At 51.7% G+C, this 127,757-nt stretch overlaps 1 protein-coding gene across 2 annotated transcripts; it reads right to left on the bottom strand.

Moving 5' to 3' along the window:
• Positions 1–29,923: 29,923 nt before the first annotated feature.
• Positions 29,924–121,376, bottom strand: LOC138246684 (nectin-2-like). 2 transcript variants are annotated; one of them, XM_069201452.1, is made up of 5 exons: positions 121,220–121,376; positions 102,739–103,092; positions 87,300–87,605; positions 61,741–61,877; positions 29,924–42,883 (listed from the first exon to the last, which is right to left on the bottom strand). In XM_069201452.1, exons 1-5 carry the CDS (start codon positions 121,308–121,310, stop codon positions 42,821–42,823), a joined length of 951 nt encoding a protein of 316 aa, XP_069057553.1. In that variant the 5' UTR covers positions 121,311–121,376; the 3' UTR covers positions 29,924–42,820. The 2 variants fall into 2 exon arrangements, with proteins under 2 accessions (XP_069057553.1, XP_069057554.1); XM_069201453.1 differs by lacking the exon at positions 61,741–61,877.
• Between the last annotated feature and the right edge of the window lie 6,381 nt (positions 121,377–127,757).

The following is a 127,757-nucleotide window of genomic DNA, read 5'->3' on the forward strand; positions in this document are numbered from 1 at the left end:
GGTACTGTGCAAGTGACACTTGTGGTACTGTAGTAGGTTCACACGTCTCCTAGTTCAGCCTAAGCTGCTCTGCTAAGCTACCATTATCTATCAGCCTAAGCTGCTAGACACCCTATACACTAATAAGGGATAACTGGGCCTCTTGCAAGTACCCCTTGGTACTCACTACAAGCCAGTCCAGCCTCCTACAGTCAGCACTTTGGGAAAACCTCACATAGGATTGCAGATGTTGTACAAATGGATTCAAAAATCTTGTCAGTACCTGGCTGAACATTGGCTGTGAAAATCCAGCACCCATGCCCACTGTCACTTGAAATTAGCCCGTGGCCAGGAAATGGAGTGCGGAGAGCACCTGCACTTCAGTAGGTATGGCATTCTGATTACGATTTCCCGGAGTTAGTGCAGGACCAGTAAACCACAAAGTTCCAGAATTGTTGCACATGTGAGTCTGTAATTGATTATGATCTGACGCTCCAGCATGGTCCTCATATCCACAAGTGGTCTGTACACCAATGGCGCCCTTTTTCGCCGCAAGGGTCGGTACCTACGATGGGTATCAAAAAGGTGTGATGGACACACATACATAGGTACACATTGTCATCAATTGTGCACTGCATCTTTCATTGTAGTGACTCAACATTAACTGCTTCTTGACAGATCTATATCTACACCTCAATGAAGGAACATTGTTTTTCACGTGTGGTATATCACGGAATGGTCACATGCATAGGTGCTTCATGTGGCTAGTAGGGCCTGCATTGTGCACATTTTTATTTACAGATGCGTAGTTACTGCCAAAATGTCTGCCCACTGTAATCCAGGCCTTTCGTTGTAGAAGTGACCTCACAGCGTAAGGTGGTGTTTACCGCCGTTCGCACTATCATTGGTTAACATGGATGCCAATGGGGAATCCTGGCGTATCATGTTCTCTGCTGGCGGTGACGGTGCACACTGCCGCAGTACATATACGATTTAATCATCTATTATTCACTCGACTCCCTGATCTCTTGCGGACAGGTACTCCACTGTGTGAACTGCTGTGGCCTGCCTCTGGCAATGGATGTGGCTCATGTTGCAGGGGAAAGGGCCCCGGCCTTCACCCAGGAGGAACTGGAGAGGCTAGTGGACGGGGTCCTGCCCCTGTACACAAAACTGTACGGACGGCCAGAGGTACAGGTGAGTCTGGGTTTGGGAGGCACTGTTTGGGTGTAATGGATGGTGTTGAATGGACATAAGTGTGCACGTCTGAGCCTGCATGGGCCGTGGTGCATGGCATGCTGCGTGCTTATGGCCTATAAGTCTGAGAGTACTGTCTGTCCCATAGTGGACAATTAGCCAGCTGTACCTATCTTGCAAGTGCCTGAGCTCAGGTGTTCCATACCTGTGTCACCCTTTTAGGTCAGCGCCCACCAGAAGAGGGCACTTTGGCATGCCATCGCCAAGGAGGTGCCGCTTTCTGGGCATTGTATAGGAGGCTGGCCTGGCTTACAGTGGGTACCTGATGGTACTTACACCTTGTGCCAGGTCCAGTCATAGTAGTGTTCTAGCAGCTTAGGCGGATAGAGGTAGCTATAGCAGAGCAGCTTAGGATAAACTAGGGGACATGCAAAGCTCCTACTATACCACTTATATCACATAGCACTATATCATAAGAAACACAATACTCAGAGTTACTAAAAATAAAGGCACTTTATTTTAGTGACAATGTGCCAAAAAAATCTCAAAGGATATTCTCTCTTAGGAGGTAAGTAAAATACACAAAATATACACACAAACCAAAATCAGGTAAGTAAACAGAAAAGTAGTGCAAACACTGTAGAATACAATAGGATGCAATAGGAGACAATAGGCCTAGGGGCAACACAAACCATATACTCCAAAAGCGGAATGAGAACCACGAATGGACCCCAGACCTAGTGTAGTGGGCAGAGGGTCGCTGGGAGTGTAAGAAAACAGTGTGTCCAAGATACCCCACCCCAAGACCCTGAAAAGTAGGAGTAAAGTTACCCTACAACCCCAGAAAGGTAGTAAAGTCGAGATAGGGGATTCTGCAAAGGCAACAACTGACTGCAAAGCACTGAAGATGGATTCCTGGACCTGAAGACCTGTAAATAAAGAGGACCAAGTCCAAGAGTCACGCAAGTGTCCAGGGGGGGGCAGGAGCCCACTAAACCCCGGATGAAGTTGCAAAAGGGCTGCCTCTGGGTGGAAGAAGCTGAAGATTCTGCAACAACGGAAGATGCCAGGAACTTCTTCTTTGGTCACAAGATGTCCCACAGCGTGCTGGAGGATTCTTAGGTGTTTCCACGCAGAAAGACCACAAACAAGCCTTGCTAGCTGCAAGGGTCGCAGTTGAAGATAATGGGTGCTGCCTGGGTCCAGGAAGGTCCAGGAGGTCGCCCCTTGGAGGAGGAGACAGAGGGGGGGGCTTGTAGGAAGGTAGCCTCCTTCTAGCCTTGTTACCCCCACCTTTGGCCTGTTTGTGAGTATATGTCAGGGTGTTTTTACTGTCTCACTGGGATCCTGGTAGTCAGGGCCTAGTGCTCATAGTGAAAACCCTATGCTGTCCGTATGTTTGATATGTGTCACTGGGATCCTGCTAGCCAGGACCCCAGTGCTCATAAGTTTGTGGCCTATATGTGTTCCCTGTGTGGTGCCTAACTGTATCACTGAGGCTCTGCTAACCAGAACCTCTGTGTTTATGCTCTCTCTGCTTTCAAAATTGTCACCGCAGGCAAGTGACTAATTTTACCAATTCTCATTGGCACACTGGAACACCCTTATAATTTCCTTGTATATGGTACCTAGGTACCCAGGGTATTGGGCTTCCAGGAGATCCCTATGGGCTGTAGCATTTCTTTTGCCACCCATAGGGAGCTCAGATAATTCTTACACAGGACTGCCACTGCAGCCTGAGTGAAATAACGTCCACGTTATTTCACAGCCATTTTCACTGCACATAAGTAACATAAGTCACCTATATGTCTAACCCTCACTTGGTGAAGGTTAGGTGCCAAGTTACCTAGTGTGTGGGCACCCTGGCACTAGCCAAAGTGCCCCCACATTGTTCAGGGTAAATTCCCCAGACTTTGTGACTGCGGGGACACCATTACACGCATGCACTACATATAGGTCACTACCTATATGTAGCTTCACAATGGTAACTCCGAACATGGCCATGTAACATGTCTAGGATCATGGATTTGTCATCCCAATACCCTTCTGGTATTCGGGGACAATTCCATGCATCCCCGTCTCTCTAGCACAGAACCCGGGTACTGCCAAACTGCTTTTCTGGGGTTTCCACTGCAGCCGCTGCCTACTCCTCAGACAGGTTTCTGCCCCCGGGGCCTGTGCAGCCCCGTCCAAGGAACGCAGAACAAAGGATTTCCTCTGAGAGAGTGTGTTACACCCTCTCCCTTTGGAAATAGGTGTGAAGGGCTGGGGAGGAGTAGCCTCCTCCAGCCTCTGGAAATGCTTTGATGGGCACAGATGGTGCACATCTTTGCACAAGCCATTCTACACCGGTTCAGGACTATTCTGTCTCTCTGGGGTAGTAGGGTAAATTTATTCCTACTTGTTAGGGTCGTGGGGTGGGGTATCTTGGACACCCTTACTGTTTTCTTACAGTCCCAGCGACCCTCTACAACCTCCCATAGGTCTGGGGTCCATTCGTGGTTCGCATTTCACTTTTGGAGTATATGGTTTATGTTGCCCCTAGACCTATGTCTACCTATTGCATCCTATTGTGATTCTACATTGTTTGCACTACTTTTCTTACTGTTACTTACCTGTTTTGGGTTTGTGTACATATAATTTGTGTATATTACTTACCTCCTAAGTGAGGGTATTGTCTGAGATACTATTGGCATATTGTCACCAAAATAAAGTACCTTTATTTTTAGTAACTCTGAGTATTGTGTTTTCTTATGATATTGTGCTATATGATATAAGTGGTATAGTAGGAGCTTTGCATGTCTCCTAGTTCAGCCTAAGCTGCTTTGCCATAGCTACCTCTATCAGCCTAAGCTGCTAGAAACACCTCTATTCTACTAATAAGGGATAACTGGACCTGGCACAGGGGGTAAGTACCATAATATACCCACTATAAGCCAGGCCAGCCTCCTACAGGGCTCAGCAACAGGGATAGCCCACGCAGAAGCAGGCAGCATCTGCAGAAGCACTTGAACAGGCATTCAAGAAATCTGATCATGGTGGTTGTCTCAACACAACAAAAGAGATTCCCACAAAGCCGATGGTCAACTCAGCGAGTTGAGCAATGCGGGACGGAGTCCTGGGGACCTGGGCTGTGCTGTGCGCGAAGGAATCCTTGCAAAAGTGCACAGAAGCTCTAGCAGCTGCAGATCACGCAGTACACAGAGTTACTGTCTGGCGTGGAGACTCAAGGACTTACCTCCACCAAATTTGGACAGAAGGACCACTGGACTGTGGGGTCACTTGGATCCAGCTCCTGTGTTCCAGGGACCACGCTCATCAAGATGAGAGGGGACCCAGAGGACCGGTGATGCAGAAGTTTGGTGCCTGCATTAGCAGGGGGAAGATTCCGTCGACCCACGGGAGATTTCTTCTTGGCTTCCAGTGCAGGGTGAAGGCAGACAGCCCTCAGAGCATGCACCACCAGTTGCTAGTAGTCTTCTTGCTACTTTGTTGCGGTTTTGCAGGTGTCATGGAGCAGTCATTCCCATTCTGCTGTTTGACAGCTTGCTGCCTTAAACCCTCTAATGTGGGACAGGTCTGCTATGCCTCATTCAGCTCCCTAGCAGGCCCCCCTGCACCCAAAAGCCCAGCTCATCTGGTGTAGGTTCTGCACAGGGAGAGGATTCCTCTTCCTCAAAAAGGGAATCTTCTGGAAAGGGAGGGATAGTAGGCAAGGATTTACCCTTCCTACCCCTAGCTTTTGGGAGCACTTGGTCCATTGTTCCAGGATCCAAGTCAACCTGTCCTTTTTGCTTTTTGACCTGAGCCCTTGTCAAAGCAAAAATATGCCCAGGAATACCCAGCATTGCTGCATGAGCCTCCAACTCCACTTCAGCCCAAGCTGATGTCTCTAAATCATTGCCTAGTAAGCAATCTACAGGTAATTCAGTGGCTACCACAACTTTCTTTGGACCGGTAAACCCCCCCCAGTTGAGATTTACAACAGCCATGGGGTGGCTAAGAGTGTTGTTATGTGCATCAGTCACTTGGTACTGGTGACCAAGTAGGTGTTGTTCAGGGTGTACCAGTTTCTCTATTACCATGGTAACACTGGCACCTGTGTCCCTGTAGGCCTGAACCTGAACACCATTTATTAGGGGAAGTTGCTTGTACTTATCCATATTAAGGGGACAAGCAACCAAGGTGGCCAAATCAATGGCACCTTCAGAGACTAGCACAGCCTCTGTGGTCTCCCTAACAAGACCAACCCCAACTAAATTACCAAAAGGGAGCCCAGCTACTCCCTTGGATTGGCTATTAGTAGGTTTGCTCCCATCACCACTGCTATTACTAGGGGCACTAGGTGTAGCAGTAGGGGTTGTGGTAGTGGGAGGCTTGGTGCTTTTTTTGGACAACTGGCATCAGTTGTCCAATGGCCTTTTACTTTACATAAATAGCACCATGGTTTCTTTACTTGATTAGAAGAGGATTTGGACCCACCACGCCCACCAGAGTGTTTTTGGGCCTGATGAAGACTCATTTTTAGATTTGTCCCCACCCTTGTCTGAAGACTTACCATCCTTCTTCTTGCCATCCTTTTCACACCCCTGTATGAACTTTTCTGTTCACTCTTGTTCTGACCCATTTGTCTGCCTTCTTTCCCAATTCTTGGGGAGATGTCAGATCTGAGTCCACTAGATATTGGTGTAACAAATCAGACACACAGTTATTCAGAATATGCTCTCTCAGGATCAGACTATACAGGCTTTCATAGTCAGAAACGTTACTGACATGTAACCACCCCTCCAAGGCCTCCACTGAATAGTCAACAAAGTCTACCCAGTCTTGTGAGGACTCTTTTCTGGTTTCTCTGAACTTAATCCTGTATTGTTCAGTGGTTAAGCCAAATCCATCCAAGAGTGCATTCTTCAAAACTGTAAAATTATTGGCATCACTTTCCTTCACAGTAAGGAGCCTATCCCTACCCTTTCCACTGAAAGATAGCCATAGGATAGCAGCCCACTGCCTTTGAGGGACATCCTGTACAACACAGGCCCTCTCAAGTGCAGCAAACCACTTGTTAATGTCATCCCCCTCCTTGTAACTATCTTGTGCAGATTCCTAGAATCATGCTCTTTCACAGGATTACTATCTGTAATACAGCTGCTGCCACCATTGGGTCCTAACCCCAACCTCTGTCTTTCTTTTTCTAAGTCTAAAGATTCCCTGTCTAGAGCCAGCTGTTGCTGTTTAAGCTTCAGCCTGGACTCTTCCACTTTCAATCTATTGAGCTCCCTTTCTAACACTCTGTCATCAGGGTGGGTGGGTTGGGCATGCCTTGACACAGAAGAATGGTGTGAATGAACAGAGGGAGACCTGCCCCTAACAGTTGGCACTCTAACAACCTGGCCTGCAGGAATGACATCCCTACTGTGATGAGAGCTCACATTAGTACCAGTTATGCTAGGTGGCCTGCTAAGGGGCAGGTTGGGAAGAACACTATCTAACATTCTTACTGGGGCTACCCCAGAATCAGAGTGTGAACCATCTGCTAATTTCTCACCTGATGTGCCACCTAAGGCCTTATCATTTTCAATGAGCATATTAACCAACAATTCTCTAGAGGGATTCTTCCCTACCCCTAAACCTCTATCAATGCAGAGTCTCCTTGCACCTTTCCAGCTAAGGTGGTCATAAGCAGTGCTGGCCAGATCAAGAATTTGGCCTGTACCAGACATGATAGAAAAAGGTTTAAGGGACAGAAAAAGAAAGAAAAAGTTTCAGAACTTTTTAAGGAAACAGAAAAAACTTTTTCAACTTTTTAGAAACGTTTTGAAAGTTTAGAGGTACTTTTCAGCACTTAGCAAAGAGAGCAAGAGAAGAAAAGCAAAACTTTTTGGTTAGGTGTACATACACTGAACTTGTTTTGTATATTTTTCTCTTATGAAAAGTACAAAATGACAAAGTGGTAAGTAGTTGCAAGTACTTATCCCACCGCTGCACAACCAATGTAGGAGGCTGGCCTGGTTTGTAGTGGGTACCAAGGGGTACTTACACCTTGCACCAGGCCCAGGTATCCCTTATTAGTGTATAGGGTGTCTAGCAGCTTAGGCTGATAGATAATGGTAGCTTAGCAGAGCAGCTTAGGCTGAACTAGGAGACATGCAAAGTTCCTACTATACCACTGGTGTCATATGCACAATATCATAAGAAAACACAATACACAGATATACTAAAAATAAAGGTACTTTATTTTTATGACAATATGCCAAAAGTATCTCAGTGAGTACCCTCAGTATGAGGATAGCAAATATACACAAGATATATGTACACAATACCAAAAATATGCAGTAATAGCAAAAGGAAGTAATGCAAGCAGTGTAAAGTTACAATAGATTGCAAAAGGAGCACATAGGTATAGGGGCAACACAAACCATATACTCAAAAAGTGGAATGCGAACCACGAATGGACCCCAAACCTATGTGAGCTTGTAGAGGGTCGCTGGGACTGTAAGAAAACAGTGAGGGTTAGAAAAATAGCCCTCCCCAAGACCCTGAAAAGTAGGTGTAAAGTGCACCAAAGTTATCCAGAGAGCACAGAAGTCGTGATAGCGGAATTCTGCAAGAAAGAACAACACCAGCAATGCAACCAAAGTGGATTTCCGGACGAGAGTACCTGTGGAACAAGGGGACCAAGTCCAAGAGTCGCGACAAAGTTGAGATTGGGCAGATATTTAGGAAATGCCAGCTGAGGGTGCAAAGAAGCTGCCACCGGATGGTAGAAGCTGTGGATTCTGCAAGAACGAAGAGGACTAGGAACTTCCCCTTTGGATGATGGATGTCCCACGTCGTGAAGAAGCTTGCAGACGTGTTCCCATGCAGAAAGACCTCAAACAAGCCTTACTAGCTGCAAGGGTCACGGGAAGGGTTTTTGGATGCTGCTGTGGCCCAGGAGGGACCAGGATGTCACCAAATGCGTGAGGAGACAGAGGGGATGCCCAGCAAGACAAGGAGCCCTCACAGAAGCAGGCCGCACCCGCAGAAGTGCCGGAACAGGCACTACGAAGAAGAGTGAACCAAAGCTCACCCGAAGTCACAAAAGGAGATCCCACGATGCCGGAGGACAACTCAGGAGGTTGTGCACTGCAGGTTAGAGTGTTGGGGACCCAGGCTTGGCTGTGCACTAAGGAATTCCTGGAAGAGTGCACAGGAGCCGGAGCAGCTGCAAATCACGCGGTACCCAGCAATGCAGTCTAGCGTGGGGAGGCAAGGACTTACCTCCACCAAACTTGGACTGAAGAGTCACTGGACTGTGAAAGTCACTTGGACAGAGTTGCTGAGTTCCAGGGACCACGCTTGTCATGCTGAGAGGGGACCCAGAGGACCGGTGATGCAGTCTTTTGTTGCCTGCGGTTGCAGGGGGAAGATTCCGTCGACCCACAGGAGATTTCTTCGGAGCTTCTGGTGCAGAGAGGAGGCAGACTACCCCCACAGCATGCACCACCAGGAAAACAGTCGAGAAGGCGGCAGGATCAGCGATACAAGTTTGCAGTAGTCGTCTTTGGTACTTTGTTGCAGTTTTGCAGGCGTCCTGAGCAGTCAGCGGTCGATTCCTTGGCAGAAGGTGAAGACAGAGATGCAGAGGAACTCTGATGAGCTCTTGCATTCGTTATCTAAAGAATTCCCCAAAGCAGAGACCCTAAATAACCAGAAAAGGAGGTTTGGCTAGCAACACAGGTAAGAGCCTATCCGAAGGAGTCTCTGACATCACCTGCTGGCACTGGCCACTCATAGCAGTCCAGTGTGCCCGCAGCACCTCTGTTTCCAAGATGGCAGAGGTCTGGAGCACACTGGAGGAGCTCTGGGCACCTCCCCTGGGAGGTGCAGGTCAGGGGAGTTGTCACTCCCCTTTCCTTTGTCCAGTTTCGTGCCAGAGCAGGGCTGGGGGATCCCTGAACCGGTCTAGACTGTCTTATGCAGAGATGGGCACCATCTGTGCCCATCAAAGCATTTCCAGAGGCTGGGGGAGGCTACTCCTCCCCAGCCCTGACACCTTTTTCCAAAGGGAGAGGGTGTAACACCCTCTCTCTGAGGAAGTCCTTTGTTCTGCCTTCCTGGGCCAAGCCTGGCTGGACCCCAGGAGGGCAGAAACCTGTCTGAGGGGTTGGCAGCAGCAGCAGCTGCAGTCAAACCCCGGGAAAGGTAGTTTGGCAGTACCCGGGTCTGTGCTAGAGACTCGGGGGATCATGGAATTGTCTCCCCAACCACAATTCCATGATCTTAGACATGTTACATGGCCATGTTCGGAGTTACCATTGTGACGCTATACATAGGTAGTGACCTATGTATAGTGCACGCGTGTAATGGTGTCCCCGCACTCACAAAGTCCGGGGAATTTGCCCTGAATGATGTGGGGGCACCTTGGCTAGTGCCAGGGTGCCCACACACTAAGGGGGTTATTCCAACTTTGGAGGAGGTGGTAATCCGTCCCAAATGTGACGGATTTACCACCAGCCGTATTACGAGTTCCATAGGATATAATGGACTTGTAATACGGCTGGTGGTATATCCGTCACTTTACCGTCACTTTTGGGACGGATTACCACTTCCTCCAAAGTTGGAATAACCCCCTAAGTAACTTAGCACCCAACCTTTACCAGGTAAAGGTTAGACATATAGGTGACGTATAAGTTACTTAAGTGCAGTGGTAAATGGCTGTGAAATAACGTGGATGTTATTTCACTCAGGCTGTAATGGCAGGCCTGTGTAAGAATTGTCAGAGCTCCCTATGGGTGGCAAAAGAAATGCTGCAGCCCATAGGGATCTCCTGGAACCCCAATACCCTGGGTACCTCAGTACCATATACTAGGGAATTATAAGGGTGTTCCAGTATGCCAATATTGAATTGGTGAAATTGGTCACTAGCCTGTTAGTGACAATTTGGAAAGCAAAGAGAGAGCATAACCACTGAGGTTCTGGTTAGCAGAGCCTCAGTGAGACAGTTAGTCATCACACAGGGAACACATACAGGGTACATACTTATGAGCACTGGGGCCCTAGCTGGCAGGGTCCCAGTGACACATACACTAAAACAACATATATACAGTGATATATGGGGGTAACATGCCAGGCAAGATGGTACTTTCCTACAAAGAGGCAGAGGCAAGAACTAGGAACAAACTCAGGCTGAAGCAAAGGCGGGACTAGGACTTGAAAACAGGGCGCAAACTTCTGTCTGGGATAAACAGAGATAGGACTGGGTAACTGAGAGCAGGCTCTGGCTGGAACAAGCAAGGACAGGGCTGGAATACAGGGAGTAGGAAATGAGCAGTAAACAGGACTGGGAAACAGAGAGAAGGTTCAGACTGAAACAAGGCAGGAGCAGGGCAGAGAAACAGGGAGCAGGCTCTGGAGGAAACAAACAGGTACAAGACTAAGAGATAGGGAGCAGACTCTGGCTGGAACAATCAGAAGCAGGTCAGAGAAACAGGAAACAGGATCAGGCTGGAACAGAACAGGAACAAAACTGGAACACCATCCAACAAAGGGTCTGTAACACAAAGGAATCAAACTCCAATGCACGACGGGGATTTTGAGGAAATGGCTGCTTATAAGCAGTTCTAAGCTGGGCTGCACAGGAGAGGTCTCAGGTGTGTGTAGTTTCAGACACTTGCAAGTCCTGGAGGACAGGATCCATTGAAAAGGAGCAACTGGACTTCTCCCATAGAAAACAATGGGAAACAGAATCCGGGCTTTCCTGACTACTAGGCTGTGCATTATTGGATTTGCAGTCCCAGGCAGCAAACGTAGTACTACACAAGTGTACCATGGAGAAAAGAGAAACAAACAGGAGTCAGCAAGGGACTCTAGATAAGTGTTTAAGGTGGTACCCAGGGTTCCGACAGTCCCCTTACAGCACCCCCTAGAAATGGGACAACAGAGTCGTAACATTATGGGTGTGGGGCATTTGTATGTACTATGGTCAAGTTGGATTTGACTTGTGTCGGGTAGATACCCCTTGCTGTGGGGGGTATGGGTTATGCTGCTGTGAAGGATTGGGGGGCGTTGCAGGGTGGGTGGGGTGGGTGGGTATGTAACTGTGCCCTTTCCTCCCTTGTTTCATAGTTTGCAGTACTTACCGTCATCTTCTTCGTCAGCGGTCTCGGTCGTGGAGGTATATGGCAAGGAGCAGGGCTGGCATGATCTGCAGCTCTCTATCCATCTCTGCTTTGGCTCGTTGTGAGGGCCTCCAGTGAGTGTTTCATTGGATTTGGTTAATTTCCGACTGGTTTTGTGTGGCGGTGGTTCCCGCCCTGGAACTGGCGGCGGACTGGTGGTTCATTATTTGATGGGTGGGTTGGGCCTTTCCGTCGGCTTGTGGGCAGACTCTGCTGTCTTCGTCGGCACTCCTCTACTGGCGGTGGGTGGTTTTCTGGATGGCTGTCTTTCATTTGGTTAATTATTTAGCAGTCTGGCCCGCTCCTCTGTTGGCGGTTTTTACCACCACCGGTGGCAGCATGGTACAGACCGCCGTATTCATAATGAGTGCCATAGTATGGTGCACCCTGCCTTAGGACTGGAAGCCCTGCTAGAGGGGTGACTTACCCAGAACATATGCAGCGTAGGGTGGACAGGGCATACCGGCAGTGTGCCATGTCGAGTTTGCCTTTTTAGGTTTGCTTCAGTACACTCAGCCTGCACTGGCAGGGCTGTATGCATATGGATGCATGGCCCTAGAGGGTGGCACAATCAGTGTTGCTGCCCTGAGGGGCCTACCTTAGTAACTCATGCCCTGGGTACCTAAATACCTTTTACTAGGGACTTATATTGGCAGCTAAAGGTGTTGCCAATTACTGTTGCAATCTTTTAGGGAAAGAACACTGCCACTGGGAACCTGTTCAGCAGGATCCCAGTGCACTCCAGTCCAAGTTGCATTCAGAAACCAGGCAAAAAGTAGGGGTACTGCAACAAAGTGCTAGTTTCCCACACAACCATCCCGCCCTAGCCTACAGGCCATGAAGAGCGAGAGAGCTAGAGAAAGGGAGCCAATATCTGGGAGAGGCTTCCTAGTCTGTCAGACGAGGAAGAGAAGGGAAACAGGCAGGTTAGTTGCAGGGCCTACTATGCCTCACATCAACTGCCCAGGTCATTCCCTCTGGGGAATTGAGCCACCACAACAACTGTAAGACTAAATCTGAAATGTCTTAAACCTGTATTACCAATGTGTGCACTTTTCCCTTTTGTCTTGAGGTCAGAGATGTCCACCTCTGCTATCCCTAGCTTAGCCAGGGCAACCCCTAGCTTACCTAAAAAGGCTACCCATAACTGGACTAACACCACCATGACTAACAGGGTCAGGGGGCCTTTCTTACTACTTGGTATGGGCCCAGACCACCGTGCCAAGGACAGTGCAGCCATAAAGGCTGACACTCAGTAGAAGTCACTGAGAGCTGTCAGTGCCCAGAACCACACCTTTAGCTCCATACCCACAGGGGAGAGGGCTAACGTACAGGCTTCTTTGGGTTCAGGGTGCCTGTCCGCTGTAAGGGAGCGGGGGATCTCTACATCCTGCAGAGAACACCCTCCTTCCACTCTCTTTTCTCTCTTTTTTTTCCTCTCTTTTCTGGCAGCTAAGTAGCAACCAACTCAGGTTGAGCAGGTGCCCGACTAGTTAGGTTTTCTTGGGGGTCAAGCTGGGTTTCACCAGTTCCAACAGTGGAGTTCTTCCCTAATGGAGTAGAAACCCATGGGCTCCCTTGTGCCTTAGTTAAAGGTTGTCCATCTTTCCTTTTCTTTTGTTTTCCCTTTTTCGTCTGGGGCCTACTTACACTCACTGCAGGGGCAGCACCTCCAAAATCCTTGGGAGAGGACTGGCACTGGGTCAGTTCCTCTTTGGGGCTCTAAGCAACCTCTGGGTGGTCATTTCAAAGGAAACAGTCAAGGGGGAGGTGTGTACTGACTACCACCCTTCTCCAGCTAAGGGACCCACCTATCTCTATAGGCATTACAGCTACTGGCCTATCAGTGACTTTCCCTGGGATAACCCTTACCCTGGCAGTCTCTCCTGGGACACACTGATTTGAGAGCACCAGCCTGTCATGCACAATTGTGTGACTGGCACAGGTGTCTCTCAGGGCAGTGGTTGTGATTCTATACACTAATAGGCGGTGGGAGTGTCTACTCCCTTCTGGAACCTCCAACTCACCTGTAGTGCCCACCATCCTGTTAAAGGCTATGAAGATCTCCTCGTCTGCAGAGTCATCCCCAATGGTTACACTGGTCACCCCTGGGGGCTTCGTAGTGGGTTTGGTTTTGGGACAAGAAGTGTCCTTGGTGTGGTGCCCTGTCTTTTGACAGTTGTGGCACCAAGCCTCAGTAGCATCCCAGTTTTTACCCTGGTACCCACCTTGTTTTGTGAGGTGTCTTTGTGCCCACCTTCCTGGACAGACTATAACCAGGTCTGTGTCTGTGGGTGCACTGGTGCTGGAGTGAGAGGAGCTACCTTCATCTCCTCTATCCACAGCTTCCTCATCCACCACAGATGCATCATCGTCATCTACTTCATCTGGGGGATTATCGTTTTCAGGCTAGGGCACCAGAAACATCAGTTTCTCTGCTTTGGGGCTCTTTCCAGTCCGCATCCTGTACAGTCTGCAGTCTACTCAATTGGTCGTAGCTGTCCGCCTCATGAGGTTCCAGGTTGAGCTCCTGCTTCTGGGTCTCTGCATCTGTCATTTTTATTTTACTAAAGCTGGGACATTTTTAAGAATTTAGAATCTCCTTTTTGGATAGGCCAACTAAAGTAAGATCTTTAAAAATGTTTAACTAAATTTGTAGGGACCTAACCAGGGCCCTCGCAATTTTTTTTACAAATTTTCAAAAAAATGTTTAGGCAATTACAAATCAAAACTTAATTAACTAAAGGCAATTTGGTGAGTTACCTGGGTGCTTACAAAATTGACATTGACAAAGTCTTTATCCGACCACTGATACACCAAATGTCAGAAGCTGGCCCTTTATGTAGTGTGCAAATCTAGGCACACTGTGCAGTGGGTCCAGGCAACCACACGTTGCTTTACAGGGGTAAAAACTAGATCACCTAATGCTTTAATTTTGATGGTAGCTTGGTCGAGCAGTTAGGCCAATCTTGGAGAAGTGCAAATCATTTGTTGTTCTCACAGCATCAATCTTGCAACTTACACACTCAAAGGAATATCTCTAGACCAATTTATAAAAATACATCAGTTTGTTATATAAATTGTAAGACCAAGATCATCGGATTTAGGTAATTACTTTTTGGGTTATACATTTTTGAAGTTTAATAAAAATAGTCCCTCATTTTAACCATGGGGGTTAATGTAGCGGTATCACCGCCAACAGGCTGGCTGTGTATACCACCACATTATGAGGGTGGTGGGTTGGCCGCAGCCAACCTACCACATCACCACTCATATCGCCATGGCTGTATGAACCGCTGGGCTGGAGATGTGAATCTCCGACCCGGCGGTCCACACATGACCACCAGTGGTATAATGAGCTGGCCTACCGCCACAGTTTCTCCGGTGGTACCTCCGCCATGAAAACCATGGCAGTGGGGCTACCGGTGACAAGAAATTCCTTCCCTATCCCCTCTAGAAGGCTCCCCCCCCCCCCCAGCAATCACATAGCCCCCTGGAATCACAGCGACCCCCAAACCCAGTCCCCCATCCCTGCAATCATGCACACACACATCCACGACGCATGCACCTATACACCACCACTTCCATACACGCATTCACTCACACTCATCCATACACGCATCCACTCACACATGCTCACACGTATACACCCTGACATGCAGACACTCACTCACCGTAACATTCATAAACGCATTCACTCACATTCATACACACACGAAGACACCACACATTCACACACAACACCCCCTCCACCTCCCTCCCCTGACCGACGCCCGACATACCTTGTCCAGCAAGGAGGTCGTCCGGCAGGGAACAGGAAGGGGGGCTTTTACCGCCATCAGCATCTGCCAGCAGGACACGGCCACGCAATATGAATGGCCATAATATGCCTGCTGGCGCCCTTCTGGCGGTGTGAGGCAGTGCAGGTGGTAGCACCACCCAAGTGCCTTGCCCGCCACCCTAATTGTGGCAGAAATTTGTCAGTGTCCATATTATGGTGGGCGGAAGACTGCCAGCACGGGCGGTCTTCTGGCGCCCATAGCATCAGTGGTCTTGGGAAAAGACCACCGATGTCATAATGAGGGCCATAGTCTTTTTATGCTTAATTATGCACCACAGGAATCAATGGAGGATCACCTTTAAAAATACATATAAAATGATATAGTTGCTTTACCAAGATCTCCTTTTGTTGGCTGGTTGAGGTTGTCGGTGGGCACACAGCAGTTAGAGAAGTTCGGGTGGCTCCCAGTTCTGGCAGGAGCAGCAGGAAAATGTCTTTGGGGCTAGTGCATAATTGCACAATGGGCAAACATCCCGAACCACGACTCCGGAAGAATGAAGTCGTGAACAACAAAAGCGGAACAAAGATTTCGTTACCCACGACTTCATTCTTCTGTGCGTTAACCACGCATGTGCTGAACAATGCACATGCACGATTAAGGCACAGAAGAAGGGAGACAGCTTCTGAGGAGGACGTAGTCAGGTAAGTGGCATTGGGGCTGTTTTAGGGGCGGAGTGGGGGAAGGGGGTCAGGGTATTTTTAGTTTTGCGGGGCTGGGTGGGAGGTCGGCCAGTTTACGTTTTAGGGGGATGAGGGGTCGCAGTAGTTTTAGAGGCTGGGGGGTCACGGTATTTTAAGTTTTTGGGGGGGTTGGGGCAGTTTATGTTTTGGGGTGGGGGTTGCAGTAGTTTTAGGGGTGGGAGGTCAGGGTACTTTTATTTTTTGGGGGTTCGGGGTAGTTTAGATTTTAGGGGTGGGGGTTTGCAGTAGTTTTAGGGGCAGAGGTTGGGGGTTGGGTATTTTTAGTTTTTAGGGATAGTTTTAGGGGCGGGGAGGGGGTCGGGTAGTTTAGGTTTTAGGGGGGTGGGGGGTTCACGGTAGTTTTAGTGGCGGTGGTGAGGGGTTGGGGTATTTTTAGTTTTTAGGGCCGGGGTAGTTTAGGTTTTAGGGGGTGGGGGGATAGCTGTAGTTTTAGGGACTCGGTGGGGGGGTCGTGGTATTTTAGTTTTTATGGGGTGGAGGTTTGCAGTAGTTTTAGGGGCAGGGTAGTTTAAGTTTTAGGTGTGTGGGTCGGGGTAGGGGTAGATTTGTTTTGTGGGGTGGGGGTTGGGGTACGATTGTTTTAGGGGTGGGAGGGTGGGGTGGTAGGGTCGCATGCAGGAACCACACATGCCGTTCCATGTATGCCTTTACCAGGAATGCCTTTACAACGACAAATCATTGTTAAAGCATTTGTGGTAACGGCATTCACGGTAACAATGCGGTCATTGTTCTGACAACGTTGGTTAGGCATGCATGGTTCAAGCGTTCGTGGTTACGACTTATAATTTGAGTAATGGCATCAGAACGCTGTAGAACCATCAGATTTCCCAACAATCTTCTCCGTATCAATAAGTGTAGTTACACTGTACACTATAGTTTTGGACATAAAGTAATTTTTGTATCTTTCTCCCAATTGTTTTTTTGGCAAAAGCTTGTTACCCCCACAATGAAAGTAAATCAGCTTTTCCTTCCTTTGTGTCTCTTTGCAGAGGATGATGCATATATGCTCCTTCGACCACCAGGAAACAGGATACCATGACCATGAAACTGCGACAAAACCAACACCAGGAGGCCCAAGAGTGAGAAGTGATGATGAAGTTGTGAGGAACCCACGGAGAACGCAGGCTAGACTCCAAAGAACGAGGAAGCTGGAAGGCAAAGGAAAACACATGCACAAAGGGACAGCGACCAGGAAACACTAGACCTGCAAAGAACTTGTCGAGGAGTGTAGCGTGCAACTTATCGACTGCACGCCCACCCCTCAGCATAGCTAGGCAGGTTTTAGTGCAAGCACTCCTGACAGTACACCCCTCCTAGACCACCTCCGCCGGTTTTGGTTTGTCAGGTTATCTGCAGTGAAATTGCAGAAGCAATCGAGGAACATGTACGTGGCCTGCGGGTTCCCATGTGCGGTCTTCAGGAACGTAGCCTTTCCTTTGAATCAGATAATGCAACGTGCACCATATTAGTTTTGAATCCAGATGTACCTCCACCTCAACTTCAGGTTCATCATTTATTATGTTTGCATTTTTTTTTGGAGAGGCCGATTGCTGGGATGATCTGTTTTTTTTTTTTTTTTTTTTTTAAGTTTCAAAAGTTTTATTAAGAATATATAAGGCGGTACATACAGCATATAAACAAACTGTTTAGCTTTCAAAACATTGTTTTTGTTCGTTTACCACAATTATTTCCATTGTAAGCATATATACATGTACTGTCAGGTAAGTAAAAATTCCCAGTTGCATAGTTGAGTTGTGTACCCTTATTTTGAAGAAGAGTGGAAAACAGGTGGGGGGGTGGTAAGGGGAGGGGGAGCGAGGATAGGGTTGTGTAGGAGGGGTTGGTCTTGGTATAGGGGAGAGGCAAAATAGTCATATGAAATGGGGAGGGGGAGAGAAGGGAAAGAAAGAGGGAGAAAGAGGAAGGGTAATCGCGGGGGAATGTAGAATGAAGAGACTCGAGGTAGGCAGGGGGTCTTTGTATCCTGAGACTAGCTTGTTCAGGCCTAAGAGTAGATCGTTCTGTACTTCTCCGTCTGTAGCGAGTTATTATCTAGGGGTAGATAATATGTATGATAGATATGGTAAGGTCGGTTAGAGAGTGTCTACGTCTTATATGAGTTGATTTCTCAGTCCTTGTTTGTGTTAGGAAGCGACTTGTATTACTATGTTGGGTACTTCAGGGTCTCGGGCATGTGACAAAATTAGAGGCCTATGGATTGATAGAGAGAGAGAAAAAAGAGAGAGAGAAGTGAGGATAGCTTAGCTAGGGAGAGAGAGAGGGGGCAGTAGGAGATTAAATGTGTTTCCGGAGTCTAGGATTCTCAGAGGGTGATTGGTAATTAATATTCCCTAATCATTGATCATTGAACATTGATCATCCGTTGGTCATCCACCAGCCGCTTCATGGTCTCTTCAAGAATGGGCGCCAGACCTCCTCAAATTGTTCTGCTTGGTCCTGTAGGTTATAAATCACTCGTTCATGGGTAGCCGTTTGATACATGGCCGTCATCCATTCCGTGGGAGTGGGGGCAATGCTAGATCTCCAGTGCCGGAGTATGCATATTTTGGCCGTGGCTAGCGCTGTGTGGATTAATCGTTTATGTGCCCGCGATAGGGAGGGATACGGGCGAATGTCATGTAGAATGATAAATGCTGGTGGGGTCGGTTTTGGTATCTGTATGAAGTCCGATAAGGCGAGGCTTACCGCGTCTCATAGTGACTGTACCGTTGGACAGTGGCATAAAATATGAAGTTGGTCGCAATATGGCTCTGTGCATCTCCAACAGTTCGCGTGAGGTATCAGCCCTGCCCTGAAGAGTTTAACGGGGGTCCAGTACCACCCCTGAAGGATTTTAAATAGGCAAAATTTCAGGCGTGCTTCACGTACGCCCCTGTCGAGGGCTTCTAGTATGTCTGGCCATTCTTCATCCGTGTAGGTTATCTCTAGTATATCCTGCCACTTTAAGCGTAGTCGTTCAAGTAAAGGTTGAGAGTAAAGGTGGTTAGTTAATTCGGCATAGAGGCCAGCCAAGACTCCTTTTTGTCGGACCCATTTCTGAAGATAGGTGACGATGGGTGAGGTTTTGAGCATCCACGGGGGGGTTCCTAATGTTCTCCGCATACAGTGTTTGAGCTGTAGATATCGCCACTCCTGGTAACTTTGGATGCCGAATTCTTCCTAGAGGGAGGCGAATGTGCGGAAGCTATCTCCATCTATTATGTGAGATATATTGTGGATACCTGCCTCGGACCATTGGGGCCATCTGAAAATATTCCCTCCTATTTTAATGCTTTTGTTCCCTGCTATGTGAGCCTGAGTATGCAGGGAGGGGTGTACTCCTAGTAGTCGATGGGCTCTGTACCACGCTGTGTTTGTAGCCTTGAGGATGGGGTTAGCTAAGGGAACATGGTCGGCGTATGTTCCTCCCATCTCCGTATACTGTCCATATAGGAGTTTCTCTGTGATCACCCATTGCGGTGGATCGGCTATATCCGGAAGCGTATATATTAGCTGTGAGAGTTGTAGGGCTAGAGAGTATTGTTCTACCGAGGGCAGTCCTAATCCTCCGTAGAGCCTTCGTGCCAGTATTATTGCAGGTTTCAGTCTTGGGCGTGAGGAGCCCCAGACGAAGGCCTTTATGGATGCGTCTATTAATCGGAGTGAGGAAAGAGGTATCTGTAGGGGGAGCATGCCTAGCACGTATGTGAAGCGTGGTAAGGTGACCATTCTGACCGCCTGTGTCCTGCCCCACATGGACAGGCCTAGTAGGGACCATTTGGCAAAGTCTTGTTTCATTTTAGATATAAGGGGGTCTATGTTGTCCCTGACCATATGTTCTAGACCTCTGTTAATAAACGTTCCTAAATATTTAAGGCGGGTCGGGGTCCATTTGAATTGAAGGCCATGTATCGCTGCCCTCGTCGTTATGCGGGATAATGGTAGTGCCTCACTTTTATCCCAGTTTACTCGATATCCGGATAGGGATGCAAAGTCTTCTATAGTGGAAAGTAGTGCTGGGAGCGAGGTTTCTAGATCGGACATTGTTAACAGAATGTCGTCTGCATAGAGATATATTTTGGATATGCCCCCGGTGATATGGATCCCTTTTATTTGGTGAGAATTTCGTATGGTGGCAGCTAGGGGTTCCATGGCCAATAAAAATAGAAGTGGCGACAAGGGGCATCCCTGGCGTGTGCCCCTTCCGATAGGGAATGGGTCTGACATGATGCCCCCACAGTTAACCTGTGCTGTGGGGTGGTCATATAATAAACGTACTTTAGAGATAAATTGTTCCCCCAGGCCAAAATGCTTCATGGTTGTGAATAGGTAGGGCCACTCAATGCGGTCGAATGCTTTCTCCGCGTCTAGGGACAGGGCTAGGGCTTCGTCAGGTAATTGTATGGATTCTAACAGTGTATGGCAAAGAGTTCGCATATGATTTCTGGAGGTACGGCCTGGTACAAATCCTACTTGGGTATTGTGAATCAATGATGGTATCACCTTGCGGAGCCGCGCTGCTAGAACACTGGCTAGGAGTTTGACATCCCCATTCAAAAGGGAGATAGGACGGTAACTGCCGCAGAGAAGGGGGTCTCTCCCTGGCTTAGGCAAGATGACAATCATGGCTTTATTGGATAGAGCGCCCAGGGAGCCTTCTTGACATGCTTCCGTCAGTGCTTCATGTACTGCAGTTATTGCCTCCTCCCCAGCCCATTTATAGAATTCCGCAGGGAATCCGTCCTCTCCTGGTGATTTATGGTAGGGGAGGCTTGTTATAACTTGGGTTATCTCTTCTTTGCTTATGTTACCGTCCAAGAGGGCCCTGCCTGCCTCAGACAGACGGGGTAGATTGGCCGCGGCAAGGAATGTCTCTATTTGTGTTTGATCTGTCGTTGTTTCAGGAGTGTACAAATGTCGGTAGTACTTGGCGAACTCGTTTACAATGTCTTGTGGGCGAGTTAGCACTGCTCCTGAAGAAGATGTTATGGCCGCAATGGCAGAGGCTGCCTCTCTTTGTCGGAGCTGCGCCGCTAGGAGGCGACCTGCTTTTTCCCCTTGTTCGTAATGGCGGCCTCGCAATTTTTGCAGTGCGTATTCCGCCTGAGATGTATAGAGCTCATTGTGTGCCATGCGGGCCTGTTCTAAGGCGTGTCACAGCCTAGGGGATGGTTGGGCGGTATATTGTTTAGTGAGGTCCTGTATCGTGGTCTCTAAGGTGGTTTGGCGGGCTATTCTGTCTTTGTTGGCCAGTGCTGCATCTCGCATCATATTCCCTCTTAGGGTTGCTTTTGCTGCCGCCCATAGGATCCTTTTTGAGGATACAGTGCCTGAATTCTCGGCCATGTATGTGGTTACATGAGCTTTTAATTGTTCCTTCCCTTGTGGAGAGCGATATCTGTGTACAGCCAGTCGCCATGGTTTACGACCAGAGAAGGAGAGTCCCACCTGGATCCGGATTAGTATTGGGGAGTGATCTGAGAGCCCGCTGTCTAGGATACAGGTGTCTTGTATATGAGGGATTACAGTGTGTGATACTAAGAAATAATCCAGACGCGATTGGGTGCCATGGACGGTGGATAAGAAAGTATATTCCTTATCTTTCGGGTGTTGTATTCTCCAGCAGTCCACCAGACCGACGTCAGTGGTCAGGTCTGTCAGAAGCGCTCTGTCGTGATTGTTACATACATCGACAGGGCCTGTCCTATCCATTATGGCGTCTTGGACGAGATTCCAGTCTCCCCCGATTATGTATCGAGTAGTTCCGATTTCTGTCAGGAGGCGATTTAGCTGTAGGAGGAATGGGCGTTTTGGGCCGGTTGGTGCGTAAACGGATCCCACGCATAAAACAGTGTCCCCTAGTTTTAATTTAGCAAATATATACCTTCCTTCCGTATCATTTCAGGTTTTAATGATAGTGACCGGGAGGGATTTACGCACTAGTATCGCCACTCCACATTTGCGGGGTCCGTTACTTCCAGATTCCTGACTCGTTGGACGGCAGCTGAAGGCAACCCTCCCTACCCAATCCCGTTTAAGTTTACTGGATTCCAGAGTGTCAAGGTGAGTCTCTTGAATCAGAGCTATATCTGTTTTTTTGGATTGAAGATAGGACAGTATCTTTTTCCGCTTAACATAGCTCGTCATGCCGTGTACATTCCAAGAGAGTATGCGTAATGGTCGCGTCGCTTGAGGGTGGGGCTTCGACATATTGGATAATTGTGAGTAAGTAAGCACCCTCGATCCGGGGTTGGTGTTGGTGGGGGGGGGGAGGGTGGGAGATATTGACTTAGTAGTTAGAGTGGGAGTTGTGTTTCGATATGATACGGTGTTTTATTTTATTTTATTTTATTTTATACGGGGGTTAGTAGCTGGTGGAGGCCAAGGGAATCCTCTGGAGAAGAAAGAGAAGAGAGAGGAGAGGGTGAAGGAAGAGAGGTAATATAAGTAGGACGAGAGCCAGATGGAGGGGAAATATGAGGGAAAAAGAAGGCAAGGAGAAATGAGAGGGAGAAGAAAAGAGGGAGAAGGGGGGGAAGGGATGGATGCGTGTGCTGAAGTTGAGATTGAGAGTATAGCAAGAGAGCGTGCAATTTGGGGGAAGAAGTGGAGAAGGGTAGGGATGAGGGAGGTTAGGAGTCCAACCTCCTTCGTTTGTTAGGTCTGTAAACGGCGGGACCGATTTCTCTCGGAGCTCTCGTGCCGTCGGGCGGTCTCGATCGGGGGGGGCAAAGGGGGGAAACAGCAGACAGCCAGTTATCGATATGTCGGTGATAACGAGGGGTGGGGGGGGGGCACACAGCCGTGCTTGTGTTTATGTATCGGGAAGTGGGTCTGTTCATCGGTGGTTAGTGGCTAGTGTATTAGTTATATAACTAAAGTGTATATTGGCAGAAGTAATGATCGGTTAATAACTATAGTACCTGAGCGGCGCTGGAGAGGAGGGAGAGGGTGTCGGGTGTTGATGGGGTATGGTGTTTAGGATGTTGTGCCTAGTACTTGATGTTGTATGGTATCGTAGGGTGTTTAGGAGTTCATAAGATAGGGCCGTAAATTAAAGTAGGGACTGGGCAGACAGAAAGACCGAGACCGGCTGGCGAGGGGAGGGGGGGGGCAGGGCAGAGGAGGGGGGGGAGAGAGCTCAAACAGAGTATTATAGTTCTCGCGTATGCATGGGTACATAAAGATACCAATATACAGTATAATATAATACTTCCTGAGCATTTCTTTTCAACTATAACACTGCCTCGTCTCGTCTCGCCTTACAACTGTTCAATGACATATTAGGTTGATCAACATAACATATCCTGGCATCTTATCACATTATCATGTTAGGAGCCATTATGCCAAACGTCTCTCTATTAATCGTAGGATAGGTAATGAGTGTAGCTGAGCCCCGGGTTACGCGAGGATAGTGCGTATCTCATCCTATTACTAACTCCTTGCCGTGTATTATTACATCATAATACTGACCTACTAAGGTCTTACTTGGTATGTGCCACCATCATAGTAGTTCTGTTGTTGATGATAGTTTAAGATAGTAATAATGATTAGGATGGGGGTAGGTACGAACATCTGGGGAAAAGAATATCTAATAGTTTATAATTTACATTGTGATGTTATAATGTGGTGTGGAGTGGCAGTGTAGAATGTCATAATATTTCGCTTTGTTATGCGGTATTATGTTGTATTATGTCCTCGTGTTCTATTTTTTTTTTTTCCCAGTTTCTTATTGTAGAATAAGGTAAAGTCAAGTAGTGGGAGCTTTGATATGTTTCAGGTTATATCGTATTGTGTGTCCCTGTATTGGAATTAATTTATCTTTACGTGGTCTAGTCCCATCCCTTGGGGTGATAATGGGGGCTAAACGGTTCTAATGTCGGCGCTGGTCGAGTGTGGTGTGTATTAGGAAAGTTTCACATACTTTGTTGTTTACTACCATGAGATACTTTGTAGTGTGTGGAATGTAAGGTAAGTTCCATGATAGTTAATTAGTGTTTATTTTTTGTTATCTGTTTAATGCCCCTGTTACCTTGTTACCTTGTTATAGGGTTATAGCGTCGGGACCGGGCCCTTATTCAACATACAGTGAGTTGGTGGGGTCTGATCCCTGTTCTAGTAATCATCATCTGTTGTGTACTGAGGGCAAATAACGATTTACTGGTAGTTTCCATTATAGGGTCTCGGCTCTAGTCATAAAGAGCATAGATTTTTCATGTATCTGGTTTTAACATTGATACTAGCAGTCTTAGACAATTACAATAGTAATACACATATGATCTGGAAAGGTACTCATCCTTCCGCGGAGTCTATAGTTGTTATTTTCGACTCTCTGGCGATAGTCCCATAAGTCGTCTTGTCGCGTTACCTTCTCAAGAAGACCCAGTTGTAGGCTTTAAAGGGGAGCGGGATTTGTCTCTTTCCGATAATTGGGTGTGGGTTACTACTGCGTGTAAAATCTGACCCCTGTCATCATATGATCTAGTTAGTCTCTCCATGTCTCTACCTCTATGACTGGCTCCGGTGTCGTGTAGAGCCGTCTTCACCTTTTCTATTCCCGAGTGGGGGGTTTCGGCCCTATCACTGCCTCCTACAATGTCATGCTCACTGTCTGTGTTGTAAGAGTCCATAGGCTGGGATTGGAAAGAGTCAAGGAAGAGTCTCAATTCGTCGGGGTTATAAAAGTCCTTGGAAACTCCATTTTTTGTAACCCATATTCTTGCAGGGTCAAAGAGACCGTATTTCATCTCTAGTTTGCGAAGCCGGGGTCGTAGGGCTAGGAAAGCCTTTCTACGTTCGTTGGTTTCCTTGGAGTAATCGGCGGTTATTCGGATCTCGTGCTGGTCTATTCGGAAAGGGCCGTGGTTGCGTACTACTTGGAGTATTTGTCGGGTTTGATTATGCCGCAGCAAGCATGCGATGATTGGGCGGGGCCTTGAGGAGTTGTCAGAGCGTTTTGGGCCTATCCTGTGTGCCCGTTGGAATTCTAGCGGCGGGTCAAAGTCCAATGAAATCATTTTTGGAAGAGTGGAGGTCAGAAAAGTATGCGGATATTGTCTCTCCGGCTCCTGTCCTCCATGTCCGTTAGTTTGCTCCTGAGGTAGATGAAGTCTTGTTCTCGCACCTGAGACGTGTTGATCTGCGTCTCTAGTGATCCCATGCGTTGTTCTAGCCCTGTCACTCTAGATTGAAAGCCGGCAATGTCAGATCGCATGGATTTGGTTTCTAGTGTCAATGAAGTTATAGAGGCGTCCATCCCCTCTATGCGGCGGCTGACGGTGGTGATCTCTTGTAGTATCCTGTCCATAGTCGTGGATTGATCTTTATCAGGCATCGTGGTGGACTCGTTTAAAGGTGGCGATGTTTGAGGGTTTATCTTCGTGGGGGTTAGGCGTTTGTGTTGTAGCGCTTCTGAGAATAATAGTTGTCGTGCAGGCTTGCTGACAGGTTTATGGTTCGGTTTGTTGCCGGGCATCGCCTCAATTGTCTACAGAGTCTGACCACGTGGGGCCCGAGATTCCCTCCGTAGATTCCGATAAGGATATAGATGTTCGGTGGCTTACACTGGTGTCAGTCCACTCCCTTCTCCTGTATCTCTGTTCTCTTGGCTCCCTCTGGCTCTCCTCATCTCCGGTGCCCCCCCAGTCGCTCACCCCTCTCATCCCCTCGCCTCCACGTGCCTCCCGTCGTGCCCCTCTGCCCTCCTCAGTATTAGTTGTCTGGAGGGGGGGGAGACAGTTTATTATCTCAGCGGGAGGGTTTTTGTTGTCCCTCTGTGATGGAAAAGAGGGGAGAAGTCGTGCCTCTGCCTCCGGCGATGCCGTTCTTATTTTCAAGAGATTCGATCCTACCTCTCTTTGGGTTTCTCTCCCGGCTGTCGAAGGGGCCGCACCCCTTTGCTGCGTCTTCCCGTCTCCCTGTGGGGGGGGGAAGGTCCACGGGTGTTTGTTGGCGTTGTAGGGAGATGGATGCGGGTCGTCACGGCTCCCGCAGTCCCTGCGGCCTGTTCAGCTTGCTCCTTGCCGCTACGGGCACGCCGTCCGCGGTCTTCCGAAGACGCGACTCCGCCCCTTTTTCCAGGCCTTATCGGCCTGGGGCGAGTCGCGAGTTTCCTGCCTTGCGTCCCGCTCCTACGGGGTCCCCGGACATGGTTCCGTGTCGCCGCTGTTGTAGGGGTGGAGGGGCACCGAACCCGGTGTGTTGTCCGGCTGTCTTCTCGCCCCCGTCGCCCCTCCGGGACCGCCTCGGCGCGGAGCTCTCACTCTAAGCGGCCATCTTGTTTCGTGGCCCGGCCACGCCCCCCGGGATGATCTGTTTTAACAATGAAACATGAAATGCCGGATGTATCTGCAAGGTAGAAGGGAAATTCAGTTTCATAGCAACATCATTCATCCGCCTCATGATTTTGTACAGTCCTATGAACCATGGCTGGAACTTGCATGGTCCTTTCAAGGCGACATGACGTGTGGAGAGTCATTCCTCATCCCCAGTAGGAAAACCTGGACTAGGTCCACAGTGTTTATCTCCATTCTCTATGTACATTTCCCTTGCTTGTTCCAGATTTGATTGAGCTGCCAAATGTGTTTCATAAATATGATCCACATATTCTTGCACTGCTGAAAGTCCCAATGAAGACTGGGTCGGGAGCAGTATATAACATGGGTTAATGCCAACAGTACAATATAATGCAGGGAAAGATGTGGGACTATGTGTGGAATTATTATAAGCAAATTCTGCTTCCCAAAAAGCCACATCCCATTCAGTGGTATCACATAAGAGTTGGCATCTTAAATATTGTTCTGTGCACTGATTTACTCATTTTGTCTGTCCATCCGTTTGAAGATTATAGCAATTTGCAGGCTTTTACATAAAGCTTTCCAAAATTTAGACACAAACTGGGGACCCCGGTCTTAAATGACAACAGAATTTAGACCATGAAGACATACTATGTGTTAGACTTGGCATCTTTGGCATGGTCTCCCCTAACTTTGTGCCTCCACTTCCCAGGTTGCTTCTGTGTGCTGGACTCTGTTTTTGCTGTTTTGTTTGCTCTGGACACTTTACCACTGCTCACCAGAGCTAAAGTGTAAGTGTTCCCTGTGTAAATTGTATGTGTAATTGGCTTTTCCATGATTGGCATATTTGATTTACTAGTAAGTCCCTAGTAAAGTGCACAAGTGGTGCCCAGGGCCTGTAAATCAAATGCTATTAGTGGGCCTGCAGCACTGGTTGTGCCACCCACATGAGTAGCCCTGTAAACATGGCTCAGACCTGCCACTGCAGTGTCTATGTGTGCAGTTTTAAACTGCCAATTCGATTTGGCAAGTGTACCCACTTGCCAGGCCTCAACCTTCACTTTTTATACATGTAAGGCACCCCTAAGGTAGGCCCTAGGTAGCCGCTCGGCCAGGGTGCAGTGTGTGTGAAAGGTGGGACATGTACTTATGTGTTTTATATGTCCTAACAGTGAAATAGTGCCAAATTCAGTTTTCACTGTTGCAAGGTCTATCTCCCTCATAGGTTAACATGGGGGCTGCCTTTAAATATGATTAAAGTGTAGATTCCCTTTGGTAGCAGATAGACATGTGGAGTTTAGGGTCTCTGAACTCACAATTTAAAAATACACCTTTAGTGAAGTTGGTTTTTAGATTGTGTGTTGGGAAATGCCACTTTTAGAAAGTGGGCATTTTCTTGCCTAAACCATTCTGTGACTCTGCTTGTTTGTGGATTCCCTGTCTGGGTCAGTTTGACAGTTGGGCTGTTTGCACCTCTCTCTAAACAGTGACACAAAGGAGCTGGGGTGTCACCTGCATATCCTGATGAGCCATCTATGCTGGGAGGGAGGGGAGGAGTGGTCACTCACATCTGAAAGGGCTGTGCCTGCTCTCACACAATGCAGTCTCCAACCCCCTGGTGTGTGTGTGTGGGGTCTGGCCTGGGCAAGGCAGGATCCTGTAAACAACAGAGACTTATCTTTGAAGTGGGCCTTCTTCAAAGATAGAATGCGGTATAAGAAGACCACCTAAAACCCCTGAAATCAGATTACTTCTGGAACCAAGAGGAACCTCTGCCAAGGAGAAAAGCTGGAGAAGCTGGAAGAGGAGTGCTGCCCCTTTGCCTGTGACTGTGCTTTGCTGGGTTGGCCTGCAGTATCTGCTTCTACCTGAGAGAGGACAAAGACTGACTTTTGTGTGACTTCCCACTGGTGAAGAATCTCCAAGAGCTTGAGCTGAGCGTGCCTCCTGTTGCTGAAGTCTCAGGGACATCAAAGACTTCTCTCTGCCAGCACGTGGGCTTTCTGCTGAGAGTCCTGCCTGCCAAGTTGTGCCCTAACCTGTCTTCAGGCCCTTAGAAGGTGCTGCTGGAGGAAAAGGACAGAAATCCACGCATAGACCGCCATGCGGGGAAACTTTCGAAGCACCACCCGCTTCACGACTGAAAAACAACATGCCGCCAGCCTCGCGGCTAAATCGATGCTCCACCTGCATCACAGCTGGGAGATCGACGCAACGCTGTTGTAAAAACGATGCGCAACACACGCAGCGGCTGCTGTTAACAACGCAAAACCCCACGCAATGCGGTTTCTTGACATTGCGCAACCGGATTTCAACGCAACATCGCTGGGCGTGGAAAATCAACACAAAGCCCGCCCAGACCCGAGGTGCCCGTCTGTAATCCTCACTCCAGCGTGGGACATCTTCTGCATCCCTCAGGAACTCTTCTCTGGCTCCAGGGCTGCAGTTCTGACCTGTTCTTTAGCAACAATCAACTCCTGCAAGTACAGCTGGGTTGGTAATAGCTCCTACTCCTCCACTGTGACTTTTGGACTTGGTCCCATCTTCAGGAATCCACTGCTGGTTTCTTGCAGTCTTGTCTGGGTGTCTTCTTTTCTTCTTTTTCTTCCTTTTGGGTGGTTTGGGGAAATTCCAGTGATTTACTTCTGCTTTCCTGGTCACTGGGGGGTACTGTGTTACTTAACTCTGTGGTTTTCTAGTACTTTCAGCTCCCCTCTACACATTCCACTTACCTAGGTTGGGGTCCTGTGTTCACATTCCATTTTTTTAGTATGTGGTTTATGGTCCCCCAGGAGTCACTATTGGTTATTGCTATTTGCACTATTTTCTAACCTTTTCAATGCCTATTTCTGATTACTAGTGTTTATATTTAGGGGCTTATTTATATTCTGTGCCATTTTAGCAGCATTTTTTTTTCCGATAAAATGGAGCAAACTTAACTCCATATTTATATTTTGACGCTAGACACGTCCAGTGTCAAAATATTGGAGTTAGACCCATTTTTTGGATGCATGAATCCACCTTGCGTCAATGAGATGAAAAGTAGGCGTTCCTGTCAAAAAAATGACTCTAAGCCCATGGCCCCTCAAGGTTCGTTACGCCACTGCTTTGACTGCCCCATCTCACCCACCTCGCCTCCTTGAGTAGGCCTTGGACTCAGTGGCGCAACAAAGGCCCCTGCAGCCCCCGCTGTTCTGGGGGCCCCCGAGCTCCAGGGGGCCCCTTCAGCACAGTGCCCTGGCCTGGGAGCTCCTGGGTGAATCTGGAGAGGGGCCCTCCATGTACTTTGGCTCCCGCCTCACTGCCCTGAGAGAGCCCAGTGGTGGAGAGGGGTGCGGTTTGGACTCCAGTAGTGCTGTGACCAGGATACAGGTGGTGAATGACTCCAATGTAATGTAACGTAAGATAGTAATCCTTTACTGCCCAGCTCACCACAGGCCTGCTACACAGATATGGGGTCTCCAGTTCTAAGGTCAGTGGGGCTTTGGAGATAGGGCTGTGTGCGGTGCTGCAGCGCCCCCATATATCGCGTAGTCCCCAAGAGGAAGGGCAGCAAAGAGGCCCCCAATTGTCAGTGCATTCCAGCTGCTCCACAGCTGCTCGTTCTTCTAAGGTGACGTGTGTCTGCAGTGACCCTGACCCCGGGAGTGAGAAGGGAGGTCACAGCATGGGGCAGGTCTCCAGCACATGCAAAACACACTTCCACGTGGGATGTACAGATGAAGCACATAAACTCTTAATTCTTGATGTGAATTAAATATATACTTTAGTGTTGAGAGAAGCCAAGAAAACATAATTTACAGTCATTTTTTTATCATTTGTGGGATGCATTCAAAGTTAAAACTACTCTGATGAGTTTTAAATAGAATCTGTTTATCCAAATTGAAACATTATATCCAGACATGATTGAATTCTGTGACGTGGGAGCCAGGTCGGTGTGCTGCGGGGACATGTCTTGTGTCTTCTGTCCTCCACACTGGCAGTGGTTAGAGCCCCTCAGTGCAGCAAACATGATCCAGAACCTACATTCCACACTTTAGAGGGATATCAGTGCATGACTGTAACTTCCGAGCTCGCTGTGGCACCGCCATTTGTGTCCTATGATGGTCATCACTTCCCTGTGTAAACGTTTGTGTAGAACACACAGGAAGTGCATTAACCCACTACACCACTCTACCATTAGTTGACCCTCAACTGCTAGTTCTTCAATCTCGTGCTCAATGACATCATATATCAACAAACATTGTGTCAGAAACACTGCAGCTAGCAACTGCTAGCCTGGAAGCTATACACCATGGCATGCTGGTGAGTTCCCAGGGGAAGGACATGTGTTAAAGTAGCCTACTACAATATAACACATCTCCTCCCACTGGAACAAATCTTAAGTTCTTGAAACACAATTCAACTAAATACAATTTCACAAACCACCAATAGACCCTAACATGAAGTGAGGCAGCCCCGGCTAGGGAACATGAGATAAGACAGGCCTAGCCAGGAACATGCGATGAAATAACCCTAGGTAGGGAACATGAGATGAGACAGGCCTAGCTAGGGAACATGAGATAAGGCAACCCTAGCGAGGGAACATGAGATGAGACAGGCCTAGCTAGGCTTCATGAGATGAGGCAGCACTTGCTAAGGAACATGAGATGAGACAGGCCTAGCTAGAAAACATGAGATGAGACAGTCCTAGCTCGGGATCATGAGATGAGGAAGCACTGGCTAGGGAACATGAGATGACACAACCCTAGCTAGGGATCATGAGATGAGACAGGCCTAGTTAGGGAACATGAGATGAGGCAGCCCTGGCTAGGGATCATGAGATGAGGCAGTGCTGGAAAGGGCACATGAGATGAGACAACCCTGGCTAGGGATCATGAGATGAGACAACCCTGGCTAGGGATCATGAGATGAGACACCCTAGCAAGGGAACATGAGCTGCGACAACCCTAGCTAGGGATCATGAGACGAGTCAGTGCTGGATAGGAAACATGAGATGAGACCACCCTAGCAAGAGATCATGAGATGAGGCAGTGCTGGATAGGGAGCATGAGATGAGACAGAAGTGGCTAGGAGACATGAGCTAAAGCAGCCCCAGCTAGGGAACATAAGATGAGACAGGCCTAGCTAGGGAATATGAGATAAGACAACCCTAGATAGGGATCATGAGATGAGACAACCCTAACTGGTGAACATGAAATGAGACAACCCTAGCTAGGGATCATGAGATGAGTCAGCGCTGGCTAGGAAACATGAGATGAGACAGGCCTAGCTAGGAACATGCGATGAAACAACCCTAGGTAGGGAACATGAGATGAGACTGGCCCAGCTAGAGACATGAGATAAGGCTGAGATAAGGCAACCTTAGCAAGGGAACATGGGATGAGACAGGCCTAGTTAGGCTTCATGAGATGAGGCAGCACTTGCTAAGGAACATGAGATAAGACAGGCCTAGCTAGAGAACATGAGATGAGACAGGCCTAGCTAGGGATCATAAGATGAGGAAGCACTGGCTAGGGAACATGAGATGAGACAGGCCTAGTTAGGGAACATGAGATGATGAAGCAGCCCTGGCTAGGGAACATGAGATGAGACAACCCTGGCTAGGGATCATGAGATGAGACAACCCTGGCTAGGGATCATGAGATGAGGCAGGCCTAGTTAGGGAACATGAGATGAGGCAGCCCTGGCTAGGGATCATGAGATGAGGCAGCGTTGGCTAGGGATCATGAGATGAGACAACCCTGGCAAGGGTTCATGAGATGAGGCAGCGCTGGCTAGGGCACATGAGATGAGACAACCCTGGCTAGGGATCATGAGATGAGACAACCCTGGCTAGGGATCATGAGATGAGACACCCTAGCAAGGGAACATGAGCTGAGACAACCCTAGCTAGGGATCATGAGACGAGTCAGTGCTGGCTAGGAAAAATGAGATGAGACCACCCTAGCAAGAGATCATGAGATGAGGCAGTGCTGGATATGGCGCATGAGATGAGACAGAAGTGGCTAGGAGACATGAGCTAAAGCAGCCCCTGCTAGGGAACATGAGATGAGACAGGCCTAGCTAGGGAATATGAGATAAGACAACCCTAGATAGGGATCATGAGATGAGACAACCCTAACTGGGGAACATGAAATTAGACAACCCTAGCTAGGGATCATGAGATGAGTCAGCGCTGGCTTTGAAACATGAGATGAGACAGGCCTAGCTAGGAACATGCGATGAAACAACCCTAGGTAGGGAACCTGAGATGAGACTGGCCCAGCTAGGGACATGAGATAAGGCTGAGATAAGGCAACCTTAGCAAGGGAACAAGGGATGAGACAGGCCTAGTTAGGCTTCATGAGATGAGGCAGCACTTGCTAAGGAACATGAGATGAGACAGGCCTAGCTAGAGAACATGAGATGAGACAGGCCTAGCTAGGGATCATAAGATGAGGAAGCACTGGCTAGGGAACATGAGATGAGACAGGCCTAGTTAGGTAACATGAGATGATGAAGCAGCCCTGGCTAGGGATCATGAGATGAGGCAGCGCTGGCTAGGGACCATGAGATGAGACAACCCTGGCTAGGGATCATGAGATGAGACAACCCCGGCTAGGGATCATGAGATGAGGCAGGCCTAGTTAGGGAACATGAGATGAGGCAGCCCTAGCTAGGGGACATGAGACGAGTCAGTGCTAGCTAGGAAACATGAGATGAGACCACCCTAGCAAGAGATCATGAGATGAGGCAGTGCTGGATAGGGAGCACGAGATGGGACAGAAGTGGCTAGGGGACATGAGCTAAAGCAGCCCCTGCTAGGGAACATGAGATGAGACAGGCCTAGCTAGGGAACATGAGATAAGACAACCCTAGATAGGGATCATGAGATGAGACAACCCTAACTGGGGAACATGAAATGAGACAACCCTAGCTAGGGATCATGAGATGAGTCAGCGCTGGCTAGGAAACATGAGATGAGATAGGCCTAGCTAGGAACTTGAGATGAGACAGGCCTAGCTAGGGATCATAAGATGAGGAAGCACTGGCTAGGGAACATGAGATGAGACAAGCCAAGTTAGGGAACATGAGATGATGAAGCAGCCCTGGCTAGGGAACATGAGATGAGACGCCCCTGGCTAGGGATCATGAGATGAGACAACCCCGGCTAGGGATCATGAGATGAGGCAGGCCTAGTTAGGGAACATGAGATGAGGCAGCCCTGGCTAGGGATCATGAGATGAGGCAGCGTTGGCTAGGGATCATGAGATGAGACAACCCTGGCTAGGGTTCATGAGGCAGCTCTGGCTAGGGCACATGAGATGAGACAACCCTGGCTAGGGATCATGAGATGAGACAACCCTGGCTAGGGATCATGAGATGAGACACCCTAGCAAGGGAACATGAGCTGAGACAACCCTAGCTAGGGATCATGAGACAAGTCAGTGCTGGCTAGGAAAAATGAGATGAGACCACCCTAGCAAGAGATCATGAGATGAGGCAGTGCTGGATATGGCGCATGAGATGAGACAGAAGTGGCTAGGAGACATGAGCTAAAGCAGCCCCTGCTAGGGAACATGAGATGAGACAGGCCTAGCTAGGGAATATGAGATAAGACAACCCTAGATAGGGATCATGAGATGAGACAACCCTAACTGGGGAACATGAAATTAGACAACCCTAGCTAGGGATCATGAGATGAGTCAGCGCTGGCTAGGAAACATGAGATGAGACAGGCCTAGCTAGGAACATGCGATGAAACAACCCTAGGTAGGAAACATGAGATGAGACAGGCCCAGCTAGGGACATGAGATATGGCTGAGATAAGGCAACCTTAGCAAGGGAACATGGGATGAGAAAGGCCTAGCTAGGCTTCATGAGATGAGGCAGCACTTGCTAAGGAACATGAGATGAGACAGGCCTAGCTAGAGAACATGAGATGAGACAGGCCTAGCTAGGGATCAGAAGATGAGGAAGCACTGGCTAGGGAACATGAGATGAGGCAGGCCTAGTTAGGGAACATTAGATGAGGCAGCCCTGGCTAGGGATCATGAGATGAGGCAGCGTTGGCTAGGGATCATGAGATGAGACAACCCTGGCTAGGTTTCATGAGATGAGGCAGCGCTGGCTAGGGCACATGAGATGAGACAACCCTGGCTAGGGATCATGAGATGAGACAACCCTGGTTAGGGATCATGAGATGAGACACCCTAGCAAGGGAACATGAGCTGAGACAACCCTAGCTAGGGATCATGAGACGAGTCAGTGCTGGCTAGGAAAAATGAGATGAGACCACCCTAGCAAGAGATCATGAGATGAGGCAGTGCTGGATATGGCGCATGAGATGAGACAGAAGTGGCTAGGAGACATGAGCTAAAGCAGCCCCTGCTAGGGAACATGAGATGAGACAGGCCTAGCTAGGGAATATGAGATAAGACAGGCCTAGCTAGGGATCATAAGATGAGGAAGCACTGGCTAGGGAACATGAGATGAGACAGGCCTAGTTAGGGAACATGAGATGATGAAGCAGCCCTGGCTAGGGATCATGAGATGAGGCAGCGCTGGCTAGGGACCATGAGATGAGACAACCCTGGCTAGGGATCATGAGATGAGACAACCCTGGCTAGGGATCATGAGATGAGGCAGGCCTAGTTAGGGAACATGAGATGAGGCAGCCCTAGCTAGGGAACATGGGATGAGAAAGGCCTAGCTAGGCTTCATGAGATGAGGCAGCACTTGCTAAGGAACATGAGATGAGACAGGCCTAGCTAGAGAACATGAGATGAGACAGGCCTAGCTAGGGATCATAAGATGAGGAAGCACTGGCTAGGGAACATGAGATGAGACAGGCCTAGTTAGGGAACATGAGATGATGAAGCAGCCCTGGCTAGGGATCATGAGATGAGGCAGCGCCGGCTAGGGACCATGAGATGAGACAACCCTGGCTAGGGATCATGAGATGAGACAACCCTGGCTAGGGATCATGAGATGAGGCAGGCCTAGTTAGGGAACATGAGATGAGGCAGCCCTAGCTAGGGAACATGAGACGAGTCAGTGCTAGCTAGGAAACATGAGATGAGACCACCCTAGCAAGAGATCATGAGATGAGGCAGTGCTGAATAGGGAGCACGAGATGGGACAGAAGTGGCTCTGGGACATGAGCTAAAGCAGCCCCTGCTAGGGAACATGAGATGAGACAGGCCTAGCTAGGGAACATGAGATAAGACAACCCTAGATAGGGATCATGAGATGAGACAACCCTAACTGGGGAACATGAAATGAGACAACCCTAGCTAGGGATCATGAGATGAGTCAGCGCTGGCTAGGAAACATGAGATGAGATAGGCCTAGCTAGGAACATGCAATGAAACAACCCTAGGTAGGGAACATGAGATGAGACAGGCCCAGCTAGGGACATGAGATAAGGCAACCTTAGCAAGGGAATATGGGATGAGACAGGCCTAGCTAGGCTTCATGAGATGAGGCAGCACTTGCTAAGGAACATGGGATGAGACAGGCCTAGCTAGAGAACATGAGATGAGACAGGCCTAGCTAGAGAACATGAGATGAGACAGGCCTAGCTAGGGATCATAAGATGAGGAAGCACTGGCTAGGGAACATGAGATGAGACAGGCCTAGTTAGGGAACATGAGATGAGGCAGCCCTGGCTAGGGATCATGAGATGAGGCAGCGCTGTCTAGGGATTATGAGATGAGACAACCCTGGCTAGGGATCATGAGATGAGGCAGGCCTAGTTAGGGAACATGAGATGAGGCAGCCCTGGCTAGGGATCATGAGATGGGGCAGCGCTGGCTAGGGAACATGAGATGAGACAACCCTGGCTAGGGTTCATGAGATGAGACAACTCTGGCTAGGGATCGTGAGATGAGACAATCCTAGCAAGGGAACATGAGATGAGACAACCCTGGCTAGGGATCATGAGATGAGACAACCCTAGCTAGGGATCATGAGATGAGACAGTCCTAGCAAGGTAACATGAGATGAGACAACCCTAGCTAGGGATCATGAGCTGAGTCAGTGCTAGCTAGGAAACATGAGATGAGACCACCCTAGCGAGAGATCATGAGATGAGGCAGTGCTGGCTAGGGATCATGAGATGAGGCAGTGCTGGCTAGGGAACATGAGATGAGACAACCCTGGCGAGGGATCATGAGATAAGACAACCCTGGCTAGGCATCATGAGATAAGACAACCCTGGCTAGGGATCATGAGATGTGACAACCCTAGCAAGGGAACATGAGATGAGACAACCCTAGCTAGGGATCATGAGACAAGTCAGTGCTGGCTAGGAAATATGAGATTTGACCACCCTAGTGAGAGATCATGAGATGAGGCAGTGCTGGATAGGGAGCATGAGATGAGACAGAAGTGGATAGGGGACATGAGCTAAAGCAGCCCCTGCTAGGGAACATGAGATGAGACAGGCCGAGCTAGGGATCATAAGATGAGGAAGCACTGGCTAGGGAACATGAGATGAGACAGGCCTAGTTAGGGAACATGAGATGAGGCAGCCCTGGCTAGGGATCATGAGATGAGGCAGCGCTGTCTAGGGATCATGAGATGAGACAACCCTGGCTAGGGATCATGAGATGAGGCAGGCCTAGTTAGGGAACATGAGATGAGGCAGCCCTGGCTAGGGATCATGAGATGGGGCAGCGCTGGCTAGGGAACATGAGATGAGACAACCCTGGCTAGGGATCATGAGATGAGACAACCCTGGCTAGGGATCATGAGATGAGGCAGGCCTAGTTAGGGAACATGAGATGAGGCAGCCCTAGCTAGGGGACATGAGACGAGTCAGTGCTAGCTAGGAAACATGAGATGAGACCACCCTAGCAAGAGATCATGAGATGAGGCAGTGCTGGATAGGGAGCACGAGATGGGACAGAAGTGGCTCGGGGACATGAGCTAAAGCAGCCCCTGCTAGGGAACATGAGATGAGACAGGCCTAGCTAGGGAACAAGAGATAAGACAACCCTAGATAGGGATCATGAGATGAGACAACCCTAACTGGGGAACATGAAATGAGACAACCCTAGCTAGGGATCATGAGATGAGTCAGCGCTGGCTAGGAAACATGAGATGAGATAGGCCTAGCTAGGAACATGCAATGAAACAACCCTAGGTAGGGAACATGAGAAGAGACAGGCCCAGCTAGGGACATGAGATAAGGCAACCTTAGCAAGGGAACATGGGATGAGACAGGCCTAGCTAGGCTTCATGAGATGAGGCAGCACTTGCTAAGGAACATGGGATGAGACAGGCCTAGCTAGAGAACATGAGATGAGACAGGCCTAGCTAGAGAACATGAGATGAGACAGGCCTAGCTAGGGATCATAAGATGAGGAAGCACTGGCTAGGGAACATGAGATGAGACAGGCCTAGTTAGGGAACATGAGATGAGGCAGCCCTGGCTAGGGATCATGAGATGAGGCAGCGCTGTCTAGGGATTATGAGATGAGACAACCCTGGCTAGGGATCATGAGATGAGGCAGGCCTAGTTAGGGAACATGAGATGAGGCAGCCCTGGCTAGGGATCATGAGATGGGGCAGCGCTGGCTAGGGAACATGAGATGAGACAACCCTGGCTAGGGTTCATGAGATGAGACAACTCTGGCTAGGGATCGTGAGATGAGACAATCCTAGCAAGGGAACATGAGATGAGACAACCCTGGCTAGGGATCATGAGATGAGACAACCCTAGCTAGGGATCATGAGATGAGACAGTCCTAGCAAGGTAACATGAGATGAGACAACCCTAGCTAGGGATCATGAGCTGAGTCAGTGCTAGCTAGGAAACATGAGATGAGACCACCCTAGCGAGAGATCATGAGATGAGGCAGTGCTGGCTAGGGATCATGAGATGAGGCAGTGCTGGCTAGGGAACATGAGATGAGACAACCCTTGCTAGGGATCATGAGATAAGACAACCCTGGCTAGGCATCATGAGATAAGACAACCCTGGCTAGGGATCATGAGATGTGACAACCCTAGCAAGGGAACATGAGATGAGACAACCCTAGCTAGGGATCATGAGACGAGTCAGTGCTGGCTAGGAAATATGAGATGTGACCACCCTAGTGAGAGATCATGAGATGAGGCAGTGCTGGATAGGGAGCATGAGATGAGACAGAAGTGGCTAGGGGACATGAGCTAAAGCAGCCCCTGCTAGGGAACATGAGATGAGACAGGCCGATCTAGGGATCATAAGATGAGGAAGCACTGGCTAGGGAACATGAGATGAGACAGGCCTAGTTAGGGAACATGAGATGAGGCAGCCCTGGCTAGGGATCATGAGATGAGACAACCCTGGCTAGGCATCATGAGATGAGACAACCCTGGCTAGGGATCATGAGATGAGGCAGGCCTAGTTAGGGAACATGAGATGAGGCAGCCCTGGCTAGGGATCATGAGATGGGGCAGCGCTGGCTAGGGAACATGAGATGAGACAACCCTGGCTAGGGTTCATGAGATGAGACAACTCTGGCTAGGGATCGTGAGATGAGACAACCCTAGCAAGGGAACATGAGATGAGACAACCCTGGCTAGGGATCATGAGATGAGACAACCCTAGCTAGGGATCATGAGATGAGACAGTCCTAGCAAGGTAACATGAGATGAGACAACCCTAGCTAGGGATCATGAGCTGAGTCAGTGCTAGCTAGGAAACATGAGATGAGACCACCCTAGCAAGAGATCATGAGATGAGGCAGTGCTGGCTAGGGATCATGAGATGAGGCAGTGCTGGCTAGGGAACATGAGATGAGACAACCCTGGCTAGGGATCATGAGATAAGACAACCCTGGCTAGGGATCATGAGATAAGACAACCCTGGCTAGGGATCATGAGATGTGACAACCCTAGCAAGGGAACATGAGATGAGACAACCCTAGCTAGGGATCATGAGACGAGTCAGTGCTGGCTAGGAAATATGAGATGTGACCACCCTAGTGAGAGATCATGAGATGAGGCAGTGCTGGATAGGGAGCATGAGATGAGACAGAAGTGGCTAGGGGACATGAGCTAAAGCAGCCCCTGCTAGGGAACATGAGATGAGACAGGCCGAGCTAGGGAACATGAGATAAGACAACCCTAGATAGGGAACATGAAATGAAACAACCCTAGCTAGGGATCATGAGAGGAGTCAGCGCTGGCTAGGAAATATGAAATGAGACAATAAAAGCTAGGGATCATGAGATGAGGCAGCGCTGGCTAGGGAACTTGAGACGAGACAGCCATAGCTAGGGGATATGAGATGAGGCAACATGTGATGAGACAGGCCTAGCTAGAGATCATGAGATGAGGCACTGCTGGCTAGTGAACATGAACTAAGACAACCCTGGCTAGGGAACATGAATGAGTCACGCCAAGCTAGGGGTCATGAGAGAAGGCATTGCTGGCTAGGGAACATGAGAGGAGACAGGACTAGCGAGGGATCATGCGATCAGGCAACCCTAGCTAGGGTATATGAGATAAGGCAGCCCTGGCTAGCGAACATTAGATGAGACCTCCCTAACTAGGGAACAAGAAATGAGACAACCGTAGCTAGGAGACATAAGATAAGGCAGCCATGGCTAGGGAACATGAGATGAGGCAACCCTATCTAGGAAACATGAGATAAGGCAGCTCTGGCTAGGGAACATGAGATGAGGGAACCTTAGCTAAGGAACATGGGATGAGACAGGCCTGGCCAAGGATCATGAGATAACCCTAGCTAGGGATCATGAGATGAGACATCTCTATTTAGGGAACAGGAGAAGAGGGAGCCCTGGCTAGGGATCATGAGATGAGACAGGCCTAGCTAGAGAAAATGAGATGAGGCAGCCCTGGCTAGGGATCATGAAATGAGGCAGCGCTGGCTAGGGAGCATGAGATGAGGCAACCATAGCTAGGGAACATGAAATAAGGCAGTCCTGGCTAAAGACCATGAGATGAGACAGGTCTAGCTAGGGAGCATAAGATGAGACAACCCTAGCTAGGGATCATGAGATGAGACAACCCTAGCCAAAGAACACGAGATGAGACAACCCTAGCTAGGGATCATGAGATGAGTCTGCGCTGTTTAGGGAACATGAGATGAGACACGCCTAGCTATGGGTCATGAGAATAGGCACCGCTGGGTAGTGAACATGAGATGAGACAAACCTGGCTAGGGAACATGAGATGAGACAGGCCAAGCTAGGGATCATGAGCTGAGGCAGCGCTGGCTAGGGAACATGAGTTGAGACAGGCCTAGCTAGGGATCAAGAGATGAGGTAGCACTGGCTAGAAAACATGAGATGAGACAGGCCTAGCTAGGGATCATGAGATGAGACACCACTGGCTAGTGAACATGACATAAGACAACCCTGACTAGGAAACATGAATGAGACAAGCCAAGCTAGGGATCACGAGATAAGGCGGTGCTGGCTAGGGAACATGAGATGAGACAGGCCTAACTAGGGTTCATGAGATGAGGCAACGCTGGCTAGGGAACATGAGATGAGACAGGCCTAGGTAGGGATCGTGAAATCAGACACCCCTAGCTAGGGTACATGAGATAAGGCAGCCCTGGCTAGCGAACATTAGATGAGACACGCCAAGCTAGGGATCACGAGATAAGGCGGTGCTGGCTAGGGAACATGAGATGAGACAGGCCTAGCTAGGGTTCATGAGATGAGGCAACGCTGGCTAAGGAACATGAGATGAGGCAGGCCTAGCTAGGGATCATGAAATCAGACACCCCTAGCTAGGGTACATGAGATGAGGCAGCCCTGGCGAGCGAACATTAGATGAGAGCACCCTAACTAGGGAACATGAAATGAGACAACCGTAGCTAGGAGACATAAGAAAAGGCACCCTGGCTAGGAAACATGAGATGAGACAACCCTAGCTAGGGAACATGAGATAAGGCAGCCCTGGCTAGGGAACATGAGATGAGGCAATCCTAGCTAAGGAACATGAGATGAGACAGGCCTGGCTAGGGCTCATGAGATAACCCTAGCTAGGGATCATAAGATGAGGCAGCGCTGGCTAGGGAACATGAGATGAGACAACCCTAATTAAGGAACATGAAATTAGACAACCGTTTTTTGGGGACATGAGATGAGACATCCCTAGCTAGGGAACATGAGAAGAAACAACCCTAGCTAGGGAACTTGAAATGAGACAACCGTAGTTAGGGGACATGAGATAAAGCAGCCCCCAATAGGGAACATGAGATGAGGCAACCCTAGCTAGGGAGCATGAGATGAGGCAACCCTAGCTAGGGAATATGACATGAGGCAGCCCTGGCTAGGGAACATGACTCGAAATGAGACAGGCCTAGCTATGGAACATTAGATGGCATGTGCCAAACATAGCTGTGTGGTTGGAACCAGCCTCTGGTACAATATTTTGTATGTTTGGTCTTGGTACATATTCTGAGAACCGAATTTTCATAGCGCAGTATAGAAGAGTTTTAGTCCATTGAAGGTCAGCGCTATGTGACACTATTTTTTCCAGGAACATAACTTCTTATGGCAGAATAGGTCTCCTTGAGTTATTTTTTAGTTGACAGTAAGACAATAGCCTAGGAGGCCATTACTTGCCTCAGAAGAGCATTTGCAAAGGTTCTACTTGAGCTGTGGCTCTATATTTCAAGATGAGATGATATCTAGAATTACGCAGGCTGAACACAAGGTTTTTCTGATGGGAATATCTGAGTTTCTGGCGAGTACTTGTCCATCCAAGATCCCAACATAACATCTGCAGGCCTGTGCTTTAAATGGAAATATAGAAGTGCAGGTACTCCGTACCAGACAGGACCTGCCCACGTAAAGCACTGGTGCATTACATGCCTTTAGATTATTCAGTTCCTTAATTAAAATTTCACTCTTCCTGAATCACAAAAAAGCACCTTGATCATGTCTCATCATTTGTTCCCACCAAAGAGGCCTTTGGCTGGAGGCAGAGGTGTTTATAGATGTCAATATCTTGCTAGGCTTTAGCCAATGTGTTCCAAAGCCCAGCATTGTGCCCCTCCCCACCTCCTTCCCCCTCCATGGATGGATTTGAACCATCTGATAAACTTGCTCTTCTAAGCAGCACTTGTATATTATAGAATCCCCAGGGGTTTGGTGATGTTGTCTCGAGGAAGAACACTGCACCTCCACTGGCCTGACCCTTTGCCAGTACCTGGGGTCCTTTGGTCCAGTGATAATGCTGATGATGCTCACTGCCTGTGTCGGGGTGTCCGTTCTAGTGATGATGCTGATGACACCCCGGACAGTGTCGGGGTCCCTCCAGTCCAGTGATGATGCTGATGACACCCCGGCCAGTGTTGGGGTCCCTCCAGTCCAGTGATAATGCTTATGATGCTCACTGCCTGTGTCGGGGTGTCCGGTCTAGTGATGATGCTGATGACACCCCGGCCAGTGTCGGGGTCCCTCTAGTCCAGTGATGATGCTTATGACGCTTGTTGCCAATGTGGGGGTCTCTCCAGTCCAGTGATGATGCTGATGACGCTCACTGCCAGTGTCGGGGTGCTATGGACGACTGATCTGAGGTGTCCCCTGAAGAGATGGATAGACCGGTAGCACAGCACCATGGGTCACTCGCTGTATCTTAGCAACGTACCTCGACCACCGAGAAGGTCCTCCGTGGAAGCCACAGATCCAGCTCTAAAGCTTGGTGGTGCACAGCTCCAGGGCTGCGTCCTCACGAATACTCGGGTACTGCTTGTCCTAAAGAGGAGGGTAGAAGACAGACCCACGGTTAACCGAGTCCACACTAATTTGAAAAGAAAAGCAATATATTGGACATAGACCACACCAGATGTGGTTATTGTTAATCGTAATAAAAATAACTTGCTTTAATAAAATACTAATGCAGCATTTTTTCTTTTCTCAGTGCTGTAAATAACGCCGTTTACAGGTTCTCAATTCATAAACCTCTAAAGCGGTGGTTCTTAACCTGTGGTTCTGGGAACCCTAGGCATCTTCCAGGCCTTCGCCAGGGGTCTGCCACAGCTTAGAAAATGAAACAACATTAACAGATTCATAAAGTGCATATAAATAAAGAAGCAAACTGTAAAGTTGAACATTTAAAAAAGTTTTATAAATGTCAAGGAATGTGAAATTGGAGGCTCAATATTAAGTTAGTACCTTCAGATTGGTTTGTGGGAGCAGTGCACGTGATCCAGTCAGAATACAGCGGGACGATGTGTGGCCTGACTTGAATTTAGAACAGCTTCAACCTTCCCAATAAAATGACAATTTTGATTTTATTTAAATATTTGTTTGTGAAAGAAATCTAATATTTCATCATTTCTATATGTGTTTGATGACGCTGGTTTCTGTATTTTTTGCGTATTGTTTTAAGACTCAAATCATCGACAGTGCTTAGGCTGGGATCCCTGTATCAGTACTGTGGAGTTTTCTAAGCTGTGACGTTTCATCCTTGCTGGTACATCTGTGATTTCATGGTGCTCCAGGATGGAACATAAGATGAGACTTGTTGAGGCAACAGCAGTTACTGTAGTAAGGACGCTCATACAGAAATGAAGAAGAAAGTAACTTGTATTCAATTTGACAGAGACTGCACCGGAGAAGCCTCGTCTTCAACCAGTCTCCTCTTTCCAACCTGGAACACCATAACATCACTGATGTACCAGCAATGCGTGAAACGTCATGGCGTAGAACACCGCACTATCCTTTCATTCTCTTAAAAATGAAAACACCATTTCAAAACATAAGTAAGATTAAAAAATGGACAAAAGAAAAAAACTAAAATACAATCTATGGTAAAAGATATACATAGACTAATTGACAGCATACCTGCACCTATTTACTTCTACAACTGAAATTTGTAAGCTGAACTGTATAATTTAGTTATCTAACCTTGACACATTCGACGATACTTGAAAGGCAGCCTCCATGATCGGCCGCTTTTGTGAACATGGACATCCTTGTCTGTCGACCCACTAAGGTTGGTCAAGGAATTGTTGACATCCACCTTACCTTGAGTAGTCAAAACCTTATCACTTACTTTTACTACATCTCACCAATTACGCTTGCTGCCTCTACCAGCATTGACACAGACCTTAGTGATAACGAATGGTTCAGTAAATTTAATTCCCCCTTTTTTCTATGAACAGCAATTTTGATGCGTATCGTATCACCTACCTTAAACTAGTGAGGAAAAACTCTTTCTGGAGTAAAAGTAAATCTTTTGTGTATCTTGAGCGTCTTGAATTTTCTGACACACATTACTGTCAACATCCTCCAACACATCATGCTTGACATCCATCCTGCACAGACTTTAGTGGAAGGTTCCCTTTCCATCAAAAACTCAAATGGTGAAACCCTTGTGGGTGAATTAGGGGTTGTGCAATAGAATCACAATATAGAGCGCACTACATTCTAAACAATGCATTTACTGGCAATAGCCCATTGTACACAATTACCTAACACACGGTTCATGCGCTCAACTAAACCATTAGGTTGTGGGTGATAAAGTAAGCTTCTAAGATGTTTGATACCTCGTTGTTGCAAAAAAACTTTGAACTCTTCACTGACAAATTGTACACCATTGTCATAGGCAAGAAATGAAGGGAATCTTTCTAGTAACAAGACATCTTTTGTGAAATCAATAACATTCGAGTAGTAGACTATTAAAACTACAGCAAATCTACAAGAAGAGAGTAAGGTATTGAAAGACCCACAAGGTCAATTTCTACTTTATCCCATGACTTGGAGGGTAATTCAATCATTTGCATACCTGGTCCTTACTCCATAATGACTGAGTAGGGGGTTCCCAGATTCCAGTAACAATTTAGTGGGGAGTCACCACATTCCAGTAATTAATAAATGTGGTCCACAAAAGTCAAAAGGTTAAGAACCTATGCTCTTAAGGATGAAAGGCCAAGACTCACCTGCCACAACTTACCGCCGATATCAGCAGTGAACATTCACTCTCTGTGCCACTTTCCGTCTCAATGTAGATATCTCCCTGCCCCCTCTGCACACACACTGCCCCTCTACACACACACTGTCCCCTCGGCACACACACTGACCCACTGCTCCTTGCTCCGTCTGCACACACACTGCCCTGCTGCTTCCTGCCTTCTTAGCACATGCACTGCCCTACTGCTCACTGCCGCCTCTGCACACACACTGCCCCTCTGCTCACTGCCCCCTCTGCACACACTGTCACCTCTGCACGCACACTGTCCTGCTTCTCCCTGCCCCTGTGCACACACACACTGCCCCATAGCTCACTGCCCCCTCTGCACAAACACTGCCCCTTTGCACACACTGCCTCCTCTGAACATGAAATGCCCACTGCTCACATCCTCCTCTGCACACATAGTGCACATCTGCACACACACAGCACCACTGCTCCGTGCCCCCTAAACACACACACTTCCCCACTGCTCACTGCCCCCTCTGCACACACGCTACCCCCTGCACACACTGTCCTGTCTGCACATGAAATGCCCACTGCTCACTTTACCCTCTGCACACACACTGCACATCTGCACAATCTGCCCCCTCTGTAGACACACTGCCCCACTGCACCCTGCCCTCTCTGCACACATACTGCCCTGCTGCTTGCTGCTCCCTCTGCACATGCACTGTATTACTGCTCCATGCACCCTCTGCACACACACTGCCCCACTGGTCCCTGTCCCCTCTGCACACACACTGACCTGCTGTTCTCTGCCCCTATGCACACACACTGCCCCCTCTGCACATGCATTGCCCCACTGCTCCTTCCCCCTTCGGCACATACACTGCCCTGCTGCTTCCTTCCCCTCTGCACACACACTGACCCCCCTGCGCACACACTGCCCTCTCTGCACACATACGCACTGCCCTCTCTGCACACACACTGCCCCACCGCTCCTTCCCCCTTCGGCACATACACTGTCCTGCTGTTTCCTGCCCCTCTGCACACACACTGCCCCCTCTGCACACACACTTCCCTCTCTGCACACACGCTGCCCTCTCTGCACACATATGCACTGCCCTCTCTGGACACACACTGCCCTGCTGCTCCTTGCCCCTTCTGCACACACACTGCCCTCTCTGCACACACACTGCCCTCTCTGCACACACACACACACACAAACACTGCCCCCTCTGCACACACACTGCCCTCTCTGCACACACACACACTGCCCTCTCTGCACACACACACACACTGCCTCCTCTGCACACACACTACCCTCTCTGCACACACACACTGCCCTTTCTGTACACATACTGCTCCTTCTGTATAGACACACTGCCCTTTTTGTATACACACTGCCACCTCTGCACACACACTGCCCCTCTGCACACACACTGCCTGCCTGCACACACACTGCCCTGTTGATGCACACAATGCCACCTCTGCACTCACACTGCCTGTCTGCACACACATTGCCCCCTCTGCATGCACACTGCCCCCTCTGCATGCACACTGCCCTCTCTGCACACACATACTACCCTCTCTGCGCACACACACTGCCCCTCTACATACACACTACCTGTCTGCACACACATTGCTCACTCTGCATGCACACTGCCCCCTCTGCATGAACACTGCCCCCTCTGCACACACACTGCCCGTCTGCACACACACTGCCCCGTCGACGCACACAATGCCACCTCCACACACATACTGATCATCTGCACACACTGGACTCTCTAGACACATTGCCCATCTGCACACACACTGCCCCACTGCTCCCTGCCCCCTCTGCACACACACTGCCCCACTGCTCCCTGCCCCCTATGCACACACACTGCCCCACAGCCCCCTGCCCCCTCTCCACACACACTGCCCTGCTGCTCCCTGCCCCCTCTACACACACACTGACCCTCTGCACAGACACTGTCCCCTCTGCACACACACTGCCCCACTGCTCACTGTCCCCTCTGTACACACACTGCCCCACTGCTCCCTGCCCCCTCTGCACACACACTGCCCCTCTACACACACTGTCCCACTGCTCACTGTCCCCTCTGCACACACACTGCTCCCTGCCCCTTCTGCACACACACTGCCCTATCTGCACATACACACTGCCCTCTTTGCACACACACACTGCCCTCTCTACACACACACACTGCGCCCTCTACACACACACTGTCCCCTCTGCACACACATTGCCCCTCTGCACACACTGCCTGCCTGCACACACACTGCCCTGTCGACACACACAATGCCACCTCTGCACACACACTGCCTGTCTACACACACATTGCCCCCTCTGCATGCACACTGACTCCTTTGCATGGACACTGCCCCCTCTGCACGCACACTGCCCGCCTGCACACACACTTCCCCGTCGACGCACACAATTCCACCTCTGCACACACACTGCCTGTCTGCACATACATTGCCCCCTCTGCATTCACACTGCCCCCTCTGCATGGACACTGCTCCCTCTGCACACACACTGCCCCTCTGCACACACTGCCCGCCTGCACACACACTTTCCCGTCGACGCACACAATTCCACCTCTACACATGGACTGCTCGTCTGCACACACTGCCCTCTCTACCCACACTGCCCCTTCAGCACACACACACACTGCCCCTCTGCACACACACACTGCCCCCTCCATACACACACAGTATTCCATGTGAATACACACACTGCCCTGTCCACTCACACACTGCCCCCTCTGCACACACACTGCATCTCTACACACACACTGCCCCTATGCACACAAACTGCTCTCTACACACACTGCCTGTCTGCAAACATATACGGCCCCCTCTGGGCACACACTGCCCCTTAGAAACACACACTGCCCCTTCTGCATACACAATGCCCCTCTATACACACAATGCCCTCTTTGTATACCCACACTGCCACCTCTGCCCACACACTGCCCCTCTACACACACTGCCCTTCTGCACACGCAATGCCCCTCTGTACATACACTGCCCTCTTTGTATACCCACACTGCCACCTCTGCACACACACACACATTGCCCCTCTGCACACACACACTGTCCCTTCTGCACACACACTGCCCCCTCTATAGAGACACTATCCTGTGTATGCACACACTGCTCTCTACACACACTGCCCCTCTGCACACACACTGCTCTCTACACACACTGCCCGTCTGCACACATACACTGCCCCCTCTGGGCACACACTGCCCCCTCTGCACACTCACTGCCCCGCTACACACACTGCCCCTCTGCACACACACTGCTCTCTACACACACTGCCCCCTCTGCACACTCACTGCCCCTCTGCACACACTGCCCCTTCTGCCAGCTATGGGCTTCCTGCCCCCAGGGTGTGGCGGCAGAATGAGTTGTACCCCACTTCCAGTCTCATGGTTAAATCGGATTTGATGTCACTGGTGGGCAAAGTGCAACTTGAGAAGGTGCCCTGCAGGTGCCCAAGGTTGCCAGGGCTCGTTCACTGATGTACTCAGGGTCTGCCCTGCGTCAGCCGTGAAGAGGGGTCTGGAGCATCGGTGCTGGTCCCTACCTCAGAAGGGCTTTTGTGAAGGAAACAGACCCTTCACATCTCTTCCTGTCCCTTCTGAGGGGGGGGGGGCTCCCTATCGTTAACCCGTTAAGGCGCCTGCCTTGGAGACCTAAAGGCCGCTTCAATAGGAGCCCAAGAGAGGCCCTTTGGGCTGGGCCCAAAGTCTGGGGTACTCCACCTGCACTCTTGGGGGCCACAGAAGGGCACCCGGGTGAGGGTGGTGCTAGGACAAGGCTGCGCACTGCTCTGATGTAACATGACCTTTACACAGAAGATTTACACACGCATGTAACCTCCCACCCTCCGAGGCCTGCGGACCACCAGTACCTCATCTCCAACGCACTGACCATGCGGTACTGACCGGGAAACTGCGGCGGCCCACGGAGATCCCGTCACCGCTTCACACCCACCGCAGGAGGGATCCACCGACACACCGAGGACACAACTAATGCGGCCGCGTTTCCCCGCAGACTCACGAAACCAAAGGGCGGCTTAAGAACCTTTGTTACAGCGACAAGAGTCATCCACCTTGGGGTTATCTGAGGTCACAGGTTCAACTCCACTCCTCGTTTAGAGCCACTGAACCACAAGCAGGACCAGTGAGTGTTCCAGATGAATTCCTACAAAAACACTACAATATCCTGCATTTGACTCACGTCCTGGGGTCAGCAATACTAAACTGCTGCTCATATCACCCTGAGGGTGGGCACTGCCCCGAGGTGCAGATGGGGGGCACACAACAGACGTCTGCTTAGGCTGCAAAAAGCCACTTCTCGGGCCCAGATCCATTTGGGAGGTAACCCAAGACCCTGCCAGGTAAGGAGCTCTGACCAAACTCTCTCTGTGTTTGAAAGAGCCTCCAAAATATACCTCAAGCATCCTCCTTTGGGAGATTAGGAACAGGGGTGGGTGTAACTCGTGTGATTCAATGTAGCGTAATCAAGCAGGATCACCCAGAAATGTCAAGAGATTGCGCTGAATTACATGAGAAGAGTAATGCAGGATTACTGAAATTCCTCCGATTACTCCGGCATAATCAAAACTCCACCCAGGCCTAACTGGGACCCCTAAAGTGTACAGTCCATGGCAGGCATATTTGAGAGCTGCCTGAACAACTTCAAGCCTTTACATTTGTAAAATGAGCAAACTACCAAGGCCACCTTTAAAAACTAGGCCTGGTTGGACGAAGTGACCAAAAAACTCCGCTGTGCTATGTAGAGTTCCGCAAGCGGCGACGTGCATTAGGTCGCACTGTTCGCGCTGATTTTCTGCGCCAGTTGTTTGTCCTGTGCTGTAATATCAGCACAGACAGCAGCCGCCCAGCGCAGGGGGTCGCTTCTTCTTTTCTGCAGCTCGATTAGATTTTCTTATCAAGCAGCGGCTTCCTCAACACGGAAGGAAGGTTTCTCAAGGCAAGCGGTAGCGACCATCTGCAGCCGCCCGCGTGGATAAATCTCGCCAGGTGGTGGCCTGGGGTAAGATTTTCCTTGCTTGCGTTTGGCAATTTAACGTTGGCAAGCGCAAACGAGGAAAAAACGCTGCTACGCTCTGTACAGTATTTTGCAATTCTAAGGGGAACTTGGAGTGGGAAAAACTACGGAAACTCCACGGGCAGAGCGGACTTCACCACCCATCTCAATGTAAAACTCAGGTAAACAATACCGTACAAAACACACGCTCTGACAAGACAACTACACAAACAAATCCCACTCCTGATCAGTATTAACATCATATGTACATTTAAGTCCTCAATAATATTTGAAAACCTATTTTTATGCGTTTGTAAATAAAACTCATCTCTTCAAGACTGATCTATTTCAAAGACCAGCGCCTGGATGGAACGAAGGCTGACCAAAACAAAAGTGTAAACTGTGCGACCACAAGAAGGGGAGCATTTTACATATCCGGTGTATCTTCCAGGGCTGATTGACCCACGAAGGATGCATCTAGGAACACACTTCAACCAGGTCAGGAAGCTCTAAGGCAACCTGGAAGGGCGAAATCACACAGCCGAGCTGTAGGTTTGTGAGATGTATGCTCCTGGTCAGGGGTGTCCAAACTAAGGCCCGCGGCCACATACGCCCTCTACAAGATTGTATGCGGCCTCAGCAACTTTAGCATTAATAGCATTTCTACTTAGCTCTATTTAAGTATTAATGGAAATGTGCAATTCCCCTAGATGCCTCTAGGAGTCAGCAGTGCTTCATGAATCTTCTCTATTATTTATATTTATATTATATATCACTATATTATCATATTATATTTGTAAATTATTTATTTATTATTTATATATTATTTATATCTGAATATATATTTACACATCATTATATTACAGCATTATTTGTTTGTCATTGTCACATTTCTCCTCTGTTCTGAATCATATAATGTTGATTACAAAAAAGAGCCAAGTAAACCTTATCCAATCATTTATATTTTATTCATTAATTTACAAAACTGACTTTTTTTGGCCCACGAATGTTTGTAAAATATACTATTTGGTCCTTATCCTGAAAAGTTTGGCGACCCCTGCTCTTGGTAACACAAATGTTTCATGAGTACCTCACTTACTAATAATACACAAGACAATTTTTCTAAATTGCACATCGACTTAGGTGATAGCAGCGAAAAAGGAGGTTTTTAAATAATTTTTTTATTATTTTTAAGTCTGTTTTGCGATGTTCATTTTAGCTTGCTCTGTAAAGGTTTTCATTGACCGTACAATAAAAGAAACTGAATTGAAATAGGTGAACAGAGTTTATGTTTGGTTTCACGAGCAGAATAAGCTCAGACCCCGTGCAGGACGGCACCGCATTCTTGGCTGCTGGACTGTGTTGTAACAGTTTTGTAAATCTGGACCTTAGTATCTTCTAAGATATAAGAGCTGCTCCCTACAGAAACTGTGAACAATCATTGTAGTTTAGTGTAAGGAAATGACTCCCTTTATATGGTCAGCCCCAGGGTTTTGGACTCATGTTTTCATCAAAATGCTGGGGGTCGCAGAAGTAACATCACACAACCTGTGACCTTTAGTTTCACAAACACACACACACACATGCATTTTTACACATACACACAGTTACACTTACATACATACTGTCTCTCACACACACACTCACACACAAGCATGCACACAACATACATTTGAAAACACTTTTTTTACTTACTTCAGCTGCCAGGGAAGGCTGTATTCCAGGTAATGAAACATTATTTACTATTAGTGTAACAAAAGCGGTGTGAGAACCGACCAACCCCAGACGACTTCCATAGGACAAGCTGCTGCTGAGACCCTGGCACTGATTTTGCTACCTCTGAGGTCAGGGGTTGCAAAGACAGAGAGAGGGGGTGCAAAGGGCAAGCCAGGGATCACATCTGTGACGCCGCAACCTCTGAATGTCGTCCATGCCTGCTAGCCACACCTCAGTGTCAGTTCCCTAACCCTAAACTGTGTGTTTGATTGGTTTACACCCCATTGGCATAAGGTAACTTACTTGTACCTAGGGCACCCAGCGCCTGTAAGCTACAGGGTCACTCTATCGACTGCTGCCCTGGTTGTGCCACGTAGGGTGTGACAAAGGTAACCCAGCGCAGACTGGAAGGGCAGGTTTAAACTGCCAGCTCGACTCTAGGTAATGACAAAGCCCAAACCTCCCTAAGGAAGGCCCAGCAAGCCCTAAAGCAGGAGCAGCAAGCCTTAAGGCAGACGCATCAAGCACTAAGGCAGGCCCAGCAATCCTTCAAGGCAGGCCCAGATAGCCCTAAGGCAGGCTCAGCAAGCCATAAGCCAGGCGCAGCAAGCACTAAGGCAGGCACAACAATCCTTCAAGGCAGGCTCAGCAAGCCCTAAGGCAGATGTAGCAAGCCCTAAGCCAGGCCCAGCAAGCTCTAAGGCAGATGCAGCAAGCCCTAAGGCAGGCCCAGCAAGCCCTAAAGCAGGAGCAGCAAGCCTTAAGGCAGGCTCACGAAGCCCTAAGGCAGGTCTAGCAAGCCCTAAGGCAGGCGCAGCAAGCCCTAAGACAGGCCCAGCAAGCCCTAAAGCAGGAGCAGCAAGCCCTAAGGCAGGAGCAGCAAGCCCTAAGGTAGGCCCAGCAAGCCCTAAAGCAGGCCCAGCCTAAGGCAGGCCCAGCAAGCCCTAAGGCAGGAGCAGCAAGGCCTACGGCAGGCTCACCAAGCCCTAAGGCAGGCCCAGCAAGTCCTAAGGCAGGCGGAGCATGCCCTAAGGGTGGCCCAGCAATCCGTAAGGCAGGCCCAGAAAGCCCTAAGGCAGGCACAGCAAGCCCTAAGGCAGGCCCAGCATGCCCTAAAGCAGGCTCAGCAAGCCCTAAGGCAGGCGCAGCAAGCCCTGAGGCAGACCCAGCAAGCCCTAAGACAGGCCCAGCAAGCCCTAAAGCAGGAGCAGCAAGCCCTGAGGAAGGTGCAGCAAGCCCTAAGGCAGGGCAAGCAAGCCCTAAAGCAGGCACAGCAAGCCATAAGGCAGGCTCAGCAAGCCCTAAGGCAGGCCCAGCAATCCGTAAGGCAGGCACAGCAAGCCCTAAGGCAGGCACAGCAAGCCCTAAGGCAGGCCCAGCAATCCGTAAGGCAGGCACAGCAAGCCCTAAGGCAGGCGCAGCAAGCTCTAAGGCAGGCCCAGCAAGCCATAAGGAAGGCTCAGCAAGCCCTAAGGCAGGCCCAGCAAGCCCTAAGGCAGGCACAGCAAGCCCTAAGGCAGGACCAGGAAGCCCTAAGGTAGGCCCAGCAAGCCCTAAAGCAGGCACAGCAAGCCCTAAGGCAGGCACAGCAAGCCCTAAGGCAGGCCCAGCAATCCGTAAGGCAGGCACAGCAAGCCCTAAGGCAGGCGCAGCAAGCTCTAAGGCAGGCCCAGCAAGCCATAAGGAAGGCTCAGCAAGCCCTAAGGCAGGCCCAGCAAGCCCTAAGGTAGGCCCAGCAAGCCCTAAAGCAGGCACAGCAAGCCCTAAGGCAGGCACAGCAAGCCCTAAGGCAGGCCCAGCAATTCGTAAGGCAGGCACAACAAGCCCTAAGGCAGGCCCAACAAGCCCTAAGGTAGGCCCAGCAAGCCGTAAAGCAGGCACAGCAAGCCCTAAGGCAGGCACAGCAAGCCCTAAGGCAGGCCCAGCAATTCGTAAGGCAGGCACAGCAAGCCCTAAGGCAGGCGCAGCAAGCTCTAAGGCAGGCCCAGCAAGCCATAAGGAAGGCTCAGCAAGCCCTAAGGCAGGCCCAGCAAGCCCTAAAGCAGGCACAGCAAGCCCTATAGTAGGCACAACAAGCCCTAAGGCAGGCCCAGCAAGCCCTAAGGCAGGGTGCTCTATATGAGAAAGTGGAACGTGTACTTTCATATGTTTCAGTAGTAAGAACCCATAAGAACCCATGGTTGTAGTTTTTACAGTGGAAAGACGCGTGGCCCCACTGGAGAGTTCCGGCTGGCATCTCAGCCTCGATAACTGGGACTACTAAAGATGATTCTTGAAGGTATCAAACAACTCTTTACATTAAGGCGACTTGATGCTCAAGTCGAAATTAACGTACCTTGTTGCTGTGTGCAACTTTTGCACAGATGCTACTTTCTTGTCCAACTTCTCCTTTGCTCGATGACGGTTGCACATGGGGCCTGGCTCTGAAACAGCTTTCTGGCCTCCTGGGTAGACATCTAATCACTTCCAGGAAAGGACACAATAGGGCCTGCGTGGGGAGAGGGGTTTCTTCTCCCTGACAGACAGCCGCAGCAGTGCTAGCCCAGAAGGCCAGCCAGAAGGGCACAAGGTGAGCGCTCGGGAGAGGGGCTGCACTATTGTCCAGTCAGACAGGCTGGCACTCAGGAGGGAGTCAGGGGTGTGTAGCCATACCTCTGGGTTGGGCTAGGATTCTGCCATTGGAAAGTGGGCAGAATGGAGCCTTCTCGGTTAGGTGATACCACACTTCACAGAAAGTAGCCCTCAGTAGGGAAGGAACCTGGCAGTCCGCTGGCTAGTGATGGCGACCTCCCCTGAGGGCATAAAAGGGCACCCCTGGCACCCAGAAGTCAGATCTCAACGGACTCTATACGAGGAGTGATAAAGGAGGGTCCTCCTGCAGCAAGGAGGAGAGGTTGCATCATGCGCCCGCACCTGCTGACCCCAGAGGTTGGCAGAGTAAGAGGGGGTGGTGCGCCCCGCTTGGGCAGAAGTCAGCTCCGCCCACCGGAAGCATGAGGCTCCAAGGGTCAGTTGGCGGAGCTCCTGTTCACAGCACAGAGCACAATCCTGGAGGTAGCCCACTCCTGCGTGCAGCCCAGGGATCAGGGGCCCGACGCGCCGTGTGCCCCTGAGTCCACTGGGGTGCAGTTTGGTGGGAGGAAGAGAAGAGAGTCCATGCTTTATGAGAATGAGATTACAGTGTTCACTTTTGTTTCCTGCGCACCCCATGACACCCTCCGTTTAGCTCCTCCCACCCCGGCCCCCCCAGTGCAGTGTCCCCGGCCCCCTGGTCACTTCCGGAAGGGAACAGTTCACATTACAGCATCAAACATGTCCCGCCTTGGGGTACCAGGAGCACTGACCGCAGGGACTTGGGGCACATCAACGACACACTCTGATCTAATGGATGGTGCAGTAGACGTGGCCGAACTGTCCCCAAACATCGTTCTCTGCCATTTATTTCACCAGTGAGTGGTTCCAATCACAGCGATGTCCACAGCGCCCCACCCAGTCCCCAGCCTTGGGGTTGTTGCAGATTTGAACCTTTGAGGAATCACTCGCTATGTTGCCAATAAGATACTAAATATCAGCCTCCAGCCTGATGGGGAGGGGGGGAGAGGTAATATCTCCACAGGACGAATACCCCAAAACATTGTTGCCAAGTTAGGTCATATCGGTTCCTTCCAAGAGGTGGTTAGTGAGGGGCACGAGAGCACATATGCACCCCCGTCCCTGCCCCCCAGCACAGCCTGTGGGGGTTACCCTGCGTGTGCTTCAGTATGTACGGGGTGAGCTGTTCGTGTACCCCACATCTGTATGCAGATCCGCTGCCTTCCATGCGCTTGCAAAGGCGGCGCATTGTCCACTGCGCATGAGTGACCGGGGAGCTCATGGCCGCTGCTTCATGTAAGGCCAGCTGTTGTCTGGAGGGGGCGCCCTCAGCATTGCGTAGATACGAGGTCCCTGGAGGAAGTCTTCCCAGGGGTGGGCGGTCCGTTCCTGCCCTCAGGAGACGGCGCACAGTGTCCATTGCGCATGAGTGACCGGGGAGCTCATGGCCACTGCTTCATGTAAGGCCTGCTGTTGTCTGGAGGGGGCGCCCTCAGCATTGCGTAGATACGAGGTCCCTGGAGGAAGTCTTCCCAGGGGTGGGCGGTCCGGTTCCTGCCCTCAGGAGACGGCGCACAGTCTCCATTGCGCATGAGTGACCGGGGAGCTCATGGCCGCTGCTTCATGTAAGGCCAGCTGTTGTCTGGAGGGGGCGCCCTCAGCATTGCGTAGATACGAGGTCCCTGGAGGAAGTCTTCCCAGGGGTGGGCGGTCCGGTTCCTGCCCTCAGGAGACGGCGCACAGTGTCCATTGCGCATGAGTGACCGGGGAGCTCATGGCCGCTGCTTCATGTAAGGCCAGCTGTTGTCTGGAGGGGGCGCCCTCAGCATTGCGTAGATACGAGGTCCCTGGAGGAAGTCTTCCCAGGGGTGGGCGGTCCGTTCCTGCCCTCAGGAGACGGCGCACAGTCTCCATTACGCATGAGTGACCGGGGAGCTCATGGCCACTGCTTCATGTAAGGCCTGCTGTTGTCTGGAGGGGGCGCCCTCAGCATTGCGTAGATACGAGGTCCCTGGAGGAAGTCTTCCCAGGGGTGGGCGGTCCGGTTCCTGCCCTCAGGAGACGGCGCACAGTGTCCATTATGCATGAGTGACCGGGGAGCTCATGGCCACTGCTTCATGTAAGGCCAGCTGTTGTCTGGAGGGGGCGCCCTCAGCATTGCGTAGATACGAGGTCCCTGGAGGAAGTCTTCCCAGGGGTGGGCGGTCCGGTTCCTGCCCTCAGGAGACGGCGCACAGTGTCCATTATGCATGAGTGACCGGGGAGCTCATGGCCACTGCTTCATGTAAGGCCAGCTGTTGTCTGGAGGGGGCGCCCTCAGCATTGCGTAGATACGAGGTCCCTGGGGGAAGTCTTCCCCAGGCGGTGGGCGGTCCGTTCCTGCCCTCAGGAGACGGCGCACAGTGTCCATTGCGCATGAGTGACTGGGGAGCTCATGGCCGCTGCTTCATGTAAGGCCAGCTGTTGTCTGGAGGGGGCGCCCTCAGCATTGCGTAGATACGAGGTCCCTGGAGGAAGTCTTCCCAGGGGTGGGCGGGCCGGTTCCTGCCCTCAGGAGACGGCCACAGTGTCCATTACGCATGAGTGACCGGGGAGCTCATGGCCGCTGCTTCATGTAAGGCCAGCTGTTGCCTGGAGGGGGCGCCCTCAGCATTGCGTAGATACGAGGTCCCTGGGGGAAGTCTTCCCAGGGGTGGGCGGTCCGGTTCCTGCCCTCAGGAGACGGCGCACAGTGTCCATTACGCATGAGTGACCGGGGAGCTCATGGCCGCTGCTTCATGTAAGGCCAGCTGTTGTCTGGAGGGGGCGCCCTCAGCATTGCGTAGATACGAGGTCCCTGTGGGAAGTCTTCCCAGGGGTGGGCGGGCCGGTTCCTGCCCTCAGGAGACGGCGCACAGTGTCCATTATGCATGAGTGACCGGGGAGCTCATGGCCGCTGCTTCATGTAAGGCCTGCTGTTGCCTGGAGGGGGCGCCCTCAGCATTGCGTAGATACGAGGTCCCTGGGGGAAGTCTTCCCCAGGCGGTGGGCGGTCCGTTCCTGCCCTCAGGAGACGGCGCACAGTGTCCATTACGCATGAGTGACCGGGGAGCTCATGGCCACTGCTTCATGTAAGGCCTGCTGTTGTCTGGAGGGGGCGCCCTCAGCATTGCGTAGATACGAGGTCCCTGGGGGAAGTCTTCCCAGGGGTGGGCGGTCCGGTTCCTGCCCTCAGGAGACGGCGCACAGTGTCCATTGCGCATGAGTGACTGGGGAGCTCATGGCCGCTGCTTCATGTAAGGCCAGCTGTTGCCTGGAGGGGGCGCCCTCAGCATTGCGTAGATACGAGGTCCCTGGGGGAAGTCTTCCCCAGGCGGTGGGCGGTCCGTTCCTGCCCTCAGGAGACGGCGCACAGTCTCCATTACGCATGAGTGACCGGGGAGCTCATGGCCACTGCAAGGCCATGTAAGGCCAGCTGTTGCCCGGAGGGGGCGCCCTCAGCATTGCATAGATACGAGGTGCCTAGGGTAAGTCTTCCCAGGCGGTGGGCGGTCCGGTTCCTGCCCTCAGGAGACGGCGCACAGTGGGCATACATCCTTCTTCCTGCAGACGCGCCTCCTTCTTGCACTGTTGGAAGGGCATGGGTCCCTTCCCTGGAACAGGTCACCAGCACCCCCTGCTTGTGCCAGCCCCCGAAGGCAGTGCCATCACGCCCTGGCGTTAACTCAGCATCGGCTGGAGCAGAGTAAAGCCAGGTCAGACACACGTGTCTGGGGGTCCCATTCCTCCAGGCTGGGGCGTCGTGCACCCATCACCGCCGCACACAGGCAAGATTGGTCATTCTGCAGGAAGACATAAGCACAGGAAGGCTTCCCAGCCCAAACAACCGTCCATCGCCCTCTGAGGTGCCTGGATTTTGTATCTGGGACCTTCACTGGGAGTCTTTGAAGCGTCGAGCAGAGTTTCATATTCGCCTTCATAGCGGCTGTCCTTCCGTGCCAAGGCACATATAGAGGGCCCCATCTATGTAGGTATTCCATCATGGCCGGAAGCAGCCTGGGAAGGGCAGCTGCAAGACGCGCCCAAGCTTGGGTGTGATGAACCTTCCCAGGTGTTGGATCTGATTTCAAACCTTACTTTCAGAATATTAAGTTTGTCACCCCCAAGTAGGTGCTGTAGATCACAAGGCACAGTGCCTGCTATTTAAAAGTGGGACATGCAAGAACTTAGGGCTGGTATTCACCCTCAGTGACTAGCCCCCTAAAGCTATATTCACTCTTTAGAGCTCAGCTGTTTCTTTGGGAATTACAAACGTGCATTTAAAGTGTTATTTGTTTGTAACTTTGGTTTGGAATAAGCTGCAGAGTCCATTCAACAACGATGTTTAATATTTCTTAAACATCCAATTCATTGGAGGAGTCGGATGTTTGATAAATGTGCAGGAAAATGAACTTTTGGAAAGTTCGACTTTGCCTGCCTTGAACTCTAGTAGCTGCGTAGCATCAGCCAACAGCAGATTCCCTGGCACTGTTTGCCCCTTGATGTGGCATGAACTCTCCCAGAGCAGAAACAAGGGCATGTGTCTTTTGGCAGGAAAAGCTGTGCCCCCTTCTTGTGTTTCCTGAGAGTTGTGCATTGTGGAACAGTTTGTGGTAATGCAAACCGGATGTGCTGAAAAGGGGACAAGGTTTGCTCTTGGCAAGTTTGTACCCATTGGTCAGGGAGTGCCCAGGGGTCACCTCGACACACTGGCTAGTGATTTCTACAAAAGTGCACCTCATCCCAAGCTAATGAGAAGAAATCTAAAGTGGCAGAAGAACAGGAGAGGACTGGACCTGCTGATTGTACCCTCGATGGAGACCTGGCGAGTTGTATCTGCTCACACGTGCAGGCAGGACGGAGACTTTGACTCCAACAGTCACTTGACTGACCTTCTGTGTGACAATGGGGACTCCAATCCTTTCCTGCATTGACCAGGTGCCCAAGTGACCTGGACTGGACACTGCTGGTGGCTTCTGCTAGAGTGGATCCTAGAGCTTGAGTGGTGGTGTTAGATCTAGAGAGCCTTAGAAGCGACCAAGAGGAGCTCCTCCAGAGAGCTGGAAAACACAGGACTTGGGACCACCCATAGCTCTCCTCCAGAGAGCGGGAAAAGACAGGACTTGGGACCACCCAGAGCTCTCCTCCAGAGAGCTGGAAAAGACAGGACTTGGGACCACCCAGAGCGATCCTCCAGAGAGCTGGAAAAGACAGGACTTGGGACCACCCAGAGCTCTCCTCCAGAGAGCTGGAAAAGACAGGACTTGGGACCACCCAGAGCTCTCCTCCAGAGAGCTGGAAAAGACAGGACTTGGGACCACCCAGAGCTCTCCTCCAGAGAGCTGGAAAAGACAGGACTTGGGACCACCCATAGCTCTCCTCCAGAGAGCTGGAAAAGACAGGACTTGGGACCACCCATAGCTCTCCTCCAGAGAGCTGGAAAAGACAGGACTTGGGACCACCCATAGCTCTCCTCCAGAGAGCTGGAAAAGACAGGACTTGGGACCACCCATAGCTCTCCTCCAGAGAGCGGGAAAAGACAGGACTTGGGACCACCCATAGCTCTCCTCCAGAGAGCTGGAAAAGACAGGACTTGGGACCACCCAGAGCTCTCCTCCAGAGAGCGGGAAAAGACAGGACTTGGGACCACCCATAGCTCTCCTCCAGAGAGCTGGAAAAGACAGGACTTGGGACCACCCACCGCTCTCCTCCACAGGTGGCCTCTGAGGGAAGAACATCGCGCTGCTGCCGCATGAGGTTGTTGCCATGTGAAGGAGGCTTCCGGTCAGGGGGTCCATCTAGAGGTGTTTGAGCTCAAAACTGTCCCAACGTATAAAAGCTGACCGGGCCGAGGCACGAGTGACATCGGGCGACGAGAAGACTTTGGCTGCTGCTGAATTAGAATTTTTCCACTCAGACCTTCGCCCACCAAAGCCAACTCCTGCAGCCGCATCTCAGCCAGCAGCTCTCCAGGGAGACCCTTCATCCTGGCCCTGCTGGAGGGTCCCACTCCCGGGGTGACCCTCTCCGTGGACCCCCTCCGCGCCATCGCAGTCAGCCTGAAATCAGGCCCAGGTGAAGCTCACCGCTTTCAGTGCCTTCTGATTGGTGCTTTGCGTTCTCCTGCCCTCCTCTTCCCCCTCAAACTTTTAAAATTCCTATCTCTGGTTTCCTTGATGTATTTTTAAAATGTTGTGCTGTTTTTCTGATTACGTTTCGTTTGATTTTCCTACGATTGTGCACTTTTATTGGGCTGTGTTTGCACTTTTTCTATGTTTTTGGTTCCATCTTCCCTCAGACCCGAGGCTGCCGTGGAGGGGCCGCCGGGTGCAGGGCGCACAGGGCCCGGGTTCATCTCGTGGGAACGACCACCCCCCCCCCCCGACCCTTCTTCTAACATGGTGCACTGGTCCCGGGGCTCAGGCGCCCTTGTTACTGAATCTCGAACTCACCTCACACACAGCATCACCGCATCCCCAACACCCGGGGGTGTCAGTGGCAACGCTGCACCTCTCTGCCACCCGGGGGTGACGCTGCACATCTCTGCCACCCGGGGGTGTCAGTGGTAACACTGCACATCTCTGCCACCCGGGGGTGTCAGTGGCAACGCTGCACCTCTCTGCCACCCGGGGGTGACGCTGCACATCTCTGCCACCCGGGGGTGTCAGTGGTAACACTGCACATCTCTGCCACCCGGGGGTGTCAGTACCACCCGGGGGTGTCAGTGGCAACGCTGCACATCTCTGCCACCCGGGGGTGTCAGTACCACCCGGGGGTGTCAGTGGCAACGCTGCACATCTCTGCCACCCGGGGGTGTCAGTACCACCCGGAGGTGTCAGTGGCAACGCTGCACATCTCTGCCACCCGGGGGTGTCAGTGGCAACGCTGCACCTCTCTGCCACCCGGGGGTGACGGTGCACATCTCTGCCACCCGGGGGTGTCAGTACCACCCGGGGGTGTCAGTGGCAACGCTGCACATCTCTGCCACCCGGGGGTGACGCTGCACATCTCTGCCACCCGGGGGTGACGCTGCACATCTCTGCCACCCGGGGGTGACGCTGCACATCTCTGCCACCCGGGGGTGTCAGTACCACCCGGGGGTGTCAGTGGCAACGCTGCACATCTCTGCCACCCGGGGGTGTCAGTGGCAACGCTGCACATCTCTCAGTCCAAGGCAGCGCAGGCTCACTGGCGGATTCACTGCAGACACGAATAACACATTATGGGTGCTTGTGGCCCCCTCCACGACCCCCCACCACTGATAGAAAGATGGAGGGCTCTCGGCCTCAGTGTTTATACTCACAGGGCGGGATGCCTTGGTCCGTGGGCACTGCGAGTACATGATGGTGAAGCCAACAAAGGCCATGAGAGCCAGGAGTCCCACACACACCCAGACCGAGACCATGGGCGTCCAGACTGGTGTCCTCTGGAGCGGAGGCGCTGTGGAGGTAAAGTGGACCACGTCACTTCACGTGTGTGTGTGTAAAGTTCACTCAGACACAAAGGGGGGGGGGGGGCTAGTGCCACGAGGGAGGTGTGGCGGCACCTTAAAGAGCCTGGACACTTCCACTGGGAAGGGGAGGTGGGGGTGAAGATCTGCTGCACACTTCCTGACAGTACTACCTGGGACTTGGAGGAGGCACATGCCTCAATGCCTGGTCACTACCACGGGGGGGTTTACGGTAGATAATTACTACAGTGCCTGGACAGTTTCACTGAGGGAGGACGGTAGGTATTTACTGCAGTGCCTGGACACTGCCACTGGGGGTTAGGGTAGGTATTTACTGCAGTGCCTGGACACTGCCACTGGGGGGTTAGGGTTGGTATTTACTACAGTGCCTGGACACTTCCACTGGGGGTTTAGGGTTGGTATTTACCGCAATGCCTGGACACTGCCACTGGGGGGTTAGGGTTGGTATTTACTACAGTGCCTGGACACTTCCACTGGGGGTTTAGGGTTGGTATTTACTGCAGTGCCTGGACACTCCCACTGGGGGGTTTAGGGTTGGTATTTACCACAGTGCCTGGACACTTCCACTGGGGGTTTAGGGTTGGTATTTACTGCAGTGCCTGGACACTGCCACTGGGGGGTTAGGGTAGGTATTTACTGCAGTACCTGGACACTGCCACTGAGGGGTTAGGGTGGTATTTACTGCAGTGCCTGGACACTGCCACTGGGGGTTAGGGTAGGTATTTACTGCAGTGCCTGGACACTGCCACTGGGGGGATAGGGTAGGTATTTAATGCAGTGCCTGGACACTTTCACTGAGGGGTTAGGGTTGGTATTTACCGCAGTGCCTGGACACTGCGACTGGGGGTTTAGGGTTGGTGTTTACCGCAGTGGCTGGACACTTCCACTGGGGGGTTTAGGGTTGGTGTTTACCGCAGTGCCTGGACACTGCCACTGGGGGGTTTAGGGTAGGTATTTACTGCAGTGCCTGATCACTTCCACTGGGGGTTTAGGGTAGGTTTTTACTGCAGCGCCTGGACACTTCCACTGGGGGGGTTAGGGTAGGTATTTACTGCAGTGCCTGGGCACTTTCACTGAGGGGTTAGGGTTGGTATTTACCGCAGTGCCTGGACACTTCCACTGGGGGGTTTAGGGTAGGTATTTACTGCAGCGCCTGGAAACCTCCACTGGGGCTTTAGGGTAGATATTTACTACAGTGCCTGGACACTTCCACTGGGCGGTTAGGGTAGCTATTTACTGCAGTGCCTGGACACTTCCACTGGGGGGTTTATGGTAGGTATTTACTGCAGTAGCTGGACACTTCCACTGGGAGGTTTAGGGTAGGTATTTACTGCAGTGCCTGGGCACTTTCACTGAGGGGTTAGGGTTGGTATTTAACGCAGTGCCTGGACACTTCCACGGGGGGGTTTAGGGTAGGTATTTACTGCAGTGCCTGGGCACTTTCACTGAGGGGTTAGGGTTGGTATTTACTGTAGTGCCTGGACACTTCCACTGAGGGTTAGGGTAGGTATTTACTGCAGTGCCTGGACAGTTTCACTGAGGGAGGAGGGTAGGTATTTACCGCAGTGCCTGGACACTTCCACGGGGGGGTTTATGGTAGGTATTTACTGCAGTACCTGGGCACTTTCACTGAGGGGTTAGGGTTGGTATTTACTGCAGTGCCTGGACACTTCCACTGGGGGTTTAGGGTAGATATTTACTGCAGTGCCTGGACACTGCCACTGGGGGGTTAGGGTAGGTATTTACTGCAGTGCCTGGACATTGCCACTGGGGGGTTTATGGTAGGTATTTACTGCAGTGCGTGGACACTGCCACTGGGGGGGTTAGGGTAGGTATTTACTACAGTGCCTGGGCACTGCCACTGGGGGTTTTAGTGTTGGTGTTTACCGCAGTGCCTGGACACTGCCACTGGGGGGTTTAGTGTTGGTGTTTACCGCAGTGCCTGGACACTCCCACTGGGGGGTTTAGGGTTGGTATTTACCACAGTGCCTGGACATTTCCACTGAGGGGTTAGGGTTGGTATTTACTGCAGTGCCTGGACACTTCCACTGAGGGGTTAGGGTTGATATTTACCGCAGTGCCTGGACACTGCCACTGGGGGGTTAGGGTTGGTATTTACTGCAGTGCCTGGACACTTCCACTGGGGGTTTAGGGTTGGTATTTACCGCAGTGCCTGGACACTGCCACTGGGGGGTTAGGGTAGGTATTTACCGCAGTACCTGGACACTGCCACTGGGGGGTTAGGGTTGGTATTTACCGCAGTGCCTGGACACTGCCACTGGGGGGTTAGGGTAGGTATTTACCGCAGTGCCTGGACACTGCCACTGGGGGTTTAGGGTTGGTATTTACCGCAGTGCCTGGGCACTTCCACTGGGGGATTAGGGTTGGTATTTACCGCAGTGCCTGGGCACTGCCACTGGGGGGTTAGGGTAGGTATTTACCGCAGTGCCTGGACACTGCCACTGGGGGTTAGGGTAGGTATTTACCGCAGTGCCTGGACACTGCCACTGGGGGGTTAGGGTAGGTATTTACCGCAGTACCTGGACACTGCCACTGGGGGGTTAGGGTTGGTATTTACCGCAGTGCCTGGACACTGCCACTGGGGGTTTAGGGTAGGTATTTACCGCAGTGCATGGGCACTTCCACTGGGGGATTAGGGTTGGTATTTACCGCAGTGCCTGGGCACTGCCACTGGGGGGTTAGGGTAGGTATTTACCGCAGTGCCTGGACACTGCCACTGGGGGTTAGGGTAGGTATTTACCGCAGTGCCTGGACACTGCCACTGGGGGTTTAGGGTTGGTATTTACCGCAGTGCCTGGACACTTCCACTGGGGGGTTAGGGTAGGTATTTACCGCAGTGCCTGGACACTGCCACTGGGGGTTTAGGGTTGGTATTTACCGCAGTGCCTGGACACTGCCACTGGGGGGTTAGGGTTGGTATTTACCGCAGTGCCTGGACACTGCCACTGGGGGTTTAGGGTTGGTATTTACCGCAGTGCCTGGACACTGCCACTGGGGGGTTAGGTTTGGTATTTACCGCAGTGCCTGGACACTGCCACTGGGGGTTTAGGGTTGGTATTTACAGCAGTGCCTGGACACTTCCACTGGGGGGTTAGGGTAGGTATTTACCGCAGTGCCTGGACACTTTCACTAGGGGTTTAGGGTTGGTATTTACCGTAGTGCCTGGACACTGCCACTGGGGGTTTAGGGTTGGTATTTACTGTAGTGCCTGGACACTGCCACTGGGGGGATGGGTAGATATCTACTGCAGTGCCTGCACAGTGCCACTGGGGGGTCGGATTTGGACATCACGGCCCGAGAAGGCGCCACTTAGAGGTTGGATTCCCATGGATTTGGATTCACCCCCCTCCCCCACCTTCCCTCAAGCGCCCCCCACGACTCGTGACACCCCCTCCCACAAACACCAGCACTGACCATAGAAATGACAATTTCATACTGTGCAGTGGTGGAGTAGATTGTCAGAGTAGAGTGAAGTGGTGCAGAGAGCAGTGGTACAGGGAAGAGTTGAGTAGTGCAGGGTAGAGTGCAGCGGCAAACAGTACAGTGATGCAGAGAAGGTTACAGTGGCATAGGGAGTAGTTGCATAGAGTGCATTGGCATAGAGAGCAGTGGCGTAGAGAGCAGTGGCATAAGGAGAAGTGGCATTGAGTGCATTGGCATAGAGAGCAGTGACATAGGGTGCATTGGCATAGAGAGCAGTGGCATAAGGGGAAGTGGCATAGAGTGCATTGACATAGAGAGCATTGGTATTGAGAGCAGTGGCGAAGGGAGAAGTGGCATAGAGTTTATTGGCATAGGGAGCAGTGGCATACGGAGAAGTGGTATAGAGTGCATTGGCATAGAGAGCAGTGGCATAGGGAGAACTTCAATAGAGTGTATTGACATAGAGAGCAGTGGCATAAGGAGAAGTGGCATAAAGAGCAGTGGCATAAGGAGAAGTGGTATAGAGTGCATTGGCATAGAGAGCAGTATCGTAGAGAGCAGTGGCATAAGGAGAAGTGGCATAGAGTGCATTGGCATAGAGAGCAGTGTCATAGGGAGAAGTTGCATAGAGTGTATTGACATAGAGAACATTAGCTTAGAGAGCAGTGACATACGGAGAAGTGGCATAGAGTGCATTGGCATTCAGAGCAATGGCATAGGGAGAAGTCGCATAACGTGCATTGGCATAGAGAGCAGTGCAATAAGGAGAAGTGACATAGAGAGCAGTGGCATGAGGAGAAGTGGTACAGAGTGCATTGGCATAGAGAACAGTAGAGTAGAGAGCAGTGGCATAAGGAGAAGTGGCATAGAGTGCATTGGCATAGAGAGCAGTGGCATAAGGAGAAGTGACATAGAGTTCATTGGCATAGGGAGCAGAGGCATAAGAAGAAGTGGTATAGAGTGCATTGGCATAGAGAGCAGTGGCGTAGGGAGAATTTGCATAGAGTGCATTGACATAGAGAGAAGTGGTATAGAGTGCATTGGCATAGAGAGCAGTGGCATAGGGAGAAGTTCCATAGAGTGCATTGGCATAGAGAGCAGTAGCGTAGAGAGCAGTGGCATAAGGAGAAGTGGCATTGAGTGCATTGGCATAGGGAGCAGTGGCATAAGGAGAAGTGGCATAGAGAGCAGTGTCATAAGGAGAAGTGGCATAGAGTGCATTGGCATAGAGAGCAGTAGCGTAGAGAGCAGTGGCATAAGGAGAAGTGGCATACAGTGCATTAGCATAGAGAGCAGCCGCATAAGGAATAGTGGCATAGAGTGCTTTGGCATAGAGAGCAGTGGCATAAGGAGAAGTGGCATAGAGACCAGTGGCATAAGTAGAAGTGGTATAGAGTGCATTAGCATAGAGAGCAGTGGCATAGGGAGAAGTGGCATAGAGTGCATTGGCATAGAGAGCAGTGGCATAGGGAGAAGTTGCATAGAGTGCATTGACATAGAGAGCAGTGGCATAAGGAGAAGTGGCATAGAGAGCAGTGGCATAAGGAGAAGTGGTATAGAGTTCATTGGCATAGAGAGCAGTATCGTAGAGAGCAGTGGCATAAGGAGAAGTGGCATAGAGTGCATTGGCATAGAAAGCAGTGGCATAAGAGAAGTTGCACAGAGTGCATTGACATAGAGAGCAGTAGCTTAGAGAGCAGTGGCATAAGGAGAAGTGGGATAGAGTGCATTGGCATACAGAGGAATGGCATAGGGAGAAGTTGCATAAAGTGCATTGGCATAGAGAACAGTGGCATAAGGAGAAGTGCCATACATAGTAGTGGCATAAGGAGAAGTGGTATAGAGTGCATTGGCATGGAGAACAGTAGCGTAGAGTGCAGTGGCATAAGGAGAAGAGGCATAGAGTGCATTGGCATAGAGAGCAGTCGCATAAGGAGAAGTGGCATAGAGTTCATTGGCATAGGGAGCAGAGGCATAAGAAGAAGTGGTATAGAGTGCATTGGCATAGAGAGCAGTGGCGTAGGGAGAATTTTCATAGAGTGCATTGACATAGAGAGCAGTGGCATAAGGAGAAGTGGTATAGAGTGCATTGGCATGGAGAGCAGTAGCGTAGAGAGAGCAGTGACATAAGGGGAAGTGGCATAGAGTGCATTGGCATAGAGAGCAGGGGCATAAGAAGAAGTGGCATAGAGTTCATCGGCATAGACAGCAGTGGCATAGGGAGAAGTTGCATAGAGTGCATTGGCATAGAGAGCAGTAGCATGAGGAGGAGTGGCATGGAGTGCATTGGCATAGAGAGCAGTAGCATAAGGAAAAGTGGCAAAGAGTGCATTAGCATAGAGAGCAGTGGCATAAGGAAAAGTGGCATAGAGTGCTTTAGCATAGAGAGCAGTAGCATAGAGAGCAGTAGCATAGAGAGCAGTGGCATAAGGAGACGTGGCATGGAGAGCATTGACATAGAGAGCAGTAACGTAGAGAGCAGTGGCATAGAGAGCAGTGGCGTAGACAGCATTGGCATAAGGAGAAGTGGCATACAGTGCATTCGCATGCAGAGCAGTGTCATAGGGAGAAGTGGCATAGAGTGCATTGGCATACAGAGCAATGGCATAGGGAGAAGGTGCATAAAATACATTGGCATAGAGAGCAGTGGCATAAGGAGAGGTGGCATAGAGAGCAGTGGCATAAGGAGAAGTGGTATAGTGTGCATTGGCATAGAGAGCAGTAGCGTAGAGAGCAGTGGCAAAAGGAGAAGTGGCATAGAGTGCATTGGCATAGAGAGCAGTGGCATAAGGAGAAGTGGCATAGAGAGCAGTGGCATAAGAAGTGGTATAGAGTGCATTGGCATAGAGAGCAGCGGCATAGGGAGAAGTGGCATAGAGTGCATTGGCACAGAGAGCAGTGGCATAGGGAGATGTGGCATAGAGTGCATTGACATAGAGAGCAGTGGCATAAGGAGAAGTGGCATAGAGAGCAGTGGCATAAGGAGAAGTGGTATAGAGTGCATTGGCATAGAGAGCAGTATCGTAGAGAGCAGTGTCATAAGGAGAAGTGGCATAGAGTGCATTGGCATAGAAAGCATTGGCATAGGGAGAAGTTGCACAGAGTGCATTGACATAGAGAGCAGTAGCTTAGAGATCAGTGGCATAAGGAGAAGTGGCATAGAGTGCATTGGCATACAGAGGAATGGCATAGGGAGAAGTTGCATAAAGTGCATTGGCATAGAGAGCAGTGGCATAAGGAGAAGTGGCATAGAGAGCAGTGGCATAAGGAGAAGTGGTATAGAGTGCATTGGCATGGAGTTCAGTAGCGTAGAGTGCAGTGGCATAAGGAGAAGTGGCATAGAGTGCATTGGCATAGAGAGCAGTCGCATAAGGAGAAGTGGCATAGAGTGCAGTGGCATAGAGAGCATTGGCATAAGGAGAAGTGGCATAGAGTTCATTGGCATCGAGAGCAGAGGCATAGGAAGAAGTGGTATAGAGTGCATTGGCATAGAGAGTAGTGGCGTAGGGAGAATTTGCATAGAGTGCATTGACATAGAGAGCAGTGGCATAAGAAGAAGTGGCATAGAGAGCAGTGGCATAAGGAGAAGTGGTATAGAGTGCATTGGCATAGAGAGCAGTAGCGTAGAGAGCAGTGACATAAGGAGAAGTGGCATAGAGAGCAGTGACATAAGGAGAGGTGGTATAGAGTGCATTGGCATAGAGAGCAGTGGCATAGGGAGAAGTTGCATAGAGTGCATTGGCATAGAGAGCAGTAGCATGAGGAGTGGCATGGAGTGCATTGGCATAGAGAGCAGTAGCATAAGGAGAAGTGGCATAGAGTGCGTTAGCATAGAGAGCAGTGGCATAAGGAGAAGAGGCATAGAGTGCATTAGCATAGAGAGCAGTAGCATAGCGAGCAGTGGCATAAGGAGAAGTGGCATGGAGTGCTTTGACATAGAGAGCAGTAGCGTAGAGAGCAGTGGCATAGAGAGCAGTGGCGTAGAAAGCATTGGCATAAGGAGAAGTGGCATACAGTTCATTGGCATGCAGAGCAGTGGCATAGGGAGAAGTGGCATAGAGTGTATTGGCTTACAGAGCGAACTCTGACCTGTTTTAGGTCCTGAGCTCGCCCCCCACGACCGCAGCACCAACCTGCTGCCTCCTGCCTCTGTCCCACGACCACGCTGCCGTCTGCGTGTTCGAGGCCCTCCTCCACCCGCAGGCATCCTCCTGCGCCTCATCCCTGGTGGCTAGTGGGCTCACTTGACCCGTGTGCCGCTTCCGCCGTCCCGTAAGTTGTTTTTCGTTTTTCTGCACCTCGCCGCCGGCGCTTCTGCTCCCATTGTGCCCCCCTGATTGCTGTCTCCCCGATCGTGTATTGTGCCAGTATTGTATTTCTTATTGTGTGGTTTTTCTTATTGTGACTGCCTTTAGTTTTGCTCGTTTTCTGTGTTTTTGCCCCTTGTGCGCTCCCCGATCCCTGCCGCTGCCTCCCTGCGGCCCCGCCCCCCTCGCGCCCCCATTTGCCGCTCCCTCCCGCCTCCCGCCTCCCAGCTGCTCCTCCCTCCCCCCTCCCTTCTTAATGGCTGGCGCTGCGCGTCGCGAGTGAGCGAACTCTGACCTGTTTTAGGTCCTGAGCTCGCCCCCCACGACCGCAGCACCAACCTGCTGCCTCCTGCCTCTGTCCCACGACCACGCTGCCGTCTGCGTGTTCGAGGCCCTCCTCCACCCGCAGGCATCCTCCTGCGCCTCATCCCTGGTGGCTAGTGGGCTCACTTGACCCGTGTGCCGCTTCCGCCGTCCCGTAAGTTGTTTTTCATTTTTCTGCGCCTCGCCGCCGGTGCTTCTGCCCCCATTGTGCCCCCCTGATTGCTGTCTCCCCGATCGTGTTTTGTGCCAGTATTGTATTTCTTATTGTGTGGTTTTTCTTATTGTGACTGCCTTTAGTTTTGCTCGTTTTCTGTGTTTTTGCCCCTTGTGCGCTCCCCGATCCCTGCCGCTGCCTCCCTGCGGCCCGCCCCCCTCGCGCCCCCATTTGCCGCTCCCTCCCGCCTCCCGCCTCCCAGCTGCTCCTCCCTCCCCCTCCCTTCTTAATGGCTGGCGCTGCGCGTCGCGAGTGAGCGAACTCTGACCTGTTTTAGGTCCTGAGCTCGCCCCCCACGACCGCAGCACCAACCTGCTGCCTCCTGCCTCTGTCCCACGACCACGCTGCCGTCTGCGTGTTCGAGGCCCTCCTCCACCCGCAGGCATCCTCCTGCGCCTCATCCCTGGTGGCTAGTGGGCTCACTTGACCCGTGTGCCGCTTCCGCCGTCCCGTAAGTTGTTTTTCGTTTTTCTGTGCCTCGCCGCCGGCGCTTCTGCCCCATTGTGCCCCCCTGATTGCTGTCTCCCCGATCGTGTATTGTGCCAGTATTGTATTTCTTATTGTGTGGTTTTTCTTATTGTGACTGCCTTTAGTTTTGCTCGTTTTCTGTGTTTTTGCCCCTTGTGCGCTCCCCGATCCCTGCCGCTGCCTCCCTGCGGCCCGCCCCCCTAGCGCCCCCATTTGCCGCTCCCTCCCGCCTCCCAGCTGCTCCTCCCTCCCCCCTCCCTTCTTAATGGCTGGCGCTGCGCGTCGCGAGTGAGCGAACTCTGACCTGTTTTAGGTCCTGCGCTCGCCCCCCACGACCGCAGCACCAACCTGCTGCCTCCTGCCTCTGTCCCACGACCACGCTGCCGTCTGCGTGTTCGAGGCCCTCCTCCACCCGCAGGCATCCTCCTGCGCCTCATCCCTGGTGGCTAGTGGGCTCACTTGACCCGTGTGCCGCTTCCGCCGTCCCGTAAGTTGTTTTTCGTTTTTCTGCGCCTCGCCGCCGGCGCTTCTGCCCCCATTGTGCCCCCCTGATTGCTGTCTCCCCGATCGTGTATTGTGCCAGTATTGTATTTCTTATTGTGTGGTTTTTCTTATTGTGACTGCCTTTAGTTTTGCTCGTTTTCTGTGTTTTTGCCCCTTGTGCGGTCCCCGATCCCTGCCGCTGCCTCCCTGCGGCCCCGCCCCCCTCGCACCCCCATTTGCCGCTCCCTCCCGCCTCCCAGCTGCTCCTCCCTCCCCCCTCCCCCCTCCCTTCTTAATGGCTGGTGCTGCGCGTCCGCGCCGCTGGCGCGCCAGAGGCAAGCCCGTCTGCGCCCGTCAGCGCCTGGACCGCGCCCAGCGCCACCCCGCCTGGTCCTCGCGCCCCCGCGTCCGCTACTCAGCCAACGAACTCCGCGCTTTCAACACCGGCTCCTCCACGGAGTGCTTCCTGGCGTCCCCGAAGCACACTAAAGGACCTTTTTCCTGCCGCTCCTGCAACTTCTCCTGCATCAGAACGACAAAACCAACAATAGAATCACTCAACCCCAACCACCTGAACTGCATCCTCATCAACACCCGCTCCGCACGAAAACACGCCATCGAGCTCTGGGATTTGCTCGACTCCACTGCACCCGACGTGGCCTTCCTGACCGAAACCTGGTGGAACGACTCCTCGGCTCCGGACATCGCCATCGCCATACCGGACGGTTACAAAATCACCAGAAGAGACCGAACCAACGGAATCGGCGGCGGAATAGCCATCGCTCACAAAGCTTCCTTCAAAATCCACACCCACACTGACGACACCCTCAAGACTGCCGAACACCTCCACTTCCAGATCCACACAGACCCCAACACGACCCTCAGAGGAACCCTCATATGCCGCCCTCCAGGACCAAGAGCCCCCTTCAGCGACACCATCGCCGACCTCGCAAGCACCCACGCCCTCGCTTCCCCGGATTACATCCTCCTGGGAGACCTAAACTACCATATGGAAAATATCAACGACGTCAACACCGCAGCACTGACCTCCAACCTCCTCAACCTCGGACTCCGCCAGCTGGTCAACACTCCGACCCACACCGCTGGACACACCCTCGACCCCCTCTTCACCTCAAGCAACCACATCTCTTTCAGCCACACCTCCGAACTCTACTGGACTGACCATCACTGCATCCATTTCTCCTATAAGAAAATTACTGAGCAACACCGCATCCATCTACCCCCCTACCGCCGCTGGGGCAAAGTCACCCAAGACCTACTGACCAGCACCCTCGTTAAAAACCCTCCACCCGACGCGACCGACCCGAGCACAGCCGCCATCAACCTCCATCAATGGATCCTCGACTGCGCCAACACCTTAGCCCCACTCAAGAAGCCCACCGCCAACCAAGGAAAGAAAAAACCAGCCTGGTTCACAGACGAACTAACCACCTCCAAAAGCCGTTGTCAGAAGCTCAAAAAGAAATGGATCCTAGAACGCACGCCCGACAACCTCGCCTCCCTCAAAGACGCAAAACGCGAACACCACCAACGGATCCGCGTCGCCAAGCGCGCCCACTTCACCGAACGCATCAACAACAACGCCCACGACTGCAAAGAACTCTTCGGCATCGTGAAAGAACTCTCAAATCCAAAAGCCAACGCCAACGACATCCCGCCCTCCCAGAAACTCTGCGACGACCTCTCCACCTTCTTCCACCAGAAAATCGCTACCATCCACAACAGCTTCAACACCGGCCCACCGCCAGATCCCCCCCCGACGTCTCCAACCGCGACTGCCACCTCACCGCCTGGACCCACGTGGACGACGCAGAAACCATGGCAACCATGAACACCATCCACTCAGGCTCCCCCACGGACCCATGCCCTCATCATGTTTTCAACACAGCCAACGCCACCATCGCCCCCAAACTCCGCAAGATCATCAACCTCTCCTTCACCTCCGCCACCTTCCCGGACAGCTGGAAACACGCTGAAATCCAACCCCTTCTCAAGAAACCCAAGGCCGATCCCAACGATCTCAAAAACTTCTGCCCGATCTCTCTCCTCCCTTTTCCAGCAAAAGTCATCGAGAAGATCGTCAACACACAACTCACCCACTTCCTCGAAGACAACTCCATCCTGGACCCCTCACAATCCGTATTCAGACGAAACCACAGCACGGAGACTGCTCTCCTCGCCGCCACAGATGACATCAGACATCAAATGGACAACGGCGAAACCTCGGCCCTCATCCTTCTCGACCTATCAGCCGCTTTTGACACAGTCTGCCACCGCACCCTACTGACCCGCCTCCAGGAAGCCGGCATCCAAGACAAAGCCCTCCACTGGATCTCATCCTTTCTCTCCGACAGAACTCAGAGAGTCCGACTCTCCCCCTTTCGCTCCAAAGCCACCAACCTCATCTGCGGCGTCCCCCAAGGATCCTCCCTCAGCCCTACTTTGTTCAACGTCTACATGGCCCCCCTCGCAAAACTGGCCCGCCAGCATCACCTCAGCATCATCTCCTACGCCGACGACACCCAGCTCGTCCTCTCCCTGACCAAAGACCCACTCACCGCCAAAACAAACCTCCACGAAGGACTAAAATCCATCGCCGAATGGATGAACAACAGTCGCCTGAAACTCAACTCCGACAAGACGGAAATCCTCATCCTCGGGCGCTCTCCTTCGGCCTGGAACGACTCATGGTGGCCCGCCGACCTCGGACCCCCACCCACCCCTGCCAGCCACGCAAGAAACCTCGGCTTCATCCTGGACTCTGCACTCACCATGTCCAAACAGGTCAGCACCGTCTCCTGCTCCTGTTTCAACACCCTCCGCATGCTCCGCAGAATCTTCAAGTGGATTCCAACAGAGACCAGAAAGATGGTGACCCAAGCCCTCGTCAGCAGCAGACTTGACTATGGCAACGCACTCTACACAGGCATCCCAACCAAAGACATCAAACGACTCCAGCGTATCCAAAATGCCTCCGCCCGACTGATCCTCGACATACCCCGCCGATGTCACATCTCCCCTCACCTGAGAGAACTCCACTGGCTCCCGGTGGAGAAGAGGATCACCTTTAAACTCCTCACCCACGCTCACAAGGCACTTCACAACGCCGGACCCTCCTACCTCAACTCCAGACTCAATTTCTACGCTCCCACACGTCAACTCCGATCCGCCAACCTCGCCCTCGCCGTCGTCCCCCGAATCCAGCGCAAGACCTGCGGCGGCAGATCCTTCTCCTTCCTCGCCGCCAAGTCCTGGAACTCTCTCCCCACATCTCTACGCCAGACCCAGGACCTCCTCACCTTCAGGAGACTCCTCAAAACCTGGCTTTTCGACCGCTAACTGCAGCACACCTCCACCCCCCCTTCCCCCTAGCACCTCGAAACCCTGACGGGTACATAGCGCGCTTTATAAATATCGTGATTGATTGATTGATTGATAGGGAGAAGTGGCATAGAGAGCAGTGGCATAAGGAGAAGTGGTATAGAGTGCATTGGCATAGAGAGCAGTAGCGTAGAGAGCAGTGGCAAAAGGAGAAGTGGCATAGTGTGCATTGGCATAGAGAGCAGTGGCATAAGGAGAAGTGGCATAGAGTTCATTGGCATAGGGAGTAGTGGCATAAGAAGAAGTGGTATAGAGTGCATTGGCATAGAGAGCAGTGGCATAGGGAGAAGTTGAATAGAGTGCATTGACATAGAGAGCAGTGGCATAAGGAGAAGTGGCATAAAGAGCACTGGCATAAGGAGAAGTGGTATAGAGTGCATTGGCATAGAGAGCAGTAGCGTAGAGAGAGCAGTGGCATAAGGAGAAGTGGCAGAAACACATTGGCATACAGAGCAGTGGCATAGGGAGATGTTGCACAGAGTGGATTGGCATAGAGAGCAGTATCGTAGAGAGCAGTGGCATAAGGAGAAGTGGCATATAGTGCATTGGCACAGAGAGCAGTGTCATAGGGAGAAGGTGCATAGAGTGCATTGGCATAGGGAGCAGTGGCATAAGGAGAAATGGCAGAGAGAGCAGTGGCATAAGGTGAAGTGGTATAGAGTGCATTGGCATAGAGAGCAGTGGCATAAGGAGAAGTGGCATAGAGTGCACTGGCACAGAGAGCAGTGGCATAGGTAGAAGTTGCATAGAGTGCATTGGCATAGAGAGCAGTGGCATAAGGAGAAGTGGCATAGAGTGCATTGGCACAGAGAGCAGTGGCATAGAGAGCAGTGGCATAGGGAGAAGTTGCATCAAGTGCATTGCAAAAGAGAGCAGTGGCGTAGACTGCATTGGCATAGAGAGCAGTGGCGTATAGTGCATTGGCATAGAGACAAGTGGCATACAGTGCTTTGGCATAGAGAGCAGTGGCGTAGGGAGCAGTGGTATAGAGTGCGCTGGCATAGAGAGCAGTAGCGTAGAGTGCAGTGGTATAGAGTGCGTTGGCATAGAGTGCAGTGACAAAAGGAGAAGTGGCACAGAGTGCATTGGCATAGAGAGCAGTGGCATAGGGAAAAGTTGCATAGAGTGCATTGACATAGAGAGCAGCAGTGTAGAGAGCAGTGGTATGGAGTGCGTTGGCATAGAGAGCAGTGGCATAAGGAGAAGTAGCATACAGTGCATTGGCATAGAGAGCAATGGCATAGGGAGAAGTTGCATCAAGTGCATTTGCATAGAGAGCAGCAGTGTCGAGAGCAGTGGCGTATAGTGCATTGGCATAGAGTGCAGTGGCATAGGGAGAAGTTGCATAGAGTGCATTGACATAGAGAGCAATGGCATACAGTGCATTGGCATAGAGAGTAGTGGCATAGGGAGAAGTTGCATCGAGTGCATTTGCATAGAGAGCAGTGGCGTATAGTGCATTGGCATAGAGAGCAGTGGCATACAGTGCTTTGGCATAGAGAGCAGTGGCATAAAGAGAAGTGGCATAGAAAGCAGTGGCATATAGTGCAATGGTGGAGAGTGCAGTACGGTGGTGCAGAGTAGAGTACAGTGTCAAAGAGTGCAGTGGCGTATAGTGCAGTGTTGCAGAGTAGATCGCGGTGGCGTAGAGTGTAGCGGTGCAGAGTAGAGGGCAGTGGCGTAGAGTGCAGCGGCGTAGAGTGTAGTGGTGCAGAGTAGTGGGCAGTGGCAAAGAGTGTATCTGTGTGGAGTAGAGGGCAGTGGCGTAGAGTGTAGCGGTGCAGAGTAGAGGGCAGTGGCGTAGAGTGCAGCGGTGCGGAGTAGAGAGCAGCAGCGTAGAGTGTCGCGGTGCAGAGTAGTGGGCAGTGGCGTAGAGTGTATCTGTGTGGAGTAGAGGGCAGTGGCGTAGAGTGTAGCGGTGCGGAGTAGAGGGCGGTGGCGTAGAGTGTAGCGGTGCGGAGTAGAGGGCAGTGGCGTAGAGTGTAGCAGTGCGTAGTAGAGGGCAGTGGCGTAGAGTGCAGCAGCGCAGGGTAGAGGGCAGTGGCGTAGAGTGCAGCGGCGTAGAGTGCAGCGGTGCAGAGTAGAGGGCAGTGGCGTAGAGTGCAGCGGCGTAGAGTGCAGCGGTGCAGAGTAGAGGGCAGTGGCGTAGAGTGCAGCGGTGCGGAGTAGAGGGCAGTGGCGTAGAGTGCAGCAGCGCAGGGTAGAGGGCAGTGGCGTAGAGTGCAGCGGTGCGGAGTAGAGGGCAGTGGCGTAGAGTGCAGCAGCACAGGGTAGAGGGCAGTGGCGTAGAGTGCAGCGGCGTAGAGTGTCGCGGTGCAGAGTAGAGGGCATGGCGTAGAGTGTCGCGGTGCAGAGTAGAGGGCAGTGGTGTAGAGTGTAGGTGGCGTAGAGTGCAGTGGTGCAGAGTAGAGGGTAGGGGCGTAGAGTGCAGCGGTGCAGAGTACAGGGTAGGGGCGTTGAGTGCAGCAGTGCAGGGTAGAGCGCAGTGGCGTAGAGTGTAGCGGTGCAGAGTAGAGGGCAGTGGCGTAGAGTGCAGCGGTGCGGAGTAGAGGGCAGCAGCGTAGAGTGTAGCTGTGCGGAGTAGAGTGTAGTGGCGTAGAGTGTCGCGGTGCAGAGTAGAGGGCAGTGGTGTAGAGTGTAGGTGGCGTAGAGTGCAGTGGTGCAGAGTAGAGGGTAGGGGCGTAGAGTGCAGCGGTGCAGAGTAGAGGGTAGGGGCGTTGAGTGCAGCAGCGCAGGGTAGAGCGCAGTGGCGTAGAGTGTAGCGGTGCAGAGTAGAGGGCAGTGGCGTAGAGTGCAGCGGTGCGGAGTAGAGGGCAGCAGCGTAGAGTGTAGTGGTGCGGAGTAGAGGGCAGTGGTGTCGAGTGTAGCTGCAGCATTTCTTATGCCACCCTGGAGACCCCTCACTCAGCACAGACACACTGCTTCACAGCTTGTGTGTGCTGGTGGGGATTAAATGACTAAGTCGACATGGCACTCCCCTCAGGGTGCCATGCCAACCTCACACTGCCCATGGCAAAGATAAGTCACCCCTCTAGCAGGCCTTACAGCCCTAAGGCAGGGTGCTCCTACAGTATCTAAACAAAACCTTAGACATTGTAAGTGCAGGGTAGCCATAAGAGTATAAGGCTCACCCCCTTTGTTACAGCACCCCAGGGCACTCCAGCTAGTGGAGTTGCCAGCCCCCTCCAGCCACGGCCCAACTTTTGGCGGCAAGGCCGGAGGAGATAATGAGAAAAACAAGGAGGAGTCCCTGGCTAGTCAGGACAGCCCCTTGGGTGTCCTGAGCTAAGGTGACTCTGACTTTTAGAAATCCTCCATCTTGCAGATGGAGGATTCCCCCAATAGGATTAGGGATGTGCCCCCCTCCCCTCAGGGAGCAGGCACAAAGAGGGTGTAGCCACCCTCAGGGCTAGTAGCCATTGGCTATTAACCCCTGAGACCTAAACGCACCCCTAAATCGAGTATTTAGGGGCTCCCAGAACCCTGCAAGATACATTCCTGCAACCTAAGACGAAGAAGGACTGCTGAGCTGAAAACCTGCAGAGAAGACGGAGACACCAACTGCTTTGGCCCCAGCCCTACCAGCCTGTCTCCCCACTTCTAAAGACACTGCTCCAGCGAAGCGTTCCCAGGGTCCAGTGACCTCTGAAGCCTCAGAGGACTGCCCTGCATCTAAAAGGACCAAGAACTCCTGAGGACAGCGGCTCTGCTCCAAGAAAGAAGCATCTTTGCAACAAAGAAGCAACTTTGAAACAACACACGTTTACCGCCAGAAGCGTGAGACTTTGCACTCTGCACCCGATGCCCCCGGCTCGACTTGTGGAGAACCAACGCTACAGGGAGGACTCCCCGGCGCCTGCGAGCCCGTGAGTAGCTAGACTTGACCCCCCTGAGCCCCCACAGCTACGCCTGCAGAGGGAATCCCGAGGCTCCCCCTGACCGCGACTGCCTGCTTCAAAGACCCGACGCCTGGTAAGGACACTGCACCCGCAGCCCCCACCACCTGAAGGATCTGACCTGCAGTGCAGGAGCGACCCCCAGGTGGCCCTCTCACTTGCCCAGGTGGTGGCTACCCCGAGTAGCCCCCCCTTTGCCTGCCTGCATCGCTGAAGAGACCCCTTGGTCTCCCATTGAACTCCATTGCAAACCCGACGCCTGTTTGCACACTGCACCCGGCCACCCCGTGTCGCTGAGGGTGTACTTTTTGTGCTGACTTGTTTCCCCCTCGGTGCCCTACAAAACCCCCCTGGTCTGCCCTCCGAAGTCACGGGTACTTACCTACTGGCAGACTGGAACCGGGGCACCCCCTTCTCCATTGAAGCCTATGCGTTCTGGGCACTACTTTGAACTCTGCACCTGACCAGCCCTGAGCTGCTGGTGTTGTAACTTTGGGGTTGCCCTGAACCCCCAACGGTGGGCTACCTTGGACCCAACTTTGAACCCTGTAGGTGGTTTACTTACCTCCAAAACTAACAAACACTTACCCCCCCCAGGAACTGTTGAAAATTGCAGTGTCCAGTTTTAAAATAGCTATATGCCATTTGTGTGAAAACTGTATATGCTATTTTGCTAATTCAAAGTTCCTAAAGTTCTTAAGTGAAATACCTTTCATTTAAAGTATTGTCTGTAAATCTTGAACCTGTGGTTCTTAAAATAAACAAAGAAAATATATTTTTCTATATAAAAACCTATTGGTCTGTAATTGTCTTTGAGTGTGTGTTCCTCATTTATTGCCTGTGTGTGCACAACAAATGCTTAACACTACCCTCTGATAAGCCTACTGCTCGACCACACTACCACAAAATAGAGCATTAAAATTATTTCTTTTTGCAACTATCTTACCTCTAAGGGGAACCCTTGGACTCTGTGCATGCTATTTCTTACTTTGAAATAGTACATACAAAGCCAACTTCCTACAGGGAGTCCAAGATACCCCACCCCAAGACCCTGAACAGTAGGAGTAAAGTTACCCTACTTCTCCAGAAACACTCTAAAGTCATGATAGGAGATTCTGCAAAGAGCACAACAGACTTCAAAGCACTCAAGATGGATTCCTGGACCTGAGGACCTGTAAAGGAAGAAGACCAAGTCCAAGAGTCACAAAAGTGTCCAGGGAGGACAGGAGTCCACTAAACCCAGGATGAAGGTGCAAAAGCTAGCCAGGACCCCAGTGCTCATAGTTTGTGGCCTATATATATGTGTTCGCTGTGTGGTGCCTAACTGTATCACTGAGGCTCTGCTAACCAGAATCTCAGTGTTTATGCTCTCTCTGTCTTTAAAATTGTCACTGCAGGCTAGTGACCATTTTCACCAATTCTGATTGGCACACTGGAACACCCGTATAATTCCCTAGTATATGGTACCTACGTACCTAGGGTATTGGGGTTCCAGGAGATCAATATGGGCTGCAGCATTTCTTTTGCCACCCATAGGGAGCTCAGACAAACCTTTACACAGGACTGCCACTGCAGCCTGAGTGAAATAACGCACACATTTTCACTGCACTTAAGTAACTTATAAGTCACCTATATGTCTAACCCTCACTTGGTGAAGGTTACGTGCAAAGTTACTAAGTGTGAGGGCACCCCTGCACTAGAAAAGGTGCCCCCACATAGTTCAGGGCCATTTCCTCGCACTTTGTGAGTGTGGGGACACCATTACACTTGTGCACTACATATAGGTCAATACCTATATGTAGCTTCACAATGGTAACTCCGAATATGGTCATGTAACATGTCTAAGATCATGGAATTGTTCCCCCATGCCAAATCTGGTATTGGGGTGCCAATCTCATGCATCCTCGGGGCTCCAATATGGACCCCGGGTACTGCCAAACCAGCTCTCAGGGGTTTTCTATGTAGCTACCGCTGCTGCCAACCCACAGACAGGGTTCTGCCCTCCTGGGGTCTGGGCAGCCCAGTCCCAGGAAGGCAGAACAAAGAATTTCCTCTGAGAGGGTGTTACACCCTCTCCCTTTGGAAATAGGTGTGAAGGCTAGGGAGGAGTAGCCTCCTCCAGCCTCTGGAAATGCTTTGAAGGGCACAGATGGTGCCCATCTCTGCATAAGCCAGTCTACACCTGTTTAGGGAACCCCCAGTCCCTGCTCTGGCACAAAACTGGACAAATGAAAGGGGAATGACCACTCCCCTGTCCATCACCACCTCAGGTGTGGTGCCCAGAGCTACTCCAGTGTGTCCCAGACCTCTGCCATCTTGTTTCCAGAGGTGTGAGGGCACTCTGGAGGCCTCTGAGTGGCCAGTGCCAGCAGGTGACGTCACAGACACCTCCTGATAGATGCTTACCTGACTAAGTGGCCAATCCTCCTCTGAGGGCTATTTAGGGTCTCTCCTGTGGGCTTTTCCTCAGATAACGACTTGCAAGAATTCACCAGAGTTCCTCTGCAACTCCCTCTTCGACTTCTGCCAAGGATCGACCGCTGACTGCTCCAGGACGCCTGCAAAACTGCAACAAAGTAGCAAGAAGACTACCAGTGACATTGTAGCGCCTAATCCTGCTGGCTTTCTCAACTGTTTCCTGGTGGTGCATGCTTTGGGGGCTGCCTGCCTTCATCCTGCACTGGAAGCCACGAAGAAATCTCCTGTGGGTCGACAGACTCTTCCCCCAGTTTTCAGCAGGCACCAAACTTCAGCATCACTGGTACTCTGGGACCCCTCTCATCCTGACAAGCGTGGGCCCTGGAACACAGGTGGTGGAGCCAAGTGACCCCGACAGTCCAGTGGTCCTTCTGTCCACATTTGGTGGAGGTAAGTCCTTGCTTCCCCATGCCAGACAGTAATCCTGTGTACTGCATGAACTGCAGCTCCTAGGGCTTCTGTGCACGTTTGCAAGGAATCTTTCGTGCACAGCGCAGCCAAGGTCTCCAGCACTCCTTCCTGCATTGCTCAACTCGGTGAGTTGACCACCTACTTTGTGGGACCCTCTTTTGTAGTGTTGAGATGACCGCCATGCTCAGATTTCTTGAACTCCTGTTCAAGTGCTTCTGCGTGTGCTGCCTGCTTCTGCATGGGCTCTCTGTGTTGCCGAGCGCCCCCTCTGTCTCCTCCTCCAAGGGGCGACCTCCTGGTCCTTCCTGGGCCCGGGCAGCACCCATTTTCTTCAACCGCAACCTTTGCAACTAGCAAGGGTTGTTTGCAGACTTTCTGCGTGAAAAAAACAACTCTGCATCCTCCAGCACGCCGTGGGACATCTTCTATGCAAAGGAGAAGTTCCTGGCATCTTCCGTTGTTGCAGAATCTTCAGCTTCTTCCATCTGGAGGCAGCCATTTTGTACCTTTATCCGGGGTTTAGTGGGCTCCTGCCCCCCTGGACACTTTTACAACTCTTGGACTTGGTTTCCTTTCCTTGCAGGTCCTCAGGTCCAGGAATCCGTCTTCAGTCCTTCATCCTGCACTGGAAGCCACGAAGAAATCTCCCGTGGGTCGACAGACTCTTCCCCCAGTTTTCAGCAGGCACCAAACTTCAGCATCACTGGTACTCTGGGACCCCTCTCATCCTGACAAGCGTGGGCCCTGGAACACAGGTGGTGGAGCCAAGTGACCCCGACAGTCCAGTGGTCCTTCTGTCCACATTTGGTGGAGGTAAGTCCTTGCTTCCCCATGCCAGACAGTAATCCTGTGTACTGCATGAACTGCAGCTCCTAGGGCTTCTGTGCACGTTTGCAAGGAATCTTTCGTGCACAGCGCAGCCAAGGTCTCCAGCACTCCTTCCTGCATTGCTCAACTCGGTGAGTTGACCACCAACTTTGTGGGACCCTCTTTTGTAGTGTTGAGATGACCGCCATGCTCAGATTTCTTGAACTCCTGTTCAAGTGCTTCTGCGTGTGCTGCCTGCTTCTGCATGGGCTCTCTGTGTTGCCGAGCGCCCCCTCTGTCTCCTCCTCCAAGGGGCGACCTCCTGGTCCTTCCTGGGCCCGGGCAGCACCCATTTTCTTCAACCGCAACCTTTGCAACTAGCAAGGGTTGTTTGCAGACTTTCTGCGTGAAAAAAACAACTCTGCATCCTCCAGCACGCCGTGGGACATCTTCTATGCAAAGGAGAAGTTCCTGGCATCTTCCGTTGTTGCAGAATCTTCAGCTTCTTCCATCTGGAGGCAGCCATTTTGTACCTTTATCCGGGGTTTAGTGGGCTCCTGCCCCCCTGGACACTTTTACAACTCTTGGACTTGGTTTCCTTTCCTTGCAGGTCCTCAGGTCCAGGAATCCGTCTTCAGTGCTTTGCAGTCTGTTGTGGTCTTTGCAAAATCCTTTATCACAACTTTAGTGTGTTTCTTGGGAAATAGTATCACTTTACTCCTACTTTCCAGGGTCTTGTGTTGGGGTATCTTGGACACCCTAAGTGTTTTCTTACACTCCCAGCGACCCTCTACGCACTATGCTAGCCTAGGGGTCCATTCGTAGTTCGCATTCCACTTCCTTAGTATATGGTTTGTGTTGCCCCTCGGCCTATTGCATCCTATTGTACACTACAGAGTTTGCACTACTTTCTGACTGTTTTACTTACCTGATTTTGGTTTGTGTGTATATTTTGTATATTTTACTTACCTCCTAAGGGAGTATATTCTCTGAGTTATTTTCGGCACATTGTCACTAAAATAAAGTACCTTTATTTTTAGCAGGGTAGTAAGGGTGAAGAATGCAGCACTTCCAGGGAGTATACCCAGTAATCTGAGCAAGGAAATACTACAATTTGCGAATGGTGCAAGTGGGGGGTGCTCTACTACCCATAAGCAAAGGAAATGTGTATAGCTAAACCCAAATAACAGTAAACAATAAGGACCACACCACGCAATGTACACAGCACTAATATGTAAGTAATAGCATCCAAGGTATGCAGAGGACACTATACCCACATTTTAGGTACGGCTATAAGCTGCTGTTCCCTCCCCTCTCTGAAGCACACATTCCTTTGTTTAGTCGACTCACTTACTATTATACTGGCCAATTTTCACACATGGCTCATTAGTTACAGTTAACAATCACTATGGGTGTTTGGTCCTTAAGGAATGAGCACACTTCCTGTTGGTTATAATCTGGGATTTCTGCAATATCGTTCTTTCACCTAGGTGTTTCCGCATGGTGTTTGTTCACCATCTTAATTAGTTTCTGGTTTGCCATGTCCATGGACTTTTTCTATCTGATCCTCTACATTTGGTTTCACGCTTCTCGGATTCTCTATCGTGGATTTAGATTCTCTTTAACATTTTGTTTGTTGGCTTTGCTTCTGTGGTGATCAGTTCGGGACAACATAAAACATCAGTATGTATATGTGTCTCTTTGCAGCCTTGAAAAAGTCACCTGTGTGACGAAACACGTGTTGGCTGTGTTTGATGGACGTTCCCTCTTAATGAAGCAAACTGCGTTTTTAAAGAAACTTTCTACTAAGAACTTGGGATACTTACGTGCCTTTTTCTTCTCTAATGTCCTCTGCATACCTTGGATGCTATCACTGCTGTTTATATTGTGTGCTGTGGTCCTTATTGTTTACCTTTATTCTTAGTAACTCTGAGTATTGTGGTTTCTTGTGATATAGTGCTATATGATGTAAGGGGTATAGTAGGAGCTTTGCATGTCTCCTAGTTCAGCCTTGGCTGCTCTGCTATAGCTACCTCTATCAGTCTAAGCTGCTAGAAACACCTCTATTCTACTAATAAGGGATAACTGGACCTGGCACAGAGTGTAAGTACCACAAGGTACCCACTATAAGCCAGGCTAGCCTCCCACAACGTGTACTTATGTGTTTTATATGTCCTAACTGAAATACTGCCAAATTCGCTTTTCACTTTTGCAAGGCCTATCCCTCTCATAGGTTAACATGGGGGCTGCCTTTAAATATTATTTAAGCACAGATTCTGTTAGTGAACAGATAGACATGTGGAATTTGGGGTCTCTGAACTCACAATTTAATAATACATCTTTTAGTGAAGTTGATTTTTAGATTGTGTTTTTGAAAATGCCACTTTTAGAAAGTAGGCCATTTCTTGCTTAAACCATTCTGTGACTGTCTGGGTCAGTTTGACAGTTGGGCTGTTTGCACCTCTCTCTAGACCATGGGTACTCACAAACTTTTTCTCGGGCCATAATGGCAACATGGTTTGTGGCCGAGGGACGCAATGAAGTGCCAGCGGGGGTGGGGGGGGCGGGGCTTATAGGGGCAGACGTGGAGACGTCATGGAAAACGCTATAAGATAATGGCCGCCATACATAAGCATAGAGGAGGGCCGCGGGAGCATGCACAAAGAAGCCACTATTGCGCATGCTGCCCCGGCCCTCTTCTATGTTTATGTACGGCGGTCATTATCATATGGCGTTTGTCCGACGTGTCTGCGGGACTTTGAGTACCACGGCTCTAGACAGTGACACAAAGGGAGCTGGGGTGTAGCCTGCATTTCCTGATGAGCCATCTGTGCTGGGAGGGAGGGGAGGAGTTGTCACTTACACCTGAAAGGGCTGTGCCTGCCCTCACACAATGCAGTCTCCGACCCCCTGGTGAGTGTCTGGGGCCTGGCCTGGGCAAGGCAGGGTCTTGAAAACAAGAGACTTCTCTTTGAAGTAGGCCTTCTTCAAAGACAGAAAGGGGTATAAGAAGACCACCTAAAACCCCTGAAAATCAGATTACTTCTGGAACCAAGAGGAACCTCTGCTCGGGAGAAGAGCTGGAGGAGGAGTACTGCCCCTTTGCCTGTGACTATGCTTTGCTGGGTTGGCCTGGAGTAGCTGCTTCTGCCTGAGAGAGGACAAAGACTGACACCCTCCTACATTCTGAATTGCGACTCGCAAATTGCAAGTCGGTCTGACTCGCAATTTGTGAGTCGCAATTCTGATTTTTACTACATCTGCCCCTAAGACTCTTAGGCCCGTATTTATACTTTTTTTGCGCAAATGCGGCGCTAAAAAAAGTATAAATACGGGTATTAGGCTCTCATTATGACTCCGGCGGTCTATTCCGTAGACCGCCGAAGTCACTGCCGCCATGTGACCGCCAGTGTTGGCAGTCTGAAGACCGCCATATTGTGGCTGCTGGCGGCTCTCTGCCACTATTTGGTGGGGAAGCCGCCAGCAGCCATACTGGAGGTCGGCGGTCTAGTGGAGCTTGCTCCCTGCCGCCACCTCATCACCACAACACCGCCCGCCGTATCACAACATTGTAAACGGCGTGGCGGTGTTGTGTTGGCGGAACAAGCGCCATGGACCCAGTTCCCTCCCAGACGACCACTGTGGGGGGGGGTGTTAAGTGTTGTGTGCATGAATGGGTGTGTGTGTTTGTGTGTGAATGGAGGTGGGTGGTGGGTATTGTGTGTGTTTCTGTGCATGTGTCTGTGTGCTTGTGTGAAAGCCTGTATGAGGGGGGTGGGAGGGTGCTGTGGCCGTGTTTGCTTGTGTGTGTGTATGTATGTAAGTGTGGTGTGGGTGTGCATGGATCAGGGGTAGGGGGAAAGTACAGGGATCAGGGGGTCAGCACAGGGATCAGAGGCGCGGGAATCAGCACGGGGACCAGGGGAGGGGGTTATTGCTGCTTGGAGGTTTGGGGGGCTTCTGATGGGGTGGGGGGCCTCCTACTTGGAGGGGGAGTTGCGGAGTCCTGTTGTGGTGACTGGAATTAGTATTCCTGTCACCAGTATCCTTACTGCCAAGGATTTTGTGGCAGGGCTTCCGCCACGGAATCCCGGGCGGTAAGGTTACTCATAATACAGCGGGCGGTGTTAGATGGACCAACGGGTCGAAGGTGGTCAACCTTCGGCAAGGCAGTCTCACCGCCCTGGCGGTACAAGAGGTGAACTGGCTGCGATGCAGTCAGTTCACTGCAATGGTCATAATTTGGCCGTCCTGCGCCACCACGCTGTTGGCGGTCTGACCGCAACCACAGGCGTGGCGGGACAGAACCGCCAATGTCATCATGACCACCGTCTTCTTTTTTAAATTCATAACTTGAATTGTGTATGTCGGATTTTTTTCATTTTGGTCTTGTTTTGTTTAGATAAATGTGTTGTGTCATTTTGTTGTATTTTCACTAAGTTATTGTGTGTGATGGTGCAAATACTTTACACCTTGCTTCTGAAGTTAAGTCTTCTGGTGCCAAGCTACCAAGGGGGTGAGCGGGGGTTAGCTGAGGGTGATTCTCTTTTACCCTAACTAAAGTAAGGGTCCTTGCTTGGACAGGAGGTAACCTGACTGCCAATCAAAGACCCCATTTCTAACATGCTGTTCTGTTCTTTCACTGACGGCAGCACTTGCACTCACTGTGGGCTGCGCTGTTCTTTCACTGACTGCAGGACCTGCGCTCACTGGGGGCTGTGCTGTTCTTTCACTGACTGCAGCCCTTGTGCCCACTGTGGGCTGTGCTGTTCTTTCACTGACTGCAGGATCTGCGCTCACTGTGGGCTGTGCTGTTCTCTCACTGACTGTAGGACCTGTGCTCACTGTGGGCTGTGCTGTCCTTTCACTGACTGCAGCACTTGTGCTCACTGTGGGCTGTGCTGTTCTCTCACTGACTGTAGGACCTGTGCTCACTGTGGGCTGTGCTGTTCTTTCACTGACTGCAGCACTTGTGCTCACTGGGGGCTGTGCTGTCCTTTCACTGACTGCAGCACTTGTGCTCACTGTGGGCTGTGCTGTTCTTTCACTGTCTGCAGGATCTGCGCTCACTGTGGGCTGCGCTGTTCTCTCACTGACTGTAGGACCAGTGCTCACTACGGCTTGTGGTTTTTCACCAGGAGCACCACACACACTCACCTCTGTCGCAGCTGATGGACAGGACCACCGGAATGCTCTCCTCCACTGCCCCCGGCCTGCTGCGGATCATGCAGGTGGCCGTCTGGTTGTGTGCCTGGATGGCTGGCTTCATCAGGAGGCGGCTTTGCACGGTGACTGTTCCGTCTGTGTTCACACTCTCTGTGGTGTTCACAAGAAAGCTGAGGTCTGACACCCAGGTGATCTTCGCGGGGGGATACCCACGGGCCGAGGTGCAGACGGCCACCTCTGCCAGCTGGGTTGTGCCCACTGAAGCAGGCACTGCATGGGCACTGTTGTTGGGTTTCGCTGAGGAATAAAGAGAAGAAGAAACAAGAGGTTCTCAGCTGGAAGGAGGCTGGCATCAGAAGCACGGCTGCAGGACATGGAGGGTGGGAGACGCTTTCGCTGCAGGACATGGAGGGTGGTAGATGGTTTCGCTGCAGGACATGGAGGGTGGGAGACGCTTTCGCTGTAGGACATGGAGGGTGGGAGACGGTTTTGCTGCAGGACATGGAGGGTGGGAGACGCTTTCGCTGCAGGACATGGAGGGTGGGAGACGCTTTCACTGCAGGACATGGAGGGCGGGAGACGCTTTCGCTGCAGGACATGGAGGGTGGGAGATGCTTTCGCTGCAGGACATGGAGGGCGGAAGATACTTTCGCTGCAGGACATGGAGGGCGGCAGGACATGGAGGGCGGGAGACGCTTCCACTGCAAGACATGGAGGGTGGGAGATGCTTTCACTGCAGGACATGGAGAGTGGGAGACGCTTCCGCTGCAGGACATGGAGGGTGGGAGACGCTTCCACTGCACGACATGGAAGGTGGGAGACGCTTTCACTGCAGGACATGGAGGGTAAGAGACGCTTTCACTGCAGGACAAGGAGGGTGGGAGACGCTTTCGCTGCAGGACATGGAGGGTGGGAGACGCATTCGCTGCAGGACATGGAGGGTAAGAGATGCTTTCGCTGCAGGACATGGAGGGTGGGAGACGCTGGCGCTGCAGGACATGGAGGGTGGGAGATGCTTTTGTTGCAGGACATGGAGCGTGGGAGACGCTTTTGCTGCAGGACATGGAGGGTGGGAGATGCTTTCAGTGCAGGACATGGAGGGTGGGAGATGCTTTCACTGCACGACATGGAGGGTGGAGGATGCTTTCACTGCAGGACATGGAGTGTGGGAGATGCTTTCGCTGCAGGACATGGAGGGTGGGAGACGCTTTCGCTGCAGGACATGGAGGGTAGGAGACGCTTTCGCTGCAGGACATGGAGGGTGCAAGGCGCTTTCCCTGCTGGACATGGAGGGTAGGAGACACTTTCGCTGCAGGACATGGAGGGTGGGAGACGCTTTCACTGCAGGACATGGATGGTGGAGACGCTTTCGCTGCAGGTCATGGAGGGTAGGAGACGCTGTCACTGCAGGACATGGAGGGTAATAGACGCTTTCACTGCAGGACATGGAGGGTGGGAGACGCTTTCACTGCAGACATGGAGGGTGGGAGATGCTTTCGTTGCAGGACATGGAGCGTGGGAGACGCTTTCGCTGCAGGACATGGAGGGTGGGAGATGCTTTCGTTGCAGGACATGGAGCGTGGGAGACGCTTTCGCTGCAGGACATGGAGGGTGGGAGATGCTTTCGCTGCACGACATGGAGGGTGGAGGATGCTTTCACTGCAGGACATGGAGTGTGGGAGATGCTTTTGCTGCAGGACATGGAGGGTGGGATACGCTTTAACTGCAGGACATGGAGGCTGGGAGACGCTGGGAGACGCTGGGAGACTGCAGGGCATGGAGGGTGGGAGTCGCTTTGACTGCAGGACATGGATGGTGGGAGACGCTTTCGCTACAGGACATGGAGGGAGACGCTTCCACTGCAGGATATGGAGGGTGGAACACGCTTTAGCTGCAGGACATGGAGGGTAGGAGATGCTTTTGCTGCAGGACATAGAGGGTGGAACACGCTTTCGCTGCAGGACATGGAGGGTGGGAGACGCTTTCGCTGCAGGACATGGAGGGTAAGAGATGCTTTCACTGCAGGACATGGAGGGTGGGAGACGCTTTCGCTGCAGGACATGGAGGGTAAGAGATGCTTTCACTGCAGGACATGGAGGGTGGGAGACACTTTCGCTGCAGGACATGGAGGGTGGTACACGCTTTCACTGCAAGACATTGAGGGTGGGAGACGCTTTCCCTGCAGGACATGGAGAGTGGGAGACACTTTCGCTGCAGGACATGGAGGGGGGAGACGCATTCACTGCAGGACATGGAGGGCGGGAGACGCTTTCGCTGCAGGACATGGAGGGTGGGAGATGCTTTCGCTGCAGGACATAGAGGGCGGGAGACGCTTTCCCTGCAGGACATGGAGGGTGGGAGAAGCTTTCGCTGCAGGGCATGGAGGGTAGGAGACGCTTTTACTGCAGGACATGGAGGGGGGGGACACTTTCACTGCAGGACATGGATGGTGGGAGACGCTTTTCCTGCAGGTCATGGAGGGTAGGAGACGCTTTCACTGCAGGACATGGAGGGTGGGAGAAGCTGGCGCTGAAGGACATGGAGGGTGGGATACGCTTTCACTGCAGGACATGGAGGCTGGGAGACGCTGGAAGACGCTTTCACTGCAGGGCATGGAGGGTGGGAGACGCTTTGACTGCAGGACATGGATGGTGGGAGACGCTTTCGCTACAGGACATGGACTGCAGGATATGGAGGGTGGAACACGCTTTAGCTGCAGGACATGGAGGGTAGGAGATGCTTTCGCTGCAGGACATAGAGGGTGGAACACGCTTTCGCTGCAGGACATGGTGGGTGGGAGACGCTTTCGCTGCAGGACATGGAGGGTAAGAGATGCTTTCACTGCAGGACATGGAGGGTGGGAGACGCTTTCGCTGCAGGACATGGAGGGTAAGAGATGCTTTCACTGCAGGACTAGGAGGGTGGGAGACACTTTTGCTGCAGGACATGGCGGGTGGTAGATGCTTTCACTGCAAGACATGGAGGGTGGGAGACGCTTTGCCTGCAGGACATGGAGAGTGGGAGACACTTTCGCTGCAGGACATGAAGGGGGGAGACGCATTCACTGCAGGACATGGAGGGCGGGAGACGCTTTCGCTGCAGGACATGGAGGGTAGGAGACGCTTTCGCTGCAGGACATAGAGGGTAGGAGACGCTTTCGCTGCAGGACATGGAGGGTGGAAGACGCTTTCGCTGCAGGACATAGAGGGCGGGAGACGCTGGGAGACGCTTTCACTGCAGGCCATGGAGGGTGGGAGACTCTTTCACTGCAGGACATGGAGGGTGAAAGACGCTTTCACTGCAGGACATGGAGGGTGGGCGACTCTTCCATTGCAGGACATGGAGGGTGGAACACGCTTTCGCTGCAGGACATGGAGGGTGGGAGACGCTTTCGCTGCAGGACATGGAAAGTGGGAGATGCTTTCACTGCAGGACATAGAGGGCGGGAGACGCTTTCACTGCAGGACATAGAGGGCGGGAGGCGCTTTCACAGCAGGAAATGGAGGGTGAGAGACGCTTTCACTGCAGGACATGGAGGGTGAAAGACGCTTTCGCTGAAGGACATGGAGGGTGGGAGATGCTTTCGCTGCAGGACATGGAGAGTGGGAGATGCTTTCGCTGCAGGATATGGAGGGTGGGAGACGCTTTCGCTGCATGACATGGAGGGTGGAACACGCTTTCGTTGCAGGACATGGAGGGAGACGCTTCCACTGCGGGACTTGGAGGGTGGGAGACGCTTTCACTGCAAGACATGGAGGGTGGGAGACGCTTCCATTGCAGGACATGGAGGGTGGGGGACGCTTTCCCTGCAGGACATGGAGGGTGGGAGACACTTTCACTGCAGGACATGGAGGGTGGGAGACGCTTTCACTGCAGGACATGGAGGGTGGGAGACGCTTTCGCTGCAGGACATGGAGGGTGGGAGATGCTTTCGTTGCAGGACATGGAGCGTGGGAGACGCTTTCGCTGCAGGACATGGAGGGTGGGAGATGCTTTCGCTGCAGGACATGGAGGGTGGGAGATGCTTTCGCTGCACGACATGGAGGGTGGAGGATGCTTTCACTGCAGGACATGGAGTGTGGGAGATGCTTTTGCTGCAGGACATGGAGGGTGGGATACGCTTTAACTGCAGGACATGGAGGCTGGGAGACGCTGGGAGACGCTGGGAGACTGCAGGGCATGGAGGGTGGGAGTCGCTTTGACTGCAGGACATGGATGGTGGGAGACGCTTTCGCTACAGGACATGGAGGGAGATGCTTCCACTGCAGGATATGGAGGGTGGAACACGCTTTAGCTGCAGGACATGGAGGGTAGGAGATGCTTTTGCTGCAGGACATAGAGGGTGGAACACGCTTTCGCTGCAGGACATGGAGGGTGGGAGACGCTTTCGCTGCAGGACATGGAGGGTAAGAGATGCTTTCACTGCAGGACATGGAGGGTGGGAGACGCTTTCGCTGCAGGACATGGAGGGTAAGAGATGCTTTCACTGCAGGACATGGAGGGTGGGAGACACTTTCGCTGCAGGACATGGAGGGTGGTACACGCTTTCACTGCAAGACATTGAGGGTGGGAGACGCTTTCCCTGCAGGACATGGAGAGTGGGAGACACTTTCACTGCAGGACATGGAGGGTGGGAGACGCTTTCACTGCAAGACATGGAGGGTGAGAGACGCTTTCGCTGCAGGACATGGAGGGTGGGAGATGCTTTCGCTGCAGGACATAGAGGGCGGGAGACGCTTTCCCTGCAGGACATGGAGGGTGGGAGAAGCTTTCGCTGCAGGGCATGGAGGGTAGGAGACGCTTTTACTGCAGGACATGGAGGGTGGGGGACACTTTCACTGCAGGACATGGATGGTGGGAGACGCTTTTCCTGCAGGTCATGGAGGGAAGGAGACGCTTTCACTGCAGGACATGGAGGGTGGGAGAAGCTGGCGCTGCAGGACATGGAGGGTGGGATACGCTTTCACTGCAGGACATGGAGGCTGGGAGACGCTGGAAGACGCTTTCACTGCAGGGCATGGAGGGTGGGAGACGCTTTGACTGCAGGACATGGATGGTGGGAGACGCTTTCGCTACAGGACATGGACTGCAGGATATGGAGGGTGGAACACGCTTTAGCTGCAGGACATGGAGGGTAGGAGATGCTTTCGCTGCAGGACATAGAGGGTGGAACACGCTTTCGCTGCAGGACATGGTGGGTGGGAGACGCTTTCGCTGCAGGACATGGAGGGTAAGAGATGCTTTCACTGCAGGACATGGAGGGTGGGAGACGCTTTCGCTGCAGGACATGGAGGGTAAGAGATGCTTTCACTGCAGGACTAGGAGGGTGGGAGACACTTTTGCTGCAGGACATGGCGGGTGGTAGATGCTTTCACTGCAAGACATGGAGGGTGGGAGACGCTTTGCCTGCAGGACATGGAGAGTGGGAGACACTTTCGCTGCAGGACATGAAGGGGGGAGACGCATTCACTGCAGGACATGGAGGGCGGGAGACGCTTTCGCTGCAGGACATGGAGGGTAGGAGACGCTTTCGCTGCAGGGCATAGAGGGTAGGAGACGCTTTCGCTGCAGGACATGGAGGGTGGAAGACGCTTTCGCTGCAGGACATAGAGGGCGGGAGACGCTGGGAGACGCTTTCACTGCAGGCCATGGAGGGTGGGAGACTCTTTCACTGCAGGACATGGAGGGTGAAAGACGCTTTCACTGCAGGACATGGAGGGTGGGCGACTCTTCCATTGCAGGACATGGAGGGTGGAACACGCTTTCGCTGCAGGACATGGAGGGTGGGAGACGCTTTCGCTGCAGGACATGGAAAGTGGGAGATGCTTTCACTGCAGGACATAGAGGGCGGGAGACGCTTTCACTGCAGGACATAGAGGGCGGGAGGCGCTTTCACAGCAGGAAATGGAGGGTGAGAGACGCTTTCACTGCAGGACATGGAGGGTGAAAGACGCTTTCGCTGAAGGACATGGAGGGTGGGAGATGCTTTCGCTGCAGGACATGGAGAGTGGGAGATGCTTTCGCTGCAGGATATGGAGGGTGGGAGACGCTTTCGCTGCATGACATGGAGGGTGGAACACGCTTTCGTTGCAGGACATGGAGGGAGACGCTTCCACTGCGGGACTTGGAGGGTGGGAGACGCTTTCACTGCAAGACATGGAGGGTGGGAGACGCTTCCATTGCAGGACATGGAGGGTGGGGGACGCTTTCCCTGCAGGACATGGAGGGTGGGAGACACTTTCACTGCAGGACATGGAGGGTGGGAGACGCTTTCACTGCAGGACATGGAGGGTGGGAGATGCTTTCACTGCAAGACATGGAGGGTGGGAGACGCTTCCACTGCAGGACATGGAGGGTGGGAGACGCTTTCACTGCAGGACATGGAGGGCAGGAGACGCTTCCGCTGCAAGACATGGAGGGTGGGAGATGCTTTCACTGCAGGACATAGAGAGTGGGAGACATTTCCGCTGCAGGACATGGCGGGTGGGAGATGCTTTCACTGCAGGACATGGAGGGTGGGAGACGTTTTCGCTGCAGGACATGGAGGGTGGGAGACACTTTCACTGCAGGACATGGAGGGTGGGAGACGCTTTCACTGCAAGACATGGAGGGTGGAACACGCTTTCGCTGCAGGACATGGAGGGTGGGAGACGCTTTCGCTGCAGGACATGGAAAGTGGGAGATGCTTTCACTGCAGGACATAGAGGGCGGGAGACGCTTTCACTGCAGGACATAGAGGGCGGGAGGCGCTTTCACAGCAGGAAATGGAGGGTGAGAGACGCTTTCACTGCAGGACATGGAGGGTGGGAGACACTTTCACTGCAGGACATGGAGGGTGGGAGACGCTTTCACTGCAAGACATGGAGGGTGGGAGATGCTTTCACTGCAGGACATGGAGAGTGGGAGACACTTCCGCTGCAGGACATGGAGGGTGGGAGATGCTTTCACTGCAGGACATGGAGGGTAAGAGATGCTTTCACTGCAGGACATGGAGGGTGGGAGAGGCTTTCGCTGCAGGACATGGAGGGTAAGAGATGCTTTCACTGCAGGACATGGAGGGTGGAAGACGCTGGCGCTGCAGGACATTGAGGGTGGGAGATGATTTTGTTGCAGGACATGGAGCGTGGGAGACGCTTTCGCTGCAGGACATGGAGGGTGGAGGATGCTTTCACTGCAGGACATGGAGTGTGGGAGATGCTTTTGCTGCAGGACATGGAGGGTGGGAGACGCTTTTGCTGCAGGACATGGTGGGTGCAAGACGCTTTCCCTGCAGGACATGGAGGGTAGGAGGCACTTTCACTGTAGGACATGCAGGGTGGGAGACGCTAGCGCTGCAGGACATGGAGGGTGGGAGATGCTTTTTTTGCAGGACATGGAGCGTGGGAGACGCTTTCGCTGCAGGACATGGAGGGTGGGAGATGCTTTCACTGCAGGACATGGAGGGTGGGAGATGCTTTCACTGCATGACATGGAGGGTGGAGGATGCTTTCACTTCAGGACATGGAGTGTGGGAGATGCTTTTGCTGCAGGACATGGAGGGTGGGAGACGCTTTCGCTGCAGGTCATGGAGGGTAGGAGACGCTTTCACTGCACGACATGGAGGGTGGGAGAAGCTGGCGCTGCAGGACATGGAGGGTGGGATACGCTTTCACTGCAGGACATGGAGGGTGGGAGACGCTGGGAGACGCTTTCACTGCAGGGCATGGAGGGTGGGAGACGCTTTCACTGCAGGACATGGAGGGTGGGAGACGCTTTCGCTACAGGACATGGAGGGAGACGCTTCCACTGCAGGATATGGAGGGTGGAACAAGCTTTAGCTGCAGGACATGGAGGGTGGGAGATGCTTTTGTTGCAGGACATGGAGCGTGGGAGACGCTTTCTCTGCAGGACATGGAGGGTGGGAGACCCTTTCGTTGCAGGACATGGAGGGTAAGAGATGCTTTCACTGCAGGACATGGAGGGTGGGAGACGCTTTCGCTGCAGGACATGGAGGGTGGGAGACGCTTTTGCTGCAGGACATGGAGGGTAAGAGATGCTTTCACTGCAGGACATGGAGGGTGGGAGACACTTTCGCTGCAGGACATGGAGGGTGGTAGGCGCTTTCACTGCAAGACATGGAGGGTGGGAGACACTATTGCTGCAGGACATGGAGGGTGGGAGACACTTTCGCTGCAAGACATGGAGGGGGGAGACGCATTCACTGCAGGACATGGAGGGTGGGAGATGCTTTCACTGCATGACATGGAAGGTGGCGGATGCTTTCACTGCAGGACATGGAGTGTGGGAGATGCTTTTGCTGCAGGACATGGAGGGTGGGAGATGCTTTTGTTGCAGGACATGGAGGGTGGGAGATGCTTTTGCTGCAGGACATGGAGGGTGGGAGATGCTTTTGTTGCAGGACATGGAGCGTGGGAGACTCTTTCTCTGCAGGACATGGAGGGTGGGAGACCCTTTCGTTGCAGGACATGGAGGGTAAGAGATGCTTTCACTGCAGGACATGGAGGGTGGGAGACGCTTTCGCTGCAGGACATGGAGGGTGGGAGACGCTTTTGCTGCAGGACATGGAGGGTAAGAGATGCTTTCACTGCAGGACATGGAGGGTGGGAGACACTTTCGCTGCAGGACATGGAGGGTGGTAGGCGCTTTCACTGCAAGACATGGAGGGTGGGAGACACTTTTGCTGCAGGACATGGAGGGTGGGAGACACTTTCGCTGCAGGACATGGAGGGGGGAGACGCATTCACTGCAGGACATGGAGGGTGGGAGATGCTTTCACTGCATGACATGGAGGGTGGCGGATGCTTTCACTGCAGGACATGGAGTGTGGGAGATGCTTTTGCTGCAGGACATGGAGGGTGGGAGACGCTTTCGCTGCAGGTCATGGAGGGTAGGAGACGCTTTCACTGCAGGACATGGAGGGTGGGAGAAGCTGGCGCTGCAGGACATGGAGGGTGGGAGATGCTTTTGTTGCAGGACATGGAGCGTGGGAGACGCTTTCTCTGCAGGACATGGAGGGTGGGAGACCCTTTCGTTGCAGGACATGGAGGGTAAGAGATGCTTTCACTGCAGGACATGGAGGGTGGGAGACGCTTTCGCTGCAGGACATGGAGGGTGGGAGACGCTTTTGCTGCAGGACATGGAGGGTAAGAGATGCTTTCACTGCAGGACATGGAGGGTGGGAGACACTTTCGCTGCAGGACATGGAGGGTGGTAGGCGCTTTCACTGCAAGACATGGAGGGTGGGAGACACTTTTGCTGCAGGACATGGAGGGTGGGAGACACTTTCGCTGCAGGACATGGAGGGGGGAGACGCATTCACTGCAGGACATGGAGGGTGGGAGATGCTTTCACTGCATGACATGGAGGGTGGCAGATGCTTTCACTGCAGGACATGGAGTGTGGGAGATGCTTTTGCTGCAGGACATGGAGGGTGGGAGACGCTTTCTCTGCAGGTCATGGAGGGTAGGAGACGCTTTCACTGCAGGACATGGAGGGTGGGAGAAGCTGGCGCTGCAGGACATGGAGGGTGGGATACGCTTTCACTGCAGGACATGGAGGGTGGGAGACGCTGGGAGACGCTTTCACTGCAGGGCATGGAGGGTGGGAGACGCTTTCACTGCAGGACATGGAGGGTGGGAGACGCTTTCGCTACAGGACATGGAGGGAGACGCTTCCACTGCAGGATATGGAGGGTGGAACAAGCTTTAGCTGCAGGACATGGAGGGTGGGAGATGCTTTTGTTGCAGGACATGGAGCGTGGGAGACGCTTTCTCTGCAGGACATGGAGGGTGGGAGACCCTTTCGTTGCAGGACATGGAGGGTAAGAGATGCTTTCACTGCAGGACATGGAGGGTGGGAGACGCTTTCGCTGCAGGACATGGAGGGTGGGAGACGCTTTTGCTGCAGGACATGGAGGGTAAGAGATGCTTTCACTGCAGGACATGGAAGGTGGGAGACACTTTCGCTGCAGGACATGGAGGGTGGTAGGCGCTTTCACTGCAAGACATGGAGGGTGGGAGACACTTTTGCTGCAGGACATGGAGGGTGGGAGACACTTTCGCTGCAGGACATGGAGGGGGGAGACGCATTCACTGCAGGACATGGAGGGCGGGAGACGCTTTCGCTGCAGGACATGGAGGGTGGGAGATGCTTTCACTGCAGGACATGGAGGGTGGAGACCCTTCCACTGCAGGACATGGAGGGTGGGAGACGCTTTCACTGCAGGTCATGGAGGGTGGGAGACGCTGGGAGACGCTTTCACTGCAGGACATGGAGGGTGGGAGATGCTTTCACTGCAGGACATGGAGGGTGAAAGACGCTTTCACTGCAGGACATGGAGGGTGGGAGACTCTTCCATTGCAGGACATGGAGGGTGGAACACCCTTTAGCTGCAGGACATGGAGGGTGGGAGACGCTTTCACTGCAGGACATGGAGGGTGGGAGATGCTTTCACTGCAGGACATAGAGGGCGGGAGACGCTTTCACTGCAGGACATAGAGGGTGGGAGGCGCTTTCCCAGCAGGAAATGGAGGGTGAGAGACGCTTTCACTGCAGGACATGGAGGGTGAAAGACGCTTTCGCTGCAGGACATGGAGGGTGGGAGATGCTTTCGCTGCAGGACATGGAGAGTGGGAGATGCTTTTGCTGCAGGACATGGAGGGTGGGAGACGCTTTCGCTGCAGGACATGGAGGGTGGAATACGCTTTCATTGCAGGACATGGAGGGAGACGCTTCCACTGCAGGACATGGAGGGTGGGAAACATTTTCACTGCAAGACATGGAGGGTGGGAGTCGCTTCCACTCCAGGACATGGAGGGTGGGGGACGCTTTCACTGTAGGACATGGAGGGTGGGAGACGCTTTCGCTGCAGTACATGGAGGGTGGGAGACACTTTCACTGCAGGACATGGAGGGTGGGAGACGCTTTCACTGCAAGACATGGAGGGTGGGAGACGCTTCCACTGCAGGACATGGAGGGTGGGAGACGCTTTCACTGCAGGACATGGAGGGCAGGAGACGCTTCCGCTGCAGGACATGGAGGGCGGGAGATGCTTTCACTGCAGGACATGGAGGGCGGGAGTCGCTTTCGCTGCAGGACATGGAGGGTGGGAGACGCTTTCACTGCAGGACATGGAGGGTGGAACACGCTTTCGCTGCAGGACATGGAGGGTGGGAGACGCTTTCGCTGCAGGACATGGAGGGTGGGAGACGCTTTTGCTGCAGGATATAGAGGGCGGGAGACGCTGGGAGACGCTTTCCCTGCAGGACATGGAGGGTGGGAGATGCTTTCACTGCAGGACATGGAGGGTGAAAGACGCTTTCACTGCAGGACATGGAGGGTGGGAGACGCTTCCATTGCAGGACATGGAGGGTGGGAGATGCTTTCACTGCAGGACATGGAGGGTGGGAGACGCTGGGAGACGCTTTCACTGCAGGACATGGAGGGTGGAACATGCTTTCGTTGCAGGACATGGAGGGTGGGAGGCGCTTTCATTGCAGGACATGGAGGGCAGGAGACTCTTTCACTGCAGGACATGGAGGGTGGGAGACGCTTTCACTGCAGGACATGGAGGGTGGAGACCCTTCCACTGCAGGACATGGAGGGTGGGAGACGCTTTCACTGCAGGACATGGAGGGTGGGAGACGCTTTCACTGCAAGACATGGAGGGTGGGAGACGCATTCACTGGCGGACATGGAGGGCGGGAGACGCTTTCGCTGCAGGACATGGACAGTGGGAGACGCTTTCGCTGCAGGACATTGAGGATGGGAGATGCTTTAACTGCAGGACATGGAGGGTAGGAGACGTTTTCACTGCAGGACATGGAGGGCGGGAGACGCTTTCACTGCAGGACATAGAGGGCGGGAGACGCTTTCACTGCAGGAAATGGAGGGTGAGAGACGCTTTCTCTGCAGGACATGGAGGGTGAAAGACGCTTTCACTGCAGGACATGGAGGGTGGAAGACGCTTCCATTGCAGGACATGGAGGGTGGGAGACGCTTTCACTGCAGGACATGGAGAGTGGGAGATGCTTTCACTGCAGTACATGGAGGGTGGAAGACGCTTTCGCTGCAGTACATGGAGGGTGGGAGATGCTTTTGCTGCAGTACATGGAAGGTGGGAGACGCTTTTGCTGCAGGACATGGAGGATGGGAGACACTTTCGCTGCAGGACATTGAGGATGGGAGACGCTTTATCTGCAGGACATGGAGGGTATGAGACGTTTTCACTGCAGGACATGGAGTGTGGGAGACTGCTTTGTTCTGCCTTCCTAGGATTGAGATGCTCAAGCCCCAGGAGGGCAGATGCCTGTCGGTGAGGTGGCAGCAGCTGGGGCTGCAGAAAAAACCTCAGAAGGCTGGTTTGGCAGTACTGGGGTCCATAGTGGAGCCCCCAGAGTGCATGGAATTGTGACATCAATACCCGAATCAGTATTGGGTTACAATTCCCAGTTGTTAGGCACCACACATGGCCATATTTGGAGTTACCATTGTGAAGCTACATATGTATTGACCTTTATGTAGTGCACATTTTTTATGGCGGCCCCACACTCATGAAGTCTAGGAAAATGGGCCTGAACGATGTGGGGGCATCTCTGCTAGTGCAGGAGTGCCCTCGCACACACAGCCTTCAGGATCTGAATGTTAGACATATAGGTGACTTATAAGTGACCTGGTGCAGTGAAAATGGCTGTGAAATAACGCTTACACTATTTCACTCAGGCTGCAGTGGCAGTCCTGTGTAAGAATTGTCAGAGCTCCCTATGGGTGGCAAAGGAAATGCTGCAGCCCATAGGGATCTCCTGGAACCCCAATACCCTGGGTAACTAGGTACCATATACTAGGTACTTATAAGGGGATCCAGCATACAAATTTGGAGTACAAATCTGGAACCAGAGAGAGCATAAGCACTGGAGTTCTTGTTAGCAGGACTCCATTGACACAGTTAGGCATACTGACAACACATATAGGCCACAAACTATGAGCACTGTGGTCCTGACTAGCAGGATCACAATGACACAGTAAAAACACACTGACAAACAGACAAAAATGGGGGCAACCATGCTAGAAAGAGGCTACTTTCTCACACTGACACCCACAAAGAGAGTGAGTCCTGGCACCTATAGGGGAGAATGAGACCTGGTACCCACAGGAAGAGTAAGTCGTGGCACCCATGGGAAGAGTAAGCCCTGGCACCAAGATGTAAGGGTGACCCATGGAACCCACAGGCAGAGTGAGCCCTGACACCTACAGGGAGAGTAAGCCCTGACACCAGTGGCGAGAGTGAGCCCTGGCACTAACAGGGAGAGTGAGCCCTGGTACAGATGGGGAAAGTGAGCCCTGGTACAGATGGGGAAAGTGAACCCTGGCACCAATGGGTAGAGTAAGCCCTGGCACTGATGGGGAAAGTGAGCCTAGCCACCCAAGGAAAAAGGAATCCCTGGCACCCACGAAGAGAGTGAGCCCTAGCACCCCTGGGGAGAGTGAGCCCTGGCTTCTATGGGGTGAGTGAGCCATGGCACCCACAGAAAGGGTGAGCTCTGACACCCACAGAGATAATGAGCTCTGCAACCCACAGATAGAGGGAAGCCTGACAACCACAGAAAGAGTGAGACCTGGCACCAATGGGAAGAGTGAGCCCTGGAACTGACGAAGAAAGTGGGCCCTGGCACTGACAGGGAGGGTGAGCCCTAGCATCCACAGGCAGAGTCAGCACTGGCCCCCACATGCAGAGTCAGTCCTGGCACTCACGAGAAGAGTGAGCCCTGGCACCCACGAAAAGAGTGAACCCTAGTACCCACAGAGAGAGTGAGCCCTTATACTCACTGGGAGATTGAGCCCTGGCACACATTGGTAGAGTGAGTTTTGGCTCACAAGGGGAGAGTGCACCCTGGTGAGAGTGAGTTAAGGTTCCCACGGTGAGAGTGAGCCCCAGCACCTGGACAGGGTGAGTGAGACCTGGCACCCATGAGGAAAGTGTACTCTGGCATCCATGGAAAGAGTGAGACCTGGCACCCACAGGAAGGGTGAGCCCTGACACCTAGAGAGAGGGAGAGAGATTCCTGGCACCCATGGGAAAAGTGAGTCCTGGCTCCCATGTAGAGAGTGAGCCCTGGCACCCATGGGGAAGGTGCTGTGACACCTATGGGGAGAGTGAGTTCTGTCGCCCATGGGGAGAATGAACCCTGGCACCCATGGGGAGAGTGAGGCCTGACACTCCTGGTGAGAGGGAGCTCTAACACCCATGGGGGAGAGAGCCCTGGCACCAACAGGGAGAGTGAAGGAAACACCTACTATAGAAGGAGTGTAAGGAAAATCTACCAAAGAGGGCGTATATGAGGACTCTACCACGAGAACGAGTGAAGGACACACCTATTATGGAAGGAGTGTAGGTAACGCCTACCAAAGAGGGATTGTATGTGGACTCTACTAAGAGAACCGGTGAAGGAAACACCTACAAGAAAGGAATGTAGGGAATGTCTACCAAAGAGGGAGTGTACGTGGTCTCTACCAAGAGAATGAGTGAAGGAAACACATACTACAGAAGGAGTGAAGGGAACGTCTACCAAAGAGGGAGTGTACATGGACTCTACTAAGAGAACTGGTGAAGGAAACATCTACTACGGAAGGAGTGAACTGAATGCCTACCAAAGAGGGATTGTACGTGGACTCTACGAAGAGAACCAGTGAAGGAAACACCTACAAGAAAGGAGTATAGGGAATGTCTACCAAAGAGTGAGTGTATGTGGACTTAGTAAGAGAAAGTGTGAAGCAAATACCTACTACGGAAGGAGTGTAGGGAACGTCTACCAAAGAGGGAGTGTATGTCGACTCTACTAAGAGAACAAGTGAAGGAAACACCTACTACAGAAGGAGTGAGGGGAACGTCTACCATAGATGGAGTGTACGTGGACTCTACCAAGAGAATGAATGAAGGAAACACCTACAAGAAAGGAGTATATGGAAGATCCACCAAAGAGGGAGTGTATGTGGACTCTTCCAGAGAACCAGTGAAGGAAACACATACAAGAAATGAGTGTAGGGAATGTCTACCAACCAACAAAGGAGTGAAGGTGGACCTTACTAAGAGAACGAGTGAAGGCAGCATCTACCACCGCCTCAAGTGCACGGAGGAAACGAAAGTGAAACTAAGGAGCGTTTGTGGAATCTCTCAAGATCAGGAAGGCTTGAAGGAGTGAAGATGGCGTCCGTGGTGAGCTTCGTGAGGTCAGGTGGAATCTACCAGGGTCTGGAGTGAAGGTGGCACTGATCCCCAGATGAAGCGAGGGGGCCCCAATTGGTCATGAGATCTTTGGTGATATCGCCCAGAATCTTCTGAAATATCGTGGTCAGGGAGGCCTGTGGTGGATGAGACATGTTCTATGGCCATGAACCCACAGGACAGTCCCTAGCAGTCACTCCTGATCCTCACCTGTAATGATCAGTGTTGTTGGTGCCTCTGCCGTCTCTTGCAGTATGATGAAGGTGCAGTGGTAGGTTCCTCCATCCCTGACCATCAACGACTGGATAATGAGTGCAGCGTCTTCAGTAGGGACTGAGGACCTGAAAGCGAGGCGTCCATGTTGGTGCTCCAGAGGGTAGTACGGCGGCTGACCTCGCTCATACACGGCCACCAGCGTCAGATCCCCATCGGTCCTCTTTGACCAGGTGACCCTGGTGATGTCAGAGGAGGCAGGAATAAGCTGGCATCTCAAGGTGACCTCGCCCATCAGAGAGCCAACAACTTCCACAGGCACTCGGACTACTGGCCTCCGCTCCCGGGGCCCTGGAAGAGAAGACCGGAGAGTGAGAGACCGGCCAACCTGTCAGGGAGGAGAGGAGAGACTCTGAGGGAGGGGGCAAGAACCACGGGGTGGAACTGAAGGAACAAGGGAAGAATAAAGACATGGGACAAGAAAGATGCGACGAGAGAGATCGGGACAGGGGGGAGAACAGAAAGGGAGGGACCCAAGTTAGAGGGTGGAGAAGAGAGAAATAAAATAAAATAAAAGAGAGGGTGGGAACCTGGAAAGAGAAGGGTTTCAGAGGCAGCAGAGCATGTGGACAAGCTGCCCTGAGACAGAAGAAATAATGGAAGTAATGCAGACTACTGATTACTGATTACTGCCCCTGAAGATCAAATCAGTTACTTATGTTACTCAAACACAATCAAGCAATCAAGTTATTAAGTTATTTCCTAGGCAGGAAATTGTTCTGCCCAAAACGAGTAATGTAAAATGTGATTGTGATAGACTGACAGCAGCCGCTGCGCTCACTGTGGGCTGTGCTCTTCTTCCACTGACTGTACGAGTGACATAAAATGTGATTGTGATATACTGACTGCAAGACTTGTGTGTAGCAGGCTGGCCTGGCTTGTAGTGGGTACCAGAGGTACTTACACCTTGTGCCAGGTCCAGTTATCCCTTATTAGTGTAGAAGACGCATTCCTAGAAGCTTAGGCTGATAGAAGGTAGCTATGGCAAAGCAGCTTAGGCTGAACTAGGAGACATGCAAAGCTCCTACTATACCACGGGTGACATATGCACAATATCATAAGAAAACACAATACACAGAAGTACTCAAAATAAAGGCACTTTATTTTTATGACAATATGCCAAAAGTATCTCAGTGAGTATCCTCAGTATGAGGATAAGATATATACACAAGATATATGTACACAAACCAAAATTAGGTATGTAATAGCAAGAAAAGTAATGCAAACAGTGTAGGATTATAAAAGATTGCAATAGGAGCACATAGGTATAGGGGCAACACAAACCATATACTCCAAAAGTGGAAAGCGAACCACGAATGGACCCCAGACCTATGTGAGCTTGTAGGGGGTCGCTGGGACTGTAAGAAAACAGTGAGGGTTAGAAAAATAGCCCACCCCAAGACCCAGAAAGGTAGGTGTAAAGTGCACCTACTACCCCAGAGAGCACAGAAGTCGTGATAGGGGGATTCTGCAGGAAGAACAAACACCAGCAATGCAACAACAGTGGATTTCCAGACCTGAGTACCTGTAAGACAAGGGGACCAAGTCCAATAGTCGCGACAGTGTCGAGAGTGGGCAGGAGCCCAGGAAATGCCAGCTGAGGGGGCAAGGAAGCTGCCACCGGTTGGAAGAAGCTTGGAGTTCTGCAAGAAAGAAGAGGACTAGGAACTTTCCCTTTGGAGGATAGATGTCCCACATCGCGATGAAGCTTGCAGAGGTGTTCCCACACAGAAAGACTGCAAACAAGCCTTGCTAGCTGCAATGGTTGTGGTAGAGGTCTTTGGGTGCTGCTGTGGCCCAGGAGGGACCAAGATGTCGCCACTTGGAGGAGGAGACAGAGGGGGCGCCCAGCAACTCAGAGAGCCCTCACAGAAGCAGGCAGTACATGCAAAAGTACCTGAACAGGCACTTAGAAGGAAGGTGAACTGGAGTCCACGTGAAGTCACAAAAGGGAGTCCCACGATGCCGGAGGACAACTCAGAATGTTGTGCACTGCAGGAAGGAGTGCCGGGGACCCAGGCTTGGCTGTGCACAAAGGAAAACCTGAAAGAATGCACAGGAGCCGGAGCAGCTGTAAATCACACGGCACCCAGCAATGCAGTCTAGCGTGGGGAGGCAAGGACTTACCTCCACCAAACTTGGACTGAAGAGTCACTGGACTGTGGGAGTCACTTGGACAGAGTTGCTGAGTTCCAGGGACCACGCTCGTCAGGATGAAAGGGGACCCAGGGGACCAGTGTTGCAGTCTTTTGGTGCCTGCGTTAGCAGGGGGAAGATTCCGTCGACCCACAGGAGATTTCATCGGAGCTTCTGGTGCAGGGTGAAGGCAGGCTACCCAGAGCATTCACCACCTCGAAACAGTCGAGAAAGCCGGCAGGATGAGGCGCTACAATGTTGCTAGTAGTCGTCTTGCTACTTTGTTGCGGTTTTGCAGGCATCCTGAGCAGTCAGCGGTCGATCCTTTGGTAGAAGGTGAAGAGGGAGATGCAGAGGAACTCTGGTGAGCTCTTGTATTCGTTATCTGAAAAATTCCCCAAAGCAGAGACCCTAAATAGCCAGAAAAGGAGGTTTGGCTACCAGGTTAGGAGGATTGGCTACCAAGAGAGGTAAGAGCCTATCAGAAGAAGCCTCTGACGTCACCTGATGGCACTGGCCACTCAGAGCAGTACAGTGTGCCCCCAACACCTCTGTTTCCAAGATGGCAGAGGTCTGGGACACACTGGAGGAGCCCTGGGCACCTTCCCTGGGAGGTGCAGGTCAGGGGAGTGGTCACTGTCCTTTCCTTTGTCCAGTTTCGTGCCAGAGCAGGGCTGGGGGATCCCTGAACCGGTGTAGACTGGCTTATGCAGTGATGGGCACCTTCTGCAGGGGCTCTCAGAGTTGCTGAGCGCCCCCTCTGTCTCCTCCTCCAAAGGGCGACATCCTGGTCCAAGTGAGTGCCAAACAGGTATGGCCTCCACATTTTCAGTGCCCAGACCACAGCAAAGGCCTCCCTCTCTAGGGCAGACCAACGCTTTTCTCTAGAGGTCAACCTTCTGCTGATAAAAGCAACTGGTTGATCCTGGCCCTCTGAATTCAGTTGTGATAGTATTTCCCCAACCCCTAATTAAGATGCATCAGTTTGGAGTAACAAGGGCTTTTTAGGACAGGTGCAGAGCACATGGCCTGTTTGAGCTCCTCAAAAGCTTTTTGACAGCTAGCTGTTCACAATACCTTCTTAGGCATCTTCTTGCTAGTGAGATCATTAAGAGAGGCTGCAATGGAGCCATAATTCTTTAGGAATCTCCCACAGTATCCTGAGAGGCCTAAGAAGGCTCTCACCTGGGTTTGAGTTGTAGGGGGAACCCAATCTATGATAGTTTGGATTTTCCCCTGTAGTGGTGCAATCTGTTGCCACCTACCAGGTGTCCCAGATAAACCACTTTCCCCTGCCCTATCTGGCACTTTGAGGCCTTGATAGTGAGGCCTGCCTTTTGCAGGGCCTCCAAAACTTTCCATAGGTGGACCTGGTGATCATCCCAGGTTGAGCTAAAGACAGCAATATCATCTAGATATGCTGCACTGAAAGCTTCCAACCCTTGCAGGACTGTGTTCACTAACCTCTGAAAAGTGGCAGGTGCATTTTTCAAACCAAAGGGCATTACTGTGAATTGGTAGTGCCCTCCAATGGTAGAAAATGCAGTCTTGGGTTTAGCATCCTCTGATAACTTAATCTGCCAATACCCTGCAGTCATATCAAAAGTGCTTAGATACTTGGCAGAAGCCAGTGTATCTATGAGCTCATCTGCCCTGGGTATAGGGTGAGCATCGGTCTTGGTTACTTGATTGAGCCCTCTATAATCTACACAGAACCTCATCTCTCTCTTTCCATCTTTGGTGTGAGGTTTTGGTACAAGCACAACTGGGCTAGCCCAGGGGCTTTAAGATGGCTCAATCACCCCTAAGTCCAACATTGCTACACCTCTTGTTTAATGCAGTCCCTGACATGGTCAGGCTGCCTATAAATCTTACATTTGACAGGCAGGCTGTCTCCAGTATCAATTGTATGTTCACACCAGGAGGTTATACCTGGTACAAGTGAAAAGAGGTCTGAAAACTGACTTAAGAGATTGATACCGTTTTCTTTCTGTTCTGCAGTCAGACAATCTGCTAAAACTACTCCCTCCACTAAGCCATCAGCTTCAGTGGTGGAAAAGAGATCAGGGAGAGGGTCACTCTCTTCTTCCTGTCCTTCATCTGTTGCCATGAGCAGGGTGAGATCAGCCCTGTCATAGTAGGGTTTTAGGCAGTTGACATGAATCACCCTAACGGGACTCCTGGCAGTGCCCAGGTCTACCAAATAGGTAACCTCACCCTTCTTTTCAACAATTAGATGGGGTCCACTCCATTTGTCCTGGAGTGCTCTTGGGTCCACAGGCTCCAATACCCACACTTTCTGCCCTGGTTGGCACTGAATCAGAACAGCCTTCTGGTCATGCCATTGCTTTTGCAGCTCCTGGCCGGCCTGAAGGTTTTTACTGGCCTTTTTCATGTACTCAGCCATTCTGGATCTTAGACCAAGTACATAGTCCACTATGTCCTGTTTAGGAGCTTTTAAAGGTTGTTCCCAACCTCCATCACAAGAGTTAGAGGACCTCTTACAGGGTGTTCAAAGTGGAGTTCAAAGGGGCTGAAGCCCACTCCTTTTTGGGGTACCTCCCTGTAAGCAAAAAGGAGGCAAGGTAACAGGACATCCCATCTCCTTCTGAGTTTTTCAGGGAGTCCCATTATCATACCTTTGAGAGTTTTATTAAACCTCTCAACCAGAGCATTTGTATGTGAATGGTAAGGGGTGGTGAACTTGTAGGTTACACTACACTCCTTCCACATTGCTTTGAGGTATGCAGACATGACGTTACAACCTCTGTCTGACACCACTTCCTTAGGAAAACCTTCCCTGGAAAAGATTCCCAGAAGGGCCTTTACCACTGCAGGAGCTGTAGTGGTCCTTAAGGGGATGGCTTCAGGATATCTTGTGGCATGGTCCACAACCACCAAGATAAATCTATTGCCAGAAGCCGTTAGAGGGTCAAGGTGGCCAACTATGTCAACCCCTACCCTTTCAAAGGGCACCCCAACCACTGGAAGAGGAATTAGGGGGGCCTTTGGAGTGCCATCAGTCTTGCCACTGGCTTGGCAGGTCACACAAGAGCGACAAAACTCTTTTGTGTCCTCTGACATATGAGGCCAGTGAAACAAGGGGACAAGTCTTTCCCAAGTTTTTGTCTGGCCCATATGCCCAGCCAAAGGAATGTCATGTGCCAGGGTGAGAAGAAACTCTCTGCACTGCAAGGGAATGACCAATCTCCTGGTAGCTCCAGGTTTAGGGTCCCTTGACTCTGTGTACAAGAGGTTATCTTCCCAATATACTCTATGGCTGTCACTGACATCCCCATTCTGCTGTTTGACAGCTTGCTGTCTGAGACCCTCTAATGTGGGACAGGTTTGCTGTGCCACACTCAGCTCTTCCCCGGCAGGCCCCCCTGCGCCCAAAAGCTCAGCAGTGTCTGCTGCCAGCTCCTCTGGTGTAGGTTCTGCACAGGGAGAGAATTCCTCATCCTCAAAAGGGGAATCATCTGTAGAGGGAGGGATAGTGGGCAGGGATTTACCCTTTCTACCCCTAGTTTTTGGGAGCACTTGGTCCATTGTTCCAGGATCCAAGTTTCCCTGTCTTTTTTGCTTTTTGGCCTGAGCCCTTGTCAAAGCAAAAATATGCCCAGGAATGCCCAGCATTGCTGCATGAGCCTCCAACTCCACTTCAGCCCAAGATGATGTTTCCAAATCATTGCCCATTAAGCAATCTACAGGTAATTCAGTGGCTACCACAACTTTCTTTGGACCAGTAACCCCCCCCCCCCCACACACAGTTGAGATTCACAACAGCCATGGGGTGGCTAAGAGTGTTGTTATGAGCATCAGTCACTTGGTACTGCTGACCTAGTAGATGTTGATTAGGGTGGACCAGTTTTTCTATCACCATAGTTACACTGGCTCCTGTGTCCCTGTAGGCCTCAACCTCAACACCATTTATTAGGGGAAGTTGCTTGTACTTACCCATATTAAAGGGACAAGCAACCAAGGTGGCAAAGTCAATGACACCATCAGAGACTAAAACAGCCTCTGTGGTCTCCCTAACAAGACCAACCCCAACTACGCTGCCAATAGTGAGCCCAGCTACACCCTTGGATTGGCTATTTGTAGTAGACTTCCCACCACCACTGCTATTACTAGGGGCACTAGAGGTTGCAGTTGGGGTTGTGGTGGTGGGAGGTTTGGTGTTTTTCTTTGGACAAGTGGAATCACTTGCCCAATGGCCTTTTACTTTACATAAATAACACCAAGGCTTTTTCTGATTTTTTGAAGAGGATTTGGACCCACCACCCCCAGAGGATTTTCGTGGGCCTGATGAAGACTCAGAATGTTTACTTTTGTCCCCACCCTTGTCAGAAGACTTAACATCCTTCTTCTTGCCGCCCTTGTCACCCCCTGTATAAACTTTTCTGTTCACTCTTGTTCTTTCATAGTCAGTCACCTTACTGTCATGCAACCAACCCTCCAAGGTCTTCACTGAACAGTCAACAAAATCTGTCCAGTCTTGAGAGGACTCTTTTCTGGTGTCTCTGAATGTAATCCTGTATTGTTCAGTGGTTAAGCCACATCCATCCAAGAGTGCATCCTTCAAAACTTTGTAATTGTTAGCATCACTTTCTCTAACAGTAAGGAGCCTATCCATACCCTTTCCAGTGAAAGATAGCCACAAGATAGCAGACCACTGCCTTTGAGGGACCAACTGTACCATATAAGCCTCTCAAGTGCAGCAAACCACTTATTAATGTCATCCCCCTCCTTGTAAGGGGGGACTATCTTGTGCAGATTCCTGGAATCTTGCTCTCTAACAGGATTGCTATCAGAAATACTGCTGCTGCCACCATGGGGAACTAACCCCGTCTCTGTCTTTCCCTCTCTATATCTAGGGCTTCCCTGTCTAAGGCCAGCTGCTGCTGTTTAAGCATCAGTCTGGTCTCTTCTACCCTCAGCTTTCTGAGTTCCCTTTCCATTAAGTTATCCTCAGGGTGGGAGGGCTGGGAATGTTTGGACACAGAGGAAATGTGGGAATTTTCAGAGAGAGACCTGTCCCTAACTGGCTGGACCCTAGTAACCTGGCATCTAGGAGTGAAAGATGCCCTACTAATGTGTTGCCCTCTAACACTAACAGTGTCACTAGGTGGCCCGCTAGGGGGCAGGACTTTGTAAGAACCCTCCCCAGCATCTTCAGGGAACTCCACTGAGTCTGGCAGGGAAGCCTCCCCTTTTTCTACCCTCCCCTGAGATGGGCCAGACTGGTTTTGGTCATCCTGAATGAGCAGGTTAAAGAGAAACTCTTTTGTTGGGTTCTTACTTATACTTAAAGCTTTATCCAGGCAGAGACCCCTCAAACTTTTATAGTTCAAACTCTCATATGTTGCATTAACAGTTTTGGGAGTGGGCTCTACTGAAGACATGATAGAAAAAGGTTTAAGGATAGTGAGAGAAAAAGTTTTAGAACTTTAGAAAGCACAGAGAAAAACACTTTTTCAAACTTTGGGAAAACTTTTAGAAGTTTTCAAAACTTTTCAGAAACTTTGTTAAACGTTTTAGAATAGAAAAGTAAACTGTTTTGGTTCAATGTACATATACTGAACTGTTTGGTATATGATTTTCCTATGAAAAGCACCAAATGACAAAGTGGTAAAGCAGTTACAAGTACTTATCCCACCGCAGCCCCACCAATGTAGGAGGCTGGCCTGGCTTATAGTGGGTACCTTGTGGTATTTACACCCTGTGCCAGGTCCAGTTATCCCTTATTATTAGTAGAATATAGGTGTTTCTAGCAGCTTAGGCTGATAGAGGTAGCTATGGCAAAGCAGCTTAGGCTGAACTAGGAGACATGCAAAGCTCCTACTATACCACTTATATCATATAGCACAATATCGTATGAAAACACAATACTCAGAGTTACTAAAAATAGAGGTACTTTATTTTAGTGACAATATGCCAAAATATCTCAGAGGCTACCCTCACTTAGGAGATAAGTAATATACACAAATTATATGTACACAAACCCAAAACAGGTAAGTAACAGTAAGAAAAGTAGTGCAAACAATGTAGAATCACAATAGGATGCACTAGGCAAACATAGGTCTTGGGGCAACACAAACCATATACTCCAAAAGTGGAATGCGAATCACAAATGGACCCCAGACCTCTGGGAGCTTGTAGAGGGTCGCTTGGACTGTAAGAAAACAGTAAGGCCCATATTTATACTTTTTGACGCACAACTGCGCCAACGCAGTTGTGCGTCAAAAATGTTACCGCCGGCTAACGCCATTCCAACGTGCCATGCGGGCACCTTATTTATGGAATGACATTAGCCGGCGCTGCGGACTGGTGCGCATAAAAAAAAAATGACTCCCACCAGGCAGCGCCGGCGTATGGGAAAATGGGGGTTGTGCGTAAAAAAATGGGGCAAGTCAGGTCTGAGGCAAAATTCAGGCCTCAAATCGGATTTGCGCCATTTTTGTTTACGCCCAACCTCCATTGACATGACTCCTGTCTTAGCAAAGACAGGAGTCATGCCCCCTTGCCCAATGGCCATGCCCAGGGGACTTATGTCCCCTGGGCATGGTCATTGGGCATAGTGGCATGTAGGGGGGCCCAAATCAGGCCCCCCTATGCCACAAAAAAAACCGGAAAAAAATACTTACCCGAACTTACCTTTACTTCCCTGGGATGGGTCCCGCCATCCTTGGGTGTCCTCCTGGGGTGGGCAAGGGTGGCAGGGGGTGTCCCTGGGGGCAGGGGAGGGCACCTCTGGGCTCCTTCCGAGCCCACAGGTCCCTTAACGCCTGCCCTGACCCAGGCGTTAAAAAACGGCACCCATCAGGCTCTGCGCCGTTTTTTAAGGCCCACCCCCTCCTGTGCGTCAAAATGATGTCAGAGTATAAATATGGGGCACAGGCCTTAAAGTCATTTTTTGGAAGGGAACACCTACCTTGCATATAATTAACGCAAGGCTGGTTCCCCCTTCCAAAAAATTACGCACGTGGTGGAATTTTGATGCCCGCGGGGTCGGACGTCAAAGTATAAATATGGGGCAGGGTTTGCGCCGATTGTGCGTCAACATTTTTTACGCACATTCGGCACAAACAGAGTATAAATATGCCCCTAAGGGTGTCAAAAATACGCCACCCCAAGACCCTAGAAAGTAGGAGTAAAGTTACCCTACTACCCCAGAAAGACACAATAGTCGTGACAGGGGGATTCTGCAAGAACCACAAGCACCAGCAAAGCACTGAAGATGGATTCCTGGACCTGAGGACCTGTAAAGGAAGGGGACCAAGTCCAAGAGTCACGAAAGTGTCCAGAGGGGGCAGGAGCCCACCAAACCCCGGATGAAGGTGCAAAAGGGCTGCCTCCAGGTGGAAGAAGCCAAAGATTCTGCAACAACGAAAAGGGCTAGGAACTTTTCCTTTGGATGGAAGATGTCCCACAGTGTGCTGGATGTTGCAGAAGTGTTTCTATGCAGAAATACCACAAACAAGCCTTGCTAGCTGCAAGGGTCGTGGTAGAGGTTTTTTGGTGCTGCTGGGGACCGGGAAGGACCAGGATCTCGCCCCTTAGAGGAGGAGACAGAGGGGGCACTCAGCAACTCAGAGAGCCCCCACAGAAGCAGGCAGCACCCTTAGAAGTACCAGAACAGGCACTTAGAAAGTCTGAGGACAGCGGTCAACTCAGAGTCACAAAGGAGGGTCCCACGACGTCGGAGTCCAACTCAGCGAGGTGGGCAATGCAGGACGGAGTGCGGGGGACAAAGGCCAGGATGTTCACAAAGGAAGTCCTGGAAAAGTGCACAGAGGCCGGAGCAGCTGCAAATCACGCAGTACACAGGTTTGCTGTCTGGCGTGGGGAGGCAAGGACTTTCCTCCACCAAATTTGGACACAAGGGCCACTGGACTGTGGGAGACACTTGGACCCAGCTCCTATGTTCCAGGGACCACGCTCGTCAGGGTCAGAGGGGACCCAGAGGACTGGTGATGCAGATGTTTGGTGCCTGCGTTGGCAGGGGGAAGATTCCATCGACTCGCTGGAGATTTCTTCTTGGCTTCTAGTGCAGGGTGAAGGCAGACAGCCCTCAGAGCATGCACCACCTGGAAACAGTCGAGAAAGCCGGAAGGATGAGGCGCTACAATGCAGCTAGTAGTCGTCTTGCTACTTTGTTGCAGTTTTGCAAGTGTCCTGGAGCAGTCAGCGGTCGATCCTTGGCAGAAAGCGAAGAGGGAAGTGCAGAGGAACTCTGGTGAGTTCTTGCATTCGTTATCTAAGGAATAGCCCAGAGGAGAGACCCTAAATAGCCATAAAAGGAGGTTTGGATACTTGGGGGGTTATTCCAACCTAGGAGGAGGTGTTAATCCGTCCCAAAAATGACGGTAAAGTGACTGATATACCACCAGCCGTATTACGAGTCCATTATATCCTATGGAACTCGTAATACGGCTGGTGGTATATCCGTCACTTTACCGTCACTTTTGGGACGGATTAACACCTCCTCCAAAGTTGTAATAACCCCCTAAGAAAGGAAGCTTGGCTACTGAAAGAGGTAAGCACCTATCAGGAGGGGTCTCTGACGTCACCTGCTGGCACTGGCCCTTCAGAGCAGTCCATTGTGCCCCAACACCTCTGTTTCCAAGATGGCAGAGGTCTGGGACACACTGGAGGAGCTCTGGGCACCTCCCTGGGAGGTGCAGGTCAGGGGAGTGGTCACTCCCCTTTCCTTTGTCCAGTTTCACGCCAGAGCAGGGCTGGGGGATCCCTGAACCGGTGTAGACTGGCTTATGCAGAGATGGGCACCATCTGTGCCCATCAAAGCATTTCCAGAAGCTGGGGGAGGCTACTCCTCCCCAGCCCTTCACACCTATTTCCAAAGGGAGAGGATGTAACACCCTCTCTCAGAGGAAATCATTTGTTCTGCCTTCCTGGGACTGGGCTGCCCAGGCCCCAGGGGGGCAGAAACCTGTCTGAGGGGTTGGCAGCAGCAGCAGCTGCAGTGGAGACTCCGGCAAGGCAGTTTGGCAGTACCCGGGTTCTGTGCTAGAGACCCGGGGATGCATGGAATTGTCCTTCCAATACCAGATTGGCATTGGGGTGACACTTCCATGATCCTAGACATGTTACATGGCCATGTTTGGAGTTACCATTGTGACTCTACATATAGGTAGTGACCTATATGTAGTGCACACGTGTAATGGTGTCCCCGCACTCACAAAGTCCAGGGAATTTGCCGTGAACAATGTGCGGGCACCTTGGCTAGTGCCAGGGTGCCCACACACTAAGTAACTTGGCACCTAACCTTCACCAAGTGAGGGTTAGACATATAGGAGACTGATAAGTTACTTATGTGCTGTGAAAAATGGCTGTGAAGTAACGTGGACATGTAAGAATGTCTGAGCTCCCTATGGGTGGCAAAAGAAATGCTGCAGCCCATAGGGATTGCCTGAACCCCAATACCCTGGGTACCTAGGTGCCATATACAAGGGAATTATAAGGGTGTTCCAGTGTGCCAATGAGAATTGGTGAAGATAGTCACTAGCCTGCAGTGACAATTGTGAAAAGCAGAGAGAGCATAAACACTGAGGTTCTGGTTAGCAAAGCCTCAGTGATACAGTTAGGAACCACACAGGGAACACATACAGGGCATACATTATGAGCACTGGGGTCCTGCCTGGCAGGGTCCAAGTGACACAAGGGCAAAAACAAACATACATACAGTGAAAATGGGGGTAACATGCCAGGGAAGATGGTACTTTCCTACACTGGGATGGCTGGAGGAACCAGCATCACCTGTGGGGCGGGGACCAGCCAGAGTAGTGGAAGAGTTCTCTCCAGAGCCGTCAGCTGTCTTTCCTCTCCAGGTCTGTCTCCAGAGGAGCTGGAGAATAGGCAGAGATCCAGGCAGCTCAGGTTAAAGCAGAGAGAGAACGCTTTGAAGAAAATGAGCCTTGCCCTTGAGGAGAAGAAAGGTCTCTTAGCTCAGGAGCTCAGTCAGATGGAGCTGGAAGCCAAAAAGGTTGAGTTCAGCTCTGCTGGTGGTAGAAAAAAGTACCATGTCCAGTAATGAACGAAAGGTCCACGTACCAAGGGACCTGAATTCTAAGGAGGAGGTGACACACACCAGTGGGCTCAGGCATGCAAGGTAGCTCCAGAGGTACGCAGGGTCCCTGAGGTGGACTGGGGAACTAGCATGGGGAGTCATATTCCTGGTGCTGAGAGGGACACTCTACTGACTCTAGAAGGAAGTGGCAGGGAGAGGTGTACCCCCACTGACGAAGCCCTGGTTAGGGTGTATGGAGTCACCCCAGAGGAGGACAGGTTGAGTTTCAGGGTCAGCCCGACACTGTCTAACCAGATGGGGGATGATGTGGGGTACTATTGCAAGGCACTGGATGGTTGGGTGAAGGGTAGTGTGGTGAACACACACGAGGAGCTGTACAATTTAACTGCTGGAGAACATATGTTCAGTCACAGTTTCCCAGAACTACACCAACACCTGGTGGAGTGTGAGCTCTCTGAGCTCAGGGAATTTGCAATGGAGGCAGACCTCTGGGTGAGTGCCAGAGTATCTAGGACGAAATTGGGGAGTGATTCCAAGGGAGATGGCCCAGGTTTTTGCCATCAGAGTGAGGGGGAAGGTTGCAGGCACCCAGACAGGTCCCAGTGTAGTGGGGGGGCACAGGACTTTGGTCTGTACCAAGAGACCATCCACTGATGGGAGTCCCATAGTGTCACGAGCACTTTGGGGGGTGGCTGTCACAAGCATCCCACCAGTTCTGGTGTCTGGCAGCAATACTCCGGACAAGAAGGCGCAGAAGCCCAGATGGAGGGGTGGAAGGGGGAGACAATCCCCAGCGGAGGACCAATAGGTCAGGGTTTGCCAGCTCTGAGGTCAGAACCTCACACAAATGACCCTTGTGATGCCACTTTTAGCCTGGGAGGGCTTTATACTGTCAAATGGACAGGAGTCCGGAGATCTGAGCCAGGCAGACTCTCACACAACACATGAGGAATGTGTTTTTCTTGGGGTGGGTAGGATTGGGGAGGTTAGGGGTGGTTGTACTCCCCCAGAAGCCCTTGTTTTCCAGGCACTTGCCCAGTCTAAGGGTACAGACCCTGGGTTGGGGGGCCAGTTGCAGGTTAGCACCCATAAACTGGTGGGAGAATTGAATACGATGGTCCTCACAGGCTCCCTGACAGCTCTGGAGTCTGTGTGTACCACTCCCTAAAGGAGGGTACAGAGCCCCAGGAAGGAGGGCAGAGGCAGTAAGTACTCACCTCTTACTCCTGTCCAGTCGAAGGATACAGACCCTGGGCTGGAGTACCAGTCTAAGGATACCACCCCTGGTCTGGTGGGAGGGAGAGTGGACAAAGGGTGGCAGTCACCTGGGGCTACCACCCCACACTCTGATAAACCACAGAGGTTAGAAAGCCCTGGAAGGGCTGAGGCCTACTTCTTATCCCTGCCAGCTGTCAGTGGCCAATGTGGGTTGCTGTCCTTGAAGACAGAGTTGCCCATAGGTTGGTGACAGGAGCCACAACTAGAGGGTGGAATGGGCCACACCACTATATTGGCCATGATGGTACTGTCTGTAGGAGGCTGGCCTGGTTTGTAGTGGTTACCAAAGGTACTTGCACCTTATACCAGGTCCAGTTATTTCTTATTAGTGAAATGTAGTCAGTGTCTAGAAGCCAGGCTGTCTAGAGGTAGCTGTGGATGAGCAGACAAGACTGAACTAGGAGACATGCAAAGCTCATGCAATACCACTGTAGTCACACAGTACTTACACATAAGAAAGACAATACTCAATGTAAGAAAAGTAAACATGCCTATGTTGAGAGTTACCATTATGTAGCTGGACAAAGATAGTGACCTGTGTCCAGTACACACGTAAAATGGCATCCCCACATTCAAGAAGTCTGGAAAAATGGGCCTGGAGTTTGTGCGGGAACCTCTGCTAGTGTAGGGGTGCCCTCACACACAGGTACTTTGTACCCAGCCTTCAGGGTTGGAAGGCCTGACATATAGGTGACTTATAAATGACCTGGTGCAGTGTAAATGGCTGTGAAATGGAGCATGTACCTTTTCACACAGGTTGCAATGGTAGTCCTGTAGAAGACTGTGCATGGGCTCCCTATGGGTGGCAAAAGTAATGCTGCAGCCTATAGGGATCCCCTGGAACCCCAATGCCCTGGGTGCCTAAGTATAATATCCACCGCGGCCAGACTGATCCTTGACCTACCTCTACACTGCCACATCTCGCAACACCTATGCATACTGCACTGGCTTCCCATAGAGAAAAGAATCACCTTCCAGATCGTCACCTACGCACACAAAGCCCTCCACAACACCAGGTCAGCCTACCTGAACCAGCGACTCAACTTCCATGTACCCCACAGGGCCCTACGCTCAGCCCAGCTTTCTCTTGCAGAAGTACCCCACATCAGGAAAACCAGAACAGGGGGACGCTCCTTCTCATACCTCGCAGCCACCGCCTGGAACACCCTTCCTCTCCACATCAGAAAAAACACCTCCCTCCTCAGCTTCACGAAGGAACTGAAGACATGGCTTTTTTAATCCACCTCCGGTACACGCTACACTCCTCCCCCCAGCGCCCTGAGACCCTAACGGGTGAGTAGCTGCACGTTATGAACATTGATTGAATGATTGATTGATTGACATAGGTTTACCTTGCCCTTCCATCAGCAGTCCAATGGGCGGAAGAGTCTTGCAAGCATATCTCGCCTTTCAACCTCTTGGTCAGTGTGGGTGGCAGCGTCTAACATAGGTTTACCTGACCCTTCCACCACCGCACTCACCCGTGTGTGTTACACTCTTGCATGACTTTACCTCTCTCTCCCACCACAGCGCTAACCAGTGGGTGGCAGAATCTCACCTAAGCTTACCTCACTCTTCTACTATAGTGCTGACCAGAGGGAGACAGTCTCATATGCCGCACTCGTGTATGACCTTACCTCACCCTTCCACCATACGTTTCACTCGGTGGTGTCACACTCTTGCATGACCTTACCTCACCCTTCCACCATACGTTTCACTCGGTGGTGTCACACTCGTGTATGACCTTACCTCACCCTTCCACCATACGTTTCACTTGGTGGTGTCACACTCTTGCATGACCTTACCTCACCCTTCCACCATACGTTTCACTTGGTGGTGTCACACTCTTGCATGACCTTACCTCACCCTTCCACCATACGTTTCACTTGGTGGTGTCACACTCTTGCATGACCTTACCTCACCCTTCCACCATACGTTTCACTTGGTGGTGTCACACTCTTGCATGACCTTACCTCACCCTTCCACCATACGTTTCACTCGGTGGTGTCACACTCTTGCATGACCTTATCTCTCCACTACAAGTCTCTCCTTTCAGTGTCATACTCTTGCATGACCTTGCCTTGCCCTTCCACCACAGGTCTCACCTATGTAAGAGGTGCACAGACTTCACAAAACCAGTGGTGCTTTCCTGAATAGGAAGACCTGAAAAAGAAGGGGACCAAGTCCAGAAGTCGCAGAAAAGTCCAGAGGGAGCAGAAGCTACTACTCACCCAGCCGTGGTTGCAGGAGTTGGTCGACGGTGGGATGAAGATGGTCAGCAATGCATCCCTGGAGTTGGTGAAGAGTTCCTGGAGGGTGCAGTTGATGTCCCACGCCGGATGGAAGATTGTAGTCTGTCTGTGGTGTGGAAAAGCCACCAAGGCAAGAGTCACGATAGAGGAAAAGTGGAGCTGCCGGGGACTAGTAAGGTCCAAGAGGACTCAACCCATGAAGTGGAGTCCCAGGGGACCCTCATTAAGGCAGAGAGGTCAAAGAAGAAGAGGCAGCCCCCACAGGAGACCCACTGGACAAGGACACAGGAGTCGCAGAGGAGCCACATAGAACTGAAGAAGGGTCCCACGCCACAAGAGAAGCACGCAGAAGGCTCTGCATCGCACAGAACAGTGCTGGAGGTTGGGGCTACATAAGACTGAAGATCCCTTAGAGGAGATGCCAACAAGCATTGGTAGCTGCAAGAGATGTGGTTTAAGGGGTGCTGTCCTCTGTGGGAAGGCAAGCGCTTACCTTCACCAAAGTTGGACAGCTATCAGAGAGAACCACGATGACCACTCCAGACCACCACCCGTGATGGAGGATCCATGCAGCTCAGGATGAGAGGAGATCCACGCAGCCGGGCATCGTTGTTGTTGGTGCCTGCAGACGCAGGGGAGTGACTCCTTCACTTCAAGGGAGATGCCTTCTTCCTTCTCATGCAGACTGAAGACTTGAGACTCAGAGGATGCACAATTGGGGAAATGTTGCAGAAGCTGGAAGGAGCTGTGGAAACAATGTTGCAAGCAGAATCTTCATCATGGATGCAGATTATCGGTTCATTGAGGGTCCATTTGCAGTTCTAGTGGCCAGAAGTCGAAGTAAATGATGCAGAGGAATCTTGCTGTTTGTTCATTGAATCTGAGGACCCACCCAAGAGGGAGACCCTAAATAGCCCTGGAAAGGGGATTGGTCATCTAGTCAGGTGACCACCAATCAGGAGGTGGCTCTGACGTCACCTGCCTGACCTGGCCACTCAGATGCTCCCAGAGGCCTCTGCCCAACTGGGATACAAGATGGCAGAACCAAGGGACCCTCTGGAGGAGCTCTGGGCACCACCCCTGGGGTGATAATGGACAGGAGAGTGATCATTCCCCTTTCTATTGTCCAGTTTCATGCCAGAGCAGGTACTGGAGGTCCCTGAACCGACGCAGACTGGTTTATGCAAGGAGAGCATCAAATGTGCCCTTCAGAGCATACCAGTGGCTTTGGGAGTCTAACCCTCCCAACCAATGCAACACCTATTTCCAAAGGGTGAGGGTGTTATCCCCCTCTTCCAAAGGATATATTTTGTTCTGTCTTCCTGGGCTTGATCTGACCAAGCAGCAGGAGGGCAGAAACCTGTCTGAGGGGTGGCAGCAGGTTGAGATGCCCGGAAAACAGCAGAAAGCTGGTGGGAGCAATGGAATCCATGAAATCATACTTCCAATACTGGCAACAGTACTGGGGTATGATTTTGACATGTTTGATACCAAACATGCCTAGGTTTGGAGTTACCATTATGTAGCTGCACATAAGTAGTGTCCTATGTCCAGTACACATGTAAAATGGCATCCCCACACTCATAAAGTCCATGAAAATAGGGAAGGAGTTTGTTGGGGCACCTTGGCTTATGCAGGGGTGCCCTCACACACAGGTGCCTGCACCCTGCACTCTGGGCTAGGAGGGCCTACCATAGGGGTGACTTACAGTGACCTGGTGCAGTGGCCTGTGGTGAAAAGGGTGCATGCACCCTTTCACACAGGCTGCAATGGCAGGCCTGCAGATCCACTTTGCATGGGCTCCCCATGGGTGGTATAATACATGCTGCAGCCCATGGGGATCCCCTGGTGCCCCAATGCCCTGGGTACCATATACTAGGGCCTTATATGGGGGCACCAGTATGCCAAATATGGGGTGTGTGTGGTCCAAGCAATCAAATTCAAAGGGAGAGAGCACAGTCACTGGGGTCCTGGATAGCATTAGATTACATGATCTTACCTCAAACTTTAATCACAGGTCTCACCTGTCAGAGTAAAACTCTTGCATAACCTTACCTCACCTTTTCACCACAGGTCTCACCACATAGGGTCACACTCTTGCATGACCTTACCTCACCCTCCCAACACAGCAGGACCAGGTCTCACCAGTTAGTGTCACACTCTTACAGGACCTTACCTTGCCCTCCCACCACAGGTCTCACCAGTTAGTGTCACACTCTTGCATGACCATATCTCACCCTCCCACCACAGGTCTCACCAGTTAGTGTCACACTTGCATGACCTTACCTCACTCTCCCACCACAGCATGACCAGGTCTCACCAGTTAGTGTCACACTCTTGCATGACCATATCTCACCCTCCCACCACAGGTCTCACCAGTTAGTGTCACACTTGCATGACCTTACCTCACTCTCCCACCACAGCATGACCAGGTCTCACCAGTTAGTGTCACACTCTTGCGTAACTTTACCTCGCCCTCCCACCACAGATCTTATCAGTTGGTGTCACACTCTTGCAGGACCTTACCTCGCCCTCCCACCACAGGTCTCACTAGTTAGTGTCACACTTGCATGACCTTACCTCACTCTCCCACCACAGCATGACCAGGTCTCACCAGTTAGTGTCACACTCTTGCGTAACTTTACCTCACCCTCCCACCACAGATCTCACCAGTTAGTGTCTCACTCTTGCAGGACCTCACCTTGTGCTTCCACCAGAAGTGTGAGCAGACAGAGGCCTCCCATCCACCGTCCCAGCCGGGCCATGGCCGGAGTCCACCGAGGGGCTGTCATGGGGGCTGTGTGGTGAATCCCTTCTCGGGTACAATTGGCTGATGCAGGATGGGCTCCGTTCGCCTGTGGAAGCCTCCCCAATGTGAGACAGTCACATGATGAGCTGACACCATCTGTAGCAGGAAGTGACACATGATGTGAGAGACCAGTGGAACTGCCTGTGGTTTCTGTGGTAGGTGGGGGCGGATGGGGGAAGTGTGGGTGCAGTGGAGCTCCAGCTTAAGAGGAAAACAAGTGCCGGAGGTGTGGGGGGGGCAGTACTGCTGTGCCGCCAGCCTCCCTGACCATGGGTGGGTGTAGGAAGGTAGCCTCTTTCTAGCCTTGTTACCCCCACTTTTGGCCTGTTTGTGAGTGCATGTCAGGGTGTTTTCACTGTCTCACTGGGATCCTGCTAGCCAGGGCCCAGTGCTCATAGTGAAAACCCTAAGTTGTCGGAGTGTTTGATATGTGTCACTGGGATCCTGCTAGCCAGGACCCCAGTGCTCATAGGTTTGTGGCCTATATGTATGTGCTCCCTGTGTGATGCCTACCTGTCTCACTGAGGCTCTGCTAACCAGAACCTCAGTGGTTATGCTCTCTCTGCTTTCTAAAATTGTCACTGCACGCTAGTGACTAATTTTACCAATTCTCATTGGCACACTGGTTCACCCATATAATTCCCTTGTATATGGTACTGAGGTACCCAGGGTATTGGGGTTCCAGGAGATCCCTATGGGCTGCAGGATTTCTTTTGCCACCCATAGGGAGATCTGACAATTCTTACGCAGGCCTGCCACTGCAGCCTGAGTGAAATAACGTCCACGACAGAGGGGGTGCTCAGCAACTCAGAGAGCCCCCGCAGAAGCAGGCAGCACCCGCAGAAGTACCGGAACAGGCACTTAGAAGATCTGAGGACTCAGAGTCACAAAGGAGGGTCCCACGACGTCGGAGTCCAACTCAGCGAGTTGGGGAATGCAGGACGGAGTGCTGAGGACCCAGGCTAGGTTGTGCACAAAGGAGTCCTTGGAAAAGTGCACAGAAGCCGGAGCAGCTGCAAATCACGCAGTACACAGGTTTGCTGTCTGGCGTGGGGAGGGAAGGACTTACTTTGGACAGAAGGGCCACTGGACTGTGGGAGACACTTTGACCCAGCTTCTGTGTTCCAGGGACCACAATGTAGGAGGCTGGCCTGGCTTATAGTGGATACCCTGTGGTACGTACACCCTGTGCCAGGTCCAGTTATCCCTTATTAGTAGAATAGAGGTGTTTCTTGCAGCTTAGGCTGATAGAAGGTAGCTATGGCAAAACAGCTTAGGCTGAACTAGGAGACATGCAAAGCTCCTACTATACCACTTATATCATATGCACAATATCATAAGAAAACACAATACTCAGAGTTACAAAAATAAAGGTACTTTATTTTTATGACAATATGCCACAAGTATCTCAGTGCGTACCCTCAGTAAGAAGGTAAGCAATATACACAAGTTATATGTACACAAACCCAAGACAGGTAAGTAAGAGTCAGAAAAGTAATGCAAACAGTGTAGAATTACAATAGATTGCAATAGGCAGACATAGGTCTAGGGGCAACACAAACCATATATTCCAAAAGTGGAATGTGAATCAGGAATGCACCCCAGACCTATGGGAGCTTGTAGAGGGTTGCTGGGACTGTAAGAAAACAGTTAGGGTGTCCAAGATACCCCACACTAAGACCCTAGAAAAGTAGGAGTAAAGTACACCTACTACCCCAAAAGAGCACAATAGATGTGATAGGGGTTTTCTGCAAGAACTACAAACACCAGCAAGGCACTGAAGGTAGATTCCTGGACCTGAGGGCCTGCAAGGCAAGGGGACCAAGTCCAAGAGTTGTGATAGTGTCCAGGGGGGGCAGGAGCACAGAAAACCCCAGATGAAGGTGCAAGGAAGCTGCCTCTGGGTGGAAGAAGCTTGGAGTTCTGCAACAACGAAGAGGACTAGGTACTTCTCCTTTGGAAGCAAGATGTCCCACTTCGAGCTGAAGGTTGCAGAAGTGTTCTCACTCAGAAATACTACAAACAAGCCTTGCTAGCTACAATGGTTGCAGTAGAGGTTTTTGGGTGCTGCTGTGGCCCAGGAAGGACCAGGATGTGGCCCCTTGAAGGAGGAGACAGAGGAGGTGCTCAGTAACTCACAGAGCCCTGACAGAAGCAGGCAGCACCTGCAGAATTACCAGAACAGGCACTTAGAAGATTTGTGAACTGGAGCTGGCTCAAAGTCACAAAGGAGGGTCCCACGACGCCAGAGGCCAACTCAGAGGGTTGATCACTGCAGGACAGAGTGCTGGGGACCCAGGCTAGGCTGTGCATGAAGGAAATCCTGGAAGAGTGCACAGGAGCCAGAGCAGCTGCAAATTACGCAGTACACAGGTTTGCAGTCTAGCGTGGAGAGGCAAGGACTTACCTCCACCAAACTTGGACTGAAGGATCACTGGACTGTGGGAGTCACTTGGATAGAATTCCTGTGTTCCAGAGACCATGCTCGTCAGGATGAGAGGGGACCCAGAGGACTGGTGATGCAGTCTTTTGGTGCCTGCGTTAGCAGGGGAAAGATTCCGTCGACCCACGGGAGATTTCTTCTTGGCTTCCAGTGCAGGGTGAAGGCAGACAGCCCTCAGAGCATGCACCACCTGGAAAAAGTCGAGAAAGCCGGAAGGGTGAGGCGCTACAATGCAGCTAGTAGTCGTCTTGCTACTTTGTTGCAGTTTTGCAGGCATCCTGAGCAGTCCGCGGTTGATCCTTTGGTAGAAGGCGAAGAGGGAGATGCAGAGGAACTCTGGTGAGCTCTTGCATTCGTTATCTGAAGAATTCCCCTGAGGAGAGACCCTAAATAGCCAGAAAAGGAGGTTTGGCTACCTAGGAAGGAGGATTGGCTACCAAGAGAGGTAAGAGCCTATCAGAAGGAGCCTCTGATGTCACATACTGGCACTGGCCACTCAGAGCAGTCCAGTGTGCCACAGACACCTCTGTTTTCAAGATGGCAGCGGTCTGGGACACACTGGAGGAGCTCTGGGCACCTCCCCTGGGAGGTGCAGGTCAGGGGAGTGGTCACTCCCTTTTCCTTTGTCCAGTTTCGCGCCAGAGCAGGGCTGGGGGATCCCTGAACTGGTGTAGACTGGCTTATGCAGAGATGGGCACCATCTGTGCCCATCAAAGCATTTCCAGAGGCTGGGGGAGGCTACTCCTCCCCAGCCCTCACACCTATTTCCAAAGGGAGAGGGTGTTACACCCTCTCTCAGAGGAAGTCCTTTGTTTTGCCTTCCTGGGCCAGGGCTGCCAGGACCCCAGGAGGGCAGAAACCTGTCTGAGGGGTTGGCAGTAGCAGCAGCTGCAGTGGAGACCCTGGAAAGGCAGTTTGGCAGTACCCCAGGTTCTGTGCTAGAGACCCGGGGGATCATGGAATTTTCCCCCCAATGCCAGAATGGCATTGCAGTGACAATTCCATGATCTTAGACATGTTACATGGCCATGTTCAGAGTTACCATTGTGACGCTGTACATAGATAGTGACCTATGTACAGTGCACTCGTGTAATGATGTCCCCGCACTCACAAAGTCCGGGGAATTTGCCCTGAACGATGTGGGGGCACCTTGGCTAGTGTCAGGGTGCCCACACACTAAGTAACTTTGCACTCAACCTTCACCAGGTGAAGGTTAGACATATAGGTGACTTATAAGTTACTTAAGTGCAGTGGTAAATGGCTCTGAAATAACGTGGACGTTATTTCACGCAGGCTGCCCTGGCAGGCCTGTGTAAGAATTGTCAGAGTTCCCTATGGGTTGCAAAAGAAATGCTGCAGCCCATAGGGATCTCCTGGAACCCCTATACCCTGGGTACCTCAGTACCATATACTAGGCAATTTTATGGGTGTATCAGTATGCCAATGTGAATTGGTAAATTTAGTCACTAGCCTGTTAGTGACATATTTGGAAAGCAGAGAGAGCATAACCACTGAGGTTCTGGTTAGCAGAGCCTCAGTGAGAGAGTTAGGCATCACACAGGGAACACATACAGGGCACATATTTATGAGCACTGGGGCCCTGCCTGGCAGGGTCCCAGTGACACATAGACTAAAACAGCATGTATACAGTGAAATATGGGGGTAACATGCCAGGCAAGATGGTACTTTCCTACAATTGGTCTCTCCTGGCTTTAGGCTGGTGGGGGTTGGGTTGGGCCTGGACCTTTTTGCGTGTTTAACCCCTGACTTTTTGCTTCTTTCCTCCTCTTTTTGATGACCTCTCGCTGTTGGCTCTAGGATTCTGAGCACTTTACCACTGCTGATCAGTGCTAAAGTGCAGGTGCTCTCGCTTCTAAAGTTGGTATGATTGGCTTACCCCTAATTGGCATATTTAATTTACCTGTAAATCCCTTGTACAGTGGTATCTCTATACCCATGGCCTGTAAATTAAATGTGACTAATGGGCCTGTACCGCTGCTCGCACCACCCTCTAAAGTAGCCTTTCAAACCTGTCGAAGGCCTGGTAGCGCAGGGCCTGCTTGCGTAGTTTACTGCCACAGGACCTTGCATCTAAATGTACTTGCGAGGCCCAGAACTCCCCTTTTAATACATGTTAGTCACCCCTAAGGTAGGCCCTAGGTAGCCCTATGGCAGGACATGTGCCTTGTTGTGTCGCCTGTCCTGGTAGTGACAAACAGCGTATTTGGTTTCTCACTGCTGTAAGTGCTGCCTTCTCATAGGATTGCATTGGAAATGCCCTGCCTCATATGTAGGGGGTATTGTCTGATCTATGAGGGGTAGCGTAGGCATGTTTGGTATGGTTGTGATAGTGGTGAGAAATGCTGCTTACTGGTATAGCAGTATTTTTTATTATCATTATAGAAATGTCACTTCTAGAAAGTGAGCATTTCTCTGTGCTTTTGACTCTGGTGTTTTGCAGCTTGACTACAATCTATGGCCCTCAATATGAACAGGGCGGTCGAAACCGCTGTGTTCATGCTGGCGGTCAAACTACTGACCGCCAGAGCACCCAGATCCCCGCCGGCCGTATTAGAAACATTCATTTGGGCTGGCGGGCGGAAACATTGTTTCTGCCTTCTGGCCCAGAGGAATGCCTGGCCGGGTCATTGATGGGGACTCCACATGGAGCTGCCGTCAATACCTCTGTGCGGCGGGTGCAGCTGTACCTGTTGCGGAGATCACTGCCCGAAAACCGGGCAGTGACGTGCGCCTTGGGGCACTGCACAGGGGCCCCTGCACTGCCCATGCCAAGTGCATGGGCAGTGCAGGGGCACCCCTTCCGCCAGCCAGGAAAGGCTGGAGGATTATGGATCATTATCCGAGGGGCAGCACCGCTGCCCTGTCTGATAATGATTCCGACCTCCGCCAGGCTGCCTGACGGAGGCAGCCTGGCGGTGCGTGAGGGCTGCCGATGGTGGCTCTCATGGTGTTGTTTATGTGGCGGTTTGGCCCGCCATGCCGGCTGGCGGGTTTTCCTGCCACCGCCGGCATGGCGGGCCACACCACCAAGTTCGTAATGACCACCTATGTGTGGAGCAGAGTGACAGCTGGGCTTTGTGCATACTTTTCAGACAGCCTCTACACAAAGAGGGTGGAGTTGTCACAGAGATTCATCTGCATGCTGAATAGTCTTCCTGGGCTGAGAGAAGGGGGGCACACCTGCATTTGTAAAGGCTATGCTCTGGCCTCACACAAAGGGGTCGTTTACCCCTAACTGATGTTTGGAGCCTGTGCTGGAGGAGAGAGGGAGCACTCCCAGAACCAGTTGTAACTGGTTGGAACCTCCTGTCCCCTTCTTTCTTAAACTATTGCAAAACTGAGTATGGGTACAGGGGATTTCCTCCCACAATTTGGAGCACTTTTGGAGCACTTGAGCATGCTTGGAACTGGACAGAGAATGCTGCTGGAGGGACTCACCAGGAACCGCCTTGGACTGCTGCTGCTGTGCTGACCTCTGACCTGTGAGTCACTAGCAGGAACTGCCATCTACTGCAACCAAGGGGCAGGGTGCAGTGGCCCCTGATCCCTGCCACTGCCTGGAGCGCATGAGGAGCGCTTTCTACTTATTCTACAGCATCGTGAGAGCGCTTTTCATTTGTGCCGATCAGGGTGTTGTTATGGTTCTCTAAGCGCCAGGAGAGCGCATTGCTATTATCTGCTGGAAAGGGAATCCCCGCCACAGCCCGGGCAGCTGGTAGGAAACGAGCTGTGCGCGGTGCCCCTGGGCACGAGAAAACGAGACCCGGAGTGGGCGTGCTTCCAGAGGTGCCCCCGGGCGAGGCGTGATGAGGGCACCTGGGCACGAACGGGGCCCTCCTCTTGCTAAAGTCACCGCTAGCCCAGGTCGAGGAAGCTGCCAGGCACTTGCCAGTGATGGGGAGGAGAGGACCATGGACCCCTCCGGCCCGCCAGGAGGATCAGACAGGATCGAGAGAGGGAGATGCC

Source organism: Pleurodeles waltl, chromosome 7 (assembly GCF_031143425.1).
Source record: "Pleurodeles waltl isolate 20211129_DDA chromosome 7, aPleWal1.hap1.20221129, whole genome shotgun sequence".
Classification (NCBI taxonomy): domain Eukaryota; kingdom Metazoa; phylum Chordata; class Amphibia; order Caudata; family Salamandridae; genus Pleurodeles; species Pleurodeles waltl.

Coding starts and splice junctions, on each gene's coding strand:
- LOC138246684 (XM_069201452.1), bottom strand. CDS start 121,310: ATGACAGCCCCTCGGTGGACTCCGGCCATGGCCCGGCTGGGACGGTGG. Junction 103,093..121,219: donor ACTTCTGGTGGAAGCACAAG/GTGAGGTCCTGC, acceptor CTTCTCTTCCAG/GGCCCCGGGAGCGGAGGCCA. Junction 42,884..61,740: donor GGACCAAGGCATCCCGCCCT/GTGAGTATAAAC, acceptor CCTCCTCTTTAG/GACAAGCAGTACCCGAGTAT.